The sequence below is a fragment of the Eubalaena glacialis genome, chromosome 1, assembly GCF_028564815.1.
Source record: "Eubalaena glacialis isolate mEubGla1 chromosome 1, mEubGla1.1.hap2.+ XY, whole genome shotgun sequence".
Lineage (NCBI taxonomy): Eukaryota > Metazoa > Chordata > Mammalia > Artiodactyla > Balaenidae > Eubalaena > Eubalaena glacialis.
In genome coordinates, this window is record NC_083716.1 from 210,945,023 (window position 1) to 211,089,201 (window position 144,179).

The following is a 144,179-nucleotide window of genomic DNA, read 5'->3' on the forward strand; positions in this document are numbered from 1 at the left end:
ACCATTAAGTTCATTTTCTATGTCTGTGAGTCTATTTCTGTTTTGTAAATAAGTTCATTTGTATCATTTTTTTAAGATTCCACATATAAGTGATACCATATGGTGTTTATCATTCTCTGTTTTACTTAACTTAGTATGATAATCTGTAGGTCCATCTATGTTGCTACAAATGACATTATTTCAAGAGTGACCATTTATGATAAAAGTGTCACACTAGGTAAAGGAAAAATAGATAAACTACCATGGGAGATCAGCAGAGGAAAATACTACTTCCTGCTTTGGGGTGTAGGGAGATCAACAAGATTCTCTGGATGAGGAAGCGTTTGAACTGGTATCTGAATAACTGGTGAACTATGGACATATGGAAATGGGGAGAAAAGTGTTGCAAATTGAACTAGGTAGATGTACAATTTCAGCTGAAATAACAAAGACCAAAAGGCCAGTAGCTTAAACAAGGTAGAAGTTTTTCTCTCTCACATGAGCCATTCAGAGCTAGTAGATGGCTCCACACACCCTCCATCTTCTTGCTGTGAAATCCTTAGCACACATTTTCCATCTCATGGAACAAATTCTTTGCTTCAGCTCCCATCAACCTGTCTACCTTCCAGGAAGCAAAGGAAAGGAGGAGACTTGGAAGGCCTATCAGTTCCTCTGGATACCAATCTGGCAGTTGCATATATCATTTTTACTTTTCAGTTCCCATTTCCAAGCGGCCTTTTTATTTGCTTGTTGTAAAAAATGCAGTATTTATGAGAGTCTGGTCAGAAAAAGGAATATTCGTTTTTTTCAGTCTACCATGCAAGATGAGGGAAACCAAGTAAAAGTGCTGAAAAGAACACTGGGCTTTGTGGTGACAAACTAGTCACGAATTAGCCAAGTAATTGTGACTAGCTTTCCTAACCTATTTTTAAGGTCATAAAGTCCAAATATAAACCTGTAATTACAAATCAGCCTGATAAATACCCAGGTGTCTGTGAAAACAGAAGATTGAGAGTTGAAAAGTATGCTATGAGAAATTGGAACTTAGTCACACCTAGTTGCAAAGGAGACTAGAAATTTAACAGGGGTGGAGGCATATTATTACTAAAGAAAAAGTTTAGAAATGGGCACTGAGAGACAGCTCTCAGCCTGCCACTGAGCTTGTAGAAAAGTGCCCTTGGGCGGGTGCATGATGCACTGCTCAGATCTGCTTTGAGAAATAAAGAGATTATATAAAGGGTTTATTTCTCTATCTGCTGGGAGTGCTGCTGGAAGGCAGACATCAGCTGTTGGCCCTTTTGGAGGTTTCCCCTAATGAAGAAAACTGCCCTCAAAGTAGGCTACATCCAAAGATGAATCAGTGTGGGTTCCTCAAGGCCCAGCCTCCTCACCCCAACTCAGGACCAGACAGGCTCCAAAAGCTCCTCCTGTGTTGGGCCTTCATGGAAGCTCATCTTCCTCTGCCCAGTCCTACTTCTTTCTGTCCCCTTTCACAGCTGTAGAAAAGCACTCCCTAATAAATACTCTGTCCACTAACCTCTGCCTCGGAGTCTGCTTCCCAGGGAACCCCATCTGGGACAGTCGCCAAGCGACTGGTTTGATTTGGAGCATAGAGTGTATAAAGGGGACAGCAGGAAGAGAGGAATGACCTGCAGCTCCAGGTAAAGTTGTAGAGATCTTGAGCTGTCGTGCATGGACTTTGCTGCTGCAAGCAGGTTTCTGAGGCTTGGAGGGATGGAAGCTGTCCGGCAGCAGTATATACGATGGGCTGTGGGTAAGAGAGGCAGGAGGTGGGCAAACCAGTTAGGATACCAGGGTCACACCACAGATCCAGGGTAATGAAGAACTGAAACAGGGCTGTGGAAATGCAGAAAGGAGTGGGACAGATCACACAGGTAGAATCAACAGAACTGGGCAGCTTGTTGTGGAACGTATGAAAGAGAGAAGAGTAACTGCTAAAGGCCAGGTTTGATACTTGGTGATTAGCGGACCGTTTTTCCTCAAAAAAATTTTGAGGAGGGACTTCCCTGGTGGCGCAGTGGTTAAGAATCCACCCGCCAATGCAGGGGACACGGGTACGAGCCCTGGTCCGGGAAGATCCCACATGCCGTGGAGCAACTAAGCCCGTGCGCCACAACTACTGAGCCCACGTGCCACAACTACTGAAGCCTATGAGCCTAGAGCTTGTGCTCTGCAACAAGAGAAGCCACCACAATGTGAAGCCCCTGCCTTGCAGAAACTAGAGAAAGCCTGTGCCCAGCAACGAAGATCTAACGCAGCCAAAAAAAATTTTTTTTTAAATTTTCCTCCTCAGGTTAATAAAAATACCTTTAAAATTTTTTTTGAGGAAAATTGGGATGGTTACACTTAAACTTTTGACCATATCTCTGTGTAGCAAAAAATGAATTAAACAAAAACCTCTTACTTCCATGACTATAACCATAATTATACTATTTTGGTCTGAAACTGAAATTGTAAGCATTCAGCATTTCAGAAACTAGAGATGAGAACGACACTCCCGTACTTATTAGGAGCCGAATATTGATTTGTCAGCAGAGTAGCTATTTATTAATAACATCATGGTAGCTCTCTGCAGAAAAATATTATTCCTGAGCCATTATGACCTAAGGTGGAACACAAGAAAGGTGGTAACTGTTCTTGAGGCTCAAAACTACATTTTCAACGCCACGCAGAGAGATAAGACGCTTAAGGCATTTTATCAGGCATTTGGTATTTTGAGAAATGTGAGTTGAACCTGAGAAATAAAAGGAGCCAATCCAAGTAGAAACTCATGGTTACACGTAATCAAAATGGCTCTATACTTCACTGAGTTCTTGTATAACCTCTCCTTTCCTGGTGATGTGTTGCCTGGAGCCACATTTCATTAGTTACGGTTAGAAACAAAGAAATAATTTTTTCTTTACTAAAGTTAAAGAAACTCTGAGAAAGCCTTGTACTCAAATATTTATATGGACCAAACACTCAGATGAAAGGAGGAAAATGTAGACATTCAGTCCATTTTTGCTTTGTTCTCAGGTTCTATACCGACTAGGTAGCTGCCCATATGAAATAAAAAGCCTTTGACTTTTTACAGACAAATGAACTACAGATGAATGTTTGTGGAAGAAATCCTTTGACTATCAAAGTTTGTAGGATTTCCAGTTAGTTACCCAGAAAGGCAAACAATTCATATGTCCACAAATCACATATCACTTATGTTAGCTGACTGTTACAAATATTTTGTGACATAAATCATCTCTCTGTTTGGGTGACTTTCCTGCAATAATTTGAGAGTTAGCTAAATAGCTTTGCAATTAGTTTGGTTAAAAAGCTTTATATATATTTACTTTTATTATAGTGAAAGAGAAGGATAAGTATGGAATTCCTTGCACAAAAAAGTGATTGCTATCTAAAACTGAACTTCTTGCACAAAAAGTAGTTGACAGCTAAAAATGATGTTGACATCTTGCTTTGGAAACAAGAGATTTTGTTTCTACCATGGAAAAATTAAACCCTGAAAGCATCCCTAGTGGAATAATCCCAACCCCTCATAATACTGTTCTTCCTCTTTTATAGATTCTCTGAGGGCCTGAGAACGCATTAACCTTTCTATTCAATGTGAGAAAGACTGTTCTATACAATGTGTTAAATGTGGCTAACACTTGTTCTGGGAACCATTTCAGAGAAAGGGAGAAGCGTGGTATCAGACACCTACTGACATCCTGGTTCTGGACACTGGTTGAACTACAGTGATTTAGAAATGAAGTGGGTCATATTTGTAAATACGAGTTTTCAAAAGTGGTGAGAGACAGAGTTTGGGTCTATTAGCAGATGAGCATGACTTTAACTTTATTTCGTTTGCTCGGATTCTCTCCCGTGGTCTAAGGTTTTCTGTCTGAAACATTTGTAACTGGGGAAGGTAAGGTAGGGGTTCAACAGTCTTTACAACCAGCAGGACACTAGAGCGTTTCCAGACCAGCTGGGCATTCGATAAATTGTTTAATGCAAATGCTTCTGGTGTGTGGTTTGTTGCTTGATCTTTCTGGTCTTGAACTGGATCGTTGCAATGGTTGTATAATAGATCTTTTGGACAATTCTCTCACTTATGCCTGTTACCTAGTGAGGAAGAGGTATTGAACTCAAGAAATCTGTTCCAAAATCAAATTTCTTTTTCTGCTGGTGATGACAACCTATGTTGGGTATCAAGGGCAGATGTCATGTTTGAGAGCAGAGGGGGTCAATTTTCTGATAGCAGCTCTGGATCAGGCTTACAAGTTGGAAAAAAATTACAAACTTATATATGAGAATTTGTAAACTTCTCACTAAGATTTAATCAATGACTTTGCTGATGTCGCACATTTGTTGGAGTCTAGATATTTTCTTGCATGATTATTAATTCAAAGCCATGTGTAAATGGATGCCCCAAGATGTGTGTTAGGTATGAAACTTCATCAAAATATGGGATCCCAAGATAGGATGGATATACATATACATACATACAAACATAGATCTGTGTATATATATTTGAATATGTTATATGTTCTTCTAAATCTATGCCTATAAAAATTATGCATAAATTTAAATTCCCCTAGGATTTCACCCTCAGATATGTCAGAAGCATGGGGCTTGTTAAAAGAAATTTACTCTGCTTCAGGAGCTGCTGGTCATTACAGGAGGGGTGGTCACCTCAATTTCTGAAGGTTTTTAAGGAAGGGGTGAGGGGAGGGTTAAAAAGGAGCCTGATTGCAGAGTGGCTGAATGGTGAAGCAGTGTGTGCTCTCCGCATATTTTAGTAGGTTTCAGTAGCTTCAGATATGTGTGCCTAATGACACTTGAATTTGGTCGATACAAGTCAATTTTATAAGCATAAGGGGCTGAAGTTTTTTTTTTTTTTAATTCATTATTATTATTTTTCTTTAACTTTAAATTTTATTTATTTATTTATTTATGGCTGTGTTGGGTCTTCGTTTCTGCGCGAGGGCTTTCTCCAGTTGTGGCAAGCGGGGACCACTCTTCATCGCGGTACTCGGGCCTCTCACTATCGCGGCCTCTCCCGTTGTGGAGCACAGGCTCCAGACGCGCAGGCTCAGCAATTGTGGCTCACGGGCCCAGCTGCTCTGCGGCACGTGGGATCCTCCCAGACCAGGGCTCGAACCCGTGTCCCCTGCATTGGCAGGCAGATTCCCAACCACTGCGCCACCAGGGAAGCCTTGAAGTTTTGTTCTAATGAGTACTGATGCAATTTCAAAGCTTGCATGGATTGAAGATTGTAAAAAGTTAGAAGTCATTTGTGTTTTAAAGCAATGTTTTTTCCCCTCAGTCTCTATTATAATACATGATTTTATTTCCTTCATTTCACTTTTGCTCTTTTAAATTATCTTGTTTATTGATTTGTTTACTTAAATATTGTTAGTCTTTTCCAGTAGAATATAAGTTCTAAAGAGCAAAGACTTAGCTTGTTTTGTTCATTGATGTATATCCCCCATGCCTATAACAGTAAATGTCACAGTTGTGTGTGTGTGTGTGTGTGTGTGTGTGTGTGTAATATAGAACAAATGAATTGCTTTGGTTTGGGCATCTGTGTCAGTACATTTCAACGTCTTGTTCTTTGCCTGTCTTCATCTGCTGTGTTCCTCATTATTTGGGGATTCATCGTGGTTTAAATCATATCCTGATAATCTCTCATTTCACCCAGTAGAGGACATGCTTTGAAATACCGAGTATTGGGTCATTTCAAAAACCTCCTTTCTGCTCAGGAAGATGCCGTGGATGGACCCTCACATCTCACTGTCCTGACCTCACTCCAGAGAAGGAGCATAGGGATAAGACTGGTGATAAAAGAGAAGAGTGACTGTTGTCATCCTTAGAGGGACTGGATTTCAGGGTAGGGTGTGGTATATTTGTGATTTCCTTCCTTGTTTTATTAGCACTGATTAAACGACTAGGTGGTCTAATAGAAGACATCCTAAATAACCAAAAAATTCTACTATTTTTGGTGCGTGAATTTTTGCGTCATTTGTTTTCTATAAGGAATGAAAACATGAGCTTAAGGTCTTTTCTAAAATAACTTCCATAGATGATATGGACTTATAATTTTTTTTTACTTGAAATTTAAGTAAACAGAATGGGATTAAGTGTAATCCTTTGTTCTTTATATAATCTATCAGTCCGTTGGCCTTTGGTATGCAAGTATGTATTTATTTATTCACCTACTTATTTATTTAAAATCCTATAAAAATATCTATGAATCTACTACTCAGTGTGATAATTAGAACATTGACAGTAGTTAACATTATCTGTGAAACTTTTCCATGTTATCCATTGGACTCTTCACTCTTCCCTCCTAATGTAATTACTACCTTGACTCTTATAATAATCATTTCATTGCCATTTGAAAACATACCTAGTTTTATATTTTTACGTATTTCTAATAAATGTGTTGTTTGGTTTTAGTTATTTTAACTTTATAAAAAGGGTATTGAAATTTTATATATAATCTTTGGAAACTAATTTTTTCTTCTCAATATTATATTTATAACACCATACATGGTGTTCCAACTAGCTGTACTTCATTTTAACTCCTGTGATAGCCAATTGGGTGAACATACTACAACTTGTTTATTTATTTATTCCCTACTTCTTTGGCATTTGAATAGTTTCTGGGTATTTTCTATACGAATGGTATCTCTGTAAACATTCTTATATGTATTTATTAGTGTACAAGTGAAAGAATTTCTCTGGTGTTTATACTGAGGGGTGTAATTGCTTACTCTTGGGGTATATCAATGTTTAAGTCCTTTCTACAGGGATTGTACCACTTTTAATTATTAATTTCAATAATTTTCTAAACTCCAGGATTTCAAGACATTTATTCAATTAATAGATTATTACCACAAATCATAGAAAAATAAATTGGTAAAGAAGAAAAGAATTTTGAGATTATCCATTTGGACCCATTTAATTTGCAGAGAACATTGATATGTAGGAGAGTTGAAATTATTTGCTCAAAGTTCTAGAAAGAAGGGGCTTTCAGATCTATCACCAAGTAGATTATGCAACCATCACTGTATTCTTTTTTTTTTAACATCTTTATTAGAGTATAATTGCTTTACAATGGTGTGTCCGTTTCTGCTTTATAACAAAGTGAATCAGTTATACATATACATATGTCCCCATATCTCTTCCCTCTTGCATCTCCCTCCTTCCCACTCTCCCTATCCCACCCCTCTAGGCGGTCACAAAGCACTGAGCTGATCTCCCTGTGCTATGCGGCTGCTTCCCACTAGCTATCTATTTTACGTTTGGTAGTGCATCATTGTATTCTCACCAGCATTTTCTGTTTCTCAAGTATGCAATGTTTGGTGAATAATATTAAAACTTCTATTTTTAAGGTAAAGAAGTTAAGATCTAAGAAAATAAAGATAAACAGTAGTGGAGTTATGCCAATTTAGCGTTAAAGTTGAATTTATTCAATGCACAGTTTTCCATCAAGTCACGTTGCCTTATGGGACTGACTTTGCTGATTGCTTCCCCAACAGCCATTCCCAACTCCCTGGACAAAGTACTTTACTGTCTTACACTGGAGCCCTTTCCCTCAGACTTACTTGTATCTATAAATGACCATGTAACATCTTTGTAGTCCATGAATTAAGACTTAGTCCACTGATGAAGGTCGTAGAAATGCTTTTACTTTCTTGATTAAAAAATAACAGATGTGTGGGGACTTCCCTGGTGGCGCAGTGGTTAAGAATCCGCCTGCCAATGCAGGGGACACAGGTTCGAGCCCTGGCCCAGGAAGATCCCACATGCTGTGGAATAGCTAAGCCCGTGTGTGACAACTTCTGAGCCTGTGCTCTAGAGCCTGCGAGCCACAACTACTGAGCCTGCGTGCCACAGCTACTGAAGCCTGCATGCCTAGAGCCTGTGCTCCACAACAAGAGAAGCCACCGCAATGAGAAGCCCATGCACCGCGATGAAGAGTAGCCCCCACTCGCCGCAACTAGAGAAAGCCCGCGCGCAGCAACAAAGACCCAACACAGCCTAAATAAATAAATGAATAAACTAACAAATAAATTAATTAATAGAAAAATATAACAGATGTGGCTGGGCTGAAACAACCCTTTCACCTACTTCCTGCCTTGAATGTAGATGTGATGTCTGGAGCTGCGGCAACTAACCTGTGAGTCCAAGGAAAGGTTAGGGGAATCACAGAAACATGGGCCTGATATCCTTGGGCCACTGAACTAACATCAGCAGCCACATGTTTCCAGATTTCTTATTAGGTAAGAAAAATAAACCCCTTTTCATTTAAGCTAATATATATATATATATATATATATATATATATATATATATATATCTGTATATACATATATATGTATATATATGTATATACATATATACGTAGGTTTTCTTTTACTGGTAGCTTAATGAATTCCTAGTTAATACACCATGTTACAAAAATGATCTCAAACTAGATTTCGAATGATTCCCTTTTTCCAACGACTGAACATGAAAATCCTGTCATTGGATGAGCAATGTTTTTTCCCTCAGGGGAAATGATTTTATACTTTTATGCTTAACTTCTACTTTTAGATTATAGTCTTTCAATCAAAAACCCCATTTCAGAGGATGTGTCCATAATCACATCAAAGCAATATTTCCATTCAGCAAAAGCATGATTTTTAAAAAAAAGGGGGGCACCAAATAAAGAAAAAAAAAAAAAAACTCTAAATTGGCTGACAGACATTTTGATTTCTTTTTCCAGACATGAAAAAGAAATTTCATTAGTGCAAAGTTGACTAATGACACTCACTACTCCAGCTTTGGGTTCAAAATGAGACTATTCTCATAAATAAATTCAACCAATATTAATTAAGAAGTTATATGTGTGTTGGGCTCTAAAGCTGAGAGTAGTCAGGCATGATTCCCAGTCTGAAGGAGCTTGCTCTGGTTAGGGTAGGAGGGGGATGGTAAGGAGAGACAGATAAGCATACATAACAAATAGAATACAGTAAGCATATAATGGAAGTATGCACAAAATTGTGTAGGAATCTAGAGCAGAGTAGAGCTAACTCCCCTAGACACACACAAGGCAAGGAAAAGTTTCTCATCCCAGGAGCCCTTCTTATACTGTAAGATGTTTTATGCCTTCAACATATAGGTCTATGTCCTTATTTGTCCTTTCACAGATGTTTTCTTCTTGGCAGAAGTCCTTAATTGTCAGTAGACCTCTGGCTTTCTGAGCTGTAAACCCCTCTGCTCCAGCTATTATGTTGAAGTAGAGATTATATGTTGTTTTTTGATACTCCATCATAACTGAAGCCTTAGGGAAAAAAACTTACTATTGCTAAAAGCTTAGATCTTGTCATTGTTGCCGTGGTATGTAAAACAAATAGAAAACAAATCACTTGTAGTCTCCTTTGGAAATGAGTAGCCCAAAAGACGGGACAATTCTGAAAAGCCAATACTTACAGTAGTCACTCTTAAAGTGCTGGGGTTATTGCAAAGACATACACTCATCTCTTGACAAAGCCACAGGAATCCCTATGGGCTTTGCAACCTACTGGAAAGAATGGGCGAAAGATGAATGTATCTTGAGAAGTACCCTAGAAAGAAACCACCACTAAACCTGTTATCATAACCATAGTATTTTCACTTGTATAAGTAGGAAAAATATGAATGAACCATTCTTGTATTCCCGAGTAGCTTTCCTTTTCTGAACATTTTAGAATCAATGTCCAATATCATCTGACTACTTACTTCAACTTGTCCTTATGAATGTGATGACACTTAAAGACTGACTAATCCACTTATCCCAATGGGCATTCCAGGAAATTGTCCATGTTTATTGCCATCTTCAGATGATGGAAAAGCATAAAAAAATGAGAGAAAGTAATTATTTTTACTATCTGATCCTAAATGTTAAAGAAGCACCCTATTCTTAAAGGCTGGCCCCATCATTTGCAAATTAATGCACTGCTGAAGATGCAAACTATCTATATAACTGCTCTCGAATTTCATTAAAATTAATCGGAAGTCCTTTTTAATGTCTTTGAGAATTGCTTCAAGTGGCAAAAATCAGAAAATCTACCCACGGGTCACATCAGCTAATTGCGACTTACTTCTCCACTAGTCATTCTTTCAGCCTAGGCTGCAACCACACAAAACTGAGACAACTCTCCGGATGACAAATGCCAGTCAAACCAGTTATTTAGCTTCATGTCATTTTAAATGACCCATTGGTTTCCTGAATATTTTTTAACAAGTCAGAATGATGATGTAATGGATTGATTCCAGATGTAACTTGTTAAAATTATTCTCTCTGTAAGTTGTACCTGCCATATGCTCCCTCCCAGTTGGTAATGGGGAGCCAATAGGGGAATAAGGATAGACTACTGTGAAGAGAATAGAGAGTGACAGTCAGTGTATGTGTTTGTACAAGCACACTGTTTAGGACAGATAAATGACAATGTGTAAAGCTAAGTTTTGGAAACAGAACCATGTTCTAATTCTTACCAACTAACTTACTCAAGGAAAATCCCTTAGCAGCAAACTGGGGGGAAAGAGGAGTATAAATGTGAGACCATATATATGAAAATAATGTTTGGTAAAATGTAGGTGCTAATCAAATGTTTGTCACTGTTAGAGAGAGGCTAGTCTGTGGAAATGAAACCACAGGGATAAGATATCAAACTAAGCAAACTTATATGTTTAACAGAGTATTAAATGTTTCACTAAAATGATTTGATGGTGGCTTTCTTTTCATCGAAATGCAAGAATTTGTGTGCTATTTTCCTCTTGCAATTATTAGTAAGGTTCAGATTAAAGATACATATTTCTTTCCAAGAATCTCTCCAAATTGCCCTAAGCAAGGAATTCTAAATGTATGTTACAACAGAATATATAGTTATTAAGATCTTCTAGATAAAAATATTCATAAGATGACTACTTAAATTTCAAGTGCAAGTTGGTAAATTGTATTTAAGAGAAATGTTTAATCAAAGCATTATTTTCTAGACTGGCACTATAAAAAGTTTTACTAAAGGTCAAAACTTCCAGTCCCAAGTAATTATATTGAAAAGAAAAGCAAAAAAGTATATGAGCAGACACTAGCTAGGCTTTTAAATATATATATATTTAAAGTCTTAGCTCCCATTGGCAAGAGTTGTCCTAGGATTTCTGGTTGGGACGGCAATGTCACACACCCTCAGCTGCTATAAAGCTGGGGTGACCATTTCAATTTATTATCTTATTATTACTTATTATAGTACAGCTGGAGCCCAACTACAGTGGTCTTTACCTTCACTTCGCTTCAGCCACTCACTTCAGAGGCTGTGCTCAGAATACAGAGCTGCTCCACCTCTGAAATCTGAAGCCTGAATATCCCTCTTCCCGACTAGTACCTTTCAGTGTCCCCTTTTTTACTCCTCTTACACGTGTTTTTTCCCTTCAACAGGGCTTCAGTTTTCTTCATTTCCAACCAGTCTTTCATCTCTCTACCCCTCATCTCTTCTTTTTTTCTAACCTGTGTATACCCTTGATTCCTTCACATCCCTCTCCTTCATCAGCATTTGCCCAAAAAAGTTCTAACACAGGATCAATATAATCATGACCGTTCTTTTCTCCTACATTCAGTCAGATGAGCACTGAAGGAGAAAAATAATAACTAGCATTTAACAAACACTTCGCTACATGCAGCACCATTCTAAGTGCTTTGCATGTATGAACTCATTTTATCCTCACTAGCCATAGGGAGATTTTTGCCCATTTTACAAGCAAGAAAACTGTTTCATAGGGTTAAGTAACTTGTACAAAGTATTACATCAAATAGAAGACACCGTCAATTGTAGACATCTCATTATCTGAAAAAAGCAAAAAAAATATTGCAATTCTGATTGAAAGGTGCCTTCAGTTGATAGATAAAACCTGATTTCAGTGGTGTTAAATGTGAAAATTTGCATCTAAGAATCAATCAAATATGACACATGAGGGAGATATGGTGCAAACCCAGGCAGTTTGGAGCTTCATCCATATGCTATTCTGCCTTATAAAAACCAAACAACCATGCAAAATGGTCTGTTACAAATTCATGGTCTCAAATTTTGCCTGGGCATTTAGTACTTCCTTTAGTCTCTTTCTCTCCCGTCTCTTATCTCCTCTCTTCTTTCTCTTCTTTTCAAAGATTATTCAAAGCCTTTTCACTCTCCTTAAATTCCTTACTTAATACCTCTTCTCATTCACTTTTTGTGAATGACTGCGGACCTTAGTTCATTAAGAAATTGAGACCATTGGTCACCATCTCTCTCAACTCCTGCTCTCCATCCAACATACCATACACAGATGTATCCATATCCAGAGGGAGCCTTTCTTTCTCCTTGTTCAGAGAGCAAAACTATCCCTTCTGTGTAATGCTGACTCTTCCTTATTCCCTTATCCCTATTGCTTCTGTGTCTTCTGAGATTGTTAGTTATCCTTCTATCTTGAATTTAAACTCCTCCCTGTCTGTTGGTTTCTCTCCCTCAGCTTGTAAACATGACAAAGACCTAACCCCTAACCTCCTGTTCCAATTCTTCTCCCTCTTCTTTTCTAAACTTCATAGAAAGTGCTTCTCTGGGGCTGTCTGCATTTCCTTGCTTTCCATTTCTGCCTCAGCTCACCATTTCTCCCCCAACACTCAGTCAAAATTGTTCTTAATAAGCAATTTGGTGACGTACTATTTTTTAGAGCCAATGGAAAATTCTTTGTCTTCATTTTATGGACTCCCTTTTCTGAATCTGTTGCTGTGGTTTATTTCTTCCCTCTGTGAAAATCTTTATCTCATTGGTTTCCAAGGCACCACATTCTCCTGGTTCCTCTTAACTCTACTTTTTAATCACTTAGATATTGGCATTTCCCAGATTCTATCCTTAGGTTACTATTGTACCCACTTTATATACTTTCCTATGAGGTTTTTAACTGTTGCTCACAGGTTGACAAAATCCCGAATTTAGACTTCTTTCTTGAGCGCTATGTATGTGTTTATCTTTAGTCCTCTCCTCTTCCTTGACTATTCAGCTTCTCCATTTGGATGTCAGTCATCTCAAACTTAACGTATTGAAAAGCAAATTCTTTTTTTTTTTATTAGTTTCAGGTGTACAACATGGTGATTCAAAATTTTATCTATTGTAGTCTGTTTGAAGTTATTATAAAATACTGGCTATATTCCCTATGCTGTACAATATATCCTTGTAGAAAAGCATATTCTTGAGTTCCCTTTCCCAAACCTATTCCTCAAACCATTTTTCCTCTCTCAGCTGATGGTTCCAAACCTCCATTTGCTTAGCCCCCAAAACTTGAAGTAATCTTGAATTTTTCTCTTTTTCTTGCACAATACATCCAGTCTATCAATAAATCCTGTCCTTTCTACCATCAAAATATATTCAGAATCTGGTCACTTTCACCAACTGTACTGCTACCACCCTTATCTAAGCCACTATTACATCTCATCTGGATTATTGCAGTAGCTCCTAACTGGACTCCCTGCCTCTGCCCTTGCTCCCCTCTAGTCTGGGCTCTACTGAGCAACCAGAGTGGATTTCTGACCACCTTTCTGACCTTATCTCCTACCACAATACCCAGAAAACACTCTTATCACACCACATATGTTCCAAGGCAATTATGCTTCCCCTATGCTCTACCTGGAGCATTCTCTCACATGCATATGCATGACTCACTCTTTCACATTAATAAATCTTTACTTAAATATCTCTTCCTCAGGAAGGACTTCTCAGTATTCCATATAAAATAGCTCTTCCCCCATTATCCTTTCCTAGTCCCACTTTACTTTTCTTTGGTGATCCTTTGTTTTTTTCTTACCATAACTGACACATTACACGTATACTTTTCCTCGGGCTTCAGAATTATAAACACTCATTATTGACTCATGACACTATTTGTTTATTTAATTAACTAGTTGTGTGTTTGTTTTTGATACACGGCTGTAAACTCATCATTTAACACAGAAACTAGAAACACAAATCACTATACATATATAATTTTTAAATTAAAATATAAATTTTCTTCTCCCACCCCCACTACAGTATAAGCTCCATGAGTACAGGGCTTTGTTTTATTCCTTCTGTGTGCACAGCATCTAGAATAGTGCCTGACACACAGGCACTTGAAAATAAAGTAAGCACTGCATATTTATATACCAATATTTTCAAGGGTAATGTAACTTTCAACATGTCTAAAACCAGAATTAAATCCCCACATCTTTACCTCTGTTCTCCTTTCTCTCTCTGCACTCTTTCCCTTGACTTCCCTTCTTCCTATCTCTTGACTTTTTTCCCCAGAAGCACAGGATTGCTTGGATGCTCCCTCCCTGCCTTTGATCATGCTAACTTCTCTGCCTGAAGGAGACCATTCCCTCCCCTATGGCTCCAGGAAAACTGTATAACTTTTTCTTCAAGAAGGTCACCAGTCACTTCCTCAAACACACTGTCTCTGCCCCCTTCTTCCCCTTTCTCGGGGTTCTCCCACACCAGTCTCTATCCCTTGTGCTCACACATTATGCTTCTGTAATTATCTTCTCCAAGAGGCTGAGAGCTCCTTGAAGTTCAGGAAGCAAGTTGAAGCCCTCATTTATGATCTTTTCCCACTTCCTCAGAAGATAAACAGAAGCAGACATTAGTATGTTCAGTTCACAGATTGAGAAACTGATTTCAGAGAAAGAGAAAAAGCCCAGAACCCCTAGGAATCCTCTCGAGATCTCTTTCTTCCTACTACTTGGGTAGAGGGAATGTTCCTCATGTCTTTGGTAAACCTTGCTATAAGCCTGGGTTCCTCCCTGTGCCCCTCTGGAAGGTAACCATGGATACTATTGAGCTGGCACAAAAGCCTTCAGTTAGTGGAGACTACCAGTGGTTTTCAGGATGCTTAGAGGGTTCTGAGGTGAGGGGGCAAAACCTGGAAACCGTGGCAAAGGTAAGACTTTTGCCTCAGGCTCTTGGCCTGGGTGTATTTCAGTTAGGGTGGGCCCTAATTCTCAGCAGAGCCCCCAAAAGGTGACAGGACTGACTAAGATATTAACTAGCTTTGAGTTGAGAACCAAAGAGAATCCCAGACGTCTCCTCTTCTTCGAAAGCAGGAACCCCTCTGTGAAATCTTGAGCAGTGGGCTGACGCAAGCAATACTAGCAGCAGCTCGGGCTCCTGGGGTGATCCAAGCCACAGAGCCTGGAGATAATGGGGTCTCCTGTCCCCAGTCAAGGGGAGCTTCCAGTGGTGCCTTGTCCCTACCCACATTCTTGCCTCAAGGATGTGTTTCTTTTCAGAGCCCAGGACCACAGGCAGGCAGGAGAAATTCACACCCAGGATGTCACTGGGATGCACCTTAATTTCCTTACTGACAGCTGGGAGGGCACCCACGTGCATTCTCTGACCCTAGGAGTCCTGGGTCTTCCCTGCTATCACTTTATTCTCAAACAAGGAACGTCTGGAGAGTAGAGATTTAGGGAGCCCCACTTACTCCTAGAAGGGCACGGGACTGGGTCCCAACTTTCCAGTTCCCACCAGCAGTGTCACGCCTCCCAAGGTAGGACCGGGAAGCCAACCACACAAAGGCTCAGTTCCGCTGGTGGAGGGGTTGTGTGGGTCAGTGTCAGTGAGGTGTGTACGGCTAAGCCTGCTTGTTTTCTGAAACGAAATCTTCAGGGGAGGGAGGGAAGAGGAGGGTGCAGGAGATGGACCTGGGGGCGAGAGGTGGCGGCCGTTTCCCGGCGTTTTGACGTAGACTTGAAGAGACGCCGAGCACTCCCGCTGCTTAAGAAGAGGCACCGTAACCTTCAGGACGCTGAAGGTGGGGACCGTCACTTGCTCAGGGAGCAGTCAGCATTTTCTCTCCACGCACTCCAAGGAATCCAGAGAGGGCTGCGCAGGTAAGTGCGGAGGGGCTCCCTTCTGTGACCTGGGAGTAAAGCCGCGGAGTAAGGAGGCTAATGGGGCACGAAGAACACAGGGTGTCCCAGGCAGCTCCGCCCTGAGGAGGGAGAGGCGGTGGAACCAGCTGCGGGATCGAGCCGTAGGGAGCACAGCGCGGGGCTTGTGGCAGGACGCACGCAGGATCCCAGGGTTGAGGAACTTCCAGGCTTGGGGAAGACTCTCCGAAGGGAAGGGAACCTGACGGAGCCAATGTGAGCGCTGCGGCGCGAGCAGGCAGCGAGTCCCAGACTCGCCAACTTCAGCACCCTGGACAGTATCCCGCCCCTGGTCTTCTAATAACTTAGCACTGACAGCTTCGACTTGTCCCCTAAGGAAAAACAACTTTTATGGCCCCTCGACTTTGATATTTTAGTTCAGAAGAGGACATATTAAATTTGATTTTGTTCAGGTAGGTGTCCTGTGTAAATAATATGAAATATTTTTGAATAACTTTGTATCTCAACATGCCTCTTCAGGAATGTGCCTGTTCAAAGACAGTTTCTGAAATACCGATTTAAGGGAGACTCAATAGTTTTGCTGCTGTACAGAAGAGAAAGATTCCATCTTATGGTGTTATTATGAAGTGTTTCCAATATAGACATATTCTCATGAGAATTCCCATGAGCTGTGCCTTGCTTGCCTTCATGATACTAACATCTAAAAGATTTGGAAATATAAAACTGAAAGTCAGCTGTATATGCCCTCCTGCTTTTTCTTTACACTAGAGTTGTTTAAGTGTAATATACATTTTGTATATCATATACATTTGTGAAGATTCAGGTAAACCTTTTGTTCTGGGAAAAAAATTGGTTTATTATTATTTTAAGTACATCATTTCTCATTGGACTTGTCTGAAGTGTAACATAATAATTTCAAAGTGTATATGGATGTCTTGGTTTTATTGCAACCAGCTTTGAAAGCCAGAAAAGCTGAATGAGAGGCAAATAATTTTTGTTAAAATTCTTGAGATTTATAGCAAGATGAGAAAAATGAGAAAAGATCATCTTTATGAAAATTACATCAGAATTGCAGAACATTTTAGGTGTTTGTAAAATGTTTATTAATTCTACTCTAATGGGTTGAATATATCTTGGTTCCCATACTTTTATCACACTATCTTGTGTTTATTTTTATTTATAACATTTTACAATTCTTATGCCTTTTTTTAATAATAAAAGGAACCATAATAGGAAAGCATCCAAGGGTAAAATATGTTCAAATTCTTAATTGCATGGGAGTCCTGGTTTAGGATAGCTAGGCTAAATTATGCAATTATAGAATAATAAAAGCCATGTAGCAAGACTGAAAAATTTCACTTAATACTCTTTTAAACTGTATTTCTCTGTGCTAGAGAAAAACAAGTTTACTTATTTATCTTACAAAAGAGCACATCTTAGGAATAAATCTTTCTTAATCTAAACATCTTGGTTTTATACTACCTGGCTTGACAATGCATCATTTTAGATAGAATGGGGCTTGTGAGATGGGAGGTAGGATAAGACTTTTCCCAGAGATGAGGGTATGTTTCCTTTGCTGGCACCAAGGTTCTTAAAGGCATAATTATTTTCTTTACTGAGTGGAGCACAAGCAGGAACTCATATGAAATATTTCCATCTTGCGCAGTTTCAAGGCCATGGCCGATCCTGGGAACAGAGGAGGGATCTACCGCCCCTTGAGTCTCACCTGTTCCCTGCTCATTGTGGGAATGTGCTGTGTGTCTCCTTTCTTCTGTCACAGCCAGACAGATCTGCTGGCTCGTAACCAAGCTGATCCTCAGTGCTGGGAATCTTCTTCAGTACTCCTCCTAGAAATGCGGAAGCCTCGAATTTCCAACACTGTTTCAGGTTTCTGGGATTTTATGATCTACCTGAAGTCATCTGAGAACTTGCAGCATGGGGCATTGTTTTGGGATCTGGCCCAACTCTTCTGGGACATCTATGTGGACTGTGTCCTCTCCAGAAACCATGGCTTAGGAAGGAGGCAATTGGCTGGAGAGGAAGAGGAGATCTCAGCAGTGCATCCACAGCACACAGGGAGAAGAAAAGGTGGTCAACCCCAGATCCCATGTCTTTTGAAAGGATCAATCAAGTATGAATGTGCTGAATTGTGAGGAAGAGGGAAATGGCTTTAGGGGAATCCATTGCCACACATAGCCTCCTCAGGGGTGAGCCCAAAGAGCGCGCAAGTGATAGGAAGATAGATAGCACTTCCTTTTGTAATTTGCAGTAGCTGTTTTTATCAACATATTGTCCTCATCTTCATACTTCAACAGCAGCAAAGAAGAATCAGAAAGACAAGTAGGAAAAGAGAGGATCCCTAAGATACAATATCAAGGTATAAAGGGATGCCCCCAAATTAACATTATTTTTTTCAGTTAGGCTGAACATTGGTAGTCATAACCTGTGTTCACTTGCTATGGAATTGGGAAGATTTGAATATAAGCCTGGGGAAGGCTCACAGCACACAAGCTCTTGCCCCTTTTAAATAGAAAAACAAAAACAGAAACAAAAACTAATTGCTTTCATGTAAATGGGAAGGACTCCTTGAGATGTACTTACTTAGTTGATGGATAAATGGTAGAAAAATCAGCTGGCTTGCAAATTCACTCTTCCTTGTTTTTTTGAACAAATTGCAAATAAGTAATTAACTTCCAGCAAGCTGAGTAATTATTTTTAGAAATCTGGAACTTCCTACAAATTTAGAGATTTTTCACTGAAGTAAATATGGTATTCAAATGCAGTCTTCTCCAGGGGCACTAGAAAAAATATCCTTTATAGAATTAGAAGGAGGGTGAATAAATCACTGTAAGCTGAGAATAACAGCCTTATTCATACTGTTTTTGTTCCTTTTTTGGTGGTGTTTCAACCAATGAGCTTCTAAAGCTTGCAGCAAGGGCTGTTTGGGTGGTAGTAACTATTTATGCACTAGTGGAAAACTGAAGCATAAATAATTTTTGCAGTTGTACATTTGATTGTGAGAACTGTTATATGTTCCTGTAAAAAATCTATTAAAATAGCAGTTAACAGTAGTAGTTATAGATCAATCTTTTCCCAATATATTGTAGAACTTTTAAATATCTAGTTTGTTTTACAGTAACAAAAAATATGATTAGCTGATCCATAAAGCCAGATAATCCACCGCAATTATTTATACATAAATTTATTATTTTGGCAAGTGTTATTGTCACTTAAACCAATTTCCTTTTTTAGAGGAAATATTCTTTTAGCAGCTTAGCTACTAAAGCAGAAATACAAAATGACTATCTTTAAATGTTGGTTACCAATATTTTTAAAATATTTTGAACAGAGGCTTCCCAGGCATCAGCATCAGTAAGGACTGTGTATTTTCTTCATCTGTACTGTAGGCTCTTTTTTCCATTCTTACTCTACTTAACAGTGGTACTCAAATTACTACCACTATTTCTTGTGTTTGTATTTTGCACTCACTTTGAATTACTTTAAGTATCTATAGAATAAATGAAAATAATATTTGTGTTCAACTTAACAGGAAAATAATTATCTATAATTATATATTATAATTAATTATATTATATAATTTAATTGTATATTAAAATTACATATATATATAATCTCAAAAACAGCTTTCAGTTTGCTTGCTTGCAACAGGCTACTAGAATAGTCTGAGACTACATGTAATTTTCTGAGCATACTTCAACATGGCATTTCTATCTTCTTTTTTAAAATAAAAAAGTAGATTTGTCTTCAGCTTTGGAAGTCACTTCCTTCATCTTGCTACAGAGTTGCTATTGACCCAGCTGGTCTGCAAACTTTACTAGGAGTTGCTTTGCAAATATTAGGGGCAAACATTTCACTTTATTGAAGTTATTTTAATGTTTGACATAAACAATTGTTGCAGACCAGGAAATAAGACTTTCCATTTGTATTGTATAATCAGTCAAAGAGGGTCTTGGGTCAAGAAGACACCGTGTCTGAAAGTTAGTTTCAGGAACATCGAGATTTCATCTCAAGAGGCTTGATTAAATCTCTAGTGGCTCAACTGGGCTCTGGATGTACCTGCACAGATTCTTCACTAATTTTTTCTTTTGTCTCTGGGGAATTAATATTCTACTAGGTTGGGATGGGGGTGAGGGCGAAGAGGTGTTTGTCTCCATAGTTCTCAGGGAAATCACATCATCAGAGCAGAAGGGAAAAACTAAAATAAGTGTCTACATAATACCCGGAAAGGTTCTTGCTATTTTGATGTCTTCAAGTTAAATAGTTTAAATTCACTTGAGAAATGTTGCAATGAATCATGCCTTATTAAAAACACAAAACTCCTATATAACTTTGTATGTTAATATATTTGTTAATATTGAGTCAGCAAATATGAACACAAGAGATATCAAATAGCTACGTAACCTTGGGCAAGTTAATTGACTTATTTAGCTCTCAGTTTCTTCATCTGAAAATGAGGGATATGGGAAGAATTAGAAGACCCTTAAAGTCTCTTCACATTCTGTGTTCTGAAGTTCTGTGATTCTATAAACAATAAATGTATGAAAAGTGTGGATTTAACTATAGAAAGAATCTGGAAGAGCTTTACTCCAAGGACAGCTTACCGAGCTGAGTGATGACCTAGACATTGTGGTGGTTTATAACTTTAATAAGCAGAAACAGAGGCGATCCAGAAATGAGAATTCCAAAAATTCTGAGGGCCAAAGATATCATCGTTTGAGAAGACTCAAAAGAGCATTGTTATTTTGTCTAGAAAGATACAAGCTAACAGCTGAATGCCGAAATAGTCAGAAGGCTGAAGAGGCTATACCCAGGCTTCACTACTAAATTATGATGGATTCTGTGAAGGCAGAGAGAGAGAGAGAAATTGATTTAGGAAAAGAGTAGGCTGATAATATCTCCCAAATAGAAAATAACAGAGTTGAGGTTAACACAAGGGTTAGTAAAGGCTTCAATACAAATGAAAGGATTTTGAAGTATATCCTTGTTTGTGTCAAAAATGATGATCTCTTCCCTCAACAAATCTTGCTCTGCCCCTGAGAGGAACAGAAAAACTTGCCTGCCTGAGCCTGGCAGTTTGGATGGTCTAGAAAAATTGTGAGTCTTTGCTTTCCTCCGTGACGTGAAAGTTAAAATTTAGATTTATAATTTGATGATGTTTGCAGTCAGTGTCTAACTAGCTGGCAAATGTTCATAATGCTTATTTTTTAAACATTAAGCAGAAGAGAAAACAATGCTTCAGAAATATAAGTCAGAATCACAAAATGCTTGATTTTCTGCTTTACTCACTCCGAGAAATTTTGTAAGCAACACATTAAGAAATTACCAATCTAGAAATCTATTCTAAAGAATCATTCAGAGCTGTAGCCAATTTTGCAGTATAAGGTTCTTCACTGCAATATTATTTATAGCAACAGAAAATTGGAAATAATCTAAATGTCCCATAATAGGGTAATGGTAAACTAAATTATGGTATAAAGTATGTATGTGTAAAACTATGGTTCTTTCTGCAAGATTATATTATGGGTGGTTTAAACATTTTTCTTTATATTTTTATATTAAAATTATATGATGACAATTTTTTACCTTTTTAGTCAGAAAAATATATTTTAATACATATTAATCAAATAGGAAATGTATTTATTATGATCTACTTAATTCATATTATATATTTAAACTTCATAGGACACAAAGTTTTGCATAAATAAAAATTTCAAATACACCTCTGCAATAAATTTATACAGAATATTAATAGCCGAGTGGCAGAAACAGCAAACATTCTTTTAAAAACCAAGTCATTGATACTTAATTAGCCTGAAAATAATTTGGTGACCTAATGACTAGTTGCTTTTCTCTACTTTCAGGTGTATATCCTCAGCAACCAAGAATCCCTTCCCTAAAGAAGAAAGAGTTGATTGAAGACTTGATAAGCATGCATGCACATAGGAGTGGGTCTAAGTTCATTGGAAAAGTGACCAATGTCCTGGAAATAAAGAGAAAATAAATTGAACCTCAGAGCTAACGCACATCTTGGAATTTAAATATATATATATATTTTTCTTGACTACTGATCATTTATTTACTTGAAATGGTGGGAGCATCCAGAGACAACTCTTAAGCCACATTCTCTGAGTACTTAGTTTCATTCTTTTAGGCTGCTAGCATGTTCCTTCAAATGGCGACATTACTGCCAGACCATCCCACTGTCTGAAACAGTTAAAATAGCTTCCAAAGATGAGTAGGGGATCGTGCTACTCAGACTCTTGTATTCATCTTGATCATTGTTTTGGGATGCTTGACATTGTTAATGAACTAGAGTGCTGCACATTTAACTTGAATACACTGCATGAGTTTGAAATATTAACCACTGGATTGCTTATGCACAGGCATATAAGAGACTATATTTATTAATTACCAGTTATTGGTGGTAGTTACCTGAATTTTGTTTGAAAGAATATTTTTGAATATTTTGAACTGAGTGAAGCAAAAAACAAAACACAAAACTGGTGAATAAAGCATTCTTCTAATATAAACAAAATTAATAAAAGCTCTCGACCCCAAGTAATGTTATTGGAGTCTTTTTATTTCAATATTTAATGTTACCATTAATGATAATCCAAACTCTAATAAAATAGCAGTAGGTATAAATTTTTTCTCAGCGTATTTTCTATTGGATTAAATATTAAGATTATAACTGGTTACACTTTACATTGAAAAGAAAACTAAAAATCAAATGAACAGCATTATGAGAAAAGAACCCATAAAAATATTTGCTCTCCAAATGACCAGGCTTGAATGAGGTTCATAGCAAAGAAGTCCAATTAACAAATATATTTGAGTTCCAGACACAATGTTATTTTTATCTCTAATTACGCTCATCTCTCCAATCATTCTATTATAACTGATGGTTGACAACCAGTTTGAATCTCAGATATGTTAGCATCTCACTTGTTTTTCCCAGGTCCAAAGGAAGCCTCAGTAAGTGTTTTCACTGAAGGTTTATGGCCCTCCTTAAGCGAAAAATCTTATCCAAAGGGTTATTATTAGAAGACACAGCTGCATCTGAAGATTAGCCAAATCTTAACAATAGGGGAAGCAAGTCTGGGGAAGGAACTGGGGAGGGGGTCCAGCCTCAGCTTTAACTTGGTTAGAAGAATAAGCGCATTAAAAGCTGCCACTCTTTGACGACCATTTCTACAGAGGCTTATGGTTTTGCTTCTGTGCTACTTTCTCTAATGTCTTGCATCATATTCTTAAAAACCATTATATAAACTCATTACCTCTTATAAATCGCTGAAGAGATGCCTGTCCCTTGCTCCTCCCACACCTTGGTACTACACAATAGGGGCTGCCAATTTTTTCTGATGCTTTGTGGGCCATCCAGTCTCTGGCGCAACTAATCAGTTCTGTCTTTGTAGAATTAAAGCAGCTGTAGATAATATGTAAATACATGAGCGTGGCGTCGTTCCAATTTTAAAACTTTGCTAGCGGGCATTGAAATTTGACTCCATGTCATTTTCAACTGTTACAAAATATTATTCTTCATCTGATTTTTTCAATTATTTTTTAAAAAATGTAATAATTTCACAGCCTGTACAAAACTGGCAGTGGGCAGATTTGGCCTGTGGGCTGTAGTTTGCTGACCAGTGCTCTGGGGCATACTTACCAAACTTGTAAGGAACAAGCTGGAATGAAGTAAGAAGGAGAGTGAATATGTTGAACAACAAAACCAAAATTAAAAATTCATGATAGGCTGAAAAGCAAATTCAAAAAGATTAGGATGAGATTGAACAGCGGTAACCTAGTCTTAATCCTACCCAGTTGGACATTATTTCACTCTGGAAACATTACTAGAAGTTATGGATCATATAAATAAGAGCCCAGAGCCTCTCTGAATGTAATATGGACTGCACATCAAGAAAACAGGTGAAACAATGGAACCATAACAATATTTATTTAGAGAAAGTGCAAGCAGTGGTTAGAGGACAGGCTTAGGAGCTGGGTTCGAATCTCAACGTCAAGTAGTGACCAAACGACTTTGGACAAGTTACTGACCCTCTTTGTGCCTCAGTTGTCTCATAAAAAGAGATATCTACTTACCAGGTTTGTTGTGAGGTTTAAATTAGTATTAATACATACATGGTGCTTAGAAGCTAAGTGCTCTCACAGTCAAAACATGTTAGCTACTACTTTGGACATTATTAAGTTAAGCATCTATACCCTAATCATACATACAGAGGATGGAAGCACACAAGTACTTTGGCCAAATCCATTGAATGTGGGGTTTTAGTGATAAACATTCATGTTTTTAAAATAAATTTATTTTGAGATAATTGCTGATTCATATACGTTGTAAGAGATAATACAGAGACATCCTGTATACCCTTCATCCAGTTTCCCTCCATAGTAACATCTTGCATAACTATAGTACAATAACACAACCAGAAGACTGACATTGGTACAATCCACAGAGTTTATTCAGATCTCACCAGATCTGCATGCACTCAAGTGTGTGTCTGGTATGCACATATGTGTGTGTATGTGTGTTGTGTGTGTATTTAGTTCTTTGCCAAGCCTATTCTCCAGCAGGAGCATCTAGATAGGAAATTAGGTCATCAATTTGGTAATTCAGATATTGAAGAAGATAGTTGCATGAATTCCTGTAGATCACACACTTGAATATTACTACCAATGTATTCAAAGAAAGGGCCTCTATTGGAAATGCAGCACATCTGGATTTGACTCGGCTCCTTCTTTCCATTTTCCTCTATCACTCCTCACTCCCAAGGCTTTACTCTGAAGAACTAAGACACATGAGTAGAGACATTAAAAAATAAAATTTTCTTCATGCTTCATGCCAGACTATTGAGAAAGAGGTAGAAGGTTTAGTTCTTTTAGTACAGATTTTGAAAACACGTTTCGTCATCACCACAAGGGGCCTTTGAGCCTGGACTCTTTTTCACTTCAAGTTGGGCAAAGTGATCTGATCAACAAGGGCAGAGAAGGCCCTGCATACTCGCTCAGCTCCACAATACAGGTCCATATTTACTGAAGATTGCAGGTCTGAAAACAACAAACAGGAAAGTCCTTCAGAGAAAGCACCTGTAGGTCCTCAAGCTGATCTTAATAAAGCTCTAGCACAGAGAAGAAATAAAATCCATCTCTCTGCAGTTCCTGATGGCAATGCCCTTTCTCTAAGCCAGCTTGCAGATGAGATGGGTATCATTTACCATGATCAATTACTAATTCAACCAAGTTGTGGGTTCTTAAAGAGCATTTTCCCATAACTTCAAGCACGAATCTGAGTAGCCAGAAAGCCCAGTCTAGAGCAGTGGTTTTCAGACTCTGGTGTATGTTAAAATCATCTGGACAGTGTTAAAATAGATTGCTAGGTCCCACCCTCAGAGTTCTGATTCAGTATACATGATGGTTAATTTTATGTGTCAATTTGATTAGACTATGGTGTCCAGATATTTGGTCAAACATTATTCTTGGTGTGTCTGTGAAGGTGTTTCTGGATGAGGTTAACATTTGAATTGGTAGACAGAGTAAAGCAGATTGCTCTCCCTAATGTGGATGGACCCTGTCCAATCAACTGAAGGCTTGAATAGACAAAAAGTCTAAGAGAATTCCTTCTGCCTGACTGTATTCCAGCCGAGACATCAGTTTTCTTCTGCCTTTGGACTCAGAAGGAAACATCAGCTCTTTCTAAGGCTCGAGCCTGCCTGCTTTTGCATTGGAACTACACATTGGCTCTTCTGGGTCTCCAGCTTGCTGACTACTGATCTTTAGACTTGCTAGCCTCCATAATTGTGTGGGCCAATTCCTTAAAATAAATCTCATTCTATATCTATATATACATCCTGTTTGTTCGGTTGCTCTGGAGAACTCTGACTACCATAGTATATCAGGGATGGGGCCCAAGAAATTGTGCTTCTAATAAGTTCCCAGGTGATACGGATGCTGCTGGCCTAAGGAAGATGCTTTGAGAGCTCTGCTCTATAGTTACTGATTAATGGTTTGAGTGGTCCCCTATGACCTATTGTAATAGGAATTGTGTTGTAGAAAGCTCTACAATTCGGCAGTTATTAACCAAAAGTTGGATACGCATAATTTTTAAGCTAAAAGTTCCATTTCTAAGAATTGATCCTACAAAGATATTTACATATGAGTACAAAGATATATGCTGTAAGAATACTCACCAAAACATTCTTACGATAATAAAAAATTGGGAGCAACTTAATTACACACCAATAAATAAATTATGGTATATTTATACCCTGGGATATTATGCAGCACTTAAAAAATGACATTGCCCAATGTCTAAGATATTTTGTCAAGTGAAAAAAGCAAAACAAGTACAACCTAACTTATGTTGAGAAAGTAAAGACAAATATATGCAAAGAAAAAAGCCTGAAGGAAAAACTCACTAAACTGCCAACATTTTTTACCTCTGAGAAACAGGTGGCAGGGAGTGAAGGACATGATGATGAATTCATTTTTGAAAAACGTGTGCACATAGGCATTTTAATTTTACAATGAGCATACTGTATAATATTGTTTGTATAATTAAAAAAATAAGATCACAGGAAATAAAAACATGTAAAGGCTTAGTTTGTTATACACTTTAGTTACATGATTTATTATGGCTCCATCTGTGCTGTTTTCTGTTGAACATAAGAGGAGAGGGTTCATGTCTTTTTTACTGTCTATTCTCTAACACTGCCGCAGAACTACAAGGACCTTGAATAAATAATATTTTATTGCCTGAATAAAAAACCTTGTCCAGAAGCAAACTTATTTTAGGATATTCTATCCCTCAGCCCACAGTTATAAAAACTTTAAATACAATAAAGAAATAGAGAAGCAATAATTCATTTCATACATCGGTTCTTTTTTTCTTGTTTGGTTGTTTTATTTTTAAGCTCTAGTCCCTTGAAATGTTAAAACTAGCCAGAGATATGCACCTAACACCAAGCATGTTGCTTGGCATAAACTTGGAATTCCATATATATAGGGACTGAATTAATATAGCATATAGTCAGAGGCCTAGTGAGATGCTAGATAGACAAACCTGTGAAATCAACAGTCCAGAGGAAATCACAATGGGAGAATAATTCACTTGAATGTAGTTAACAATCTATCTGGTCTCTGAATGAATTTGGGATGTGAGAGAAGGCTATCAGAATGATGGGTATAGAGGTTTAAAAGTATTAGATTATCTACTCTATGATTACTCTTCTGGCAATTGAAATACTGAGCCCATCTTCCTTACAATAATAATTAATAAAGCAAACCAATATGTATTGAATATCTACTCTGGACTAAGACCTTGAGCTCCAGATTGTACATGTTGACTGCCACTCTGAAATTTCCATCTGGATGTCTCCAAGCAATTCACACTTAATGTGTTCAAAACAGAATTCTTGATTTGCTGACCTCCATCTCAGCTTTCCCAGCTTTCCTTATAGCAATAAGTGTATGACAATCTACCAAGTCCAAGCCGCCACCACCTGCCCTTCTCCAAGCCACTTTCTACACAATGACAAAGTGTTTTAAAAACATAAATTTACCCCTTTCAAAATGAATGCCCAGCATCAAGCACAGCTCTTGGCACATAATTAAATCTTGATGACTATTTGTTGAATGAATGAATGAATGAGTGAAAGAAGGATGAACCAAATAGACATTTTTTTCTACCTTCATGGAGCTTAATGCTGGAACTCTTGTGTATCTTTTCCCATCAAGAAAAATTACTTCTACTTTTTCATATATATATGTGTGTGTATATATATGTACATATATATATCAGAGAGAGAAAGATTCACTAAGCATTCAGTATATATCCTTAGGATTCCCAGGCAGCATTTGAGAAGTCTACCTTCTAAATAAGTGAGATAAAGATCCAGTGTTGAACTTCTCTTACCTGTGGTTGCTAAAGCACTGTTCCTTATTTTTCTACAACCTGCTGAAGTCCAAACTTTATCTTCTGATTATTTAAAATAATAGTTTAGATGATGGTTGCAGGTGGGGAAGAAAGGAACAGGAATAATTCTCCCACATCCCCACCCTTAACCATGCCCTCCTAATCCCATCATCACTCCCTCGCCTTCCCTTCTCATCCTTGAAACCTACTGTGGTAAACGGATGGCAAAGAGGGATGGAAGAGAAGCTGGGGAAAGAATTTCAGAGATGTAAGTAGGAAATTTCGCTCAGAAAGGGAAAGAAAATAATTTAATGAGAAAATAAGACTAGAGCATTACGTTTTTTTTTTTTTTGTCACCACGGAAGCAAGTAGTGTTAGATGCTCTTTCAAATCTAATTCCTTTACTGCAAATTTGAACAAAATGTTTGCTACTGATTTTCAGTCCAACATTTGGAATTTAAAGAGGTTTGGGGAACCCCTTCTACACACTTTCTCTTTTCCATTAAGCCCTCAGGGTCTCCTGAAATCCTATTATCCTAGATCTTGATATTGAAAGACTCTATTCAGTTAATGTCAACAACTGCCCCCAAACTGACCATCATGCTTGCCGTTTTCGTCTTATTAAGTCTTAAGTCATATAAAGTTCATCTTAATTTCCAAAATGTGTTGACTCCTTAGCAAAGCTCCAATTCAAAAGACTAGTCAGCTACTAGGATAATCACACACTGGGTGAATATGTTGACAGTCTGAGCAAATCTTAGTATATTACAAACAATAGACCTTTCTAATTTTACCAACAGTTCTCAAATTAAAAAATAAAAAAACAGGGGCAGTAAAATGATTAGAAACTTCCTACTGTTATCTGATGCATCTGTAACAGAGATAGAAATAAAACAAAAATGACCAATACCTTAATTTAGTTTGTTTGCCTTTCCACATCTTCATATGTGTGATTATCACATTTCTGTCTCTGATTACATTTGCTGTGATTTTGATAAGCATGCATAAATTATGGGGTGTATTTTTATAATCCATATTGCCAGTGGCTAAGTAGAGTTTACAAATAGAATCATATTCAATACCTGATTGAATAAGGATACAAACTTAATAAGAAATATTTGAGTGAAGAATGGCAATGTTTAATAAATGTAGATATTAGCCATGAAGATTAACATACATCCTATGCTTAAAAGCCTCAAAGAAATAAAACTGATATAAAAGAAATGACTATAAATTTAAATCTTGTCGATTAGTACTCACTGAATTATCACAAAGTATACAATGCAGTATAATAACAAAAAGGGAAAGGTGTACTTCCCTGCTAATATCATAAGCACTTTTGTATAATAATGCATACTACCTACAGAAGCATCTCAATGGTTCTACTTAAATTGTAAATGGAAGCAGAGGTAAATTTTTTGAGAATATATTTTTTATATTATCTACAAGATTGGATAATGCTAACTGCATCTTTATACATTATTGCATTATCTGAATTTAAAAATAAACTTTGCCTTTTCATAATTTCCCTTTAAATGATATAATGATGGGTGTATATATAGATACAGATACATTTGTATGTATAGACCTTGATAAAGTTACTTAAAATATGCATGGATCTTTTAGGTATCAAACTGCATGCAGTGCTGGGATATTGTCTCCCAAATATGTGTAGTAGACCTAGTCTATTAGGAATCTGAAATGTACAATATAGCCTACTACATTTGTGAGGGCTGACCTAATACAATATTTTAAAAATCAACAGCTTTCATAAACTCAATTGGAGAAACAAAAACAAAAACTAAAAATGAGATGAATATGTGAAATCCTAAAATAGTTTTTAAAATAAAAGTCAAATTTTTATGTGAAATTTTCCTAAAAAGGTCAAGTGGATATTGACTTTGCTTTGAATACTCATCATGACCCCACTGATGTTTAGATGGAAATAAGTGGGTGGAATCTTGTGTTGACCTAAGAATCAGGCACAAGGAGTTCTCATCCAGTCTTTGTCTCAGGCAGCCTGGGCATGCTTCTGGTATCTTTGTGATCTTGTTTTCTCTAATACAGGATTATAATTCCAACTCTCTTCACAGTAGATATTTTTAGAATCACCAAGTAATTACTTCATTGACTTGGCTCTACCAAGTTCAGTATATAACTGACATTATCATGTTCCCATTTTATAGCTCACCAACTATTATGGGCTGAATTGTGTCTCCCTCCCCAAAGTCATATACTGAAGTCCCACTCCCAGTATCTCCAAATGTGACTATATTTGGAGATAGAGTCTTTAAAGAGTTAATTAAATTAAATGGAGTTTATGTGGCTGGATCCTAAACCAATATGAGTAGTGTCCTTATAAGAAGAGGAAATTTGGATAGGGACATGACAGAGGGAAAATGGTATGAAAACACAAGGAGAAGACAGCCATCTACAGCCCAAGGAGAGAGGCCTCAGAAGACACCAACACTGCTGACACCTTGATCTCAGACTTCCAGCCTCCAGGAGCATGAGAAAAAAATTTTTTTTAATTGTTTAAACCACCCGATCTGTGATACTTCATTATGGCAGTCCTAGCAAACTAATACACCAACTCAGAAATATTTTGGGAAGGCCTTCTTTGATGCAGAAATGCATGAGAATGTTATCCTTGTTTTATCACCAGTCTCTATGTGATCACTCCAACATAAAAGATCTTACACTTTCTTAAAAAGAAATGGATACAGATATAGATATATTAAGATGACAAAATACTCTATAAATAAGACAATGTCACTGTAAAACAGAAGAAATAGCTATAATAAAGAAGTATTAATAAAAAGAGCCTTTAGATTTAACAATGAGACATAGCTTATGAAGGTGATGATGATGATGGTATTACTAATAATACAGAGACCTTAATCAATTATCTAGAAAGAGAGCATCATTCTTACTCTCATTTTTAAATGGTAACATCAGGCTGCCCAGTTATATATGTTTTAGTACTATTGATAATAACAATTGCAATAACAAAATAATAGGTGTTTATTGAATTCTTGGTATGTGCCAGGTGCTATACTAAAACTTCATATGGCTTATCACTTTTAATGCTCACAATAACCCCATCAATTAGGCAACACTAGAAATCAAGTTCAGAGAGATTACTAATGTCCAAAAGACTCACAACTCCGTTACTCACTAGATGAATCGTAGCTGTAGGGCTAATACAGGGCTATAGAATCAAGTGTTTTAAAAGGCAGCCTGACTCCCTGGCCATCACTATCTCTAGGGATTGTGAAAAATCTTACCTGAAGGCATTTCTAGAGTGAAGGCATCCGTGAGTTTTGACAACAATTCTTGCAGTTCCTCTTCCTCCAGCTCATCCTCTCCCTCCTGGATGTTAACTGCCCCTTTCCTTTCCACAGGTGCCAGGGCAGGACTGTTCATTTCAGCAGGAGCAGTTTGGGAGGTGTCCTGCAGCAGTCCTTCCTGGGAAATGGGTAGGGAACTAAAGATTTCCTTTGAGGTCTTTTGTGCTTGGCTTCGTGCCCTGGTGCTTTGTGTTGACCTTGGCTGCAAAATGGCCTCTGGTGATTCTGAGTTTGGTAGAACATGTTCTGCATGTGCTGGACCTTGGTAACTTCCGTCAATCACAGTGGACTTAGGAAGTGTTTCCTCTTCTGAACCATCCTCAGTGGCACCCTTGATCTGGGAAGACTCTCTTCCCCTCTGAAAACTTTCTTCACCATTTCCATGGTCACGCTTGGCAGCCATATTTTGCGAGGAAGATGAAGGATGAAGGGGCTGCAACACTGCCTGGATAAAGAAAACTTTATTTATGAAGAAATGAACATTTATCTTACTTTTTCATTATGCATTAAATTTTAATATTCTAATAGGAAATTTTAATGCAAAATTTTCTTTTTTGTCTCTAAATACATTGCTATTAATTTTATTTTATGCTGTTGATTCAATGTCAACCTAAAGGTAGAACAGCTCAGATTCTAAAATATCACAGGGAATAATCACAAGGAACTTGGGAAAATGCTAGGTTCTGAAAGCTCAGGTTCTAAAAATATCATAAGGAATATCTGAAAATGTCAGGATATCTTGGATTGATAGATAAAAAGTATTACAATAAAACATTCATAATGATCTATTTAGGTAGGTATGTTGTGAGGGGTTTCATAATAAGCCATAGGAATAAAATCTGGGGGGTGTGCTCTCTACAAAGCACAGCCCTCAAAGTGTGGTCCACAGACTCCTGGAGGTCCCCGAGACCCTTTCAGGGGTCCATGAGGTCAAAATTATTTTCACAATAACACTTAGAGGTTATTTGCCTCTTCACTGTGTTGACATTTGCACTGATGGTGCAAAATCAATAGTAAGTAAAGCTAAAGTTGTTGGTGTTTACCGCACATCAAGGCAGCATCACCAAGCAGTGCTAGTAGTGATGGTATTCTTACCATTGTGCACTTGCAGTTAAAAAAAAGGCAGTTCCTCTTAAGAATATCCTTGATGCAGATGAATGGATAAAGAAGATGTGGTATATATACACAATGGAATATTACTCAGCCATCAAAAGAATGAAATAATGCCATTTGCAGCAACATGGATGGACCTACGGATGATTATGCTAAGTGAAGTCAGAGAAAGACAAATGTCATATGACATCATTTATATGTGGAATCTAAAAAAAAAATGATACAAATGAACTTATTTACAAAACAGAAACAGACTCACAGACGTAGAAAACAATCTTATGGTTACCAAAGGGGAAGTGGGGGAGGGATAAATTAGGAGATACACACGACGGTAAATAAAATAGAGAAACAGCAAGGGCCTACTGTATAGCACAGGGAACTATATTCAATATCTCGTAATAACCTATATGGAAAAGAATCTGAAAAAGAATATATGTATTTATGTATAACTGAATCACTTTGCTGTACACTTGAAACTAACACAACGTTGTAAATCAATTATACTTCAATAAAAAAGAAAAAAAAGACTATTCTTGAAGGTGTAGCAAAAATTCTTATTTTTCTTAGTAACACATGTCTTCTTAATATTATATGTGATGAAATGGGAAGTATGCATAAAACATTTCTTATGTTTACTGAAATATAAAAGTTTTCTCTTGTGCAAAAGAATTAGACGGGTATTTGGCAAACATTTTTTCAAAAATGAATGAAGTGAGACTGTGACAGTAAGGAAAGCAATGATATGTGTTGCCAATCTTAACAGTTGAGATTTTAAGCAAAAATTAGAATTTTGGAAAACTTGCATCCACTACCATGAGCTTGCTTGCTTTCCAATTCTTAAAGACTTTTCTGATGAGATTCATGGTAGTATTAATGAATATGATTTTTTATGATTTTTTAATGATTCTTTAAAATCTTGTATAATGAAATGGGTGAGCATTAGGAAGTTCGGCATAGCTTGGTGAACTTCCAAATGACCAATGTATGATGGTATAAAATCATGCCTGGATAGAAGATTCATTCAAAAAGCACAACAGCATATTGTATTTTAATGAAACAGCGTGTGAAAGAGATATGGTTTCAGATTCAATATTGCGACCATCCTTTGAGAAACAATCATTTATCACGTTTTGGTGTAGTATCAAAGAAGAAGATCTCCAATTATCTGAAAAGGCTATTAAAATACTCCTCTCTTTTTCAACTGCAAATCTGTGTGAGGCCATATTTTTTCATATTCTTCAGCCAGAACATCTTGCAACAGATCAAATGCTGAAGCAGTTAGGAAAAATCCAACTGTCTTTTCTGAAGCCAGCCATTAAAGAGATTTGTAAAAAACGTAAAACAATGCCAGTCTTCTAATTAAATATATACAAATATATATAATTACTGTTTTAAATTGTTCTATATAAAATGGGTTTATTACTTTCATTTTCAAATTAGTTAATAAATTTATTTTAAAACCGCTTATCGGTTTTAATTTTGATTAGGGTAAACAGCAATAGATATAACCCACAGAAGCTCCTGGGGATCCTCAAAAAATTGTAAGTCTCTAAAAGGGATGCTGAGACTAAAGGTTTAAGAATCAATGCTATAAAGAACCTCTTTGCCCCAGGTCTGTTGTTTCTAAATCGTACTGATGCTGTTCTCTCCCAATGGCACTTCCTTCGCAAAAGTGGAAGATATTGTCTGGCTGATGAAAAGGGGAGTTGGTCAGGGTATGGAGAGAAGAGGGAAAGGGAAGAGGCTGATCAGAGTGAGGTGCAAAGGCTCAGGCTGCAGCCGACCCTCAGCCAGAAGATTCTAGGTCAGACTTCCAGATGGCCTGTGTCTCCCACATTCTATACCTGTAGATTCTGTCCCATTAGCTGTAGCTTCGTCCACAGACTGTCCTGGTTGGTTGTGAGTTCGTGAATCTTTGTTTCAAATCTGCAACTTTTTTCTTCCTGGCAGGCATATATGGCTTGCAACTTGTCTTTGTATTGGTTTAACTGTTTTTTAAGGAGCCTGCAAAGAGGACAGGTCTGAGTGGGTTGGAAGGGCAAGAGGTCGGCACAGCAAGATGCAAGAGCCCTAGCGAGATGTACTCCGGGTCCTCTCTGGGAGAAGATGCCGGAGTAGCCTGCGCCTCAACTATTACCTAACATTGAACAATCCTGCTTTAAACTGTTTGTTCACCATGTACAGCTGTCCTTCGTGTCTATTATACACACAATTCCCCCAAGAATTTCATTGGTTTTAGAGGTGTTTTCAAAAACTCATCATGCATGTTATGGATTACTTTTGACAGCATACCTTCAGCAGCTCCTTAAATGCGAATATTGACTTTATTCATTATCTTTTTGTCCAGAAACACTCCATTTAGAATGATAGCATACATGTCATGGCTAAATACCTAACACCCGACCAAGACCACGGGGAGGCAACAATGATGCAATTTGTGAATTGTGGGTCTTGGCTTCTCTCCCTAAGTCTAGTTGTTCATTGGTTTCAGAATGAACCAAGTAGTCAGGTAATTCTTTTAAAACATAAGGCAGGGGACTTCCCTGGCGGTCCAGTGGTTAAGATTTCGCCTTCCAATACAGGGGATACGGGTTCGATCCCTGGTCAGGGAGCTAAGATCCCACATGCCTCACGGCCAAAAAACCAAAACATAAAACAGAAGCAATATTGTAACAAATTCAATAAAGACTTTAAAAATGGTCCACATCCAAAAAAAAAAAATCTTTAAAAATTTAAAGAAAAGAACAACAAAGAAAACCCATAAATCAGATCATGTTACTCCTCTGCTCAAAGCCCTTCAGTGTTCCCCTCCTTATTTAGAATAAACCAAAGTCCTTATAGAGGCAGCCAAAGCTGAACAAGATGACCAAGACCCTCCGCTTCCCTCCCTGACCTCACCTCTGCTTTCTCTTACTCACTGTCTGCCCTTCAGCCACGCAGAGTTTCTGGCAACTCTTCGAACACACTGGGCATGTTCTCCCCTCAGAGTTGGCTCTTTTGGCCCCCAGTGCCTGGAATCCTCCTTCCCCCAGGTTCTTGCTCAGCCCATCTCCTCATCTTTAAGTCTTTGGTCACCATCATACTCTCAATGAGGCTCTCCCTCACTGCTCTACTTGAAACTGCAAACCAGAGCCCCCAACCTCGCTTCCATCACCTCCCATCTCCTTCCCTAGTCTTTCCCATCTCCTTGTCTCCATGGATTTTTGCCATGTCTAATTGCTACAGAACATGATGCGATCTTAGATTTTGACTTAGTCTCGAGCCTTCAGACTTCTGGACAGTCACTTTATATGACATGCTACCTGTTTTACTTGTTATTTTACTTATATCTTACTTACTCTATTACTAATTGTTTATTGTCTCTTTATTCTGGCAACTTTTTTTTTCTGTTTTGCTTCTTGCCATATCCCCAGGCCCAGGCCTAAAATAGTTCCTGTTACAGTGTATGTATACAGTGAAAATTGGCTTTCTAAAGTACAGTCTTATTCTTTGACCAGTGCGATTGTCATATTTGTGGAAGTTGTAGAAATTGGCTCCCTGGTAGGAAATGAACAACATTTCTCAATGTTAGAGCCTTTGAAATTCTTAATTGCCACAGATCTTGGAGAGGTCTTAGAATTTAGCTGGGGCTCCTATCCAAAGCAGGCATCTCTAAAAGATGGCCCTCAAACTTCCAGGCAGTCACACAGGTGAAAGAGGAGTCTGATTCTAAAATCCTTGATTGTAATCGGAGTTTCAAGTTCTTCATTATGATGGACTTTTCAGAAAGGAGTCAGCCCAGGGATTTTATATAGCAGACAACAAAAAAACATTCTCAGAAGGCCTCTCTAGACAGTATTTTCTATACTTAGAGTGTTGTGCTTGTTATGACCAGTAGTGACATCAGTTTATCTTTCTCCCATGCTGTCTATCACCCACATCCCCTTCCTCCTTTCTGGCCCATCCACCATGCTGAACATCTAGAAGACATGCATTCCCATCCTTCCACAATCCAGGTGAAAGTAGGGAAAGCCCTATCAGAAGTGCAGCTCTTTTCTACTCTGTTTTTGTTTGTTTGTTTGTTTGTTTTAATGGAGAAATTCTCGGGGAGTCTCCAGTGAACAAGATTTACCCAATGCCAATATTTCCAGCAACTGGGAGCCCCATACTTTCAAGGTAAATATCCACTGTTAACAAAACAGATCGGATTATTTGAGAAATAATTCCTTTCAAATGATCTGAAATCTGTCTTTCTAAACTTTTACATCTTTATATGTAGTTTTGCTTCCTGGAGCTAAGGAGCTTGAATCTCCCAAGTACCAGGTCTTCAAATACAACACAAAGGCAAGTTAATTCACTAGGCGAGTTAATCACGCACAGAGCAGTGGAACATTACTTTTCTTGATCAGCACCTAGCATTGAGTAATAAATAGATAACTAATAATTGAATGATACTCTTTCTTGTAATGTAGTCTGAGACTGCATTGCTTTTTAAATCATCAGTGACAAATTGTGGGCTGTTACTGAACTTACAGTTGACTCTGTATCTCAGGTCTTTCCACGCTCTTTGTTGTGAACCTGGGCCTATAATTGTAGGATTTGCATTTAATCTTTTAAAATTTGGTCTCTATTGCCTCACTATTCCAGACTATGATATCTTAGTGATTCAAGACTGTCATTTAGCTTATTATCTATGCCTTTTGGTATCATGTCACACACATTTGAGAAGCATGCTCTCTACTATTTTATCCAAATCATTGATAAAAATAATGGGGCAGACAAGAACAAGGATAAAGCCTTCACATAGATTTTACTCACTAATCAGGCTCACACTGGTATTCTTTGTGTTGATAAATACCTTACTAGGAGACCAATGGTGTATGTAGTGGGTATGAATTATATAAAAGGGAATCATCTAGTTTAAAATAATTGTTTGAGTTAATTATTTTAAGAATTAAGTTTTAAAGAATTAAATTTCAAAATTTCCTTTTTATTTCTACAATTTAAGTCTCAAAATTGCCTTTTTATTCCTATACTATTTTCCTTAATTTTATTTCTAATTTATTTTTCTTATACCATGAAAAAGATCAAAATTGTTTTTGACATTTAAATTATTATTAAATTACTTTAAAAGTGTTATTAAGCTTCTTTTCATGAGTTATCACAGAATTTTTAAATGTTCGTTATCTTTCATACCTTTGTATTATGAAGCACATCTCATATATTGTATTATGAAGCACATACACATATATATTAGATGCTCAATAAATTTATTGATGACCTATTTTTATTTTAATACATATTTATTAATATATATTTACTCATTAATTTATTGAGCATCTACTAGATACCAAGCATTGTGCCTGCAAAAAAAGGTCTTCCCTCAGGGGGACCTTCTTATTGAGGAGCCAGGAATTTTGTCTTCTAAGGGAATGACAACATGATACAGGAACTCAAGGGATGATTAGTCCTGGGACTTCCCTGGTGGTCCAGTGGTTAAGACTCCACGCTCCCAATGCAGGGGGCCTGGGTTCCATCCCTGGTCAGGGAACTAGATCCTGCATGTCGCAACTAAAAGATCCCGCATACCACAACTAAAGATCCTGCTTGCTGCAACTAAGACCCGGCACAGCCAAATAAATAATTTTTTTTTAAAGGAATAATTAGTCCTTTGAGACACAATAAGATGTTAGACAGTTTCCAGCCAGCCTAGTAAATCTTCGAGAAAGTTAGATACTGTTGGAGAAATGTACTGATTTATTTTAGAAGCCGTAAGACACACACAAGACACACACAATACTTCACTGAAAATGCTTAACCAAATTTCAAGGAATAAAATCACTCAATCAAAACCCCAAACTTAATGTAATTATCTGGGTGGTTTTAGTTATACTTAACTACTCAAATAGAGTCAAAGCCCCCTTTTACCTTCATACTGGAATCATAGCATTTCTCTGTTTAAGGAATGTCTTCCAAATTAAAGAGAAAAAAAGAGCACTGTAAAAACTTTGTAGAATTTCTTCCTCTAAAAGCGAAGCAAAATGCTATTGATGTGTCTCTGCTGTTGGTATTTGTTCACACGTGGTTCCTACCTTCTGTCCCTATGGAGAGCATTAATGGATTCATGAGTCCTCCACAGTTCATTCCTAATGCTGACTATGGTCTAGAGAAGCGAGAAATAGAGAAAATAAGTTTTTGGGTTGAATTGAACCCATATTCCTAAAAATTCATAATAACATGATAATGATATTTCAAAAAAATTTCTTTTTCAAAAAGTGACTGGTGTTCATATGCTCAAAGTGCAGTCACACCATCTTATTTTTACGAGACACTTTTCTTAAAGATATGTAAACATGAACAAGATTTTTAGGTTTTAAAAATAAGTCACAGTAGTCTTTTGCCCGAGTTAGGCTGCTGCTCAGAACTTCTTCTCTAAAGGCATCTGCAAAAAGCAGTTGGGTTATTTTATTTCTCTTGGCTCAAGAAATCTTTCACTTCTACCTTCCACCTTCTACTGAGAGTTCCTTATCTTTCCATTGCTTGTGTACTGGGACTCATCACTACTCTTTGCATTCACCAAGTCTCTTTGAGTTAATAATGATCAGCTCAGTTCTCATCTAGGATTTTCTCACCAAACCTTATCTCTCAAATCACAGTCTGGTTCCTAAATTGCACCCCAAGAGCAAGTCCTGACCTGACCCAGCCTGGCCCAGGCTCCTGGGGCACCATGTACCAGCCCATGGCACCCACTCATATGAATGGGAGGTTGGATTGCATTACTCTGCATTTATAAGCAGCTGTGGCTATACTTTGTGGCCTTTTCTCCTCCCTACAAATGATCTGAAGAGGGACTGGCCACCTTGAGAACATTCTTCCCTCGGAACAGCCTACAAGAGGAAGAGAGTACGGAAGGGAGAAAAAAGTGAGCTACAGACTTGAAGTCATGTTCTCTGGTTGTTACATGCTCTTTGTGGCCCTTCTGAGTGACCGGTGCCTGTCTGCCTCTTCATTCAAATATTCAAACAGTTTCTACATGCCTAGCATAGATCACTTTGAATCAGTGAGCTTTACATCATTAATATCAATGTTGTCATATGGTACATATTGTTATGCAACTGAGAAGCATTTCAGGTTAGCACATATGGACCTACCATGGTATATCCAGAGAATAGATACCATGGTTTATTTAGTCATTTGCAATGGAAGGACATTAGGCTGTTTTCAACTTTTCAGAATTATAAGCAATGTTGCAATGAACCAAGTGGTACATGCCTCCTTGTGCATGCATGTGCAAGGTTCCCAGGTTGTAAGTTTAATAGATACTAACAATTTGCCCTCTTTGGGCACACACACGTAGGGATATTTGAATATTTGGATACATAGTATAAGGTCTGCAAAGATATACCCCAAAGAGATTACCTCTGGAAAACTCGGGACCAGATGTGGGCTGGGAATTATGGCTGAAAAGGACTTTACCCTTATCTGTAATATTTTAACTTTCTATAAGGCAAACAGATTCAGGTCTTATTTGTATAATTAAAAATGTTTTTCTTTTTAATCAAAGAAAGAAACGTATTACATACAAAAGATAAGCTGTAGCAACTTTAAAAATGAGAAAGAGGTGACAGGGAGTAAAAAGAAAGTGAAATAAAGGAAGGAAAGCAAAACCTCTTTTAAATTTCTTGCCTCAGAACGAAGCAATGTTAAAGTGAAACAAACTATCGCAGTGTGAAAATGGCTTTTTTCTTCTTTTATTCGAAGCAGGAAATGGAGCAGCTCGTTATTTGTCCCCGCACACGTAACTCCTGCTCTCTGCCCGGCACTCCAGCCAGAGGCATTCTTGGATGTGCAGTGAGGGGTGTCTGAGTGGTGCAGCTGCTTGAGCTGCTGATGAAAACGCACACAGACCTGAAAAACCTCACCCAGAGGCAGCGCACAGGCTGCTCCTTCCTGGGTGGTCACAAGACTTACTCTCCTCTTCACAATTCTACCAGGAACAACTGCAATATGAGAACTCTAATTTCTCTTTGATGATTGAAAAACATCACAGATGATCACATTTTGAAGACCTCCCTTAGGATCTGACTGTACTGATTACAATGATGAAGGGACACCTACAAGTGGAGTTGCACACGGGAGGGCAAGTCAACAACTGATTGAAAACATGATAAAGGAGTTGCAGACTGTACGCTTAAAAAAAAAAAAAAAAGAAGCATTTCTAATTCCTTTGATGAAAAAAATTTCACTGGGTTTTTTAAAAAAAGTTTCTTCCCTCTTATGTTTCTTTCACTTTCCTCTCTCACCTCTTCCCTTCGAAAATTCCTGAACATTTTCTTTATGTACGGATGAACTAATTTTCCCTTTTTCCCTACTTTTTAATTACATCGTATCTTAGGATACTGAATAGTCAAGTTAAGGTATTGTGGGCAGAAGAAAGCCTTGTCTGTAAGTAAGCTATATTTAGAAGTTTCGGGCAGAGACTTAATATCTATGGACACTGGAGTAATTTAAAAATATCAAAGTTGAATACAGCTTCCCTTTAGGATGTAGACTTGGGAAGAGTCCTCTCAAAGCTAAACTTTATCCATTAATTGTGCCTTAATTGTTCTTTTCCCCTTTGGACTCACCTGACGATGTGCGCTACTGCCGTTGGTTTGTTGAGCCAGAGATACTCTTTGAGGTATTTGTTTGAAGGCCTCTGTGGCTGTTGTTTCTACTGGTCTAGTTGGACTTACATACCTTGGTGCTTCAGATCTATTGTACTGAATGGAGAGCCTGTTATAAAAGTAGAATTTTATGAGAGGTTGTAATAATTTTTAATAATCAGGTATGACATTGAGGAGAGTCTTTTTAGAAAATGTCAAATCAGCTATTCAATTTAATATCCAAAAATAGCAATAAAGTAGTTCAACTTTTTCCTCTGTGCTCTTTTCCAACTACTTAGTTGATATAGAGTGAATTAGCCAATAATAGGAACAAAAATTCCATTTCCCTCCTTCTTGATAATCTAGAAATGAGAATGCAGAGAAGTTCAGGGATGACTACAGAAAATCCCCCAGGTCATCTTGTCCAGGTCAGATACTAGGTGTTCTAAGTGCAGATGTGTGTTTATTATGTCATATCTAAAAGAGCGTAGAATAGAGTAGACTAATTTAAGGTCAGGCATATTCCATTTTATACAATTCCATTTAATTTCATTCCCTTATTCAAAAACTATTTGAAGCATCTTACCATCTTGAGTTATTGCAGATAAAAAGACTTTTTTTTAAAAAAGCAGAGAACTCCCTGCTCACAGAGACTTTACATGTAATGAACAGACAAATACACAATCATTTCTGACATAGTGCGATTATTTCTACAGAATGCAATGAGAGTATAGGGAAAGAAGCGATTACTCTGGTACACTTTAATTATGTGTTTAAGGAGTGGGCACTTTGGGGTAGAAAAAAGTGTAACCCATGACTTCTTTGTCACACAGCTTCTGAGTAACACACTCTATTCCTACCCCGTTTCAAATCATTTTAACACCTTGGGGTTGTTCAACACCATTTTCTGCATTCATACAGATGCTTACAAACAGCAAAATACATATTGAATTTGTTTTTGAAACAAAAATGGCATCATTCCATACACATGATTCTGCCACTTGCCTTTTTCTCTTAATGTATGATGATGAATGCCCTCTAGTATAGTAGATAGGTGCTAAAATTTGTCCTTAAGTAGATTCACTATGTTCTCTTGTATGTTGTATCATATATAATCGACCATTTTTCTACCAGTGGATCTTCAGTTTGTTTGTTTTGTGCCCCACCCTCCAATGTTACAATGTTTATCTTATTTTCTATGTAGTAGTGCTCTTATTCCTAAAGACAGAGTTCCAAAAATGGATCAAGGGCCAAATCTTGTGTACATTTTTATGTTTAGTAGGTACCATTCTTCTAAAGCCAATCTCTCCACATGTGCATAGATTCCATCCCCCCTTGGCTGCTGAATGACATTGCTCCAACAATTCCCCTCTCTTGCACCAGATCATCAAGTTTTCCCGCTACAAACTCATCCCCTTCAGTATACTAACATGCCGTTATTTTCCCCATCATAACCAAACATTCTCTTAACTTCAGATACTCTACTACTTACACTATCTCTTTGTTCCCTCTATAGTAAAAAAAAATCCTGGAAAGAATTCTCTTGTTTGGTATCTTGAATTCCTCAACTCCCATTCTCTCTTAAACTGCCTCCGGTCTGATTTTTTTCTACAACCACTGTCTTACAATACTCTTTTTGAGGTCATCAATGGGTTCCTCAGTGCTAAATCCAAAGGTCAATTCTTACTTGACCAAGCAGCAGCATTTGACACTGTAGACCATGCCCTCCTCCCTGAAACACTCTCTTTACCTGTCTTCCAGGATTCCTCATTCTTGGTTTTCCTCTTACCTCATCCATCACTCTTTCTCAGCCTCCCTTGCTGGTTTTTCACCTTCTCCCCAACTGTGTCATGTGGAGTGTCCCATGGTTCAGTCCTCGGTTTTCCTCGCTTCTCCATCTACACTGTCTATTTGGTGATCTCATACAATCCCATGGCTTTAAAAACCATGTATGTCAAAAATTCACAAATTTGATCTCCAATAGCCTTTCTCCCACATTCCAGACACGAATAGAAAACTGCCTACTCAACATCTCCATATGGATGTCTAAGAGACATCTCAATCTTAACATGTTCCAAACTGAACTCCTGATCTTCCCCTATGATCCTGCTCCACCGATAGCCTCCCCCATTTCAGATGATAGCAACTTTATCCTTCTACTTAATATAGCACCACCATGACCATACATCTAGTATATGCACAAGAATTGACCTCTAGATCTGAGGAAGAGAATATAAATTTTATTAATTGATTCAAGTATATAAGGAAACCTAATATGTGACAAAGTTGGTATCTCTTTTAAGTGGAAAAAGATAGATTGGCTATCCATCTGAAAGAAAGCAAGCTAGACCTTTGCTAAAATAAATTTCAAATGGGTTGAACATTTAAATTAAAATTCAACATAGAAACATTAGGAAAAAATTTAGGAAAATATTTATATAGCCTTGCTTCTACACTGCCCCCTTTAGGCTATTGTCAATATTTCCTCCTTCGTTCCATTCAGCCACACTAGCCTCCTTGCTGTTCTTTGGAGCTGCCAGGCACACTGCCGCTTTGAGCTGGCTGTCTCAGTTAGCAGTATGCTTTCGCAGGTACCTGTAGGATTCACTCCCTCACCTCCTTCAAGGCTTTGTTCAAATGTCACTTCTCACTGAGGACCACTAAGACCACTCAATTTAAATTTGCTACCAACACTCCCTCTAAGTCTGGCTCTCTCTTACCTGGCTCTTCTTTTTTTTCTTTTACTTTAGTACTTTTAACTTCTAATATATTATTATAATTCATGTATATGCCTATTGTTAATTGTCTAGTTTCCCCAGTAGAATGAAAGCTCCATGAGATCTTCATCTCTCTTGTTCCCTGATATATCCTAAGTGCCTAGAAGAGTGTTCACTAAAGATTTATTGAATGAATTATTATTCAGATTATTTTCTGAAAAGTCTATAGCCATTTGTACTTCAACCAAATGTCAAGAGCACCTAATTTCTTCCATGTTCACCAGCACTGGACGTTATTCATTTACTCTTTGCCATTCTGATAAAGAAAGTGATAATATCTCATTGTTCCTTTAATTGGCATTTTTCTAACCGCTAGTTAAGATGAGCATATTTTTGTGTGTTTAATGGCCATTGGGAATTCCTCTTCTGTGATTGCCTATTTATATATTTGGAGTATTTTCCTCCTCGCCCTCGCTCTCCTCTTCCTCATTTTCTTCTTCCTTATTTCTGTTTCCCTCTCCTCTTCCCTCTTCCCCCTCCTCTTCCTTCTTTTCCTCTTCCTCTTCTTCTTCTTCTCCTTCTCCTTCTTCTTCTTTTTCAGTTTTTCCTATCAATTGGTAGGGACCTTTCCATAGCATAGTTTATCCTCTTAGTGAAAATATTTTTCCAAGCCTGAGACTTATTTTTGATTTTGTTTATAATATAATTTACCATGAGAAAATGTCTACATTTGCATGTCACCGTATATATGTGTGTATCTATTACTTCATGATTCCTTGTTTTGTTGTCTTGCTTAGAAAGGTCTCCTCCAACCCCAGCTTTCCTAAATTTTTCTAATATTTTTATTTTAAACTATTTTTACACTTAAACTTCAATCAATTTGGAACTTATTTTCGTTTATGGGGCAAAACAATGGATACCTGATGGATAGCTAGCTATGCATCTTTTTCCACTGAACTGAAATACCACCTTCCTCATATGTTAGGCTCTCATTTATGCTTGGATCATTAATCAAATTTTGTATTCTTGTCCTCAGATCAATATACCCATTTCTGATTTATACTATATTATTTGGTCATGGTGGCTCTAGAGTAAGTTTTAACGTCTGTTGAAGAACAACCCTTCTCACTATTTTTTTTTTAAACATCTTTATTGGAGTATAATTGCTTTACAATGTTGTGTTAGTTTCTGCTGTATAACAAAGTGAATCAGCTATATGTATACATATATCCCCATATCCCCTCCCTCTTGCATCTCCCTCCCACTCTCCCTATCCCGCCCCTCTAGGTGGTCACAAAGCACCAAGCTGATCTCTCTGTGCTATGTGGCTGCTTCCCACTAGCTATCTATTTTACATTTGGTAGTGTATATATGTCCATGCCACTCTCACTTCGTCCCAGCTTACCCTTCCCCCTCCCCGTGTTCTCAAGTCCATTCTCTATGTCTGCATCTTTACTCCTGTCCTGCCCCCTCACTATTTTTTATTTCCACAATTTTAAACATTCTTGTACCTTTATTCTTTCAACATGTCTTCAAAATTATTTTATCTTATTTAAAAAACATCATGATTCTATTTGGAAATGCATTTAATTTAAATGCAGTTCATTCTTATTATCCATGGTAGTTATGCTCTTTGAAGTCGCGTGAACAATGAATTAGTGGAATCTGAACGATGGCTCCTGGGGGAAACACAGGGTTAGGATCTTGGAAGTCTCTGGTCAGAACATTTTCATCAACCTATCAATATATAACCTTATTTATCATGTGTTTCTTTTCCTTTTTTTTAATTAGTTATCTATTTTATACATATTAGTGTATATATGTCAATCCCAATCTCCCAATTCATCCCCCCACCCACCCCCCGTGTGTTTCTATTTAAAGATATATGTATACTGTCTAATGTTTACTGTTGATTCATTAACATTGAACCCATGTAACTCGTGTCTGAACGAAGCTTATTTCATACACGTATTTTTTGTTAAGACATATCATAGCCTTCTTGCGCCTAGGAACGCTAGCCAGCACTTCAGCACCATGTTTGGAGGTTATTTGCAACAGTGAAATCACGAACAAAAAGCACAAAAATGGGAAAAACATGGCACAAGATAGACTGTGTAAAGGACATGTGTTTATATTATAAGGGCAGAAACCAGAAGGCAGGGTGTCACTCAGTTCTACCTCAGCTGTGCATCAGGCAACTCACATTTTTTTGCCACTCTGTGCATGTCTGCAAATGACAAAAGAAGCATCACGAGTACTGATTTTAAGGTTAATTTTTGAATCGCGTACACTGTTATGTTAGTGTCTTCTCTTTTAGGAATTTGGTATGTTTCTCCCTTTTGCTCAGGTCTTGTTTTCTGTATATTCAATCAAATATTACAGCTTTCCTTATATGGGTTTTGTATCTTTTTTGTTAATTTTTTTCTAGTTTCTTTTAAAAATAATTTTACAGGTATTGTAAATGGGATTTTTGTACCATTTCTATCTAGCTATTGCTGATATAGTGAAGAGCTATTTGTGCATACATATTTTATTTTTCACCATTCAAAACCAATTACTTCTACTAGTTTTTGCTAGAGTTACTTGTGGTTTCTTGGGGATTCACAATCATATTAGCTGCAAATGGAAGTAATTTTCTGTGATCTTTTTCACAGTTTTTATATTCTTTTTTAGTATATTTGTAAGAATGTCCCAAAATATATCATAATAGTGGTGATATTTGGTACCTGGATTTCAGTTATGTTTTTGTAAGTGAAAATATTATCAGTGTAAACTATTGCATGGAATCCACATTAAAAGGAAGGAGGCTTATTAGGATGAAGAATGTTTGCTGAATCAATGAATGAATTCAATATTACCATTTGGCAATAACCATGAATCACTTAGAAGATGGTCAGTACCAATGTGCCAACTTAATAGATAGCAAGGATATGATTTTGCCTATTATCACAATGTAAAATAGTAATATTCCACATTAATTTCTCCTTGACCAGTCACTAATCAGAATTTTTGAATTCATCAGTATCTAGTCTAAAGTGGAAATTATTACATTAGAATTTTACTTTGGTGAACAACTCAATTGTACTCTGGTGAACAGAATATAACACACTAACATTTAAAGAACGTTTAGCTTTGCATAGGACTTGCAATTCCCTTTCCTCGTCTTGTCTCCATAAATATTACTCTGGGAATAGGAAGGAGAGGTTATCCCTATTATCAGGTGAAGAAACCAAGTCTTAGAAACAGTCCCCGAGGCCACACACAGAGTTGGCTGAGAACAAGACTTCTGTGTCTCTCTGTCCCAGGTTCAAACTTCACTAATGTCTTCCAACACTGGGTAATTACTCCTTGAGACACTTTCATACCCCATTCTAAAAGACCCACTTTATCGATCAATCCATTAATCCCTTCATCATGCATCCATCCATGTTATTACTTGGTCCATCAGTCATTCAACAAACACTTATTGAGCATTTATCATATTCAGACATTTTTACAGATTCTGGAAATACAACTGGAAACAATAAAAGTTTCCTCCCCCGATGGAGCTTACATTATCGAAAAAAAATTTTAAAATAAAAGTGAACTTTGTATAACGTCAGATGCTGATGAAGTGCTTTGAAGAAAAATAAAGCAAGGGAGGAGGATTGGGAGTGCCAGAGTGGAGACAGGGGCTAAAATGATAAATGGGTGGTCAGGAGAGGCCTTAAGGATGAGATGACATTTGAGCAGAACTTTTGCAAGTATTTAGGAGGTAGGCGTCAAGTCATACAGAGAAGTGGTCTAGGAATATGAATTCTTTAAAGTAAAGGTTTACGTGTTAAGAGTGGGGGGATCTGGCTTAGTCTTATGGGGAGGAGGGAGGAATCAGGGCTGGAGCACAGAGGTTGGTGGGGAGATGACGCTGGAGAGGTTCCCAGGGTAGCTCAAACATGCAGGAGTTTTCTAAGTCATCTTGCAACTTTTAGTTTTTAGCTTAAAAACAATGGGGAGCTAATGGAGGGGTTTAAGGCACAGAATTTTGGGAAAAATGAGTGCGTGAGGAATGCCATCATATTTTGAATTTGTAAAAGATCGGTCAGGCTTCTGTGGCCAAAAGAAATGCACATAAGAGCATGGATCTTTGTGTTCTAACTATGAGAATGGAGGAATTTAGACAAGATCTCAAGTATTCAATAAATCCAGCTGATTAATTGTCCTAGTTTACTGTCACTCTGTCAGGGAAAGGTGAAATAAATGGCTTGAAGAAGACAGATGAATTGGCATCTGATAACTTTGTTTCTATTTTTAAATTTAAATTATTTGTACTCTATTAAAGCTATACATCAAGATGATATCCTAATTCTCTAACTTTAAGAATACATTGGGGCTTCCCTGGTGGCGCAGTGGTTAGGAATCCGCCTTTCAATGCAGGGGACAAGGGTTTGACCCCTGGTCCGGGAAGATCCCACATGCCGCGGAGCAACTAAGCCCGTGTGCCACAACTACTGAGCCTGTGCTCTAGAGCCCGCGAGCCACAGCTACTGAGCCCACGTGCTACAACTACTGAAGCCGGCGCGCCTAGAGCCCGTGCTCTGCAGCAAGAGAAGCCACCACGATGAGAAGCCCGCGCACCGAAGAGTAGACCCCGCTCGCCGCAACTAGAGAAAAGCCCACGCGCAGCAACGAAGACCCAATGCAGCCAAAAATTAAACAAAACAAAACAAAACAAAACATTGATAACCACCTGCTAGGAAAATGTGGTACAGGCATGGAATCTAATGCAAAGTCAACATGTATTTTTTCCCTTTAAAGAGCTGTAAAAATATGTTAAATTATACCAAACTGTAAAAAGTGACAAAATGACCACAGAAATAGGGTCTGGGATCGAGATGGAAATATGCTGGTAGATGTCTGAGAAAAGTTTAGAGAATTACAAAAGAAATTAATAAATGAATACCAATTTGATTAAAGTGATCTATTCTTATACTTCTGGTAGATAAAATAAGAGTGAATGAATTATTCTGGGTATTTTTCTCCCAAAAGTCTGATGATCATAAGCCCATGGAAACAGTACCTCTTTCTTTTACCTTCTGAAATTTTAAATTATAAAGAAGTAGTTACTTCAGTAGTTAAGGTCATGAAGACTTTCAAAAAGTCATCTTTAGGCTGGTGCTCAGGTATGTGATGGGTGATCTCAGATACCAGTGGTGCTGGGTTATCCTTTGAGATAACCCTCTGGAGCATAGTTTGGCATTCTGAATTTTGAGGATTAACAAAATTCACAACTTTTGATGCAATGGTTTTACTTGAGAGAATTCATCTTAATAAAATATAAGAAAATGCGTGTGTAGGGATGTTGACTACAGAATTTTGGTGGGGGGCAAAATTTGAAAATAACCAAAATGTTAAGGGATTGCTTGTGAATTATGGCACTTCCTTATAAGGATAAGAGTGAGGTCATTGAAATGATATTTTGGAAGCCAATGACAGGGAAAATGCTCTCCATTTAATGTAAATGGAGAAAAGGATGAAAAGTTGTATCTATAGCATAATTGCTGATCTGGTAATACTGAAACGTGAATAGCACTCACCTGTGAGTGATGGAATGTGTCTTTCTTTTCCTTTTTTAAAAAATAAGTATTAATTCTGAATTAGGCTTTCAAAAGTAACACAACAAAAAAGAAAGATGTTGGAGAAAGTTATTCAAATACTCTAATATTAAAAATCTTCGGTGTCTGTCTGAGGTCTTTAGTTGGGATAACTCTGATCGCATGGGCCACTTAAAGGTATTTTTGTCTCGCGTTCTACTTTAAAATTAAAGGTCGTTTCTAGAGGGGAACAGCATCTTTACCCCTCCCCTGCTTGCTGGCTGCATAACCCAGTACCCAGGCTCTGGGCTGCCAACCTGCACGACTGTCACTCGGAGACACTCACCTGGCCTGTGCATGGTTAGCCACACCTCTTGGATTCACCTGGTCCAGCAGCCACTGCCTTCTCGCAGCTTCTTTCCTCCTACAGCGCCCTTGGAGCAGGTTGTTTCTGAGGGTCCTGAGAAAGAGTTTTGTATTTTCTTTTGCTGACATCTGCTGGAATGGCCAACAGAACAAAGGGCATCAGATCAGTCTTAAAGTGGTCTTCCTTCCTTACTTGGGTGGATTGGCCGCCATGGAAGTTTCTGAAATTATTTCACTTACCGTTATGTCCACAGAAAAATCATCTTACTTCCTTACTACCTGAATTTCTTCACATCCTCGCTCTATACACATACATATAGTATATGTTTCCAAATTAAATACCCAACTTCTGCAAACATTCCTCTTCCTTAGAGCAACCCAGGAATGGGGAATTTTAAAGCTAGAAGAAGGTACGAAAGAGGACTAAGCCTGTGGTTACTAATTTGGAGGATTCCTCTGAGAATTTATTTCCAGAAAAATCCTCATACATTTAGTCTTGTATAAAATATCAGTGGATTCTCAGACCACCTGAAGTTCACCCCACATGTAAGGCAAAAGGAAACAAAACAACGAGACCTTTAATTGAAAGTATTCAACCCTTGAAATCTAAAGTGTAATAACAAAATGACCACATGGTGTCAGTCTAATATCGATAAGCCCTATTTCTCCCCAGACTTTTAGAAACAAGAGGATCATAGGCCAATAATCTGAGGATCTGGGTTAATAAAATTTAGTAAAGCAACATCCACTGAAAATTATTTGGCAAGACTGAGGCACTTGACTTTTGTGGACCATTCATGGTAAAGAGAGAATCAGGGGAAAACTGTCCTCAGTAAAGGTAATTAATTAATCAATATTTTTCACTATTGTGAAATTTGGGGATGAGGCCATCTGCATGGAGAAACTGATTCATACTCAGTGATGAAAAGAGAGTGTTCTTTCCGGAAAAAAATGAAATGCTCTCTGCTTTAAAATTATCCTATTTCTCTTTCTTCTAAGCAAGAGCTGAATTCTCTTGCTGAGTATTATAATTTTCTTTAAAAATTTTTGAAAGTCAGCTATGAAGTCTTAGTTTTACACTTTTCCAGTCAAAACTGAGATAGAAATCTTTCTCTTTTCTTTTTCCTAAGGAAAAACTTACTTGAATTTTAGTGCTCAGGAAAAGACATGTTAAAAAAGAAAATTCCCAAAATGTACTAGCAACTAGAGGCCTTGATGCAGCATTTTACCAAACCAGGGCTTTTTGTTTTTAATCTGTATCCATTTCCAATGCCTCTCCCCTCTTACTGCTCAGATATTTTCCAGTACACAGTAGGAGTCAATGGCTTTACATTAGACTCTGGCCTTTTCTTATCCCCAAAAGGTTTACTAAAATCTACAGTGTAAAGTAAGTGTATGTATATTGAGAGATACTTAAGGTTGAGTTTGCCACTTCCTTAGTCTTGAATATTATATGTATGAAAGGAGCAGAACCTGTGGTTTTCCAGGAGGAAAAGTTTTTTAATTGCTGTAGCTTTCACTGACAAGATTCATGAATAGTTTGGTACATGGCATTAGATGTTACCTGGATGCAGTTCTCAATCACAGGATGAGACTTCTGGTGGGACTTGCTCTGAAGACCAGATAAGAAACACACCTGACAGATGTCAAAGTTGAGACACTTCAGACAGCGGTATCTGCCAATTAAAATGGAAGTGTGACTTACATCACTACTAGTAGGTGAGCAAAGAAAGTATTATTCAGGTGGAGAATGAGCATCCTGAAATAAACAGGAGGTGTCTGAGCTATCGAGTGAGTATAAAGTTGTCTTCTTTTGTTGGCATTTTTATAACATGGCATTAAATTAATATAGTTTTGTCAACAAACTATCATATAGAGGCCTGATTCATCCTCTTCACCCCGCCCCCCCAAATACCAAGTGTCTTTTATACGCAGGGTATTATGTGCTACAACCTTTAGGATAGACCCTTAAGTCTGCAGCCACATTTGTGTAGCTGCATAATTCATTCAGGTAATTTGAATTTAATTGCCAACTTAAAGAAAACTGGGAGATTTCCAAGAAGTTTGAATTCTAGCTTCTCTGGAAAATGTGTGAGATATGATGATATTGGACCTGCATTCTTGTGTGGTGTTGGGGAAAATAAAACCATAGATGAAGAATCTAAAATAAATGTGTCATTTATCAGAAATCTGTATGTAGGAAAGAATAATGTGGAAGAGAGGGAGTTCCTCACCAGCCAAGACTGAGTGACCACCACACCCAAGTTTCTTAACACATCAGTGTTGCAGACTTTCTGTTATGGACAGTTACAATCTTAAATCTCCTGTGATCAGAAGGGCAGGCGGAAATCTTGAGACACTCTGGTAGGGAAGGGTGTCTCTGGACACTCAGGGAACATGTTGTGATATTGGGGAGGACTGGTGAGACCTCAGTCATGAATTAGTAACTTTTAAGGATGAGTGGGATCATATTGTTTGTCTGCAAAATATCAGGAATCTATACTTTTTTTCCTGCTATTTTAACTCCCTTCTTCAACTACAGAGGATGCAGCATAAAGTAAGGTCTTCCCCATCAATGGCAGCAATGGGCGAGGGCAAGGGGACAGCTACACCTTTAAGACAGTCCCTCCCCGGACTACCGCCCTCATTTATACTACTTGCCTTGCCCCCAGTAGCATTTGAGTTTTCAACCCTGGTCTTCAAAGTTATAAAAATTAAACTATGACAAGATTCCTATGCTCTTCAAATTTCATATCTGGCTGCAAAGACATGATATGGAAGCTTGAGGTACTAACTAGCAAAATTAGGTACTGTGTGATGAAGTGCCGAGTAAGAGGCATGGAAAATACATGCTGTAGGAGAGATGGGGGAGATCCCTGGGAGCTGGTATGGTCTGATAAATGTTTCCAGAAGAGCTAAGACTCATGCTAGGCATAGAATGCTGGGTGGGAGATTAAAGTAGAGGAAATCCCAGGTAGAAAGAAGAGGAGGAGTAAGGTAATGCAGACTGGGGTGAAGAAGAAGGGTTTAGAGCTTTTCAGACCTATCAGACCTACAGGTAACTGTGGAGAATGGAGGAATAAAAACTTGCAACGTTCCTGAGGCCAGATGGCAGAAGGGCTTCTGACCAAAGTCATTGGAAGGCAGAGCAGGAGGACGCAAATGCCATGAGACCAGCTCTCACGGTCCTTGTTCACTGCCGTCCCCGACACCTAGTCCCAGGATATTAATACAGAGTGTTGAAGGGCTATCACAGTAGCAAACAGTTTTGAGCCCTTACTATGTAGCAGGCAGTGGACATGCATTGACATAGTTAATCCCCATGAAAGTTCTTTAAGGCAAGGCATTCTTATTATTATCCTCATTTGAAGAAACTGACTCAAAGAGAGTTTAAGCAATTGCACAAAGTTACACAACTACGTAGTAAGTGGTAGCATTAGGCTTTGAGCCCAGGGATACCATCTAAATGGAGAGCCAGCTATTTTTTTTAAATTAATTAATTAATTAATATATTTATTTTTATTTATGGCTGTGTTGGGTCTTCGTTTCTGTGAGAGGGCTTTCTCTAGTTGTGGCAAGCGGGGGCCACTCTTCATCGCGGTGCGCGGGCCTCTCACTATCGCGGCCTCTCTTGTTGCGGAGCACACGCTCCAGACGCGCAGGCTCAGTAATTGTGACAGCCAGCTATTTTAACCCCTGTTAATAGACCACCAAGGCAGGAGACTTGCGTTTGAGTCACATGCCACTGTTACCAGGTGACCTTGAAATGGAAACTTAAGCTCATTGTTTTGAAGATACCTGGAACAACGCAGGTTTTCAAAGAACATTAGTTGAATGAAATTAAATGAATGACAGTTTCTTCAATGAAGAAAATGGGGCTAGTAAACCCTGCCCTCTCGGCCTTGCAAAGTTTTTACAAAGCTTTGAAAATTATTCAGCATGCGTAACTGGGGAGACATGAAGTCTATAACATAAAGTATTTTTTATAAAGATGATTTGATGAGCCACCTGTACCGGCTGCTTTATTTAGCATTACTGTATGATTACAGTTGACTCGTTAGGACAATACACTGACCCTAATCTTGGCTTAGTTCCTCCATGCTCTGAAAGTACCGATAGGTGTGTGAGAAAGGGTGCAGTGTGGATAATGAGATTGGTCTGTTGTTGATGCCTTTACTCATAGAGAACCAACTTTTTCCCCCTAATTTCATTTCAAACTTACATGGCTATTACAGAGCATAAATGTGACACATTCTGCTAAAATTGAACACTTGGCTTAGGAACAAGCTCTGGTCTTTGTAGCTTCTCTTACTTTAGGAGGTCAAGTCTTTGCCCTCTTCCTGCTATACCTCCAGATCTGCAAACACTTCTGCTCTAAAATGTCTTTATGAATCTCACTGAAACTAAAAGCCTTGGGGCTATTGCTGGAGTTTTCTGAGCGCCAAAAACACAGGTTTAAGGTTAGAACTGTAATACATTCAAGCAATTTCTAATAGACTCAGAAGGTTACAGCTAAAAGAAGCCTAAGTCATCATTTGACCCACCTCTCCTTCTCTTGCTTACAAAGAAACCGAGGTCTAGAAAGGTTAAAGGCCATGCCCAGATCACACAGCTGTCTGCATATATGAGAACGGTACATTGCCTTAGATTTCTAGGAGGAAGGATGGGTCACACAGCGGCATTTCTAAGAGGAAGCTTAATCTCACTCTCAATAGATAGGGACGTAATCTAAAACTTAAAGTATGGCACTTCTAGCCCTCTGCCTTTGTTTTTGTTTTTTTGTTTTTTTTTTTTTGAGTGACCTGAGCAAGTCATTCAAATTCTGTGAGACTCCTTTATAAAATAAAAATAATACATGATTTATGTTATACATAATGCTTTTGAAAAAATATTTCAACGTAAAAGTTGTATTTTATATAACTGCAAAGTGAATTCTGTACCTAACCCAGTGCAGGACGCAAAGTAACTGCTTAAATAATACTTGTTTATTGAGTAAGTCAGTATGATATACATATAACATGGAAAATCATATTCATGTTTGCCCACTCTCCAATAAAAACAGGTTTATTTTTCATTGTAGTATGCAGATTTCTTTGGTTTGGCTTACTTGGCTTCCAACAGTTGGGGCCATTTGTATGTTTTATTGTTTCAACTTGAGTTATTTGTGAAGAGTTTGCCATGAGTGAAGTTTCACTGTGTCCTCAGAATTCTCGGCAAATCCAATTCATTTTCTCAGTAAAATTAAAACCTGATTTCCAGTTTCTTAGTGGACCCAACAGACCTATTTTATATCAGACCTATTTTATATCACTCCTCCTGCCCCTTCTGGGCACCCCCTTTTTTTTACCTGTTTTGAGCTCCCAAGTTGCCCCAGCTCTTCAATCCTACCACATCTCCAGCCCCTGTTACACACATGTTCGTCCACCACGGTAGTCCCCCTGCCTGGCCCACACCTGCACGCTTCCTTCTCTTCTCCTCATCTTTAATAATAACTCGGATTTCACTTCTTTATTGTTTTATTGACAAGAGAACTACAACACCCTTTCCCTAATATGGGATTTTGACTGTCATCCTCAAAGCTGTGGAAAGGTCTGAATCTCCAATGTCCAAACCTAGCTTTCAAATCTGCCTTTTCCTCGAGGCCAGAGAAGCTCTGGCGTGAGCTGCTCCCACAAAGCCTCATCATTCCTTTGGGTTCAAGGAATGTTCTCAGTTGTCTGCACAAGGCGGCAGCAGAGCATCACGGTTGCAATGCAGGCACTCTGGATTCGGTCGGTAGCCTCTGCCACTTGCTAACCATGTGAGCTTAAGGTTAAGTTATTTAGTGTCTCTGCAAATTAGGCATAATAATACCACATTTATACAGAGTTGTGACAGGCTTTACATGAAATGATCCATGTGAACTACACAACCTTTGTTCAACATTTAACAAATGTAACAAGGTCCTACTATATAGCACAAAGAACTATAGTCAATATCCTGTGATAAACCGTAATGGAAAAGAACCTGAAAAGGAATATATATATGTTTAACTGAACCACTTTGCTGCACAGCAGAAATTAACACAACATTGTAAATCAACTATACTTCAATAAAATTTTTTAAAAAGCAAAGAATGTAAACTATTGTTATTGTTATTATTATGGATGGTTCCAAAGTATTTAACAGCATTTTTTGGTAACAAAAGACAAAAAAATTTCCCCTTAAGGAACAAAAATATCTAGCGGTCAGAGTATGTGTCAATAGAACTTAATATTCCATTAATTATAGAAGGTAACATAAAATTTATTATAAGCAGGATCACTCATACAGGAAATTATTGACCCCCCAAAATCAACTGAGTTCTAGATGTGTGAGAAGGACCACAAAAAGAATCTGGAGAAATGCAGCTCCAACTCTAGACCCATTTGGAGAGTGACGGTCCGTGTAATAGTGATGAATGACTCTACCTCAGTCCTGTGATGGGGAAGTTCCTGCAGATTCTACATCGAACAGGGTGAGTGACCATTTCAGTGGCTGACAGTCGGTAGCAGGTGGGGAGCCACAGGAGGATGGGAGGCTCAGATTGTAACCAAGATAGGAATTTCTCTTCTTTAATTGCTGAGCTCAACACCTGAAAAACAATGGCACACTCAGATGTGTTTCTAGGCAGAACTTTGGTCTCTTGTAGAGATGAAAATGTATTTCCATCTTCTCTTCTGGCTCTGTTTCTGTTGGCTCTGCTTAAGAAGTTTATCGCATGCAAGGTCGGGGCAAGTCTACCTCTAAATTAGGTTGTCTAGGATGCGGTGTAGAGTAGTAAGTCTGTGATTTAAATGGGTCAGCAGTGGTGTCTGCCCCCCAGGTCTGAGGGACATGTGAATGGCACTCACCCCTTGGAAACAGCTGCGTGTAGCACTCTCCACAGAGCACAGAGCTCGACTTTCCCCCATGACAGTCGGGATCTACAAGAGGCAAGAAACCCCACATCAGCGATCAAGAAATGGAGAAATAGGTGGCCACCAGTCACGCCTGAGCGGTGGCGCTTACGGCCATAGCATCACAAGTATCTGGTGTCTGAGACTGGATGGGCTGTCTCAGTCTAGGCAAACAGGACATGTGTGGGTTTTGTGCAGTGTATGAATAGAGATAATGAATGAACAAGTGGGAAGAAGTGGAGCTGGGAGGAGGAGTGAGAAGAAAGTCTGGCAGTGGGGGAAATACAGGAAGGGCTTGCGTTGTTTCTCTTCTTTTGACCCCAGTCAAATATTTAATCTTTCTTTGCCCTTGTGCACCTATGAATTACAAGTAACAACGATACTGTGTTAAAGTTCAGGGCAGTTTTAAGGAAACCTTTTCAAACACTTTCACATCGTCTCATTTTAACAAATCCCAATTTCTGAGGTAGGGCAGTCATTATCCTTGTTTAAAGCAAGGAGTAATTGAGATCTGATATTTTGTCCAAGGTAAAACAAGCAAGCAAACAAACAAACAAACAAATGCAAGTTAGCTGCAGAATTGAGATCTCACTCTAAGATTCCTTACTCTGTTGAGGGGTTCTCCCAAAGCTTTGTCACACCCAGACCTGATGTGTATTCCAATGGCTTGATTTACACCACCTCACTCAATGGTTTCCATCTTTCAATCAGTCACATTAAGGAGTTTAACTAAGGGACTAAGAACCCCTTGTGACTGCCGAGATGGCCAGGGACTTGGCCCTGACATTATCTATATGCACAGATACATGTACCTGTCACCTCTATTTATGCCCATTTGGTTGGGGGTCCCAGTTTCCCATCTGATGTCTTCTACAGCACAGTCTGTCAGCAGGCTTTGCTCCCAAGCTCAGAAGTAATTTCAGAGACCCCCCTGCTGAGTCCATCAACTCGAATAAACATTCTTCTAATCAGGAAAGCGGCACTTAGAGCCACTTTGCTGACAATTAGCCAGACAGAAGTCAACAAACATTTGCGTAATCGTGACAAGATGGCTTGTACTTTAAATTGATAATAACCCCATCACCAGCTGAACTAAGTACTATGCGTTATTTGGCTTTTGTCTGAAAAAATAACTCACTAAACATACTTTGGCCTGAGAGTGCTGATGAGCTAACTGGAGCATTTATTTGGATGGCGTCCTTGAGCCCTGAGAAAGGGGTTTAGCCTCATTTGTAAAATAAGGAATGTGAATCAGATGGGACCCACTTGTCAGCTCTGTGATTCTGACACAAGTCAAAAGAAAATTCACTTGTGTAGTGGGTTCTAACCTACATTTTTGGCTTTTAAGTGTGTGCACAAAGATTTTGTGGATTAATTGCCCATTTGACTAATTTCTTGCAGGTGTTCTAAGGAAGGATGCAGTGTGGCTGGATAGCATGCCAGCACAGGCAGAACACCACTTGAAATGATAATTATGATTCTTGGGGGAGGGGTTGGGATCACACGGTGGGGCCTGGCATTTTCTATGGGAACCCATCTCAGTGTTCTTAATGGAAGTCAATAGGATGATAATTTGCTATGCAAATCTCCACCTTCCTAACAGCTTTCTCAGGAGCCTACTAATGCATTGCGGGGGAGACAGCGCTGCAGGAGCTGCCATTTCAGCAGCTCATTGACCTCAGTTGAGCCTGAAACAAGGGCATATTTTTAGGGCCTCTTGGATGGGGAGCCAGCCTGGGGCCAGCTGTAGTAGTGAGGAAGCAGCACAGGATTTCAGCAGGAGGAAAATGCCCCTCCGTCCATCTTCTTTCATTGCATCCACCTCAACACCTTAATATAATAAGCCTGATTGCACAAATGGATGGACAGATTTTCCCAGTCTCCCTGGCTCCCTGCAGCTTAAGTCCTAAGATGTTGGGATTGTTGGGGAAGTAGCTCCTTAAGATATGCCTGGAGTCAGCAGAAAACAGGGCCCATGTGCTGCTGCAACCACCAGAACAGCTCTTAAATAACTACATATGATGTTTGAACCTTAGGAATTAAAAAAAAAATCATTGCTCCACTTAAAAAATATGAACGTCTTACATATTATTTGGAATTTACAGAATACATTAAATACTAATTATTACAATCAATATGAGCATAAACTATTACTATTAAGGCCAAATCAAAGCAAAAGTAATTTTGGACAGGTTTTTCTAAATCATATTCCCTGTCTGATAATCTCTTTCCTTACCCACTCCACCTGTATCATAATTATCCCCAGTTCAGAATCCTCGGTTCTGAAGGGTACCAGAATATGTCACCCCCAAATATGAGCCCTTGGCATATGTATTATTTTGAACTAAAGGCCATTGAGAACCAGTAGATGCAGAAAAAGCTCTAAAAACAGGGCACAGCTTTTCCTTTTGTAAAGGAAATTTACATTTATAAAGGAAATTTCTTTTTACCAATAGTGTCTCCCTCTCCCTATCAGGAAGAGGAGGACTCTTAACAACACTTATAAATGGAGAAATCACAGACTTAAATCTGCATAACAAACCTTACTAAACAACCCTTGTTCACCATCTATTTCCCGTCACCTTCTCATAACTTGCCTCCCCCCACCCAGAAGCCCAGAGCCCCCTTTCCTTTGTTTAGTGTAAAGTAATTTACAAGCCTGAGTTCCATCCACCTCTTTGAGTTACTCATCACTGGGTGTTCCCATGTGTATGCACCATACACATTAATAAACTTTGGGTTTTTTTTCTCTTGTTAATTCTGTCTTTTGCCAGTCCAATTTATAGGGCCCCAGTCACAGAACTTAAGATGGGTCAAGGAAAAAGAAATTTTTTTCTCCCTTACGGTCCAGACCCAGGGGAAAAATGACAGAAAATTACTATGGCTTCACTGTGAGGAAAACCTAGTTTGGGGATTTTACAGGGGCTTGAAGAAGAATAGACACATCCTTGAAATCGGGGTAAAAGCCACAGAGGGACAGTAATCGCTGTACACAAGATAATCCAGAGCCTGCTTAACCCATTTGCAGAAGATCTTGCTTGGTTACATGATTTTACATCATTTTAATATTTAAGAAACATATTTACTTTAAGGAGGTTAAATTCCCTTGCCTAGTATGGATAAAAACAACACTACATTTGCACATTCTTAAAGAATAGGAAATGATAGAAAGCAACTATTTGAGTATTCGGGGTTGCATTTCATCTATGTTTCCATTAAGCACCATTGAAGGCTTTAGTATCAAGAACTTTTCAAGCCATAAAGATAAAGAGATAAAATTCTTGCCCTTGAGAAGCAGCCTAGTGGGAAAAGCATATATCTAGGACATAATTGCAACAAAATTTGACAAGTGCTATAACAAAGTTATGTACAAGAGTTAAAGAAGCTTTCAGTGAGGAGGTGACTAATATTTGAGTGATCTTGAAAGACAAACAGTATTTGTCAAGTGAAAGGAGAGGCAGTGGTGTTGCAGACAGATTGCACCTGCACAAGTCAGGCATGGAAAACTTGGTGCATGTCAGGTACAGTAACAATTTTGATATGCAAGAGTGACAATGATGGAAGGAAAAATTAAACACTGTGGAATATGCAAAAGAAACCACTGGATATCATTTCAATGGGGATTATCTGAACCTATAAAGATATGCATCACTGTCTTTGACTAAGCTATTTTATAATTTTGTAGACATTAACGTTAACTTGTAGACAACTGATCACAATGCAAATAATTCTTATCTATAGACATGCAAATAAATTCTTTCCTGGTTGAGGGACAACCCTCCCCTTCAGCCCAAAGTCAGTCTTGGGTCCACCTGCAAATTCATTGTAACATTCTTAATCTATCAGCTTGTCTGTTCTTTGGTTATTTCTTTCAACTAGTTGTAACTTACTGGAGCCCTCTTTTAATTAACAACTTAAATAAAATTTTGAATACATGTTCATTTTATATTTGTATAAGTATCATGATTTACCTCTTTCTGAAAAGAGAAGGATTGAGTCAAATCATGAAAGCTTTCCTTGTGATGCTAAGGAGCTCAGGTTTTATTCTATGACAGAATATGGCCAACGAAGAATTTTAGGCATTTACATTTACATTTTGGAAGGGTCACTGGCTGCTGTGTGGAGGAAGAGTTGCAGAGAGGAGAGGCTTGAGTTGGGCAAACCAGTTAGGAAGCAATTGCAATAGATCAGCCTATATTCAGATAATACCAGTGGCTAAAGAGGAGAGAGGTTGCATGGAGAACTATATTAAGGTAGAATTGACACTGTAAAAATCAGATCCTTTAATGATAAATGTGACTAATATAACTGGAACAAATTTAGAATTCTTAAGTATTAGAGATTTACCTGTTGTAGATCTGTTAGTAGGTTTCTCAAAATCCTTCGAGTCATGCGTGTCCCAGAATCATAACCTCCCCTGTTATTTTCTGCATAGAGCTGAAAAAGAGCTAGACACATAAGGGGGGAAAGAAATCTTTAAACTGAATACTTGCTATATATCTTCGAAGAATACGTGCTTTGAATTCCAAACAGTTTATTTGTGGGTATAAAGGCGAAAGTTATAATTCTTGGTTATTTGCTTGCTATTTTGAAGGCTTCCCAAACTAAGTAATTTGATAACTATTGACGATCCATTCACATTTCAACTTTTTGATAATTTAGCACGTCAATGACAAAGACCACAAGGTTGGTAAATGGCGATCTGAGCAGAGTCTGTCTTTAAAGGAATAATAACTACTGGTGTCTGAATAATCCCTATAAAAATAAATATCAAGGATAACCAAATTATGAATAGTTAGAAAGCATAGATCAACATCTTGAAAAATTCTAAGTCTTGCTGAGTACTTGCCAAACCAGAGCAGTGTGGTGGGGATACAGGAGTGAGTGAAGAAGATAACGTGTTGGAGAGATTTGGTGGTCACTGCACTTCAGACATTCAAAACTCCTACATAGGTTACCTCTGTATTTTGTAAGAGGACTATCCCCTGAGAGGGCAATCAGGGCAGCGGCTACAGGTCCAAGCTTGAGAAAACCCGTTCCCGTGCTGCATGGCAACAAAACAGAAATAAGAATGGGAAAGGCAGGGTTATTCTTGGTGAAGTGGTTTATAAAAACCATGACTATGAATGGACATTTCTTTCTTTTTTTTTTTTTTTGGCTGCACTGTGCAGCATGTGGGATCTTAGTTCCCCAACCAGGGATGGAACCTGCGTCCCCTGCAGCGGTAACTCAGAGTCTTAACCACTGGACCGCCAGGGAAGTCCCTGAATGGACATTTCTGACACCATGTTACAAGTTCACGCTTTTCATGGTCAGTTTTCCTATATCTAGAATTTGACAGAACTAAGAACTGAATGAAAATATTTCATCCTTCATTTATTCATTCATTCATGTGTTCAACAAATGTTTACTGGGTGCTTCCTCTGTACTAAGCAGTGTCCTAGGCACTGGAGACCCAGGCGTCTTCCTGGGTCTTCCTGGGTCTTCCTGGACCAGGCAGTCTCACTTCCTTTAGGGCTCACATGCTGGGAAACCAAACAACAGAGACAAGGGCCAAAAGGCAGGCAGAAGGAGCAAACCTTTATATTAAAAAAAATCCACCCGTTCTCAGGCTCTCACTTAGAGCCTCATTACCCTGTGCCCACTGGCTGTGCAGTTTCCAAACCTACAAAATACAATGTATCAAATGCAGGAGGATTGTTAGAGGCAGGCATTGATACAAGAAAGGACAGCCAAAATCATAATGCTTAAGGAGACTGAAATCATGGAAAAATAACTTGAGAACATGCTTATATATTATTTGTACAACAAAAAAAATAAATAATAAACTAGTAAGGAATTTGCCAAGTGGTTAAACTGTGCTTGCCTTTGGGAGGCAGGCTTTGGGGTGATATTTCTTCTTCTTCACTCTTTTCTGCACTTTCCAAATGTTTTATATTTACTGTGAACTTTTAAAAGTCCATTCTACAGGATGAAGGTTACTGGGTCAAGACCACGTAAGATAAACACAACTGAAGTGGGGCAAAAAAGTGGTAAACACACACACAAACACACACACCCAACACCACTGACTTAGAGCATGCATAATCAAGCCTTTGACAGGGTGTAAACTGTTTTATGTGTGCCTCTCCAAGTCATATGTTGAAATCCTAACCCCCAAGGTGATGGTATTTAGTGATGGTATTTAGCGATGTGGGCTTGGGAAGATGATTAGGTCACAAAGGTGGAACTCTTATGAATTGGATTGCTATTACTACAAAAGAGACCCCAAAGAGCTCCCTCGCCCCTTTCACCATGTGAGGACACAGCCAAAAGATGGCCCTCTATGTACCAGGAAGTGGGTTCTCACCAGACCCATCTGTCTGCTGGTGCCTTGACCTTAGACTTCCCAGCCTCCAGAACTGTGAGAAATAAATGTTTGTTAAGTCACCCAGTCTACGGTAGTTTGGTATAGCAGCCCAGACTAAGACAATAGGTTAGCCATTTATGCACAGGTTATTCAACTTTAGCCCACAAACAGAAACTGACAACTGGTTATAAAGGAATAAGCAAAGACATATACTACCGGGGACTCAAGAGAAAAGTGTAATTTATATATATACATAGATGCATAATTGCCCTAGCAAAAGGTGTGCGTGCTTCTCTAGAGTGGAAATGAGTCTGTATGAAAATGTGGATTTTCCCCCTTTTTGCTGTCCATGAGTCATTCATATTAGTGAGGTTGATAAGCATGTACTTCCTTGTTCCCCTCCTGAATAATACATTTGAGGAAGACAAACGAACAAAGAAGCCTTCTTAGATATCAAACCTTGAACAAATATTAGACAACCTCAACTGGTCAATGACCAGAGGCAACTAAACACCCCCTGTGAGGTCACAGCATGGTCCCCTCAGCCTCACCTGTCATACATTGTTGTGAGAAGGGTCAGAGTGAGTTCCGAAGCTCTGGGGTGCACCTGTCCTGGTTTCTCCACCCTGACTCTCTGAAACAGCTCCTGCAGAGCCTGAAAAAGCTGCTGCACAGAGACAGCACTTTCTCTTGCCTCCCAGAGACTCTGACGTAGTAGGACATGCTGAATCAGAGAACTGCCAATCAAGTCCACTGCAGGAAGCAAAGGAAACACTGCATCACCTCTGATCTGAGCAAAAGGCTTCAAAAAAGTAAACATCATCTAGTCTTTAATGAAGACTGTTTTTTACAGCAGCTGTTTTTTTAAGGGAATTACATATGGCCACTATTTGGATACGTCTCTCTCGTGTATAATTCAGGCGTTCCTATTTGTTTGTAAAGCATAGTTAGAACATTATTCCCAGTATAACCTCTAGGATGTGGCTTTATAAAAGGAAATTAAAAGGGAAAGATGTGAGAAACTTGAAAATAGCTTTCCGAGGAAGTTAGGACACTGGTGAAAAGTTGGGAAAAACATTTTTATACTGTTTATTAAGTGGATTGAGAAAATTCATCTTTCATGTTCAAGTATCATTTTTTCTTGTCTGCAGCCTAGCTCGAGAAGGAATATTGTGTATAAAAATGCAAATGCATTACTTAAAAAACTCAGTGATCTTTATAAAAGAGCAGTTGCTGAATTAGACTCCTTAGGTCTCACCCTTGCTTTAGTAATGCTTATTTTTTTGATCTTGGTCTCATCAGTATTATTATCCAGAAAGGCACTTAATAAAACCAAAGTTGCTTACAAAAAATAATGGTTTATTTCTTACATATTTTTTTATCACCTTCTCCTAAAAATGTTACAAGGCAATAAATATAAGGAAGAATGAAATAGAACTGACCCTATGGTTTCTTGCAGATGGAGGATGACAGACAAAATGAATAAACACCCACTTGTGCCATCTGAGAGATGGGGACGTCAGTGGCACCAAGAGCTGCTGGCATTTAAAATGCTTCAGCCTGTGAAGTGATAAAACCCTGCACTTCTGTCTACTTCGTAAATCAACCTCACATGCAACAAATCTAGCACGTATAATAAACATTTTTATTTGTTCTCTGATACTGCTTTTTAAAGGGAGAGTCTAAGAAAGTGAGGGGGTATGTTTTGGGATGTGACTGTGATAAAAGCGTGGCTGCATGTGGTAGAGACTGCAAACTCTTTCATCGTTATTCAATCACAAAACCTATCACCTCAGCCTGGCCTGCTGTACACAGGATGCTGTGGCTTCTGCTGAGAGCTCTGTATTACAGCAAAACAGATAATAGTGGTGGCCATTAATCTCACCACCAGATTTGTGCAGGAACGCTCTCCGGCTCTCCAGATCCTGCTGCCTGGAGCTCACGATATGTTTATCTCGGTGTTAGGGACTTTTGTTTTCCAATTTTTGTTTGGTTATCTGTTATAGGTAGAACTTTTCAACTTCTGATTTAGTGTACTATTACTATTTCCCATGCATATTATTTATATTCACTGTTTCTGATGCCAGGCGTAATAAAAACTTCAGAAAGGTACACCCTCAAATTACACTGTTTGTACACACCCAGGCTCATATGAACAATGATGGAGGCTCATGTGAGCATTGGCTGCTACCTTTCTTTAATAGGAGACATTCTCCAGGAAAATAGCATGATTGAGGGTAAATTTTTAGTGAGCATCTTCTGTCTTTTGTTGATTTCTGGAATAATATAAGTAATTTGCCTATATCAGTGATTTAAAAAAAAATTTTTTTTTAAGCCAAGAAGCCCTTCTTCAAAGGACACTTTCACAGAAATGCAATATGGAAGATAGAGCAAAACAGAGTTGTTCTGGTAGAGGAGATAGCCTTTTGGGTTTTCTCTACTTGCCTATACTTCCTTTTCCCACCTCGCTGGCCCTTTCTTACCCTACTTCACACCCATGTCCACTTTGTGAAACACAGTTTGAAAACCACTGGTGTACCTAACTTATTAGGCAGAGGCAAAATATTAAAAAAATTTCAACCTTTAGGAAAAATGACATATATATGTGTGTGTGTGTGTGTGTGTGTATATATATATATATATAAAATACAATTTATATATATATATATAAAACACAATTTTTTTAGGTCTGCTGTAATAAATGTCATAAATTACACAAAGTGATTTTTTAAAAATGCAGTACAGAACTTATTAGAAATCAATAACTTCAGATATGCTGAATGCCTGTCGTTTTTCACAGCCAGGACCCAAGTCATATCATTTTGGAGAATTTTTACAGGATAAAAATTTTTACTGTATTTTACCTAGATAATAGTATAGGAAAAGAAACCATGGCATTCAATCAGGTAAAATTTAATGCAAAAGAGTAGTTCTCATGAAATTCTCAAGCGATTTTTAAACTTTATGGCCTGAGGATTATTCATCTGAACTTACTTTTGCAGGTTCAGAAAGAGACGGGGGTACAACTTAAAAATGCAAGTCTTAAGTAGTAGAAGGAATTTAGAAATGTTTATATTTGAATCTACAAGTTATATTAAACTAACTTATTTTGTGATTTTATTTTGCGTCAATATTGGTATCCTGAAAAGGAAATAAACAAACAAAAAATTTGCAGAAACCAAGTAGGAACATTTTTTTAAAGAATTAAAATCCTCATCCATGAATAATTGTCTATTGTCAGTCAGCGAAGCTACATGTGGGTGGAACACACAGGTGTATCTTCCACACTCCATCTTCTCTGTTACAAGTAGGGTAGATGCACAGGTCCAACCTTCCAGATCCAGCAGTCACTCACATGGGGGGTGTTTTTGGTTTTCTATGAATTTTACATTACACATCAGGGTCAGATTATTTCAAGTGTTTCAAGAGAACCTGTACTTACATTGGCACAAGGTTTGCACTGATCGTAATTTGAAGGCTGTTCTATAAATGGAATTCTCAATACTATTAAGAGCATCTGTAAAGAAAACATGAAATATCATAGATAAAGGACTGTCTCATTAGATAAATCCCATATCCTAGAAGGAAATCCTAGAGAGCATGTAGCCCTACTTTATTTTGCAGGTGAGGAAATCACGGTCTAGAGCTCTCTTTCCTACCTGGGAACAAATAATAATGGACTACGCTATCCTAGGCTGCAGGTGACCATAGAGAGCCTCCTCTGAGCCCACCAAACTAAGGAATCCCCCAGTGAGGAGGACTCCTCCATGAAGCCATCCACTTTTTATATAAAAATGAAATAGCCTATGAAACAATAAGACAAAAAACTATCTGTAGAATATAAATTCAGTTTGTTAATATATTCTAGTCATATGTACACACATATTTATGCATCTATGAAAATGACTATCCATCCACTCATTTAGCAGATTTTTATTGAGCTCTTACTATATGGCCCTGGCATGATTCCAGGCTCCTGAAATATAGCAACTAACAAAACAGATAAAAATTCTTGCCCCGTGGAGCTTAATTTCTAATATCATTCATCAGACTGTTAACAGTGGATATCTTTGAGTGCTCGAATTCTTAGTTATTTTCTTCCTACTTGTCAATATTACCTAAATTTTCTATAAAGAGCACATGTTATTTTTATAATCAGAAAAGAATTATTAATATACCTTCTTTTACCCACCACCAACATCACTACATCAGTGGCTAGCATTTCTGAGCACTTACCAGGCACTGAGTATGTATTCACCCTTTTCACAGTGGAGGAGAAGAGAAAGCTCTGGAGCCATATCTAGGTAATAGAAAATGTATATGTAATATACAAATGCCCTGTACATTTGTATATGTAATAGAAAATAGAAATGATCAAAACATATGAAAAAAAGTTGAAAGACTAATTACTATAGAAGACTTTTTGACGAGGAAAAACAGTCATCAAAGATAAACAATCATAAGCAGAGATAGTTTTGCAGGCAAATTCCTTTAAACTTTCAAGGGATAGGGGAATCCCTGTTACTCAACTCTTCTAAAAATGGACTTGAGGATATGGGGAGGGGGAAGGGTAAGCTATGAAAAAGTGAGAGAGTGGCATGGACATATATACACTACCAAACGTAAAATAGATAGCTAGTGGGAAGCAACCGCATAGCACAGGGAGATCAGCTCGGTGCTTTGTGACCACCTAGAGGGGTGGGATAGGGAGGGTGGGAGGGAGGGAGACGCAAGAGGGAAGAGATATGGGAACATATGTATATGTATAACTGATTCACTTTGTTATAAAGCAGAAACTAACACACCATTGTAAAGCAATTATACTCCAATAAAGACGTTAAAAAAAAAAATTAAAAAAAAAAAAAAACTGGAAAAACTCAGAAAACTTCCCAATTTATTTTAGGAGGCTAACATAACTATAATACCAACATTTGATAAAGTTTTATTGAAAATATTGTTATTACTGAGAGAAAATAGTTAAATTCTGATTTGAGACTTTGAAGGAAATTGGTATAATTGGCCAAGGAAAATTGTCCAATATGGGACGGTTTCAGCATCAACTCAAAAGTCTAAAGTTTGAAGTCTCATCTAAATACCATCTAAATCAGATATATAAAAAATAAACATATCTTATTTAAGATGAAAGCAAAGATAAAACATAATATATTAGCAAACATTTTCAAGAACATATTAAAGAATTATGTTCCATGATATGGAAAGATTTATTTCAGGAATTTAAAATTTGTTCAACAGTTAATTAATATATTAAGAGAAGGAAAAAAGTTACTGAACCAGTGGATTCTCAAAATACATTGGTAAAATTCATCAGCCATTCTGATTTTTTAAAAACTGGTACATGATCTAGGAAGAGAGGAAACATCCTTAAAATGTCAGAAATAAAAGGCAAATTTCGTATAAAAGTGAGATAGACAAAAGACATCCCTGTTAGAGTCAGGAAAAAATCACCCCCATCCTCCTTTTCACCACTGTGATCCAACTCTAGTCTGAAGCAGAGAAATAAAATACAGGGCATCAGGACCACCCCTGTCCCCTCCACACTGTGCCAGATAGGGCGGAATCTCCTTGATAGACCTTGAAGGATAGCCCTCCAGGATGTCAGTATGAGTCCATTGGAGCTGGCATATAATAATAGAATTGGAACTTATTTGCTGTCCCTGTTTTGGAATTCTAATCTACAAAAACAAATAAAAATAAGAGTTATAAATTTTAGGAAGGAAGAGATGTACAGATGTTCTGATTGCCTCTCTATCCAGATAATTCATGAGGATCATCTGCAAGTTGGCTGGATTTAGGACAATTGTATGAGAATCAATAACTTCCCTTTATATCAGTGGTTTTTAAACTTTACTTGCATCAGATTGCAGAGCTTACCCCCAGAGTCTGGGTCGGGGGGCCTGGGTATTGCATTTCTAATCCCAGGCGATGCTCATGCTTTCGGTCCAGGAACTATACTTTGAGTACCACCACTTTATACCAAGAATAATCAGTTAGAACAGGAAATTTTTAACATCTAAAAAAATGCCTAAAGTAAACAAAACAATGTGTAAGACCTTATAAAGCTTTATTGAAAGACATTAAAGATAATATGAATAAATGGAGATGTCTATTTCCTCCATTCCTGGATATTCCTGGATTAGGAATGTTCAATAGCATAAGGATATGAATTCTCCCCTATAAATTTAAAGCAATTCCAACCCAAATTCCAACTACCATTTTGAACTTGACAAAATAATATAAAATTAATCTGTAAGAATAAATGCAATGTATGCTTATTTCAGGAACAGATAGAGTAATGGAACAGAACAAAATCAGAAACTGACCTATGTATACATAGGGTTTTTGTTTTTTTATTAACATCTTTATTGGAGTATAATTGCTTTACAATGGTGTGTTAGTTTCTGCTTTATAACAAAGTGAATCAGTTATACATATACATATGTTCCCATACCTCTTCCCTCTTGCATCTCCCTCCCTCCCACCCTCCCTATCCCACCCCTCTAGGTGGTCACAAACCACTGAGCTGATCTCCCTGTGCTATGCGGTTGCTTCCCACTAGCTATCTATTTTACGTTTGGTAGTGTATATATGTCTTACATAGGGTTTTAGCATATGATAAAGATGATGTTTTAACTCAGTGAGAATCAATAACTTCCTTTTATATCGGTGGTTTATATCAATGAGGAAATTATAGATTATTTAATAAATAGTGTTGGGGCCATTGGATGGGTAACTATTTAGAAAAATATAATATAGGTACTTTAGTTCAGATCATAAACAAAAATAACACCAGGATGTATTACAGAGTTAAACATGAATTCTTAAAACTCTAAGACAATTAAAAGAAGAAATTTTTGGCAATCTTGAGGTTGAAAGACGTTTTAAAGCATGATTATAAGCCCAAATCCTCGGCAATGTGTCTGTAACTTAGTATGGTCTTATTTTTGTAAATGATAAAAACTAATAGCAAAAAAGAACACAATAAACACAGTAGGAAAGGTTATATATCAAACTTCTAACTGTTTATCTGGGGACAGGAGTACATTATGGGAGGGGTTTAATTTTTTTTTTTTTTTAAACATCTTTATTGAAGTATAATTGCTTTACAATGGTGTGTTAGCTTCTGCTTTATAACAAAGTGAATCAGTTATACATATACATATGTTCCCATATCTCTTCCCTCTTGCATCTCCCTCCCTCCCACCCTCCCTATCCCACCCCTCTAGGTGGTCACAAAGCACCGAGCTGATCTCCCTGTGCTATGCGGCTGCTTCCCACTAGCTATCTATTTCACATTTGGTAGTGTATATATGTCCATGACACTCTCTCACCCTGTCACATCTCACCCCTCCCCCTCCCCATATCCTCAAGTCCATTCTCTAGTAGGTCTGTGTCTTTATTCCCATCTTGCCACTAGGTTCTTCATGACCTTTTTTTTTTTTTTTTTCCCCTTAGATTCCATATATATGTGTTAGCATACTGTATTTCTTTTTCTCTTTCTGACTTACTTCACTCTGTATGACAGACTCTAACTCCATCCACCTCATTACAAATACCTCCATTTCATTTCTTTTTATGGCTGAGTAATATTCCATTGTATATATGTGCCACATCTTCTTTATCCATTCATCCGATGATGGACACCTAGGTTGCTTCCATAATTTTTTACTTTCTATAACATGATAGCGATCTGAACAGTACTGGGGAGAGAAAATTGGGGGGAGATATGAGGCACAATTTTCTAGTGAAATTGACGGGGATTGGTGGCTGATTGGATGTGGGAGGGAGACCAAGTGTAGGAAATAATGGGGGAGGATTAAGTTTGCGCATAGAGGTGGAATGGGAATTCATTTTCAACATCTGAGTTTGAGGTTTCTGTAAGACATCTGAATGGAGATGTCCAATAGGCAGTTGAAACTACCTCCCAGACACTTGGGAGTCCAGGATTCTGGAACTGGGACTTGTCCCCAGAGACTTGGGCTTGGAGTACAAGGAGTTGGAGGGCATGGTCCTTGGACTGCAAATCATGGAGCTAAGGTGACCTGAGAGAATAGACAGATGTATTGATCAAGGTATCTTTCTGAGAAGGCTTGTGGATCAAGCAGAGTCCAGGTGAAAGGCAACAGGTCAGAAACTGGGAATGCTGGACTAGAGCCAGAGGGTTCCACATGGTGATGAAAAGGAGAAGCTTAAAGAGATTTCCCAGCATGGAGGGAGTAGCCATGAGAAATTTTTAGAGTATTGCTGTCCAATGGGAGAAATACAGTATGATTCAAATATGTCACCTTAAATTTCTAGCAGCTACATTTTAAAAAGTAAGAAGAAACAGGTGAAATTAATTTTAATGATGTATTTCATTTAATCTATCAGAATATTATTTAACATGTAACCAACATAAAAATTATTAATAAAACATTTTCTGTTCTTATTGTCTTCAAAATTCAATATCTTTTCTACACTTGCAGCACATCTCAATTTGGACTAGCCATATTTCAAGTGCTCCATAGCCACATGTGGCTAGTGGCTACCAGACTGAGAGCTCAGTTTTAAAGAATACTGGCTGGGAGGGGGAGCTGTTCAGGGTGTTGAACAGGACTCAATTTTTGATTCTGTGTCTGGGGGTCAGAGTTGCTATTTAGGATGGGATAGAGATTTAGGAGTCATTAGTGTTGACTGTGGGCAAAACCATGTCCATCTACTAGGTTGCCTAAGAAGAGTGCTTTAAGTGAAGAGAAAATTAGGCTAAGTAACAGTATGCCTGAGAAACATAATCATTTAAGTACCAGAGGAGAGAGAGAAACCTAAGAAGAAGAAGAAGAAGAAGGGAAAGCCAAAGAAACCAGGAGACAACAATGGTACAAAGGCCAAGGAAGGTGAGTTTCAGAAAGTAGAGACAAGCCAATACTTCAGTATCTGGAAGCCACGAGGAGATCAACTATGGGCTAAAAATTAGTCTCTGTTTTGATGAACTTGACTATTAAAGGCTTCATAAGAGCACTTTTATGGGGATATGGGGGCCGAAATCAAATTACACAGGATTGATCAATGAATGTAAGGTAAAGAAAAAATATAAAAGCAGACAACTCTTTCAAGATCCTTAATCTGAAGGGAAGACAAGAGGGCCATCGCTAGAAAAGCACACAAAATCAAAACTGATTTTCAAAGGCAGGAGAGATTCCAAAATGTATGTATGGGTCATGGAGGAGGGGTCAGGAGAGAGGATGAGGTTGAGGGTCCAGGAAGTAGGGTTCCAGGAGATACTTGATATAGCAAAGTCTGTCTCAGAGGACAACATGTTCCCGTAGCCACCCAACATCCATTCACCTTTCTTCTGGTGAACCACCTTCCCCTGATCTTGGTCCATGAAATTCTAGCTGGGTTCATTCCAATGCTCCTATTTCCATGGAGGACACGTGGCCCAGGCCTACCTGATCAATGAGAGCATCATTGCCCTCCCCAGATGTGGACTCATAACCAAAGTCAGGCAAAGAATATACCAATGAAATTTGGATCAAGGACTCTTTGTTCAAGTTATCAAAGAAGAAGACTTATTTTTTCCTGTTGGACCTGAAATTGGAATCATAGATGGGAGCAGCAGTTACTCTCCTGTCGGGATATGTAGCTTGAGCATGAAACCAACACACGAAGGAGAGTAGAGACGAACTTGGAGATGGAGAGAAACCACATCCTACTGACATTGTCTGGGCTCAGAGCAAGCTAGTCCTCCCTAGGGTAATTAATTATATAAGGTAATAAAGCCTCTTTGAGCTGAGTTCTCTCTTACAAGTAACTGAAATGTAGCTAACTGATACAATCTCTGAGGTAGAGGCAATGGATGGGGGAAGATGTACAGGTGAAGGAATTAGCTTTGGCAAGAAGCCCCTGAGAGGCTTAGACCTTGGAACACACACAGAAATGGACATGGAAACATTCCATGAATCCTCATTCCCTGAGAGGAAGAATAAAAGGATATGATGGTGGGTGTGGGAAAGAAGGCATGTCTGAGGGTTTCTGTTTTCTTTATGAAGCTGGGGACAAGTTCACTCAGAATTAGTAAGAGATGGTAGAGCAGAAAGCTTGAGGAACGGTAAAGATATGGTATTGTTACAGCAGGCAGTGAGAGAGGAAACCAGTCACACACTTTGGAAAGAAATGCCAAGCAACGTTGCATCTCTAATATTTCTTGTGATAACAAATTTCAATTAAATAGACTTTATACCCATAATGCTCACTTGGAAGCAAGGTTTCACATGCAAACAAGCTTTGAGCCCAGGACTTACTTGTATCTATTATGCTGAAGGGAAGATGCCTTGAGGAAAATAAAGCTATTTTCAAATTTATTGTCAGCTGATTACCATAAAACTTAGGCAATTGGGAGTAAATGTTTTGTGTGCTGGAGAAGTGTTTGTGACTAGAAACACAGCAGGCTCTTTAGCCTTTGCTAAGCAGGCCCTAAACAAAACAAAACAAGGGATTGATGGGGGGATTTCATTGATTCAAACATATGTGGCAGGATAATTTATGGTGATATTAATTTCTGACTTGTTCTTGCAGCAGTGGGAGAATTTAAAGAATGAAAAGGCAATGTTTCCATGTCCATTTCTGTGTGTGTTCCAAGGTCTAAGCTCTCTTTACTCCTTTGGGAGACTTACCACCTTTTAAGGGGTCAGTGTTTCAGGGGCCACCCTGAAGTCAACCCACTCAGGCTTTAGTATGAAAGGCCCATCAAAGAATCAATGCCATCCATGGAAATGGGAGAGTTGGAATCAACACTACTAGAATTTCATGGACTAAAATCAGGGGGAAGTTGTTCTTCCAAAGCAGGTGCACTGGTTCAGCAGAAGAAACGTGACCAGATGCTGGATGGCCAGGAGAGCAGGTTCCCTCTGAGAGGGGCTTTGCTCTGGCAAATATCACCTGGATCCCTCACTGCCTGCACCTCAACTTCATCCTCTGTCCCGGCCGCTCCTCCCTGACCCATATACCTACAGACATTCTGGAATCTCAGTTGCCTTTGAAAACCAATCTTGATTTTAGTGTTGTTCTAGATGTGACTCTCTTTTCCCTAGAGCAGGAGAGATGCTGATACCTGGACAGGAAAGTGGGAGATGCCTAACTGGGGTTCAAGTTTGCAGGCTGAGTCCGGGGCTTCCCTTACTAGCAGTTCCCCGGGTGGAGGGAATGGCTGCGTTGTGTAACTAGGGAGACCGGACACTAGGCTTGGCAAGGTTTTCTGTGTCCAGTCTTGACAAGGAGTCCCCTATCTTCAAGTGGACCCCAAAGCCAAAGGCAAAGAGCAGAGTGAATGGCGGCCAGGATGCTACTTCAGACCAGATACTCTGAGCACTTCAGACCAGATGTTCAGGAAAAACCTGAAATCGTTTCTGTCTGTCTCAGGACAGCTGCTTCCCAAACTTCACTTAGTCTAAATTTCATACCAAGTGACAGTGACTAGCTTTTGGTTTGGAAAAGGCTGTTTCTTGCCCTTGAGTGTCGTGGCGTGAAGTCCTGGCTATTCCACATATGGGTATTGAGTGCCAGGCACTAAGCTAAGCCACTCAGGGTGTTACGGCGCTGAACCAGGTCAGACCCACCCTTGAGACCTTAGAGCATACCCCTGGCCTCTCTCTAAATATACCTTGATTCAATGATCAATATATGATCATGAGTCAAAGACACCTACCTTAGGGGAATGTGGGCTGTGTCATTAAACAAGACAGCTTATTTAAAAACACTCTATATTTTGTTATTCTTTTTTGAACAGGTATAACCATATCAGAGACCAACAGTTCACTCTCTTTTGTTGTTTACTATTTCCTTATGTTTTAAAAATGCTTAGTTTTCAGATAAGAGTCCAGTGTTAGAGTAGGGGAAAAGTCATACCTCTGCCCTAAGTCTGGAGAAGGAGAGCACATAGAGAGTAGCCACAATAGTGTGGAAATGATTTACAAAAATGTAATGCCCAACATTGTTTTTCCTTCTGGAAACTGGCCAATTTTTGTGCCCTGGTTCCTCTCAGATGCACCAAATGAACACAGAATCAGCAAGCTAGGGAGTCTGCAGGTTCCCAGATGCTGCTGTTGGTGGAAGAGTGATTCTATGGCTGCTCTACCATCTGGCCCATCACACTCCTGTCAAGTTATGTTTTGCAGTGTCATCTGATGAAGTTATGCAGCATAACATGGCAAGCTGTGATATAGTACATGGGGAAAATGAATGAGTATCCCAGGTGATTCACCAGCAGCCCTGCTTCCTCAAGGCTTCTTTTTTTTTTTCTCCTGCTGGTAAGAGAAGACTCAAGAAAGGAAGAAATTGCTGGCTGTATCAGACCCAAAGCTATAAACAAAGTAATTTGAGATGTTCAAAAAAATAATAATATAAGCTACAAAGCTACATATGGTCTTGTTCATGGAAGCAATTTAACTGGGAACCATGTTTTGCTTTAAACGATTCATATTTTTACTTAGCCAAATCAATATGTGTCATTTTCTACAGATACTAAGAATGTAATAAAATTTCTTTCAACAACCCATCATCTAGTTCGATGATCCAGAAAGAGATATTCTAGGCCAGTGGTCCTAAGTGGGCAGCATCAGCATGGCCTGGGAACTTGTTAGAAATTCATGTTCTTGGTCCCCACCCTGGACCTACTGAGTCACAAACCCTGGAGGTGGAGCCCAGCATTTTAACAAACCCTCTAAATGATTCTGATGCACACACACTACATTTAAGAAACACTCCTTAGGGAGAGAAAAGTGAGCTTTGAATGGATTATCTACTGCTTTGTGTTAAGCTTACTAATATGAAGGCCCAATACTGGGAAACCCAAAGATAATTTGAATCATTCAGAATGTTGTTTTAGATAAATAACTTGAGATAGTACAGAATTTTATATAAAACAAGCCAAGTTAACAATCTAGATCTTAGCTAGGGGAATAAGGCTGCCACTAGGTCCAACAATAAAAATATCACAAGCCAGCCCTGGGCCTACCCTGGCATTCAGAGATGCTGGAAGAAAAGGGAATTAGTTTCCCTCTATCCATTTATCAAATAGTCATATAGTAACAGCTGTGAGACTTTTCTCGCAACTTTGGTCTCAAATAGTACAGTGAACTTACCCCTGACATTAAAATATCTACAGTGATGTCATTTTAATGGTAAACTATGAAGATATATGTAAATAAGATAAGCCACTTTTTGTGTATTTGAGTAGCAATTTAAAGTGCAATTATATTGAGATCAAGTCTTTTGTTAAATTATTTTTTGGTGCTTTGGGGACAACAGACCAAATACTCGTCAATATGTTATGAATTTCTGTTTAGAAAACGGAGAAAGTCTTTTCAATCAACCAATAGTTTCTTTTTCAGCCAGGCATTTGCCAAATGTCACTCCTCTGCAACTCGGAAGTCTGAAAATACAACATCTGTGCCTGATTTTTTTTGTTTGCAAACTGTGCTCAAAAACTTAACAATAATACTTACCTTGTTTATCTGGGTCCATTTTAGGAATTTCTTGGAATAACAGATGGCAAGAAGGTCCTTGTAACTGGAAATGAACCAATATTTTAATCAGGAGGTTTTGCAGTGGAATTGCTGGATGTATCAGAGATATTTTAGGCCAGTGGTCCTAATTGCTGAGTGGGGGGCAAAAAGGCAACTAAGCAAAGTCATTTCACCTGTGGAACGAAGACTGCAAGGTGTTCAGGGAGACTAAAAACTCCTGGGAGGGTAAAAAATAAGGAAAGCAGGGAGAAGCTTCTTATACTGGTCACTTCTCTAGGGAAGCTGGAAACAAACTCCTGAAACTAATATGGTGAATACTTAGAACTTTTGAGGCATTATAATTTTAAGAGTGGACTGAATTCTCACTTCAACAAAACGGAAATTTACTTGAATTTTGAAGGACAAAATTTGAAGCTCTCAATGCTTGAATTTCTAATAGCACTATAGTGAATCATTCTACATACTAAGTATCTGAAAAATACTATCCATTTGAACACCTTATCACATATATGTGTGTATTTATGTGTGTCTGTGTGTGTATACAATTCAGTTTGCTTTCAACAAAAAGAATGGGTTATGCTATAATCAAACCTTACACATTTCTAAGAATGACATTTCTTAATATGAGTAGTTGAAAACTGTTTTAAAAAATTACATGGTAATTAAGTTTAGGTAGGACTTTTCATCATCTTCTAATGAGTATATTAATTAAGGCACAAATTGTTGGGCAGATAAGCAACATTTTACAAAGGGAGAAACTAAAACAAAATTGATTACATTAGTTCTTTAAAAATATGATAGCAATAGTGAAAATACCAGACTTGCCCCAAACCAGGAAGGTTCCAAATATATTCAGGTAAGATTTGTTTTGAAAAGTTGTAGCAAGGGCAATCAGGTTAGAATTCTTCTTGGTGTAGAAACACTTCCCCGAGCCCTTCCTGAAGTCCCCAGGTAGGTGCAGAAGGGTCCAGTCTCCCATCCTGTCAACAGTGCACCTGGAGATACAATCTATCTGCCTCCACTCCAGGTCCTTACCTTTCTTAGTTTCCTTGGGGAAGCAGTTTAGTCAAACATTCTGTAGAGGTTATTCAGCAGTTTTGGAAGAAGGAAAAGTTAAGTACTAACAGCTTTCCAGATGTGGCATTCCTATGGAGAGTGGATGTCTTGTTCTGACTGTCCAGCAACTACACACAAAACTGATATCGAGGCTGCACTGTTTTTAAGGGCTCACAGAAGTGCATTCATTAGTAATAGAGATGCTGCATAATTTAAGACTACTCCTACATCTCTGTTTCAAAGGGCTATTTCAGTATTGATTTCGTGTGTGGGAGAGACAAGTAAAACTTCTGGGTGCTGTTGAGAACAAGGGTTACCAAAGAGATTAAGAAACAGTATGAAGAACTCCACATCCCAGGGAACAACCACCTTATTAACCATCCCAGATAAGCGTGACCTAAGGATGGAATCTAATTCATTTGATTATTAATTCTTTTAGAAATACAGAGGTATGGTTACAGATTTTTTAAAGGCACCAAATATAATACAAGTCTTCAAAAGGATAATAATTTGTTATGAATGCACATTTCCTCTTAAGTACTAAGTATAATCTGAAAATGTATTTTTTAAAGTTCAAATTAAAAATAAACCTGTTGTAATCCTAACAGACTTTTATTTTTTTTTCTAGTTACCATCTTTTTTTTTTTTTAATTTATTTATTTTTGGCTGTGTTGGGTCTTCGTTGCTGCGTGCGGGCTTTCTCTAGTTGCGGCGAGCAGGGGCTACTCTTCATTGCGTTGTGCAGGCTTTTCATTGCAGTGGCTTCTCTTGTTGCAGAGCATGGGCTCTAGGCACGCGGGCTTCAGTAGTTGTGGCTCAACGGCTCTACAGCGCAGGCTCAGTAGTTGTGGCGCACGGGCTTAGTTGCTCCGCGGCATGTGGGATCTTCCTGGACCAGGGCTCGAACCAGTGTCCTCTGCATTGGCAGACAGATTCTTAACCACTGCGTCACCAGGGAAGTCCCAGGCTTTTATTTTTAAAAAGTGAAGTCATATCAGCCAAATGTATTAGAACTTTACCATCAACGTCTTCAGGTGGCTGGGGAGATGTCTTTTAAAAGGGCTGGAACCCAAAGCACAGGTGTATTACTCCATGAGCAGTACCTGGAGAGCCAGAATATCTGGGTCCATGCTCCCAATTGATGCTCCTAAAACAACTATGATAAGTGGTCACTAATCCACTCCAGAATGTGCCATGAGAAAAATCAGTATGATCTTCAACGACAACCAATTTATCCCTTTCTTTTTGAAAAGTATTAGTATCACACTACTGGTTTCTTAAAAACAGAAACTTGGGACATTTTTAAAAATGAAAGTTGATTAGTAATGGGGCAAGAATGGGATCAAGTGGAGGGAGGAAAATGTATCATTTGTTTTTCTCTATATGAATTTTGTTGATATTCTGGGAGCAGATAAGACAACGTAGGAAGAGAGAAAGTCTATCTCCCAGGAAATCTGTATCTGTTTGAGTTCTACAGACTCAAAGTTGAGAACATATTTAGAAGTTTTGTATTTCATTATATCTGCATCAAGACATAACATATTATCTGACGTATTGGCAATAGAGGGAGGTTGGAATGTTTTCCTGAATGCTGCCATGTTGAGATTTGAGCATATCTCTGGCATTGATTAATTACATGGATCAAAAACTTTGCATCAAAAAAAAAAAAGTTGTCTGAAGTTCCAGGCAAAATGATATAATTAAGTAGACAAATGTTTAAGTACATGAGAATGAACTAGGGGATGTTGGAAAGTAATTTAAGCAAATGGGCAATTGATAGTCCTGAGCTCTCAGCCTGGCTGATTTTGGACAACTGAGATGAAAGATCGAGGACAGTTTTGGTTTCACTTACTTCTGTTAACTGGAAATTTTTAATTACTGTTGCACCTCCTGGTTCAAGCTCAGATAGACTTAATCACATTAAGACTTTCTTTTCTTTTTCGTAGTATGTTTTGGGTTATAAATAAAAGCAAGTTATTACAATTATACAATATTATAGGTAACTGACAAAGGGACAGTTTTTACTAGTATGGCAGTAGTTTCTGTAAATCAAAATTTTGTAATTGACACTGTCTTTACCTTCTGAAACAGAGTAGCTCCACCCTGAGGAAGCAGGTGAGAAGAGGGTTCAATCTTCCTGTACAATCACAACTTGCTCTGGTTTAGACAGACTCCACACCAACCAGAAAGTGGGTGACTGTTCCTTATCGTGCATCAGTACTGTTTTCTGAGGCAGCCGTTTTCTGTTCAGTATCTGATAGCTCTTTACACATGCATCTGAAGACTCTAACTTCCAAGAGAGAAAGAAGAGCCTTGACACATCATACCCTAAAATGTCTAGGTAGTCCCTTACATAAATTACAGGATAATTTTATATACATATTTACATACATGATGAACAATTTTAACAAATCAAGTTACTAAAATTGACTCAAGAAAAAATCGAGAAAAGAAAACCTTTGTGAACTGTTGGTGGGAATGTAAATTTGTACTGCCATTACGGAAAACAATATGGAGATTGATCAAAAATTTAAAAATAGAACTATCATGTCATCCAGCTATCCTACTGCTGGCTATATAGCCAAAGGAAATAAAATCAGTATCTCGAAGATATATCTGCACTCCTGTGTTCATTCCAACATTATTCACAGTAGTCAAGATATGGAAGCAACCTAAATGTCTGACAGTGGATGAATGGATAAAGAAAATGTAATGTATATATATAATGGAATATTACTCAGCCTTACAAAAGAAGGAAATCCTGCCATTTGTGACAATATGGATGAGTCTGGAGGATATTATGCTAATTTGAAATAAACCAGACACAGAAAGACAAATAACACATGATCTCACTTACACATGGAATTCAAAAAGAAAAGAAAGAAAAAGTCTACCTCAAAGCAACAGAGAGTAGAATGGTCGTTCCCCGTTACCAGAGGCAGAGGAGGGTGAAGGGCATGCAGGGAAGGGGGTAGACATTGATCTAAGGGTACAAACTCATTCTTCAGGTTTCCCTGAGGTCTTCCAGGACCACCCTATCTGAAGTAGCTTCAACACATAACTCCATTTTACTCATAACTATTAGCACAACCTGTGGTCATCTTGGTTCTGTATTTGTTTACTGATTTATCATTGTTTTCTCTACTAGAAAGCAAGCTCCTCAGGGGCAGGAATAAGAGTGCTTTTATCTTGTTTGTTCATGTGTGATACTGTGATTCGTAATAAGAAATATATATTTGGATTTTGTCCCTTTGTCCCCTTTCTGGCACTGAGCTCCTAAAACCCTTGGGATTTCCTAAGGGATGAAAGTGATAAATTTTCTTTTGTTATGTTAATGAGGTGACTTTTGGAGGCACTTAAGGATGGGGGCTGGTTACCAGAGGAACCAACCACCTGTTTAGCGGTTAGAACTTTAAGTCTCACCCCTTTGACCTCTGGGGAGGGGAGAGGGGCTGGAGGTTGAAGCAATTGCCAATGACCAATGATTTAATCGATCATTCCTACAGTGAAGTTTCCATAAAACCCCAAAAGGATGGGGTTCAGAAAGCTTCCAGGTTGGTGAACACATGGAGATTTGGGAAGAGTGGCATGCTGGGGAGGGCATGGAAGCTTTGCAACATTTCCCCATATATTGCCCTGTGCTTCTCTTCCATCTGGCCCTTGAGTTATATCCTTTTTAAAACAAACTGTTAATTTGTTAAGTAAAATGCTTCCCTGAGTTCTGTGAGTTGCCCTAGGAAATTAATCTAACCCAAGGAGGGGATCTGATCTATAGCCATTGGTCAGAAGCACAGGTGACAACCTGGCCTTTTGATTGGTATCTGAAGTAGTGTGTGTGTGTGTGTGTGTGTGTGTGTGTGTGTGTGTGTGTACTGGGGGGCAGTCTTATAGGACTGAGCTCTTAGCCTGTGGGATCTGACCCTATCTCCAGGTAGATTGTATTAGAATTGAGTTGGATTGCAGGACATGCAGCTGATGTCAGAAAATTGTTTAGTGGTGGGAAAGACCCCTACACTTTAGAATTAGGAGCAGAATTATACTCTGTATCCTCAGTGTTTGCTTCCCATACTGTATGAGTCATTGTAAGCATCCAAGAAATGTGTTGAATAAAATCAATCAGGAGAGACTCGTTAGCATCGTGCATGGAGAGAGTGCCCTGCCTATGATCTATGTTGCATATTGCTTTCCTGTGGAGATGAAAGTTAATTACAGTCTGAGGCTCTCAGATTTCCAAATTATTTAAATACTTCTCCTTGTTCTGACTCCAAACCTTCTGATTATAATCTGTGCCTCCACGTAGCTTGCACAGGAAGTGAAGTCACTCTCAGGGCTGTGGACATCTGCTCTCCTTGGTAGGTTCTATTTTAAATCTAAGACATAAATTGGCATTCTTGTTCTATCATTAGTCTTGGTTGGTTTTGTGAGGATCATTAATAGTGCCCACACACTATACTTCTGATTGTGCAAGGATGAAGAATAGGCTTTGGTGGTGGATTCTACCAGGTAATATCACCCTAGGAGATAACCTACTCACTTCCTTGGAGACTTACTGGTTTTCCTTTTTTATAGATACTTCAAAAAATAATAATGAGTACTGTCAGAATTTAGAAGAGAGGGACAAAAACATACATTGATCGATCGCAATTATGTGTCAGGCATTATTCCAGGTGCTTAGAAAACATTAGAGAATAGACGACGATCCTGCCATTTTAGTATGGGAGATGGACAATATGATAATAACGTATGAACAAACAATAATATTGATTATTGTAAGTGCTATGGAATAAAATGAAAAGTAGAGCAGGATAAGGGGGTTTAGATATTGCTGAATATTACAGTCTTACATAGTGTGGCATGTGTAGACTCCATTAGGAAAGTGAAATTTGAGCAAAGATGTGAAGGAAGTGAAGGTGTTCGCTAAGTACCATTTAGAGAAAGAGTGTTCCAGGTAGAGGCTCTGAGGTGGGAGTCTGCCTGGCAGATGTAAGTTGTAGCTAAGAGGCCAGTGTGGCCAGAGCACAGTGGGATGAGCAGGGAGGAGAGGAGTAGGAAAGATCAGAGGAATGCAAATGTGGGGTGGGAACAGGCTAATGTAAGGACTTGACCTTTACCCCGTAGTAAACTGAGAGCCTCTACAGGCTTTTAAACATAGATGAGAGACAATCTGATTTACAGGAGAATATTTTGAAGTTAGCGCCAACAGGACTTCCTAAGAGATTGGGTGTAGAATGTGAGGGAAAGAAAAGTAAAGGGCGACTCCAAGGGTTTTGAGCAGTTGGGAGGATGAAGTTCCCCTTCACTGAGATTTTGTGGGAGGAACAAGTTTGAGGTGTGAGATGTTGGAATAAAAGGGAAATTTGGGGCTTGTTAACTTATTTGCCTATTTGCAATTTAACTAGGACTCTCAAGTAGAATAGAGGAGTATCAAGTTTGGAAGAGATGACAGCCTGTAGATATAAATTTGGGAGTTAGCTGCACACAGACGGTATGTAAAGCCATGCAACTAGATGGAATTATTAACAGATGAGTGTAGATAGAGAAGATAACCAAGGATAGACCCTTGGGGCACTCCAACCTTACGAGAGGACAAGAGGAGGAACCAGCAAAGGAAACAGAGAAAAAGTGGGACACCTCATGGGGATGAATTAGGAAGAAAACCATGAGAGTGCTGTGCACTGGAAGGTAAGTGTAACCGAGAGAAGGAAATGATCCACCATGTCAAACACTGCTGATAGGTCAAGTCTGTATGAGAACTACGGACACATTCTGGGATTTTTCAGTCATCGCAGTAACTTCTGGGGGCTGTGGGTGTAAACTTGACTTGATGGCATTACTCGAGTGTGACTACTGCGTGCTGTTCTTGGGCAAGAGACACTCGGGCCTGGGGCCACTTTCCCTGAGATTAAGATAGGTAGGGTACCTACACGGAAGGAGGAAACCGTGGCTCTGCAAAACCCTTGCTTACGGCCCCTTTGTATAGCAACCATGCTTCCTTGAACCAATCAAATGAGAAACTTGTGATTAGAGATCCCTGAGGGCTTATCATTTCTGCCCAGAAGAAATTAATCTAAGGTGCAGAGCAGCTGCTCTGGCTTGGGCGGGTTACGGGTTTTGCTTCCAGCAGCTCAGCTGTAAGCTTGGGTAACCTTTCTGTGTCCTCTGCGGAATGAGTAAGCATGCAGCTCTGGGCCAGGACCATTTTAGACGTAAGGATGCTCATGTTAAGGCCAACAAAGGAGCAAATGAAGGTTATATACGACATTATTTCCCACCTGGTAGGAGTAGAGGGAGGAAAAGGCTCTTTCACCTATTTCTGTCTGTTGGAATCCCATAATTTTCATCTCTCTGATATAAAAAGAAATGATTTGGCCTACAGAGGGAAGGTCACCCCACTGTGTCAGACCTAAAGTAGCTTCAGTGAGATAAGATTCTAGGCGGGGCAAATGGTCTGTGCAAACGTGGTAGGGCAGCAAACCTAAGGCTCACAAGATTGTGGTGAACCAGTTTGGATGACATTAAGAAGTCCTAAAACAACGTGCTGGTAAGTGTGGAGAGGAATCCTGCAGTCAGAAAGTGAAATTCAGACTAAAGTACCAAGACTGTAGATGTGGATAAAGAGAATTGGGGAGGTAGCTGACTTAGGAGGTGACTGCCCATTGGCTGGAGCAGTGGTTGTGAAAGTGTGGTCCTCAGATCAGCAGCATCAGTGTCCCCTGGGAACTTGTGAAGAATGCAAGTTCTCAGGCCCCACATAAGACCTGCTGAATCAGAAACTCTGGAGATGGGGCACAGCACTCTGTTTTTAACAGGTGATTCCGATTCATGCTAATGCTGAAAACCACTTGTCCATTGAGCTAGGCTGATGACATTTACTCACTGGAATTGAGAATATTAAAAACATGATAGCATATACACACCATAATACATAAAATAGATAACCAACAAGGACTTACTATATAGCACAGGGAACTAAACTCAATATTTTGTAATAACCTCTAAGGGAAAAGAATCTGAAAAAGAATATATATATATGCATATATGTATAACTGAATCACTTTGCTGTACACCTGAAACTAACACAACATTGTAAATCAACTCTACTTCAATTAAAAAAAAATAAAAAAGAAATTAAAATATAAAAAAATATGAAAGTCAATACAGGTTTTGAACCTGAGTGGGAGAATTGTCTAAATTATCTAAATATATTTCTTATTCATTCCCCTAGAACAAATGACAATAACAATGTGAAAGATATTTCTCTATCAAGTTATGTAGCTTTTGGTTGTAAGTATATATAGCCATATATATAAGTATGTATTTGTTGGATGTAAGTAATGGAAACCACAACTCACAGGGGCTTAAACCATAAAGTTATTTGTTGTTTATTCGACAGGAATTCTGAAGTTGGTCCAGGGTTGGCTCAGAGGCTCTTTGAAGTCATTGAGGTCTTGGGCTCAGGCACCAGGCTTTTTCTATCCTTCTACACTGCCACTCTCCTGGTGGCACCCTGCTGGTGATGTCTCGCCTCATGGCCACAAAATGGCTGCCCAAGCTGCAAGCATTAGGTCCTGGTAAAGTAGCATTTTAAGCAGGAAGGAAGTAGGTGGAAGTCAAAGTGCTTTCTCCTTGCATACCATTCATTCTTTCATTCATTCATTCCCTCTTTCTCTCTGCCTTCCACACCCTCTCTCTCTCACACATACACACAACCCCGCTGGAAGACAATTTCTCCTTACGTATCACTGTACAAAACTGGGTCACATGCCTGCCCCTAGACCAATCACTGGCAAATGGGACTAGCTAAGATCTATCAAGATTCATGGCCTAGAGTTGGGCCCATTGCCCATCCCAACAAAATCAGAGTTCTGTTAGTCAAGAGAATGGGAGCAGGGCTGTAGGGAAGGCAACTAAGAGTGCCTGCTACAGTTACAGGATATGTACACTTAACCTATATTTCAGTGACCAATAAAGTAATTACTTTATTCATATAATGCCTTTCTCTGAGTCATATTCTAAAAGTTCTACTGAATATTCTTCCCTCATGCCTTTATCATGACAGTTTTAATAACATGGAGAAATTATTTTTTAATAATCTCACATTAAAGTTACTCCTAATGGGAAGACCAGACTTGAGATTTCCCAACGTGGGTCATTACAAATAATAAGCTACTGTGAGAGCTAGTGCATCAGCTGAAAAATGAACAAACAAACAAAAACAAAATAGTAATTCTCTGAAAGATATTATCTTTGAAATGGCACCCTCATTATTTTTAAACAAATAGCAAGCACGTATAATTCCATATCTTGTATTAATTTTGGACAAATGCATGGTAGTAGGTATAGTGGTTAAAATCACTTTGTTCTCTTCTCCTATGGGAGTCTATCCTGGACCATCCTGGTCATCCCACAGTGGTTCAAACAAGCGATTGTTCAGATTCATACTGGGAAGTAAAGCCTGCTGGGGCTGGGGCTGAATATTTCCTACAGTGTCCCTAGAGAGGAGAAACTCTGCCCATGTCTCTCTCTAAGCCCTTCCTAGATGTCCAGCTATTGGAGAAGCAGCGATTATCTGATTGGTCAGGGCTTGACACCTACTGGGAAGAGTCTCACTAAAGGGCAGGGCTACTGGATTGAAAGGTGATTGTGTTCATGGTTGTATTCTCTGTTCTGACTTTTCCTCTTGGTTCTGGCTGATAACTGATGGGCATAGCTGACTCCAGGAGAATGGAATAGGAAGCTTTGCTCGAGTTTCTTAGTCTGAGTCACACGTTCCAATCGAGTTCAGTTTTACTGTGAAGAAGCCCTGTGTGCTGAGGGGCAACTGCCACATGCCCCACTCTGTGTTGTAGAGCACCAGGGAATTTCCCCTCCAGTTACTGTTCTTTGTGGTCTCACCCCTTTGGTTGAGAACCCCACAAGAAGGGGCAGAGGAAGTGGTAGGATTAGGGCACAAAACCTCACCTGAAGTCCTTAAGTCCTTAAGTTTTCTTCATAATAAATGAGGTGCTGACTTCGGAAATAAGCCAAAGTTAGTCATGGTTTTAAAATCATCCATTTTATTATGATGGTATAGAAGCAGTGCAGAAGCATCTGAAAGCTCCCTGAATTTTCAGAAAGTAACTTGTACCTGAAGCACCATTTCAAACTACAGAGAGGGGCTCCCCTGGTGGCGCAGTGGTTGAGAATCCGCCTACCAATGCAGGGGACAAGGGTTCGAGCCATGGTCCGGGAAGATCCCACATGCCGCGGAGCAACTAGGCCCGTGAGCCACAACTACTGAGCCTGCGCGTCTGGAGCCTGTGCTCCGCAACAAGAGAGGCCACGACAGTGAGAGGCCCGCGCACTGCGATGAAGAGTGGCCCCTGCTTGCCGCAACTAGAGAAAGCCCTCGCACAGAAACGAAGACCCAACACAGCCAAAAATAAATAAATAAAATAATTATTTAAAAAAAAGCTACAGAGAAAGCACAGGTATCAGCAATTTTTAACATCACTCCTGGTCTTTCAAAAGTTCCTAACTGGCCTTTGTAAACGGTCTTATTAGCTCGAAATATATGAGCAAATGGGTATGACTACTACTACTTTAATAAAATACTGTAATTTTCTTCTTAAACTACGCAATTATAAGGTAAAATATTACGCTTTTCTTTTAAAATTCCATTTACTCAGGCTACATATGGTGTCAAGAAACAGAAATCTAATCAATATAGACTAAAATAAAAGCAAATGCAAGGAAAAACAATACACAGCCGGTTCTTATGAAGGCGGTAAACCTGACGGGCTCTGAAGACCTCACAGACAGAACTTGGTGGCCTTCTCTTGTTCGCTACCATTACCATGACTCAGACACCAACTTACTCATTTTTTCTCAGTTCAAATTTTTTGAGAGAGCAAGAGAAAACTCTGATTGGTTCTCCTTGAGTCAGGTGTATCCATTCTGGCCCTATCAGCTGAGGCCAAGGTGGTAAGGACATCTGAGCAAACATGGCCACCTAGGCCCATGTCTTAGGTATGGCCTGCGGGAGAAACAGGTTCTCTCAGAAGGATGTGTGGGCAAGGATGCAATGACTGACAATTCTATTTTAGTGTAGTTTAAAAAACAGCAGTTGACACCAAACTATTTAGAGAAAGTGCAATAATAAGCAAACATATAAATGGATACAAGTAACATAAAATGATTGACTTTTTGTGTGTGTGCTGTCACTGTTATTTAATTGTCTCACATAATATTATCCAAGACTGAAGTAAATCTTTCGAATTATTCTTCTCTAAATACAGACATTCATGGGTCTTTCCATATTTATTATACTACCAAATAATTTTATAGTTGATCTAATTTGATCTGCTACTGTTCCATAGTTTTGCCTTCAGAATCTGTAAAAGGAAGGAAATGAAACGATGTAACTATTTTAAAAGGAATCAGATCTAAAAAATCTACTGCAGTATATAGAGAATTAAAAGAACGGAGTTTTTTAGTATTTAAAGGACATTGAGTTATGCAGTTATTCTCATTTTCTCCTTTTTCCTTCTACTCCAAGTTTCTCTGAATGCCTTGCCCTCTTTGAAAGTTGCAAGATGCCAGATCACTTCTATATGGCATCATGGATAAGCCACTGTCAGGGGCAAACGGGTGTCTAGCCAAACAGCTCAGTGTAGCATCTTTCTACCAACTTCCCTGTGAAACCTTGGTCCCCACAAAATAAATCACTGGCAATGTTTCAGTGTTTGCCAGCTCCCTCCTGTACACAGAGTTTTAAGTAAAGAAGTAGTAAAGATGGAAACAGACTAGATTATTATTATCTTCTGGATATACAACGTATATAGGCAGATTTAGAAAATATATAAGCCTCTATACAAATATATACAAGATACATATATGTATGCATGTATAAAAATTCCCAGGTTATCCCTGTTAAAGAGAATTCTAACTTGGACTTGTCAGGGTCTTCCTTTCACCCACATTCTGAGGAGGATCCTGACTTGCCATGTCAGCTATTTTGAGCTTTGTAATGAAGGATTGAGAAGAAAAGGTGAGAAGGATGAGACATAGAGGCTGGAGCTGAAGTTAGAGTATTTGGGGAGAGTTTGAGGTGCGTATGACATGGGAGCAATTTCAGCATTAAAAGAAAATTTGCTTCCATCTTTTATCCCTCCTTCAAAGTGTTTATGAATAAAAGAAACAGAGTTATTTCAAAATTACTTCGGTTGCTGGACTGTGTTCTCTGACCACAGGATCATTCTCTAAGGCTGGACAATGTGTGTCATGACCATTAGCACCATGCAGATTGCTTATCACTTGACAGACTTACCATCTGACAAAATCAGATCTTTTTCATCATCTGGCATTAGATCAGAAAACAAATCTTTATATTCTGAAACCAATATTAGATAAAACATGGTGGTTTAGAATATAACTAACAGCCCGTGAGATGTTCTTTGTGAGTGCTTTTCAAACTTTGTTGACCAAAACCCAGTGTAAAAAAAAAATACACTTTACATTGCAGTCCAGTACCTTCACTTGTGTGCATACAAAGAAATAAAAAGTTACATGAAAAAAATACTCACCCTTTTCTACTCTATTCTTATCCTTCTCTTATCTTTTCTAATACTTATCTTTTTCTTTCTATCCTATTCTAATTCATTGGAAAAAAATTCTGCTCTCCTTACTTACCCTTTTAGCATCAATTTTATTCTAGTTCAAGGAAAAACGCCTCCATTTCATGACCCACTCAATTTTTTTCACAACTCACCTAACCCACAATATGGAAAGCACTGTATCTCGTTATATTTGATTCCAATGCTCATTGAATAAACAGCCTTCACAACAACCTGAAATCAATCCCATTTTCTTCACTTAATTACCACTAAAGTTCTTTAAGATTATGAATTAGTTAAGCCTAAGAGCCTTAAAATTTGAATGACCAACTTAAATCGTTCTGATGCAAAGACTTGGGAATACATACTTGACAATTTGGCTTTTCTTCCTCCATCCTGAGAAGCTGCCGGTCATCCCCTTCATGACAGACCGTATAGCTTTTTCTCAGTTCTCTCAAGGGGGCCATAGTGCCCTCCCTCCTTTCCATGAGTGTTGCTTATCACCAGCTGGGCCGACTAAAATAATAGTGCTGCCACCCAGGTACCCAGATACACTGTCTGACTGGGCCTCTTAAAGATATGTATTCTGGCAGGAACTGAATTCACCACGCTCCTCTGGATAGTGATTTGGGCTGCTTGAGCATCTTCCAGAGGGTCAGTGATGAAGCTAGATTAGTTCTCTAAGCATGCCCCCATCGATTTCATGTTTTGTCCAGCCACCAGCTATGTTGCTGAGCCCTCCACCAACTATTCAGCCAAACAACAGATGGCTTCTACCTACCTTTTCCAGCTTTCTTCATCCTTTTTGGATCCCCTACTCTAGCCCAGCTGCCCTACTTATCATCTTCTGAATATAATTTGATGCTGCCTCTGGTTCACACTTCTGGCCATGCCTTGATCCCCTGAAATGCCTGCTTTGCCCCCGTTTTTCCTTCTGGTGGGACACCTTTCACAACCTCTTCCCTACCTGCCCCTCTACTTGCACACCTCCTCTTCACCAAATTACATGAGTAATTCCTACTCCTCCTAGGCTCAGCTTCCATTTCATCTCTTCCCGAAAGCCTTTCCTAACACTCTCTATGTCAGGAGACCCCCTATGTGGTCCCACGATACCCTCTATCATAACACTTACCTCTCCATAAGGTAGTTTTCGCTTTGCTTTGCAGTCACCCACGCTAGATGGTGAGCACTTTGAGGGCAAGGACAACGTTCAATGTATGTTTATGTCCCTAGCACCTCTCACAGTTTCTTCTTTCAATGGTGGTAAAAACATATAACATGAAATCTACCTTCTTCACAAAATTTTACATCTACGGTACAGAACTGTTAACCATATGCACATCATTGTACAGCAGATCTCTAGAATTTTTTCATCTTGTGTGACTGAACCAGCACAGCTTCTGAATAAATAAATACATGCTATTGGATTATTTTTAGCCATCTTAAGTCTCAACTAGATTTCAAGATATTATTAAATTTTTCCCTTCATACATTACAAGGATCCTTTCTTTCCTTGTGAGTTTCTAGATTACTTATATACTTCCTTTCCGTGTGTACTACCTTGCCTTGTTTCATCAAGCTTTTTCATTCATTGTGTGTCTTTGCATTTACTTTCTCATATTCTCATGGCTCCTTTCCCCCAGATGTGATTGTGTGGCCACAACTCCCTTACTGGGGGCCCCGGTGTCTCTCACAGTGACCAGCATCTAGAAGGTGCTCAGTGAATGTCTGGTACCTTCCTTCAAAGATTTCAATAGATTTTTAACAATGATTTTTCTTTTTTGAGTATAGGATGAAGGTGATGAAAGACTTAACTCTCATTTTTTATGGCTAATAAATGATCAAACTCCTTTCGTTGAAATTTAGCTTTAAGCCTTGGATAAAAAGGGTACTTTTTTTTTTCAAGTGATATACCTACCATCTGAGACTTTCCAATGTTCCCGGTTGTCATTTGTGGTGGGTAAGGTGGTCTTTTCATCTTCTTTGGCTAAGTCGGTTTCTAAGAGTCAGGAAATTAAGTATTAAATTAATTGAAAAGATTAAACAAACCTCATACATGAATCATCTCATTGATATGGTAATAAGCAGAGATCTCCAAACTCTACAAAGTTCTGATTATTTTCAATGCCCTGAGCGTGGAATCTCTGGAACAGTGTTTTGGGTGAGGTCCAATGGTCCAAAGGTGACAGAGTTAAGATCAACTGAATGAACATATATATATATATATATGCCTTGATTTTGTTAATAAAAACACAGCATAAAATCAGGTCATTTTCTTTCACAAAACCATCTACAGTGCAAGTGTTATGGGAAATTTAGGACTACCTACCAGTCAATGGAGTCAAATTTAGAATGACTGCCTTATAGCTCATTATTGTAAGAGGAATTTGCAACTCTAGTCTGCCAGGCAGGAGGAGAGGGCCTTAAATTCTGAGAATAAAAGAGTCTGAGGTAAAACCAACTGGTCATTGGACTTCTGTGCCCACTCCCTCTACCTCCATGCTGCCTTGGGGCTTTGTTTTGTTTGGCCCACTCCTGGTGACTTGACCACCAGCCATAACCGGCTCTCAATTCCCAAACCCCACGCTCTGCCCATAACCTCTTTTCCTCGTGGTCTCTCTGCCTTTCCTCCCACTGCTGGTACTGTGACCTCACTAAAGCCTCTTGGGTCTGACCAAGGGCAGTCCTCTGTCCCCTGCCAGCTTCTTTTTAGTTAATCCATTCTGAGAGGCAGCAACTGCTTTAATTGGTTGTAATCTGCGCCATACTGATTGTTAAATATTTTCAATATCACCCCTGCCTGGAGCTTTTAAATTTTATTGCTATTTATTACGTCCTTCTTTGTCCAACGGACACCCCTGTAGACCATCACTTCATCGGCTTTCTTGCAATTATCCTCATCTTCATTGCCTCACCTGCTTCCTTCCCAAATGCTAAGTAACAAAACTGTACTCATTTTCCATTCCCATATTCAAAGCCAATGAGCAAATCACCTGAGCACTCATTTAGGGCACCAGTAAAACAAGGACACAAAAAAAATGAGAAAAATAAAAACTTTGGGAAAATAATTTGATATTCCAAATGAAGTCGTCATGGAAATACTCAGAATTTTGTTGGAATACTGTACAGTGTTAGTTTTATTCTAATTGCATTTATTCTAATTGCAGGGGTGGCGGTACTCTCTAATATTTCAGGGCTTACTACAAATCATACATCTAGGTTTCCTCTCCTGCATCCAGGCAGCCAAGCACCTTTGCAGGGAATCACACAACTGTACACTGGAGTTACTACAAATTTCACAGTCTCTAAATTCCACTGAGCCCTCAGCTCTGAAAAAAAAAATCTGACTTTTTCCATTGTTCTTCTTTCCTTTCCTCTTAACAAATTATTTCAAATCTTCACCTCTTTCCTTATAACCCTAGCCCTTCCCCTAGTTTTTAATCTTTGGGACCTGGCCTTGCTGCCCATTTTGTTCTGAATCCCCCCATCCTACATAATTCCCTGCATCCCATCCATCGCCTCTTCCCTTCTCTTAGGTCTCAGCAGCAGAGATGCTTCCTGTGGGAAGCTGACTCTGTGCTCTGAAGCTTGTTTTCTATTGCTGTCTTGATGATCTTTCTCCTCCCGTCCCTCCATCTTCACCCTCTCACCTTCCAATGGTAGTTAAACGTTAACACCCATCCATCCAGATATCTATCTCTCCACTTATTTATATTTTTGAATGTGTCAAACATGCACCTGGAATGAAATTCAAAAGCCACGAGAGACCATGCAGTGAAGAGGTCTTCCTTCCCCAGCCACTCAGGCCCTTCCCCACAGGATCACCATGACCATCAGCTTCTTCTAAAAAACTACCACCTAGTTGCTGATGACTCCGTAGCCTCATCTCCAGCCCAGATTTCTCTGCTGGCTTCCAGAGATATGTGTCCCTCACCCACTGGACATAGACGCCTCTTGAAAATCTGCTCCTTCTATATTCCTTACCTTGCCCACAGCTTCCCAATCATTTTCATGACTTAGCACACACAGCAAATGTCAAGGACAATAGAGGGAACCAGCCTGGGGACTCCAGCTGCCCCATACTCAGTCTGTGGAGCTAAGGGGACCATTAGCTCCACACCCCCAACCCATTTGTGGCTGATGGTTTGGGAACTGCTGTCTTAGGGAATGACACCACCACATGTCGAGATGCCAAAAACATTGGGACATTCTTGACCCTCCGGAGCTCTCTCTTAGCCTCTATCTCAGATTGGTCAAGTTCTGTCAACTTTATATCCTCAAATCTAGCCCCTTCTCTACATCTTCATGGCCACTTCTTGGTTAGGGCCCTCATCATTTCTCTACCTGCAAAAAGACTGGTCTTACTACTTTTGGTCTCTCCCATCCAATTCATTCTTCTCATTAAGAACAGAATGATCATTTCAAAATTTGAACTTGCTCCTGTCCCTCCCCTGCCTAAAATCCTTCATTGGTTTTAACAAGATAAGTAACCTCTCCACCTCCTGACATTTCTCACTTCAAATTTTATTTTCCAGATAAAATGAATTGGCGGTTCACAGAAAGTTCTGCCTTATGTCTTTACCTGTGTACACCTTGTTGCTCCCTCTGAATGAACAAACCCTCCCATTTATCCTCACCTTAGCTAATGCCTTCTTTCCTCTCATGACTTGGTTTAGATGTCACCTCCTTCAGGAAGCCCTTCTATTGTGTGAAAATCCTGATGGGGGCCCTTCCCACTGTTCTCAGCACACAGCATGTTCCTCAGGTCCACAGCACTAAGCACCCCAGCTCCACAGGGAGCTGGGGTCCTCCCCTCCCACTCTGGTCTCACTTCTGCCTCTCTCATTCCACAAAATTGCTCTAATCAAAGTCACAAATGACCTCTGTGTCCTACATCCATTGGGTACTTTTCAGGCCTCATTTTATTTGACCCCCTGGCAGCATCTGACAGTGTAGACCAGCCCTCATTCCTGAAACACTCCGCCTTTAGGTCTTCCATGGTGTCAGATGTCAGGGGCTGTCCTGACTGATCACCCCTTTTTCACAGTCCTCTGTCAGCTGTCTACTTAATCATTAAAGGCTAAGTTCCTCCAGGCACCCCCGCTCTCTCCAATCTCCATCATGCTCATGGCCTCATTCCTATTTATAGGCAACAACTCCCAATTTGATAACTGCAGTCCAGATCTTGCTGAGCTCCAGAAAGTGTGCAGTTCTCTATGTAATGTATCCATTTGAGATATCCCGTAGGTATTTCAGAATCAAAATGTAAGAAACTAAACTCATCCTTCCTCTACTCTGGCACTGCACCCGTCCTCTGCCACCCAACAGACACACGCATAGGCAAACACACGCACTCTCTCTCTCTCTCTGTCTTTCTCAGATAATTTCCTCTGAGATGGTAAAAAATGGTAAAAAAAATTTACCATTTTTTCCCATATTGGTAAACCCACCCCATTGCTCAAGCAAACGAAGTCTGAGTCCTCTGACTTTCCCCAGAGCCAGTCCGTCATCAAGTCTTTGATAATTCCACCTCTTAAATATCTCTCAAAATTCTACAGCCTCCAGCCTCAGCTGTAATCACCGGCTTCCTTGTGTCACTCTGCTACCCTCCTGATACTGGTCTCCTTGCAAACAGTCTAGCCTTGTTCCAATTTGTTTTCTAAACTAATCACAACCCGATTGGGTCATTCTCCGTCCAGAAGCCTCTGCAACTCTCATCTACCCTTCGTGGCTCTCTCAGCTTCATCTCGTTAGGCTTTGGCCACATAAGCTATTTTTGGTGGTTTTTCAAACAAGGTGACATGATTTCCTGCCTCAAGTTCTTTGCTCACATCCCCAGGTATAAGCTCTCATAGCACAGCACCCTGTACTTCTCATGCCTAAGACTCACCACAGCTGCAGACATTTGTGTAAATTACGATCCCCTGATGGACTGTAGGTTTCAAAAGGCAAGAACAGGTCTATCTTCTCCACCCCCATATTTCTAGCTCTTAGCACTGGCTTACAGTTGACACTCCATAAACACTGGTACATGGAAGGGATGTTGGGCTCTCAAGAGGCACTTGAGTGCCTTTCTGTAAGTGAATTAATTCATTTATGTTTGTATTTTCATATTTCAGATGAGATTTTCTTTAAGGTGAAAGAAAGAAAGATGAGACCACTTCCTTGTAAGTTTACAATTAGAGAAAATACCAATAGGAAAAATAAGCTTATTGAAATTTATTTTTTTAAAGTTACCTAAAAGTAACTGTAGTGTTGTGGGTTGTATTGTGTCCCCAAAAAGATATGTTGAAGCCCTGCTCCCTGGTACCAGTAAATGTGACCTTACTTGAAATTAGTTTTAGCAGATATAATCAAGTTAGGATGGGGTCAGACTGGATTAAGGTGGGCCCCCAATGCAATTACTGGTGTTCTTATAAAGAGAGAGAGATTTGGCAACATAGATACACACAGAGGGAAGACAGACTTGTGAAGACCGTGGCTGAGATTGGAATGAAGCAGCTACAAGCCAAGAATGCCAATCACTGCCACCAGAAGCTAGAAGAGGCACGGAAGGATTCTTCCCTAGAGCCTTCAGAGGGAGCATGGCCTTGCTGACACCTTGATTTAGGTCTTCTGGTCTCCAGGACTATGAGACAATAAATTTCTGTTGTTTTAAGCCACCCAATTTGTGGTAATTTCTTATGGCAGCCCTAGGAAACTAATACATATGGTATACATAAATTTATAAAGCAATAGTGTCTTTAAGATGTGATTTCTTTAGCATTCTTTTAAGAAACTATTTCAAAGGACACACTAAACCTGGTAGTTTATTTTGTCAATAATTTACCTTAAAAGTGATGAAATATGAATTATACTTATTTATATTAAATAGTGATTCCGTTTTAACACATATTTTAATACTCTTTTAATAGCAGCCCAGTAAAACATCGTATCTAAAAGATTACCTGATTGATATGGCTGAAAATGTATCAACTCTCCAAGGGCAACAAGTTTCTCCTATGGAAAAATTTTGTAATCAGAGAATTAAATGACCACAATTACTAACAATCATTCTTTAATAGAAAAACACTTTGATTCTTGATGTTTAAGTAACCAACAACTGTTTTTAACATACTAGAAATTACATAACCAAATGAGTAGTGTTCTTCTGTGATTTCTTCAAACCTTTATTGCCTCCTTATTGTTCTTAGGAATAAGATGCAAATCGAACCCACAGAAAACCAGTGTATGCCTTGATCTAGGGGAATCGGTTTCAGGCTATTATTGAAGTCAGTTCCCTTAGGGCTATTCTGACATTACCTGAATTAGATCACTTGTCATTCTGGTCATTATTTGTTCACTTATTTCAATATCTTCGAGATCTGTAAGAACCACCCAAGTTCCATTCTCAAATTTCACAGGCATAGAAAAGACAATCCCTTCAGGAATACCAAACTGGCCTGCAGGGAGCAAACACAAAGCAAAGCAAAACAAAAGCACTCAGATAAATAAACCTTCCTGGTAACACTGTAGAAAAGGACAGACATAGTACATGCTTTTTAATGATAATGGTGGATCTAATGGTGGATTTAATGATAATGGAGGAATTTCTGCGAATTCCTCCCCAGGGAAGATCAAAACACTTACTCGAGAAGTACTTATTGAACACCTCTCCAAGTTCTGACAACTTGCCCTTCTGTGTTTCTCTCAGAAGGAAGAACCATTGTTCCCTCTTTATTCCTTTTGTCCCTGCTGGGTTCAGATGCCCTGCCTCTGCCTTGGGAACTAATGCAGTCCTTCTCTTCCACATTTTCTGGATTCCTTTTGTCTGCTTCCGTGGCTTTTCCTTGCCCCCCTAGGTAGCCCCTGAGCCCGAGCACTCGTCCAATCTTGCCTTTGCTCTTCCAGCCTACTACTGTAGTCACAGAGCCAAGGGGCAAGCACTGGGAAGGGAAAGTCGGTGATCTCCTCACAGTTCCTAGTTCCCAGTTTAAATGTGCTCCAAATAAAAAAAATTGATAATGCTTATTACTAACTGAGCAACCTTCAGATAAAATGCCTCCCGTTTTTTGTGTCTCAATCAAATAAGAAAATTATTCTTGCCATTCTAGTCATCAAAAATGTTGTCAGTATGGAGGTTCCTTAAAAAACAAAAAATAGTTACCATATGACCCTGCAATCCCACTCCTGGGCATATATCTGAAGAAAATTCTAATTTGAAAAGATATATGCACCCCAATATTCACTGTAGCACTATTTACAATAGCCAAGACGTGGAAGCAACCTAAATGTCCATTGACAGAAGAACGGATAAAGAACATGTGTTACTTTTATACAATGGAATATTACTCAGCCATAAAAAAGACTGAAATAATGCCATTTGCAGCAACATGGATGGACCTAGAGATTATCATACTAAGTGAAATAAGACAAAGACAAATACCATATGATATCACTTATATGTGGAATCTGAAAAAAAAAGATACAGATGAACTTATTTATGAAACAGAAATAGATGCACAGACATAGAAAACAAACTCACGGTTACCAAAGGGAAAGGGGGGTGGGTAAATTAGGAGGACAGGATTAACATATATACTCTAAAATATGTAAAATAGATAACCAACAAGAACCTACTGTATAACACAGGGAACTATACTTAATATTTTGTAATAACCTATAAGGGAAAAGAATCTGAAAAAGAATGTATATATATAACTGAATCACTGAACTGTACACCTGAAACTAACATGACATTGTAAATCAACTATACTTCAATTAAAAAAAAATGTTGTCACTAGGGCAAAATATTGAGGAGAGTCAAGAAACCAGGATCTAAAAGACTCTTCCGTAGAGGATGTCCCAGGCCCTCTGTTCACTCTCTATTTGAGAGCCAGCCTTATGAGTGAACAACAGATGAGGGTGTACACATGTGGTACCATTTCAGGGACACAATGATCACTTGCTCTTCACCTCACTTGCCCCCAACACTGAACTGCTTATTGATGAATTCCTAGAGATTAATTCAACTTTTTTTTTGGCTGTGCCGCGTGGCTTGCAGGATCTTAGTTCCCTGACCAGGGATCGAACAGTAGAAGCGGGGAATACTAACCACTGGACTGCCAGGGAATTCCCTCATTAAACTTCTACAGATAAAGATGAGGTTTTAAATGTCTGTTTCACTAAAAAGGTAACACAGTGATTTGAATTCACACGATGCGGATGTTCCTGCACGTTAACCTTAATTGAACAAGACGCATTGAGAGTCTACCCATGAAGGAACAACAAGAAGACCCAGCCAAAGCCCTGCCCTCAGGGTGGGTGAACTCTAATGCAGAGGGCATATGCAACTAACCACCCCATCCATAAAGGCAGGCTGTGATATGCTCTCTGATAGAGGAACAAATGCTATGTGAGTACAGAGGAGAGACAGAGATTAATTCTGACTTGGGGGATTTGGGGAGATTTCCGTGAGCTGCACCATAGTCACTGAAACAATGGGAAGGATCGTGGTTCCATTAATAGCATAAAGGATACAAGAAGTGGATCAGACTGGGGAGGACGACAACAGGTTCAGTTTGGTGTGTGTAGGTTTGAAGTGACAGCATGACATCCAGGTGGCAATGTTTGACAAGGTAAGGCTCAGCAGCGAGGCCCAGGCCTGGAGCTTTGGGAATGGATGGGCTTGTTCAGGGAGAATGTAAAGCACAAAGGGAAGACATGCTCTAGGTAGAACCTACAGTGCACAGAGCATCAGCTATTCTCTCTTTCCTATTTTTCAAAAAACAGTAGAAGTGCTCTGAATAGTTTTTAGCAGATTAAAATAGTAAGGATATAAAAATATATCCACAGTATTTGTGGACGGAGAGCAAGCTTTCCACATTCCGGCTGCTGCCTGGTACTCTGAGATCTGGGTCTTGCTGTGCCCTTTGTATCGTGTGTCTGTGTCTTTGCTCCTGCAGCTCCTGTGCCCAGATGTTCTTCCCATACTTGTCTGTCAGGTAAACAACTACTCAAACTTGCAGGTGACACTTCCTGAAGTGTCACCTCCTTTATGGTGCCGGTTCTGATTCTTCCTGCTGCCTGCTGAAAATCGACCTTGCTTTCCCTTCCTCAGTAGGGATACAGTGAGAAAAACTTAACAGAATTATTTCATTTATGTATGTGGCTCTCCTTAACTCTGCTGTGAGCTTCCTGAAAGGCAAAAGCCAGGCCTACTCCCTATGTGTGTTCCCAGTGCATGCACACAAAATACTGTTGCACTGCTGAATGGATAACTGAAGGAATGCATGCATGAAGGAATGATTATGGAATTGTGAAAATCCAGAGAGCTTACAGAGCCTTTAAAGAGGTAGGAGCCTGTCTAGGCAAGGACACAAAAGTAGGAGCACAAGGCATACATGGAGGTTTTAAAATATCATAAGATATGAAAAACCCAGATTTACCTTCACTCAGTACCCCTAAAGACACAATCTCCCCAGGGGGTGAGCCATGGTACCAGTATTTCAACGTAGTGGCTATACTGTGTGCAGCTAAGATGCCTCCAAATTGTCTTCCTGTGGCGGTGAACTTTTTAAGACTTACCACAAATTCTCTGTTTACCCACTCACTGTAAGGAGAGAAAGAAACAATTTTACAATGGAGGAAGGAATACGAATGACTAAGAATGTTCCCTGGGTCAATGGATCTAAGTACAAGAAATCACCTCCACAAAATAGAAATATGACTTCCTGCGCCCCTTCTTCAAGCTTCTTTAAGCCCACAAAGAGTCAACTGAAAAGTAATGAAACAGAGCAGAAAGGGGTCCTAAAGTTTCAAACTAAAAACTTGATACCATAAATATGGAACATAGAAAAGTGGCCAAAGGCTGCAAGAACAATTAATTTCATCACAAAGAATTTATTCTATATAGAGGCTATCTTGAAACCAGTGGTATCCTTCATTTTAAATAAAATAGTATCATGAAATGTTGAATTATTCACATTGAGAACTAAGGAAATAATTAAGTTTTCTAATCTGAAGTTTAAACTCGGGGAACAGTCCAGCCGGACTAGAACAGGCATGAAACGGCTGCCCTTGCTAAGCCGGCACGATACAGCCCGAGGAGATGCTGCCCGCGCCCACGCAGCAATGCAGGGGAACCGCGCTCCAAGACAACGAGTCCAGGGACACAATTTCTAGGCGTGGGTAAAGGAAGGAAAGGGAAGGGAATGGAAAGGACATGGTACCACTGGGAAAGTGCTGCAAAGTTTAGAAACTTGTTCCAAAGGCCTTCCTCCCCCTTCCTCCTTCCACGCCCTTTTCGTCATGGTGGTGTTGACTGTGACAGGCACAGTTTCTAAGTGCTTTGCCTGTCTTAACCCATTTCATCTTCCCAATGACCCTATAAGACCCGTACTCTGTTACCATTTCCACTTGGCAGATGGGAAAACCGAGGCACAGAGACGTTAAGTAACTTCTCTAAAGTCACGCAGCTAATGAGTGGCTGAATGAGAATTCCAACCCAGGTGGCTTGGCTCCAGAGATGGTGCTCCTTACCACGTCTCAATTCTGCCTTTCCTGGGACCCAACACCCAGCATGGCCTGGGCCTGCTCACCATCGTAATTCCTTATTCTCGAAGCTTTTTCAACTAATTTCAACTTGGACAGAGGTCTTTACATTAAATAAGATTCACTTTACATATGTTTGCTTTAGTGATAACATTAATGGACTCTGTGAGCCACTTTAAGGATAATCTGAAATATAAAAATTCAAAATTCCAAAATCAAATAAATTGGGGGTGGGGACTGACTAGTTGAAATTCTGTGGCATTCTCTACATTTCTTCAATAGAAAGCATAAATGAGGATGAGTGTGAACAAAGTTACTTCTGCACGCAGATTTCTAAGATGATGTTTAAATGATTATAATAACATTACACGTTTATTCAATATTGTTAGACTACTTCACTTAAAAAGATACTGTACCTATCAAAAATCAGGCTTAAAACAGGGCGTGAATAGTGAGGAGGTCCCCAAACAGCACTCTCATATCTGTAAACCTTGGCTTTTCTCAGATCGACGTAGTTGTTTCCACTAATATTACCCCAAATTATCACATCTTTGATGCCTGTGAAGAAAAGAAATTTTAAAAAATATCGTAATATAAAAAATTGCCTGTAGTCTACTTTCTATTTGTGTGTTTGTTTTACGATTGGTCCTTTTGCTATAAAACAGACTTAAGTTTATGCTCCCTAAAAATGTGCAAACAATGTGGATCATCTCCTTAATCATCAGAGTCTGGCCATTCCTAATAATGCACATGGATGGTGTGAGCATAGGACTGAATTCAGGGAACACTGAAATGCTCCCTGAAAGAAATTGCTACTGAAAATTATACCCCTGCTCTGGTCCTAACTTCACCACTCTGCTTGCCATGAAGAGGATTTTTTATCTGCTTTGATTCTGACAGAGAGTCCCTGATTTTAGACTGGAATAGAAATTTGGGCAAGTCACTTGACTCCCTGGGTGGCTTTCATTTCCTTCAGAATGGAGGTGCTGGAGTAAGAGGACCCCGAGGAACATCTTAATCAACAAAGAGATATTGAATTAGCTTGTATGTGTGAGGCACTTTTAGGTGGGACGCTCAGAAGAAAACAAATCAGCCCAAATCCTTGGCAATATTCTGGGGGTAGAGGGGAGTGGGTGAGAAAACAACTACTATACAACGTGATACATACTACCAAGAAAAAGAAGAGGATGGGGGTAGAGAGAAATAGGAATTGGTATTTCATATGATTCTAGTATATGAAATTCTCTCTAATAATTCTCTCTAATAATTGTGGATTTTCTGGGAATGTATCTGAAGTGAAAATAGGGGACTTTATCGATTTATTTATAAACCTATTTATTTGTTTAAAAACTTAATTCTCTTAAAAGGTCACACCACTTTCTATTATGGAGATTAAATTCTTTCCTGTTCTGTATGAGATAAGATTGCTGTTGGCTTCAAGTAACAGAATATCCTTCTGACTTTGCTGAACTAGAAGGAGTTTACTTTTCTCAGATAACAAGTTGAGGTAGGCAGTGACACTGGTGCTTGTTAAGCAGCTCAAAGATGTTACTCTCTTGGCCTTCCCCTCATGGTCCTAAAATGACTGCAGCAGCTCCAAGTATCACACTCTTACAGAGTTGTGTTCAAAGGCAGGCAGGAGGGAAAAGAATTTTTCTTAAAGCTTTAAGGCCCTTTATAGCTCTAAATGCCTTAAATCAAGCTAGAGAAAATTATAGCGGACATCTGCTTTTTTTTTTTTTTTTTGTCCTAACATCTCTTCCTACTTTTTTTCTTTAACAGCATACTGGTTTTTCTTTAAATCGGTACCCTTCCCCAATTTCAGTCCATTTGGTTTGGGTGAAGCTGTCCTCAACCCCTCAGGTCTATCAATAGGCATCAGACCTAGATTCCAGATTTCTGGCCACAATGATTGATTTGGAGAAGGGCATGTGGTCCAAGCCCAGTCAATGAGATACTATTCTGCTACTTTTATACAAAGAATCGAGAGAGAACGCTCTTTTTCTACTGGGGTAGTTAAGCTATGATGCCGGTAGCCATTTTGCCACTTTTTAGGGAAAGCCTATCCGAGAATCAGATCAAAGCTGAGGAAAGCAGAGCTGAGTGACGAGCCACGTGAGAGCACGAACCAGGCTTGACATCATCATTTGAACCCCAGCATCCGGCTATGCCCCAAATAAGAACTACTCCTGCACTCTTCAGTTACGTGGAAAAAAAGCTCTGACTTTGGTCGCTTTGAGTGGACTTTTCTGTCACTTGTACAGAAAGAGTTCCAACTAAGCCAATGTACATAGTCTGAGAAACAGGTTTATGTGTGAACTGAACTCAAGGGATATCCTGAAAAGGTTTGCTCCCCTCTTGGCATCTGGAATTCTCCTGGAATAAGTCTCCCTGATGGTTTTTCTAGTTCCTGTTACTTTGTTTAACTCTGTCTTTGTCGTTGCCAACTTCCTCCTTACTACTCCACTGACAATTCCACTTTAACAGCCGTCCATCTAACATTTCCCTTTTTTGTCCCAACTTGTCTCCACTTTTCTTTTTTCTGCTGCTCCTGTGCTTATTGGCTTTGAATACAGCAGGTTTTAGAATTTATGGTACCACCAGACCCAGAAGAGAGCAGCTTTCTGGTTGAAAGTGCCTGCCCTGTTTTAAATTTTGTAACACTGCCTCTTATTGACACTTTCATCAGTGTATCATAGATCTTTTGTGAGAAATCAGTATCTACACATATACATATAAGGTTGATAACAGAGATAAAATGATTAGGAAATGTTTTCCTACTGAATAATTTTAGTATCCATTTGACTGAGGTATGCACTGACCCTGGGGGTAAGACACTAATGATTTGTATGCAAGAATACCAGAAGTTATGGTCCTAGGGCTTTGTTGTTAAGAAAAGGACAAACAATAAATGCTGGAGAGGGTATGGAGAAAAGGGAACCCTCTTGCACTGTTGGTGGGAATGTAAATTGATACAGCCACTATGGAGAACAGGATGGAAGTTCCTTAAAAAACTAAAAACAGAACTACCATACGACCCAGCAATCCCACTACTGGGCATATACCCTGAGAAAACCATAATTCAGAAAGAGTCATGTACCAAAATGTTCATTGCAGCTCTATTTACAATAGCCAGGACATGGAAGCAACCTAAGTGTCCATCAACAGATGAATGGATAAAGAAGATGTGGCACATATATACAATGGAATATTACTCAGCCATAAAAAGAAACGAAATTGAGTTATTTGTAGTGAGGTGGATGGACCTAGAGTGTCATACAGGGTGAAGTAAGCCAGAAAGAGAAAAACAAATACCATATGCTAACACATATATATGGAATCTAAGAAAAAAAAAAAGGTCATGAAGAACCTAGGGGCAAGACGGGAGTAAAGACACAGACCTACTAGAGAATGGACTTGAGGATATGGGGAGGGGGAAGGGTAAGCTGTGACAACTGAGAGAGTGGCATGGACATATATATACTACCAAACGTAAAATAGATAGCTAGTGGGAAGCAGACGCATAGCACAGGGAGATCAGCTGGGTGCTTTGTGATCACCTAGAGGGGTGGGATAGGGAGGGTGGGAGGGAGGGAGACGCAAGAGGGAAGAGATATGGGAACATATGTATATGTATAACTGATTCACTTTGTTATAAAGCAGAAGCTAACACACCATTGTAAAGCAATTATACTCCAATAAAGATGTTAAAAAAAAAAAAAAAGGACAATACGGCTCTTGCCCTAATGTGTGAGGGGCTCACCAAAGTCCTTTATAACTCTGACTGAGAGCATTCTAGGCTCACATTTCACTGTCTTCCCAATTTTGCTTGATGTCATGCCTTGCACTTCCTGGCATTCTCAATGGACTTCGTTGCACCTGCTCCATCTAAGGGCACAAATAGCTAAAGTCTGTCAAATATGACAAATATTTTTAGATACAGCACTCCCCCTTTAGATACAAAAATCCATTTTCTGATTCTGTCTCATCCTCCTATGATTTTGACGTCTATAAGTACAAAGGTTACTAGGAGCAGAAACTGATCAGATAGCATAATCACCTTAACAAGTTTACTATCCTTGCAAATGCTTACCACGTGTCAGGCACTCCTCCAAGCACTTTAGAAATATTATCTCTTTAAATCCTTGCATCAATTCTAGGATGTAGGTGCTATTTACATCCTCATTTTACAGGTGAGGAAGCGAGGCACAGCAAGGTTAAGTGATTTGCCCCAAGTCACACAGGTGGGAAGTGCGGTGGGGTCACTTTAACGGAGCCCTGAGTATTTTTTTAAAAAACACCGATTACATTGGTTGACTACTATCACGGAAAAAAAAAAAAATGGAATATTAAGTTTCAAATTACTACTTGAAAAATAGAAATCTTATTATTTAAATATTTGTTTCTTAATTTTTATAATGATGGGAAAAGATCAGCTAGTCATAAAAGCTAGTAGAAAGAAAATGCACAGTAGTGAAATCACACAATCAGAAGTTCTCGGCCTCTGCTTCATACTTTGTAGTCCAGATATCCCGACTGATTTTAGAGGGGACAGTGTTCTTCCTAGCTGCTGTGAAATCACGCTGTTTAAAACCAGACACGGAAACGGGAGCTCACTCACATGAGGGAGTCGTTTTCAGTTTTCTGGCCAGCTCCGCCTTCGCTTTGCCTTCTACGCCCAAGGCCACAGCGACAATATTGTGAGCGAAGTTTGGGGCGTATCTCATAAGCAAAGACGTTTTGAGATTCACAAAGGTTTTTCCTCCCACAATAATTCTGACGGAATCATGAGCATTTTTCTCAATCAGGGATCCGTAGAGGTGGCACAGAGTAGCCCTGCTTCGGATGCAGTCTTCCAAACTGTACACCTCCTTGTCCACGTGGTCGTCGAGGAAGATGATCACGTGGGCCTGGCGGAAGGCTTCCTCCGCTCGGGTGCAGACGGACACACTCTGCAGGAAGGGCGACGCCAGGTCCTGAGCCTCTTTCACAAGGCTTGTGAGTTTTTCTTCTGCCTGCTTGTTGTCAAATAGGTTTATGCTAATTTCCATATGCGGTCCAAACACTTCACCACTTGTCAAGATGGGAATTAGGTTGTAGCAGGCAGGCGCCGATGCACTAATAAAAATGCAAAGCCGATTACGAATGGTTAAATCTTTTGCTCCTTTTCAGGCTTTATTCTTTTTTTTTTTTTTTAAAGTACCAGCCATGTATAGAAGTCTTTTTTTTTTTTTTTTATAAATTTATTTATTTATTTATTTTCGGCTGTGTTGGGTCTTCATTGCTGTGCGCGGGCTTTCTCTAGTTGCGGCGAGCGGGGGCTACTCTTTGTTGTGGTGCGCGGGCTTCTTATTGCAGTGGCTTCTTTTGTTGCGGAGTACAGGCTCTAGGCGAACGGGCTTCAGTAGTTGTGGCACGCGGGCTCAGTAGTTGTGGCTCACGGGCTCTAGAGCGCAGGCTCAGTAGTTACGGCTCATGGGCTTAGTTGCCCCAAAGCATGTGGGATCTTCCCGGACCAGAGCTCGAACCCGTGTCCCCTGCACTGGCAGGCGGATTCTTAACCACTGTGCCACCAGGGAAGTCCCCAGGCTTTATTCTTAATAGATATAATTCTGCATGTGCATTAATAGGGTGATTTAATATCTGAAATTGGCATACACAGCTGCACAGACATTTTTAAGGCTAGAAATCAAAAGTAGAACAAAATAATTCTCACTGCTAACTTCTTGCTTTGGCCATCTGAAAACAATACCAAAGTAAGAAATGTACCTGTTTATAAGGCTTTTCAAATTAAATAGAATAGGCAGAAAGCAAAATTTAAAAGAACTGTGTCATATTACTGTAATTACGTGTTTACATTCTTTTTAAAAAAAGAGAAGGAAATCAGTTTCATTTAACCATAACTCTTTTCTATTTTGTACCCTTATCTGCAAAGTAATGACACCTTTTAGAAAGGCCTATTTTTCCAAATCCTTATAAAGAAGCCTAGGATCAACACAGGCGAGGTATCATGTATCTGCACCCACAATTCAGCCAGTATTTGAGTACTCTATAGCTTGGCTGATAACTGAGAGCCCTAATGACCCCTGAGGGGGAGTTGAGAAATGCATCCGGGCATTTTTTCACAGTGGGTTTGGAGAGAGGCGCAGTGGTGTTTTCAAGAGCATCTGTACCATTTTAATCCTTCAAAAATATCTAGGGGCTTCCCTGGTGGTCCAGTGGTTAGGACTCTGTGCTCCGCATGCAGGGGGCCCGGGTTCGATCCCTGGTAGGGGAGCTGGGTCCCACAGGCCACAAGGAGGAGCCCGCATGCCGCAGATAAGAGCCCGGATGCCGCAAATAAAGATCCCGCGTGCTGCAGCTAAGACCCAGCGCAGCCAAATAAATAAATAAATATTAAAAAAATCCTAAAGCCGATGTAATATTATTAAATCTGGGTGTAAAGTTCATGGACGGTTATTACATCATTCTCAGTTCTTTTCTGCATTTGAAATCTTTCATAATAACAAAGAATTTTTCAGATGAGCCTGTATATTAGGATACACACATAGGTAGTAAGAAGGGCAGTGTGAGAGACAGATTGGGAGGTGGGGAAAGGAAAGGGGGAGGGAGAGATAGAGCAAGATGGACAGCAGAAGGACAAAGAGGGAGACAGGGCACAGAGATGACAGAGAGAAAAAGCAATGACAAACATCGAACGTGTCCACCCACCACTGAGACTGAGAGTGATGAGGAGCAAAAGTGAGAAGGAGAAAAAGTGAGAAGGGGTAAGAGCGAGGCGGGTGAGGTTACAGAGAATGAGTGCATATGGAAGAACTAGGATGAGGGCATCTCTAGCAAGTGGGAGAGAGGAAGAGGGCAACAGTCAGGAAGATGGGGGAGGGAAGGCAGGAAACATGGGAGAGGGAAGGAAGGACAGGGAGGTGAAGAGCAAGATGGTATGAGCAGTAGACAGCGTGAGATGCACAGAATGAGGGCAGGAGAGCTGGAGACAGTTATGCAAAGTAAATATCTTTGCTATAAAGTTGCTCTTAGATTTAGTATGTATGTGTATTATATGCATATTACATACACATTAAATCTATATATAGTCTAACACTCATACATGGGGCTACACTAGGGGATATATATGCATATACATATATTACATATCTATAATATTCGTATACATACATACAACTCTCAAACTTGACACTCAGATATTCTTCCATCATGTAATGAATCCTACATCATTGTCCTTCTAAACATAAAAAGCCAACCTCACGAATCCTGGGATTTGACGGTCTCACCTGGTGATCCAGACCTGCAAGGGGTTGATGAGACCTTTCAGGGCTTCTTTCTCCAGCTCTTTTTCTATGTGTGTCCCCAGGTTCTCTTGAGCAACTGTCTTCATCAGCTCAGTCGTCATGCTAGAGGTGACACCATAGTAAAGCTAAATATTGGGAAAGAAAAAATCAACACCAGAATAGCTGACAATGGCTATAATGGAGAGTTCTTGTTTAAAGCCCAAATAGAGTAAAAAGAGAGCTGAGAGAATACCTTAGAAAGCAAGACATTTGAAAAATATAATAATAGGAGAGAACAATAATGTTTTAGACAGATAAGTCAACTTAATTTGTATACCTGGGCATGTTCTAGGAACTCATTATATCCTCCCAAAAGCAAACCCTTTCCTCCACGATCCAACAGCTCTCTCCAGATGATGGGGGAAGTTTTGTGACTCCACTTATTCTTTTTACACAACTCTTTCCGCCACTCCTATTGAAAGATATAGTCCACGAGAAGTCACACATTGAATCTGCCTTGGAATTCAATTCAATGCTTTAGAGTTCAAACATTAAAATACTAGTTGTTTTTTTTTTTACTACCTCTGTGTATACATAATAAAATTTAGATATCTTTAAACTGTAAAATATAAATATAGAAATAGTGATGAGCTGAGTAACAAATTAATCAAGTAAGAAAGAATACTCTTCGAATTCATCGACCAAATAAAGGTACTGAATGTTGCTCTCTTTCCTGAGTAGACCTGAAGTGCCAGCGTTTGGCTTAAAAAAGAAGCCAAGTTTTCCAACTCAAATGGTTTTCTGTATGAGATGTCTCTGGTTTTAGGGCCATATAAATTTGATATTGCTTTCCAAATATGTGAGTATAGTTTATATTTTTTAGATTGAATTAATGAGCTAAAAATTGTCTGGGGATTTCTGATAATACTTACTAGAAAAATTTAAATCATCATTATCTGGTTTGTGTACACCAGGCCTTCCAATGACAATATCTGCATAGAGACGGAATGCAACATTTCTATGGGTAAAGTACATGGCAACATTCTTGTCTTTGGAGGAATGTATAATGAAGCTACCTTACAAATAAAATCTTACAAATGAATTTCCCTTGTTGATGTTTCCACCATGATGATTCCCCCATGGCCCCTCTAGTCACAACGTAGCCTGACCAGTGAAATACTGGGAGTCTTGAAGAAAGAGACTCTACCTCAAAGGACCTTCAGCAGCAAGCAGGGCATGGTGATGTCCTGACAGGAGCTGGAAGAATATGTACAGGACTGGACCCTGAGGGTGCTGAATCAAGAGTGGAACATAAAGCTGAACAAGAGAGAATTTATCAAAATGAATCACTCTTCTGCTATTCAAGAGTGTACACCCTGACAAAGACCTCAGAAGAAAGTGCTAACATGTTGCTAGGATGGCTCTTCAAAGCTTGGAGGAAAGGATGAAATAAAATGGAAATGCCAGAACTGTCATGGAAGACCACGGAAGAAGGGATGAAAAAGCTTAGAAAAAATGGGCTCGCTAGAGTGGATATGCTATGATGGAAGGCTGGAAAACTATTGGTCACCTATGTTCTCTGGAAGGGCCTGGAGGACACTACATTCACCAAAGTGACAAGGAATGCACTGATGAGAGGGGTCTCAGCATCACTGAGAAGCCTAGTGTGGCTGTCAATTCTGGGCCATGGCTGTTAAATGACATGCTGTTATAGAGCTGGGCCCCATGGCAATTGGGATGATAGAATTCTGAAATAAAAGAGGACAGGGGGCAGTGCCCACCAGAGAACATCTATTATGACAGAAGCACTAAGCAACCCAGCAGTAAGATAACTTAGACAGCTGAAGGCACAATGGGGACATGAAAAAGTTAGAGCTTATGCAATGGTCTGAGAAAACAAGCTATCACTCATCAAAGCTGATCTAGCCATTGCTGCTGCCATTAACAGAGATCAACGCTGACCTCCTGTTAATGGCACTATCCCTCAAAGACAACAACCAGCCTCTTGGTGGCAATCTGATTACATTGGACCCCTTCTACCCTGGAAAGAGCAGTGATTCACCTTGATTTTAATCAACATATATTCTGGATAAAGAGTTGCCTTTATTGCTTGTAGGACTTTGGCCAGCACCCTGTTCAAGACTTTTCAAAATATTTAACCTACCAACATGGGATCCTGCATAACATCACTTTGAACCAAGAAACCCATTTTAAAGTAAAGGATGTATGACATTGGGCATGAAACCAGGGACCCACTGGCCCTATCATATATGGCAACATCTAGCAGCATGGTAGAGGGATGGAACAACACACTGAAGATGCAGGCACCAGCTTAGAGACTGATACCTTGCAAGGATGGGGGTACCATCTTTCAGGATGCAATATATACCACAAATCAATACAGTTTTGCCCCAATAGGTCAAATACATGAATCCAGGAACCAAGAATGGAATTAAGAGTGACCCTGCTTACCATCACTCCCAGTGACCCACCCAGGGTGAGGGGTGCTTCTATCAGGAAGAGTCCCATTAAACTTTAATCTATGGCTGCCACATGGTCACTTAGAGCTCCTGTGCCAAGAGATCAGCCAGTAAGGAAAGGAGTTACCATCATGGAAGGGGTAATTGCCCCTGTTGATCAGGAACATGTAGGGCAGCTATTACCCAATGTGGGCAGGAAAGAATGGTTGGCATCTATGTAATCCATTGGGGTATCCTTGGTAGTGCCTTGCTCAATTTTGACAGCAAATGGACAGGTGCAACAGTCATATCCTGAAAAGGGAATAGAGACGAGGGCTCAGACCCCTAAGGATACAGGTGTAAGTCACCACCACACCTAATAAGTCACCTGAATCAGCAGAGGGTGAGGGGAATCTACACTGGATAGAAGAGAAGAAAGGTGATGAGTCATTTATGGTGCTGAATGATGTGTAGCGCTGAAATGATGTGCCGCGGAGACTATTGTTCATTTAACTAAACTTCCTCTTATAAAGTTTCCCCGGGGAGAGATGCCAACCAGAATTCTGGAAGAGCTGTTCCCAGATGGTGTGAACGTGTTATATGCAGCATGTGGATCCAAAAGGCACAACTGGTGAACTAGCAGATCCTGTCACGCGTAGTCCCTATTCCTCCTTCGTGACCAAGGCACTCATTCCCCCTGCCATGAGGTGTATTGGCTGTTGATGGCTCAGTGCTGAGCCTCTCTCTCGAAATTGACCTCAACCAAAGGATGTTCCCTTGCCGAAGGTTAAGTCTCTTCCCCAGGGCAGCCCACATCCTATGACTGCTAGCTGTAGGAGAACAAAAGCCTGGCCTCCTTGCCTGTTTCGGGGGGTATCTCTGAAGGGCCATCCCAGCTTCAGAGTTCCCTGTAGGGCTGGCTGAGCCCTTTGTTAGAGCTGGATGGCAGTTCAACTTCTCCCATTGCCCAGTCCTGCTGCCCTCATTCTTTCTAAGGATGTTGTTCCCAAGAGCACTCCCCAGTAAAGGAAACTCCTTCACCCAAATTTCCATCTCAGTCCCAAAGAAGGGTGTGTCAAATAAACAAGTCCCTCATGTCATTAGAAATCAATATGAAGGAGAATTGAAAGTTAAAAAGTGCAATATAAGCTATGTGGATTCTTGGGGGGAAAATACCAGCCAAATTTATTCTAGTTACAGGTTAGGGCCTCATTTGTTCTATTAGGTACTAGGAAAAAAATATAAGTAATGTTTTGAGGCTGATAAGTCAGGACTTACTTTACTAATATTAAAATATCAATAGTACATGAACATTCATTACTGGAAAGCTATCTGATACACTAGCTAATATTTAATTAAATCAGAGCACATTTTTCTGTGTGTGTGAGTTTAACAAACTGTAAAGGCCTCTTACCTCCCAAACATCAGGATGATGTGTAATTTTATGTATCCGAAAATCAGGAAGATTCTTTTGTAAATAATCTGCCAGAAGTTCTGCTTTAGCATAATATGGGCAATCTGCTCTACCTAAAAAATTCAAATTAGCAATATTTTCTTTCATCACATGGAAATTATCATGTAGTTACAAGTATTTGTCATATAATTACAGAATTAATCACACAGTTACAATATAATTTATATAGAGTTATAGCATAAACTGCCATAACATAAACTTTTGATTTTTATTATATTGGCAAAATAAAATGGATTTCATACGAGATCAGAATCATTAGTAATAAAATGTGGAAAGGAAAAAAGACTATTGAATATTTATTCTCCTCCAGTGCTATATTAGACCTCACTTCCTGTAAGAGGCTGCCAGGCTACTAATTAAGCATGAACTACTCATAATGAACTACTCATTAGTAGCTACTAAAAGGCAAAGTGTGAAGTGAGGAGTGGTGGTAAAATCACATGTGGACTTGATATGTGTGCAGAGAGTATTGGGGGAAGGGGAAGGAGAATTGGCGGGAGAGAGAAGAGTCTGGCTTAACTTCTTTTTTCTGGCGTGGGTAGGTGATCCTGACCTTACTAGAGAGAAATCATGGGTGAGAAGTTTAAATTATAAAGTGCAGCTGGAAGTATCTGTAGTATATCTAAGTGGATATGACCAGCAGGCAGCTGCACCTGCAAATCTGAAGAGCAGGCCTTATGTAATAGCTTAGGATACAGATATTGCAGGCATAAACACAGAGAAAGTGACAGCCACTAAAATTGGTGGGACTGGATGTCTGGTAGAGTAGGAGGGGCAGGGGCCAAGGGCAGAACCCTCTCTATAGCATTCTTCCCCGATTACTCCCAATCACCAGTTCTTCAACCTCCTCGTGACTTCTAAGTCATCAACCCCTCTCAAACTCCCCCTGGCTATTAGCCTCCCTGTTTAGTTCAAATCCATGGCTCATGAATTCAGACCACTCTTCTGGTTCATGTCTTCAATTCTCTTGCCCCACTGTGCTTCTGGCAAGTAAGCCTGGTAAAAGACCCTCACCCTGAATGAACCCAGTAACTTGGCTTTTCTGTGCCTGGGTTTCATGTACTTGGCAACCCTGGATAAACATGGTAGGACCAAGCAGAGTGGCACCATTATAAATTCATGGTCACCAGTCTCAGCTGGCCCTCAACTCTTCCTGGAGATCCCTCTGTTTCCCTTGGCAGCACTCTCTTCTGGTCTCTACAACTACCATTCCAAACTGTCTACTTCCTTCAAGCCTCTTCCTTCTCTCCAATATTTTTCTGTACTATCAGAAGACAACAGAAAACTCTGCTTTCTACTTTACGCAAACTAAACCAAATCACACAAAAAGGCATCAGTTGGGAAATCCCCCAACCTCCTGCCATCAAACCTACTAGCTTATCTGCATTTGGACTCATCCTTTCCTTCTTTCTTCTATTCAGTGGAAGAGGGATCCTACCTCTCATCCAGATCCAATCTCACCGCTTATGCTCTGAACCCCACCCTCTTCCACCTCCATTGGTTATCCCCTTTTTCTAGCATCTCAGCTCTGTTTCTAATGGCCTGTTTCTACCATAATTAAAATATACTCATTATATTTAAGTTTCTCCTGTCCTGAGAAACAAAAAGCCCATGACCCCCTTCAGTCGTTGCCTTCTACCTGACCTTTTCTATTAAAACTTGAAATAGTTCTTGAAATAGTTCTCTACACTTGCCATCCCCAGTTCCTCACTTCCATTGATTTCTCATGCCACTGCAATCTGGCTTTTCCCATAATTCTCTAGAAGGTCACCATGGACCTCCATGTCACTAAATCCAATGTATACTTTTTGATCCTTTTCTTGTTGACCCTTGGTAGCATTTGTCTCCCTTCAACTCTTGAAATACTCACTATGGTGGGGGCATTCTTCAGGTTTTCTTCCTACTTCTCTGGCCACTCCTCATTACACTTTTAGGTTCCTATTCCTTTATTAATGCATTAAAAGGTTAGCATTCTACAAGGCAACTTATCTTCATACTCTATGATCCTTCCTGGATAATCTCCTCCACTCCTTTGGTTTTAAGTAGAAATCTGTATTTCCAGTTCAGAACTATCTCCTTATCTAGATGTCTACACCGTCCTGTATTTTTTCAACTCCTTCTAAATGTCTCATAGGCACTCAGCATGTCTATGACAGATTTTGCCACCACTCCCCTACTAAATTTGCTCCTTCTCTTATGTTCTTTATGTTCATCAACCCAGTTATTTAAGAGAATTAACAGTACCCAGAGTATAAAGCCTACTCTTCTGCTTTTTTTTCAATGACTTCCCATCTACCCAGTTATGCAAACTACTGCTTGGGAATAATTTTAACTCTTTCTTCTCCCTTCCTTTCTTCCTCCACCTAGTTAAATGTCTCGTTCTATAGATTCTGCTCCCTAACATCTCTCCAATCCATTCACTTCTTTCTATTTCCATTGCCCACCTTCCTAGACCAGGCCACCAGTATTTCCTTCCTGGACTACAGTACCTAACTGGGCTTTGGGCATCCAGTCTTTTTCTTCTCACATTGTAGCAATAACACTCAGATAAAATGCAAATGTGATTATGTATCTCCTTCCAAAAACCTTCCATGTACTTTAGATAAAGTCTAAAATATTGAGGGCTTCCCTGGTGGCGCAGTGGTTAAGAATCCGCCTGCCAGTGCAGGGGACACGGGTTCGAGCCCCAGTCCGGGAAGATCCCACATGCCGTGGAGCAACTAAGTCCGTGCACCACAACTACTGAGCCTGCGTGCTGCAACTACTGAAGCCCGCGTGCCTAGAGCCCGTGCTCTGCAACAAGAGAAGACACCACAATGAGAGGCCCGTGCACTGCAATGAAGAGTAGCCCCCACTCGCTGCAACTAGAGAAAGCCCGCGCACAGCAACGAAGACCCAATGCAGCCAAAAATAAATATAAATCAAAATAAATACATCTAAAAAAAATATTGAACATGGCTCACAAGAATATACGTTATCTAACTCTGGCCTTAACATATGATAGTCTCTTCCTTGTACTCTATGCTCCAACCCTACTAAATCTTTTTCAATTTTCTGCTTATTGTATACTCTCAAAAATCACCAAACTAGCTTTCCTCATTGCAGCCCCACTCCCTCCTACCCGTGCCTAATTTACTTTCCTCCTCTCTACTTATTTCCTCTCCGATAGGTAACACTCATCTTTCAGGACGCTGATTAAAAAATCACTTCTTCTGGGAAGTCTTTGCCTAAGAAAGGTCCCCTGCCACTGCCACTGCTCCTATAGAACCCAGCCCTGCCACTGCCACAAATGCAACATTCTCAAAAATACTCTTCTGAATGAATAAAGGAGCAAAGGAAATAGGTTTTCAGGCAGATGGGAGATGACAATTGTGTTAAGGCATCAAAGAGGTCAAATAAGACAAGGACCGGACAGCTTCTGTAAAGTCATTGGTGACTTTGGTGAGGGCCATTTCTGAAAGGAGGCAGAAGTAGAAACCAGATTGAGTGCAAGGAGGACCTGGAAATAGAAGAGCAGTCCACCCTTTTCAGAAACTTGCTGAGAGGAAAGGAGGCAGGTACAATAGCCTGCTGCAGTAAAAGCCTCTTTGGTGGTTTTCTGGATGCCAGTCGACATTTCCAGTCCGTCCCCTCCATTGCTGACAAGGTGGGTTTCCTAAAATGCAAGCTCATTAAGATACCCTCCTGCTTAAACATTTTAAATGACTCCTCATTGCTTTCAGCATACAGTTCAAACACCTTTGCTTGGTGTTCTTGAAGTGCAAGGATCTGGCTTCTGCTCCCATTCTTGCCCCAGGTCCATTCACTTCCTCCATATCCAGAGGCCATGACACTGCTAGCCTCTGTGCCTTTTTCTGGAATGTCCTCCCTATTCCAAACCTTCACAAATCAGCTCTTGTAACACCCCCCAGAGCCCTGTGCACATACCCCTCATTGCATTAATCACACTGTACCAAAAGTACTTGTTTACATGCTTCTGTATCCCAGGAGACTGAAAGCTCCTCGAAGGCAGGGATGTGTCTTTCCCCTCACTGTATCCCCTGTGTCCAGCAGTGCTTTGTACACACCGTCACTTGCCAACATACGTTTTTGAATGAAAGCATAATAAAGCCTGGGTGGTCCATATAGAGGCTGGAGTTGCTAGAACATAAGCCAGTTAAGAAGATCACTGGCAAGCGGTCATAAGAGGAGAGTAGCTGTCGGTGTTTTGAGCGATCTGCGGGCGGACGCGGGGATCACTCACCAGCGAGTACGAATTTGGCCATAGTGAAGCCAGGACCCGGGGTCTTGAACCGCTGCTCCACCGTTTCCAGGCAACCACGCCGCTCAGGACTTGGCGCAGGCGCACTCTGAAGCTGAGCGCGGACTCTGGCGCCCAGCTGGGGAGGTTGCGTGCTGGGGTACACAGTTATACACTGTCATTAAAAGCTCTGTGGTCTCCCCCGTTCCTATTCCCTGCAGCTAAGAAAAACTAGTCAGTTTTTCGGTAGGCTTTCTTCACTCCAAGTAAACTATTTCCAACCTCCCGCGAACATAACACTTTTTGACCTATGAAGGATCCGTAAAATCTCGCGATACGCTCAGCTCGCAGGGAAGCTGTTATGGCCGCGTCTCTGTGTAACCATGGGTCTCTGAACTAAGGTAAGTGGAGGACGAGCATAGGTGGTCGTACTACGCCTTAGACTTCTTGCCTTTCAGAGAAGGGTCTCAGGAGTTGCTCGGGAAGTAAGTTTAGGGAGGTGGGTTAATACTAAGAGGTCCAGCTCCGGAAGGACGGACCCCTGACACCGGTTCTGAGACCTGGTGAGACTGTCTGGTTGTGTCTCCGGACAAGCGCAGGCCACGTGCAAGCATCACTTTAGTTTGCTGCTGCTTCTTCTGAGCCGTTCTACTTGTCCAAGTCCTTATTCCTAACAGTTCGTGTTTAGCTGTAGTTAAATCCTTGTGTTAAAAAGTATCCATCAAGTTTAAACCCTTATTTTTCATTGACATCTTCAAGGCAGTGGTAACATAAAATGCCTTACTGCAAAGAAAGCTTTGTAGGAAAACTTTTCCGTCAGAAATCCACTTCCTTTTTTATTTTTTTAAAACCTTATTTGTACAACGACTACTTCCAAAGTAACCTTGCACCTTTAAGACTGTGTATATACACATTGTGGTAGAAATGGAGAAAGCCCATATTGCTAACATGGTTTTACCTTTTTAACGGAAATCTTAATGTCTCCCTAGGGTCTCACTTTAGTCTCTGTTAAATGCATTTGATTTTTTTTTTTTTTTTTGCATTTGATATTTTTAAGTAGAAGTTTTACTCTAATTTTTATCTCTCTTATAACCCCTTCCCCTACAGGAAAGCTACGGCATGTGTTTTCTTTCATATTTAGAAGCGACGTGTGTGTGTGATCTTGACAACTTTAAAGCCATTTGAAAGTGTTTCAGTGGCTAGGAAAATGAAAAACAGAGCAGGTTCCTTTTTATGGAACCTCAGACAATTCAGTACTTTAGTTCCAACAGGCAGAACTGTGAGGCTGTATCCTTCGGGATTTTGCAGACCAAAAATTGTTTATTCAAACTGGAACCTTTTCCAAAGTTACTTAAGTAACTTTGATAATAGAATGCAGTCATCTATGAGATATCTCTTTCAGGATGCCTTAATTTTTAAATCAGGAGGTGATGGCTTTCAAACAAAGGGCATAAGCACTGCAACAGTCCTTACAGTTGACAGACTACTTTGTCCTAGAAGACTGTCCTTTAACTCAGAACACTTTGTCTCTGATAATGGATTGAAGAAAAACTTTCATCATGAGCCTTCCAATGAAGATGTTCTCACCAAGAGAACAAAACCAACCCCGATCAACTGTAGAAAACTGTCTCAGGAGTGTAATTCCCTGAGTGATGTGTTAGATATATTTTCAAAAGCACCTACATTTCCTAGTAGTAACTATTTCTCAGCCATGTGGACAATTGCCAAACGGATGTCTGATGACCAGAAGCGCTTTGAAAAACAATTGATGTTTAACCACCCTGCGTTTAGCCAGCTGTGTGAACAAATTATGAGAGAAGCCAAGATCATGCACTACGACAACCTGCTGTTTAGTCTTCATGCTATGGTGAAGCTCGGGATTCCTCAGAATACGCTACTCGTACAGACTTTGCTGAGGGTGGTCCAGGTAAAATCAAAAGGAGCCTTAAATATACTTTTACTTGGTTTAGCATATCTTGAAAGAATGATGGGATGTAAACATGTAGCCTCCTTGAAAGAAACTTATCTGTGGAATGGTAGTTTATATTTGTTTCTGCATAGATATTATATGATTTAGAGACCTTAAGTTAGCCAGATCTTTTTGCTGTAGAAATTTATGAAAGCTTGCCCCATTTTTCTTCTCTGGAGTTGAGTAATAGTGAAAAAGCTAAAATGGGGAGAGGTACAAAATATACAAGGAAAGGTTGGGTAGTTGAAAGAAGGAGAGAAGGGAAGGGAACTAGTATTTATTGACTACCTGTACCTTTTTCTTGTGCTGTCTTATTGAATCTTCACAATAGCCCTGTAAGGTTGATATTACCTCAGTTTAGCAGATGAGGAAAGAGATTTAATGATGTTAAGCAACTTGGCTAAAGTCACACAGCTACTGGATTGATTTATTCATACAGTAAACATTTATTGGGTGTCAACTATGTATCAGTTACTAGACTTGTCACTGGGGATGTAAAGATGTAGAAGACATGATCCCTGCCCTTATAACCTAGAGGGGACAACAGATATTTTGTAGGTAATTACAAAAATAACCAGTGTTCATCTGATGAGTCATACATTTACTATGTTGTAGGCACGGTGCTGAGCATAGGGAATACAGTTACAAAATAACGGCCACATAGAGCTTTCAGTGCAATGAAAGAAAAATATAGAGAGTGTATTACAAGGGCTTCAAACCTAGTCAGGAGTATGCCTTCATGATGGGAAGAGGTGATGGGGGAGGAGGATACAGGATTACCGTTTGAAGCAGTGATAGGTACAAAGTTTGAAAAGAGGATTGTCTCATGTAATTCTCAGTGTAGTTTTTAAAAGTAGGTATTGTTACTTTCATCTTACCGATTAGGAAATTTAGGCTTAGAGAGGTTAAATAACTTGCCCAAGGTCACATACCTGTTAGTGTCACTATCTGTAGGTACTTGATAAATATTTGCTGCGTGAATGAACAAACACCTCGACATAGTAGAGCTAAAATTCAAGCCCAGTAGGAGATGATGTCTAAGCTGAGTCCAAGAAATGGCCAGCACTTAGAAGATGGATAGCGAAGGGGATGGTGTTTCAAGCAGAGAAGACTATATGTTCAAATCCTGGAGAATAGTTTGCGGAGCTGAAAGTAGTTCATTGTGGCTGGAGGTACAGAATACTGGGGTTGTGAGTTTGAGGGAATGGGGAGGAAATTGTGTCTGTGGTTGTCAAGGAGGAGGGGTTGGGTGTCGTGGCAAGGCATGAGGTTGGGGAAAAAGGGGATCAATCGTGAAGAGCCTTTTCTGCCTGGCTAAGGAGTTCGGATTTATCCTGTAGGCAATGGGGATCCAGTGAAATATTTTAAGCAAAGGTCATCAACATACTCCAATTTGTATTTAGATTACTGTGGGAGTGGGAAATGGAATGGAGGAAGGAGCCACTTTTAGTTTCAAACAAAGGAGTCAGTGTCCTGTTTGACGTCACTGAAATGACGCCAGATTGGCTGAGGAAAAGATGAGTTCATTAAGGTAATCATTTAGCTTTTAAGAGTGGACTCTTCAGACTTCTGAACTCAATGATCATAATTAAATAATTTTTTTTGAAGACAGGAGTTTCCTGAGGATGATCTGATATATATCCTATCCTACTATAGAGTTCAAGAATTGGGTTCATAGGTATATGAGAGTTTTTAACTTTAACTTTTTACGTTACTGTGATTTCCATGTTCTCGCCCAGGAACTAATTTGTGTGTTGTGTGTGTGTGTTTAAACCGCAGAATATCCGTGTTTTTTGGTAGACTGTGTTCCCTATATAGTTATTTAAAAGTGATTACAGTAAGTCACTCTACCTGGTCAGTGATGCTCTAAATGAATTTTGGACAGGTATTCACATCAGCATAGTATCTGCATTGGTGAGGAATGAACAGTGGATATTTGGGGTCAGGTTATCTGTACGTATAATTGTATCTCACTAACATGTTGGAATGTTGCAAAGACATTTTAGCTAGGGATGAAATATGTCATCAGTGAAGTTTGCCCTTCAAACACATAGCCAAGTGGTCTTTTCTTTCACAGTAGGTATTGATGGAATGCTATAAATTGTTAATGGAAACCCTCTCATGGGAATGAGACCTTTTTTCCTTCCAACAGTATCCATTTCTTATCATTATCTGGTTCTGACTTGAGACTTTGTGACTAGTTAGTCATGTATTGTAATTTTAGCAAAAGAGCATACATCTTTCAGATGTGATCACAAGTACTCTTGTGAGGTGTATAAGCTAGTTGTGATTAAATTGTAGAGCACTAGGTAAGCTGTGTTGTTACTATTTGCTTTCTAAATTAGGCCATTTCTAGAACCTAAATTAGTACCCTAATTCAGAGGATTTGAAAGAAGGATCCGTGGAGCCTGGGCTCCTCTTGAGATCCAGGTAGTGCTGGTAAAATGTGACAGCAGATGTGAATTAGAAGGTTCACAACTGAGGTTGCAGTTCGATACCCAGGAAAGGATATAGGGAAATTGTAAGCGCAGCTGTGTAAGATTCTTTAGGGGTAGGAAAATTGTCCTGTAGCTCTAGTATTACTGCACTTGTCATCATGATGGCTTTGGGTCTCAAGAAGAGGTAAAAATAATGTTTGATAAAAGTTATTTCAGAAGGGGAGGAAGGTAATCAATATCAAATCATTTTCAGTGATAACGGAGAATGTATAAAAAGGGTTGATACATAAAAGAATGTGTATCAATTATTTGGAAAATTCACTTACATATGACATCTTGTTTTCCAAAGATGCTGTTTATTGTGGACTGACTCTGTGAGTTATTGGTTTGATACTTAATCCTTTAGTTGAAAGCATCAGTTCAGTGGTTTTGCTTGGGTGAGATAGTCTACTATGAGCTCATCACCTGTGGTATTTTTGTAATTATATTTCGATAGGAACGTATCAATGAGTGTGATGAGACATGTCTTTCAGTTTTGTCAACTATCTTAGAGGCAATGGAGCCATGCAAGAATGTGGATGTTCTTCGAGCAGGATTGCGGTGAGAACTCTCTTACGCTTTCTTCAAGTACCTTTCTGTGTTTCTCTTAAATCAAAAACGAAGATGAAAGTTGAGCTCCCTTTTTTGGAATGGGGGCATGGAAGACTTTGTTAGTAGTTATGGTCTTTAATACCTTATTAAACTTAAAATAGTGACTCTGGATCAGGTAAAGCTGGAAATAATGCTTCTTTCAGGGTCCACCATAAAATAAAAGGTGTTGGTAACATTAAAATCTAAAATTATCTTAAAACATAGTACTGATGTGGGCTGGGGGATAACTGATATGTACTCAGTTCATAATGGTTAATTGGGTACTATGTGGAGGTCACATGACACTGGCCCAGCTTGAAAAGGAGGTTAAGTTTTACAACTTATAAAATTGATGCACCTAATCTAATGTCATAGGTTGATGAGAATAATTTTTAATTCCCTTTTTCATTGACTATGCATTGAGATGTCTTAATGTAGTCTCCTGATATTTGTTCATGCATAAAGACAGCAAAATAATGTGAGAGAAAACAATACTAGGCTGGTCTTGGAGCTTTCACTATTTGCACTCTCTTGGACAGGTAGATCATTTCTTTGGGCTTCATATTCCTTGCCTAGAAGTAGAAGCTGGACCAAATGACTTTTAAGATTTCTCTCCTGGTTTTAAGATCCTAGGACTGTGGTATTTATTGTGTTTGATGACAGGATGCTAGTTGATCAGCAAGTTTGGAAAATAGAACGTGTCTTCACATTACAAACTGTAATGAAGTGTATTGGAAAAGATGCACCGATTGGTCTTAAAAGGAAATTGGAGGTAAATACCTTCTGAATTTTCTCTGTTGTGTAAAATTTGAAAAAAATATTTCTTGTGATTTGCTATCACCTCCTAAAGTCAGTTTATTAGGAGGACATTGTGCTTTTGGATGTAACTTTGCTAAAGTGAAATAATAGAAATAGATTTATTTTTATCTGTATGTATATTTACATATATTTATCTATATATCTGTTTGTCCGAGTCATTTTGCTCAAACTTTATCCTTTTTTATTTAAATATAGGAGTTTAATTTATTTTGCCACAAATGAAAAATTAAATTTAAGTTTACTTTTCTTTAGATGAAAGCCTTGAAAGAATTAGACCAATTTTCTGTTTTGAATAGCCAGCATATGTTTGCAGTACTGGCCGCCATGAATCACCGCTCCATTATCCTTTTGAATGAGTGCAGTAAGATAGTCACAAGTAAGGGGGATTTTTCTTTTATGATTTGTAGCATCCGATCTGTTCTGGACTATATTTGTTTTGTTTGTTTTAACAACTTTGCTGTTATATGAAAAATATCTGATGATATGGTTAGATCTAAATTTTATTTTTGCCTATAGTGGTTTTTTTTTTTTTTTTTAACAAAATATAGTGCTATTTTTTCTCAAGAAACAAAAGTACTGTGTATATAGTATCTTGGATCTTACAGTCAAAACCATCTGGTAATTCTTGTTTCTCTAACTCATTCTTAAAGGTAATATCCATGGGTGTCCTTTTAAAATATTGATCAGCATATTGCAGTCTTGCAGAGACCTCCAATACGTTAATATAGATCTTTTTAAGGGAATAGCAGATTATGTGGCTACAACTTTTGACATCTGGAAGTTGAAAAAAGTAAGTATGTTAACAGTTTAGAAGAAGCCTCAGAAACTTTCAAGAAACGTATTAATTTATTTAGCATTCGAAATAATTTTTCTATCATTTTAAAGTGGTTTAGATTCCAAAATATTCCAATGCTAAATCGGCTTGAAAAATTAGCTCCTTTTAATTTTTGTCTGGGGGTTACCTATTAATATATTATTCAATGTCTGGACCATCTTTCTATCCAAAACAAAACTTATATTGTCCAAAGTTTGTTTTTCTATTTGTTTTTCAAAAGGTTGTATGGTACTTTGGTTGGATACTAAGGATTATTTCTGTCTTTCTACTTTTCCTTTATTAGATTTAGAATAATGGAGATAGTTGATGTGAGAGGCTTACGCTTTTTGAAGAATAAACTGTCATTACTTAATGATCATGTCTGTTTTCTGTTTATGGAAAGTTTGCTTGTTTCTTCCAGAGTAAGAGCCTTTAAATTCAGGGCATGTGTTAATAATTAAACATCTAAATGAAGCAGCTGGTAAAAACTTCTTTTTGTAGTAAAGTAGTGGTAACCATGTTAGGTCACTGGTTTAGTTCACTTTGGAGGGTGAGGTTGAGTTTAGTATGGAAATTGATTTTGGAAAGAGAAGTACTTATTGCGAGAAAGACTTAAGAGGGAAATGAGAGGTGAACTGGAACATTTAATCATCATATTTCAGCTCTATTCTCAGTTATAGAAATTAGTATTGAACATAGAAATTTTTGAGTTATCTCTTATCTGTTAGAATCTAGGAAGTGTCTAGGTTTGGGAGGGAGAGCAGTTCAAAATTGGCTTGGTCATTTTGAAAAATTTCATAAGAGGTGTATTTAAAGGTAAGTTTCAGAGCTGTTGTATGAAAAGCATAGAGGAAAAGATTTATTTTAAATGAGATGGAAATATGGAAACCGTTGTGTGCTCTGGTTCTCAGCTTATAAAAAGAGGTTGCTTGTTAACTCGATACTCTGATTCAAGAATAACTGGAACAGATTTTGTAAGGAAAAGATAATTGTTCCTTTTAAGGGAATATTTGGTCAGTCAGGACAATTCTATTGTGGTTTAAATTTTTTGAGATCTAAAAGATTGCTAATAACATACTGTAATTCTTAAGAAGTTTTCCCTCAATTCTTTCTTTTTTTAGGTTCTTTTTCTCCTCATCTTATTTGAAAACTTTGACTTTCGACCTGTTAGTTTGATGGACTTGTTTATGAAGAAAGCAGCAGATGAACCTGGCTTCCTAAACGTGAAAAGCCTTGTCTCTATTCTTCATGTGTATTCTTCTCTCAATCACTTCCACAAATGCTGGACTCACGAGTATGTACTTGTTCTTTTTTTACTTTTTTATTGCCACATATTGTATTTATAGAAAAGATTACGAAGCTCAATGAATTCTTACATGCGAACCCATCCATGGCCTTCATCCATGTCCAGAAATTAAACATAATATTCCTTATTTATGAAGTTAAACAGAATTTTATTTTATCTTTGCTAAAGATATGTGCTTTGCTTTTGCCAGTTTCTTTGTTCTTTGCAATATATTTGGTAATTCAGCATAGGAGTTTTCATTTCAAACTCTCCCCCAGCTTATTGCCTCAGCTCCTGAGTTTATAGTTTAGTTTTGACCCTAACTCTTCATTTGGTCCCAAACTACTGCTTTCTTTTCTTTTCATTTTAACCACAACCGTGCATTTCTACTATTAAACACAGCAATTCCTCAAACATGCTGTGCTCTTTTATCTTCTTTCCACCCAGAACATCTTTCCTTCCTCTCTAGGTCAGTTCTAAGTTTCATTAAAAACCAGAAACGCATATAACATGTCATTTGTCATTTGTTAGAAGAGTGACTAAAAGCGCAGACCCTGGAGACACCTTGCTTAGGTTTGAATGCTAGCTCTGTGATTCATTAGCTACTTAACTTTGGCAAGTTACTTATCTGTGCCTCAGTTTCTTCATCTGTTAAAATGAGGATGAGAAATAAAGAGTTATTTCTAATCGTATTGGGTTGTTATGAGGATTAAATGAGTTAACCTGTGTCAGGTTCTTAAGGCAATGCCAGACACACAGTAATTGTTAGATTTAAAAAAAAAACTAGAGTGTCTGTCACAGAGGCCTTGGAGGAATAAACTAGGGCAGTTCTGAGGGTCTCAGTGGCAAGGTTCACTGGCCATCTCTTTGCCATCGAGTAGCTTGACTCCAACAGCTTTTTGTCCCTGTGGTTTTCCCTCAAGATTCAGATTTCCAAAAGAGAAAATCTGATTGAACGAGTTTGGGTCACACGCCCATTTCTTTGGGGCAGGTAATCAAAGAAGTGCTGGGCCAAGAAAAGCAGGTGCCCACTGTGCTCTCCATTGTTGTGAAAGACTCAGTTCACACTGCATGTCATGTGCCTTCCCTTAATTGTCTCCATCAGAGCCCCTGTGCTTGTCATGTCTTATATAACTCTTTGGTGGAGCCTTGACACATAGCTGCAATTATTTGTCAATAAGCCTGTCTCTGCTCCATAATTGAAAAGCGCTCTAGAGCTTTTTAAACCACTTTATCGAGGTATGAATAACAACATGTAAAATGCTGTGCATATTCAATGTATACACCTTGGTGAGTTTTTAGCTCATTATTCTTGATTCTTCCTTTTCCACTAACATTCTTCTCCTCCTCATCTAAGTTTATTTGTTCATTTAGTCGGAAAACTTGTACCAAGCACTCAGGTACTTAAGACAAAAATGAATAAGACATAATCCTTTTTGCAGTTAAATATAGCATGAACATTGAAGTGATAGAGTTTTATACAGTGTATATAGGAATAGAGGAGGGATGTACCAGGATGCTAGCCTGGCGAAGTGGAGGGTCAGAGTGGGTGCCAAGCATCCTGCCTGGAGGAGTTGGTACCTGAGCAGATCTTGAAAGATGGATAAATAGGAGTTAACAATGGAAAGACCATTCTGAGTAGAAGGGACTCCATATTCAAGTCAGGAAGGAAAGAAACAGCAGAGTACATGCAGGGAACGACACAGATTTTGGTGTCGCTGAAGCATGAGGTAACAGCATAAGAAGTGGGATGCGAGGAGACTGGAGAGGTGATTACCGCTGTGCTCCAGATCAGTCCTCTGCAGCCCCGCTGTTTCTTGCTGCATACTCCAAACTCCATCAGTTCTCCCTTTAATAAGTGTTGCCTCACTGTTGTCTCTAGGACCTGTTAGCAGTCCTGCTCAGCCTGTCACAGCCTTCCTCACTCGCCCATCTGCTCCTCACGGGACCTCCCAGTTGATCCCAGACATTTCCCTTTGCGGCTCATTGGTACTAAGGGCTTACTTCAGGGCATACTCGCCCTGCTGTGAGCATCCCTGCCTGTGCCCCAGCCTCGCTAGTTATTACAGCGTGAATAGCATGTACTTTCAGGGGTTAGTTTCAAGTGGTCTTCCCTTTTGCCATCTTTTCCACTTAACTGAAATTCTCCTTATCCCCAAAGCTGCCCTATCTACTTTCTTTCCTGTACACTATCACAGTACTTTGCAAGTATCAATACTTGCTTTTTTCTTATATAATGATATATAGCTTATGCCCTAAGAGTCAAATTGACCTGGGTTCAAAGCGTATCTGTGCTGTTTATTAGCAGTGCCACCCTGCACACGTGACCTTACCTAATTTTTATCTTTCCTCTCTTCCTCTGTGCTTAGCTGCTTTGTTATACTGCGTAACGTTAGCTTGGGTGGTAGGATTAGGCTATCAGTTCTTTTAACTCAGAGTATTAATAGCTAGAGAATTTTAATTGATTATAAAACTGCAGTGGAGTTCCAGGTCTTAAAGACTTACTCATGATAAAAAATCTAGCACAATGGTTAAAAGCTTCTGGACCCTGACAACTTGGATTCCAGTACTGTCTCTGCTACTTCCTGGCTGTGTGTTCTTGGACAAGTTAGTTGACCCTGCTTAGCCTGTTTACTCATCTTCATTATGAAGAAAATAATGATACCTATCCCATAGAGTTTGAATAGGAATTAAATGAGGTAAAGCTTATAAACGTTTGCCCTGTGTAAGACATGTAGTAGTAGCTAACATTTATTGAGTGTATGTGTTTATTATGAGATAGTCACCGACCTGAAAGATGTGTGAAGACTTATTGCAAGCCTGATTGTTTTATCCCCTTAAGGCTGTCAGTTCTCTGACACCTCACTAGCTCTACCATGACCTTGTCTACTCTTCATATTTGAAAGCTGACTTTCCTTTCTGCCCCTGTAGGTTCCTAGAAGTTATGGCTAGTGCTCTCACTGGTAGTCTTCACCACATCTCTTCTGAAAACCTGTTGAATGCTGTGTGTTCGTTTTGCTTGATGAACCATTTTCCCCTGGCCCCTATTAATCAGCTTCTTCAAAAGGACATCATCCATGATCTGCTGACGTCAGGTAGGATGTCAGTGCACAGTGGTGACTAAAATAAAGCAGTACTGCCAGGCTACCAGGTGATTCTGATTGGGGCCTCAGTTGCAGCAGTGTTAGTTAAAACGTGTGGAGCGGGTGCTCCTGATGAAAGGACCAATGATGGTGAAGTCAAAGGGCCGTGCTTCAAACCAGCAAACCGGTGGAGGCTCCTTTAATGACAGATCCTGCCCATAGACAGCATGAATAAGAAACACAGCGTCATTGTTCTTTTTATTTATACTTCATGCACCTGTGCAAAGGCTAAATGTTCAGGTTGTTCTTTATGCCTTGATCAGAGGTGTTTGTACTTCTAATCCTTATGTGTCACGTTTGAAGCCAAGTTAAGTCAACTCTTGCAGCTATAAACACTTTGTCACTCATGGCCTGTAATGAGGGCACAGCCGTTAGATCAAGAAACCAAATAGTTACCAAAGTAGTTAATTTATTTACTCTTGGAACCAAATTAATTGTTGTCTTTCAGTCTTTACTGTTAAATAAGGAAAAGCAATATCAGGCTAGATGTGTAAAATTTGATGATGTATCTGGGAATAGAGTATTTTAAATCCTTTTAAAAACAACAGTGTGAAATTCCAAAGTTGAAGTGGGGAGAAGGAACACCATGTGCTGATTTTTCAAGCAGTCTAACGTGGAGGAAACAGCCGTGAACCCAGGAGACCTGGAATCTAGTCCCAACTTTGCCTTTAGTTAATCAGGAGGCATTTTAACATTCCTGAGCATTTTCCCATCTGTTCAGTGAAGAGTTGAGGCTAAAGCACCTTGAAAGATATTTTAAAGTTTAAAGCATTATCAGGGCACTGACCTACACACTGTGGGGCCTCGGGAGACACAGAGAGATTCCTCCTGATACGAAGCAAGTGATCAGAATTATAGGTGCATTAATACAATTTCCTAAATGTAGCATTCGTATTTTTCTTAACTATATATTTTCGTTCTCTTTTTTTATTAGGTGACGTGGAGAGGAATGTTCACAAGCTTCATGTTTTGGCTGCCTGTCTAAAACTTGATGCTCCTTGTCACAAGGACACACACTTAGTGCTGCCACAGCTGCCCCCCACGCCATTACATCCACATGCAAAGGTTGCCGAGGTGCTGAGTAGCCTTCTGGGAGAAGGATGCTTCTCAAAAAGTGTATGGTTGCCACATAATTATTATATTGGTATGGGACTTTATATAATTTTCCTCTATTTTACTTTTTTTCTGACAAAAGATAAGGAGTTTACTGTAGCAGTCTAGTGTGGTGCAGCGTTGGCTCTGGAGCTGGACTGCTGCATGTGGATTTTCACTCTGCTACTTACTAGTGCTATGCGTTAGGCACTCAGCAGCCTCTTTCCTTATCTGTAAAATGGCAATAATAATAGTACCCATCTCACGGGGTTCCTGTGACCAACAAATGAGATTATACATATACAATCCAGACTAGTATTTGGCACATGGTAAATAAGCTCAGTATAGCTTACCTGCTGCCATTATAATTATTGGTAGTAATAGTATACCGTTTCAAACAAAAAATCGCTTTGAGCAATGTTTGAAAAATTAGTATCAATTTTTTTCTTTCAGATTTTGAAATCAGAATGGATGCTAACAGGAGCCAAGTGCTTCCATTTTCTGACGTGGATGTGGTAACTTCTGCTACAAATATTCAAAGGTTGTTTACACATACGCATTTGCTGAACTTTCTAAATTTAAATCTTAATTCTCAAAGACTTCATATAAATAGCAGTAACAATACAAAGACCTTATATTTGTATAGAGCTTGTAATGCACCGAGGGACTTCTCATCCATTAATCTACCCCTTAGGTGTAAATGTGGGACACTGTGGTTGAAGACAGTGGATTGGAGTTGTCCATTTAATGAAACAGGCAATTTTTTAAAATCAGGTTTTAAAGCTAAACAGTTCAATAAAACAATGCTAATATAATTGAAACCATCAGTGCAGTGTAAATTTTTGACAAGATAATGCAGTAGTGATCATAAAGAATGACGGCTTCTACTAAAATCAAATACCCAAAAAATATTTTTCTCTACCACCAAACCTTTCTAAAGGTAGAGAAACTTTAGCTTTTTAATTAAGCTGTATTGTATATGGATCAAACCATATTGAAGTTAATTAGAAGTAGTTTCCTTGACTCACACAGTACAGAGGGTGTTTCTGGGAGAAATTGATGCTACTCCCTGAGAGAATATTCTACCTTGTAAGCATCTGGATCAGGTCATATTGCGCACACCCTGTGTTCAGTCATTCTTTGTGGAAAGGCTCTGCTAGGGCCTGTGGGGCATGCAAAGATGAGTCAGACGTGGATCCTGACCCCAAGCGACCTACATCCCCTACTGCTTTGTAGCACATGCACATAAGTATGGTAGAGAGAGGTACAGAAAAAGTCTGTAGGGATTCAAACTCTTATCTACTCATCCCTCTCCACTCATACATAGCTCTGTAACTTTTGCGCCTTTCTAAATCCATCTAGCTTGTTCCTTGGCCATCTTTTTCAGCCACTATCTTCCTTCTACATATTACCCATCTTCCCTCAAAAAGAGGCTTTCTCTCTGACCAAGTTGAAAGATCATTTTTCTTTTTCAGGTATTCATCTGTTCTGGCATAATAATATAATGTAGTAGTTCTCAGCCTAAAGTACCGAGAAAAAATGAGGAATCAGTGTTCCTTTAAAGATACGAAATTTCTCTTACTTTATCTCAGATAACAGCCAGAGTATAACAGAAGACAGTAAGGATACAAATGTCTTTTTCTCCCCCAATGAACTTAATCTTTCCAAAAGGCCATGAACAATGAAAAACAAATTACACCTTCCACATTTTTGTTACACGTATACATTTTATCTTTTCAACAGTCTTGCCTATCTCTTAGTGTTTTCTTCTTTGTATTTGGTCTCCCCATTCTGGTTTTTAAATGTGTCTGTCTCTGGGAGACAAAATGTACAAGCAGAGCATTTTCCATTTGATATTATATACATCAGTGCTTCTAGTAGCATAAATAATTTTGTTTAGATCAGAGATTAGCTCTGCACAGGAAAGCCCTAAAATGGGTGCTTTCATATCTGAAAATTTTCCTCATCGAGAATGTAGCCATTCTTAAAGATGGTTAAGGGATACTGTTTGTATAAAGCATTTTTATAAGCTTGTGGTTCCTAAGATAGTCTTCATATACTGGAATATCTGCATAGTCTAGGTAATGAGGAAGTGAAGGACTAACACCGGAGGGAGTGGTGAGGAATGTGGTAAGTGGAGAGCTCAGCTTTGAAATCTCCAAAGAACGAGGATGCAGCAAGATTGTACATGGTCATCTCGTTAGTAACTAGTCTCATGTTTTGAATTTTTGTTTTCAGAGTAGCTGTACTCTGTGTTCCTAGATCTACGTACTGTTTGGATTCAACCCACCCCAGAGGATTCCTTGCTATGAAAATGCGGCATTTGAAAGTAATGGGTTTTCATGTGATCTTGGTAAGAAAAAAATGCAAATGAAATAGTACTTCAATTAATGATGTTCATTCTGCTGGGAATGTTGTGGTTGAAGTTGGTTACTAGGACTAGATGAATTGTCAGCAGTATTGGAATAAGTGTTTTAGTTATTGTTTTCTTTGAAAAAGCACATTTCTGGTACATGATTTGGCTCCTACTCAGCTGATTACTATTATTTACTTGGGGTTTTATAAGTGCTACATTTAGTCAACTTTAATCATTTTTGTTAAGTGAAAAATGTAAATAATATGTGTACTTCTTTAATTTAAGACACATGAAACCATATTCAGTTTCTAGGTTATCTTGAACAGGAGAAGAAAAGATGGTAATTAAAGCTTTGTTTTCATGGGCCATTGTGAGGCTGTTAAGGATGTTTGTCACCAGAAAATGCTGGGTGATTGTAAGAGGATGCTTCTTCCTCTTCCCTCCTTATGCTTTGTTTGATTCTGAGCACAACTTTTCTTGAACAGCCTCTCTAGATGTCTCTGTATGGAGCAAGAACCATACGAATAAATGTATATTTATGTTAATGTTGGGATCTATCTAAATGCCACTCATTTGGTCCTGCATATAATATGAAATGTAAATATTTGAATCTTCGTTATGGTACTTTAGTATCCAAAACTGGATCATGCCCGGATTACCAAGGTTAAGATGGCCCATTTCTCTTAATGGGCTAATCTGTAACACTTTTTTTTTTCATATTGGCTGTTATTTATATTCTAAGGAAGATTATCCCAAGAAAGGAATTTTTGCACCCTTTAGAGGACCTTTAAAGTTTTTTTATAATTTTCACTGTGAGAGCTTTCTTCAACCCTAGCACATAGTCTTACTAAACTTCTAAAATGTGCGTAACTATAAGTGGTTGGCTGATGTTATTTTAATATCCTTGGATCTCGAAACTAGCTTTTATTTTATACGTTGTCATCTTCTTGCAAACTGATTATTTTCCTCTTTCTTTGGTAAGGTCAATAATTGGGAGATGGAAAAACTAGAGATGAAGGATGCAGTCACATTTTTGAAGACTAAAATCTATTCACCGGAAGCACTTTCTACTGCTGATATAGATTTACAAAGCACATGTTAAAGTAAGAAGCAACCTTTTAATGTTATTAGACATAAATTTATAAAAATAACTTTAATAAAGACTACAATTCAGTTGTCGATGGAACTTACCTGACTGCTCACCATAATAAAAAGTGTTATTTCAGTTCACTGCTAAAATTAAAGTTGAGAATGAAAGAAATATTGTTACTGGCACTTTAGAATATGCTGAGAAAATTCCAGAAGGGTCATTTTCGCAGTTATACCTGTTCCTTCCAGTGCCCAGATACTTCATAAATTCATGAGCTGTAGGTTTTACTGTTTCTCATTAGCTCTGATGCATTCAAAACTGGTTTCTTAGTTGTGATGGGTTGCAGGTAAGTTGATGTGGGCAGTCCTCAGGTTTGGAATCTAAGCTGTTTTAGGACTCAGGTATGGATCACATTCAAGCACCGGCCACAAAGCAATTGGGCTAGGGTCTCAAATTGTAGAATGTATAAGAATTAATGAGGTAGCGTGTTAAAAATGGGTGAGGATCAGGCATCTGCAGTTGTAACAAGCATTCTAGGTGGAAGTGGTTTGTGGCCCTTACTAAGAGAAACACAGATGAGATAGTACAGAGAGGGCAAGGAGTCCTAATTTCTTAAGATTGATAGGTTGTGGGTTGCTAACACCACAGTTCTTGCCATTGGTGAGGTCATTCCTTTCTCCCTCTTCCCCTTTCCCCTCCCACCATTTCACAAAGTCTTTTAAAGTAAATATATAGCCGAACTGTTTTGTGAGCCAGACCTGAGGGCTATTTTTCAGTTACGTTTGTTCATCCTTTTGTGGAAGTACTTGTTCAAGTTTGTCATACGCCTGTCTACCTAGTATTTGACTCGTTGGGGATACAGCAGGTTTCACTTGTGAAACCTGAGTGCCACGTAAGTTGGTATTATTTTAGCCCCGTGTAAAAGACCGAGTGTTTGTGCCGCCACCTCCACCCCATCCCCACAAGTCCTGTGTTGAAACCTAACCCCTAGTGTGATGGTATTTGGAGGCAGAGCTTTGGGAGATGATTAGGTCATGATTAGGGTGGAGGCCTCATGCATTGGATTAGTGCTCTTATAAAAGAGGCCTCAGAGAGCTCCCTTGTCACTTCTCCACGTGAGGACAGTGAGAAGATGACCATCTCCAAACCAGGAAGGGGGCCCTCACCAGACACAGAATCTGCCAGGGACTTGATCTTGGACTTCCGAGCCTCTCCCACAGTTATTTGTGAGAAGTAAATTTCTGTTGTTTATAAGCTACCCAATCTATGGTATTCTGTTAATATCAGCCTAGATGGACTAAGGTACCCCAAATATGCAGATGTGCAATTACTGGACATCTTACTCTATGCCAGGCACTGCTAAGTATTGGGATGTATTCTCTCTTCATTATCTTAACTCTTTGAGGTGTAGCTGCTATTAATCTCTTGGGACCCTTATTTCCTTTTATCTAATAAGAGGATAAACTATCAAAGCTACATAAATAGGATAGGGCTAGAGGTTGAACCTGAGCTGACATGGACTTACAAAAAAAGTAGTCGAGGGCTTCCCTGGTGGCGCAGTGGTTAAGAATCTGCCTGCCAATGCAGGGGACGCGGGTTCGAGCCCTGGTCTGGGAAGATCCCACATGCCGCGGAGCAACTAGGCCCGTGAGCCACAACTACTGAGCCTGTGCATCTGGAGCCTGTGCTCCGCAACAAGAGAGGCCACGAGAGTGAGAGGCCCGCGCACCGCGATGAAGAGTGGCCCCCGCTTGCCGCAACTGGAGAAAGCCCTCGCACAGAAACGAAGACCCAACACAGCCATAAATAATAAATAAATTAAAAAAAAAAAAAAAAAAAGTAGTCGAGAAACCCCAGGTTGGCAATAAAAGGTCTCTAGCAATATGACTGCATGTGTCACAGGTTTTATCAACTTAATCTCGCCAACATTTAGAGAAGGTTAGAGCTGAAAGGAAATGTGTCGGTCATTTAATCCACCTCCCTCATTTTATGGATAAGGAAGTAAAAGTTCAAAGAACTGGAGTTTTCTGGAGCCTCAGCCACATCATTGATTTCCACGTTATTTCCACGTTTCATCTCCTACTGCTCTTCAGCTTGTACCTCAGGAAATCTGGACTTTTGTTCCAGATTGGACATCATCTAGTTTTGCGTACTTGACCAAATGATTTAACCTTATAAGGCTTCAGAACAAGAGTTGAAAATATTCTATTAAGGCAACTAAAATTTTCATTCTTTAAATGGTAAGTGCGTATCTGTTTCTTCTCGTGGCTAATTATGACTCATTTTCAAAGGATTGGGCAAATTTATGAATACTTGTAACTACCTTTTGGAAGAACTAGTTTTCTTGAATTTGTACCAGTTGGCATGGCAGATAAGGAAGCATTCCTCTTTTACCAGTATTACTAGTATTAGCATTCTTCATTGCTGTGTTGTCTAAAAAAATCTTGTGAGACTCAGGTATAGAGTGAAGGAAAACAGTTTAAAAATATGTCTTCTCAGGATTGTTAATATAAAGATTTACTCCCTCTCCAGGAGAATATGTAAATATTCTCCTTTTCTGGTATTTATTCAGTTGATTCAAAACAAAAACTACTTAACCCCAGGTTGATTTCATGGACCCATTTCTAACACAATTAGGATCAATAAATAACAAGTTTATAAATCTAAATTCTGACTATTCCTGATTAAATCACAAAATATGTTATACTTCAGTACCAAACTCTTCATTTTAAAGAGGATAAAACTAACCTACTTTACTGTATTAACCAGCTAAAAGAGTGAATATGACAGGTATAAAGTTGATATGTTTATGTATATGGCTTGCTTCTGATGTAGCTTTATGCTAATAAGTCAGCCACCTTGTGGAAGGAATAGATGTTGTAAAAGATTTTTGATTTTTTTTATGTTTAATTCTATGTCCTGACTTTGAGCTTTTTTTGTTTGTGTTTTGAGCAGTGTTAAGATTGGCTTTTGTTTTTGTTTTTATTTTTTTGATTCTTGAACTTATTTAAAATGTCTATTTATGTTATAATTACATCACATACACAAATGTAAACATCTAGCCAAGAGAAAAAAAAATAGGTGATGTATTTATGACATATCTAAATAAAGAGCTCCTATAAGTTAATAAACACACATTACAAAAGAAAAACGAGTGAAGAGCTGATCAACATGAAAAAATTTCAGTCTACTAGTAATCAAAGACACACATTAAAACAAGTGAGAGATTTTGCCTTTCTAAATTAGCATCATGGGTTTTTTTTTCTTTAAGAATTATAGTGCTGACAAAGGAATTGAGGCAGGCCCTTGCATATGCTGCTTGGGATGTAAATTAATACAACCTTTCTGGAACACATTTTGTGGCTTTTTTCACCGTGTGTGAGCCAAACACTGGAAACTATTTAAGCATTCATCATTAATGGAATATGTTATCTTCTAAGCACTTGCTACTCAGAATGTGGTCCACAGACTAGCAGTATCAGCATCATCTGGGAGGTTGTTAGGAATGCAGACTCTTGGAACCCATCTCAGACCCACTGAACCAGAATCTGTATTTTAACAATATCCCAGGTGATTTGTACGCTCATGAAAATTTGAGAAGTGCTGTTCTAAGACATCATTTTAATATTTGTAAAATATTATCTGGACGTGCCATAAGTTACTTAATGATGTGGGGAAAACTTTACGATTCTATTAAATGGAGAAACAAACACTGACTCTATATACGAGGATTCAAATTTTGTTTTAAATAATGGCAAGAGGTGCATAAAAGGAAGAAAAGGGATAAAAATGTAGAAAGTGGTATTTCTGAACAGTATTGATAGAATTGCAATTTTCATTTTCTTTATACTTTATTTTTCATACTTCAAGAATGAATATGTATTATACTTAAAATCAGAAAGCAAATCATTAGCTGATCTCAATCCATTTCTATTGTTTGATTTCCCAAACAGCATTTTAGAAATTAATGATAACCACTAAGAGTTTAATATATGCCCAGAACTATGGGGGAGATAAAGAAATTGACACAGAGATCCTCTGAAGTTGTTTATAAGACACCATTATTGTATGTTGAAAGATAATCTGATGTATGACAAAGCAGAAGATAAGAGGAAGTCAAAGGGGAAAGGGGTCACTGGGTTGGGTTTTCAGAGCTGTACAGAGCTGAACAGAGGAGGGTGAACAAGATTTGGCAACATACAAAGGGAGACCATATATGATCTGAAAATTGTTTCTCCCAGGTTTTTTGAGATGGAATGAATGATATTGATGGAGGTACATGTGATAAATTTTGATATCTGAATTTTAAAAGGGAAAACAGCCAGGAGAATTATCCTTTGCTGAGAATGTTAATGTTGCAAGTAAATAACTTTCTTACATTTACTGTGAAATCTTGTGTATGTGACACTGCGGCATATATTGCAAATTGGCTCATTCTACTCCATTCCAAGCCTTATCTTTTTTATGTCATGGTGCACAAAGAAAATCACAGCTTTCATAGCACTAAGTGGGAGTGTATTTTGGTGTTTATTTGGAGCTTAGTAGAAAAAAATATATTTTCTTTATATGATGTAATAAGAACTAAAATCAGTAAAATTCTAAGTATTAAGGAAGATTTTAAGTATTGACTTTGTGTTAAATTCCCAAACACATTAATTTTTCCAAATTCCTTAATGAGAAGCTTGCTTGCTTTCTAGACATAACCATTAAATATCAAGTTGTATGCTTGAAACGGCTATATGCAATTCTTGATCAAAATATTTTTTCAAATTCTTTGTTGTCATTGGCAGGAAGCTTTACATAAGTAACTGATGGAACAATTTTAAACTATTTTTAAAACCGTTCAAAAATTAAAAATTATGTTTAGAGCCCAACAGCTTTCTTGTTCTGTCATTGACAAATGTGATGTTGGTATTTTTTGTGATAATACAAGTGGATCTCAAATGCAATTGAATTTTTTCATGTCAAGTATTTACAAATAACAGTGAAGTCCTAATTTATAGAGTGTGTGTGTGTGTGTGTGTGTGTGTGTGTGTTGATAGAGCAGTCACCCTGCAACTAGCAAATAGACATAAGTAAGCAAATAGACATAAGTAAACATAAGACAGAGATTTGGGGCATCTACCTGGAGCTGTACTTATGAGGAGCTGGCCTTTCCCAAGCCCTGACTGCACCTTACCATGAAATGACCCAGCAGCTAGCATGTTTCTTGTCCAAGACGGTCAGTGGCTCACTCAGCAGCAGGCTTCTTAGAAGCTGTCTGGGTGACTGGATGCATTCTCGGCTTCACACAGCATCACAGCAGAGCAGCGAGGGCCTGATACCTCCCATATTATTTATCCGTAGGAGCTGGGGAGTGAACCATCAGACCCCACGCTGTTCAGGCTACCTTCTAGGGAGCATTAGGTGAGGAGGTTACTGGCCAAGAGGCCTTTGGCTGTCCAGCCCTTTGTGGCTACCCAGAAGGCTGAGGAAATAGATACCTCTTGTTACAAGACACACTTGTAACCCATTTGTGGCACATGTGTGTGCTAGGCTCACTGGTGGGCCCAGAAAACTAAAATCTATACATTTCCCAAATCCCCTTACAGCTTGAATTCCAGATGTGACCTAACTTCCCCCAAACAGATGTGCCTGCTTGAGATTAAGAAAGCCAGATGAGATGGAGGTCGTATTTCTGCTATTTCTGCCAACAGTCAAGGACGTTGGATTTTTCTGGAATAGCAAGAGCAGAGGTCCCAGGGTTTGGTGCAGCAGGATATGGGGCTTCTATTTTGCCGGGGGCAGTGTCACTAAGGTAATATGGATCTAGAGCTAGCAACGAGGCATCATGGTCCTGATTGCCTAGCTTCTGGGCTGTGAGCAGAGATAGCAGCTCTTCTGGACAGCCAGTTCGGTGGTGGTGTTCTCAGAGGGGATTCCTGGAAGTCACGTTAAAGGCTGCTGCTTCAGCCCTTCCAGTCGTCTTGTATGCAGAAGGGGGCTTCTGTGAATGCCCAGAAGTTGTCAACTAAGCACACTGTGTTTGAACTAGAGAGGTTTCTGTTATCAGCAACTAAACACTGATAAAGATACCATAATATATTACAGTATATACATATATATACATTCTATACGTACCCATATATACTACAGTATACTACAGTATATATGTGTGTGTGTATAGAATGTGTATATATGTATTATAGTATATGTACACACACATAATAGGATACCTTTCTTTAAAACTTCCTGAATTCTCTAAAGAATTTCACTCAAGGTAAGACACATATATCACGTGACTAAGACCCACTAGGAATATCCACATATACTGTCAGTTGGTTTTACATGTACCTCACCCTCAGGAGGTTTCTCTAGGCAGCAATAAAATTTCACTGGCAGGTGAATGGCAAAATCAGCCCACCTGCCTTTATTTTCTACTTTTCCTCCTTGTACCCAATTTTCCCCATACTTCCCGATTTTGCAACTCTGCAAATCTGCTAGTTTCATCTTGGGCAATTTCTTTACATTAGGACCCACAATCCTGAAAAAGGGAAAGGAGAATAGCAACAAACTTGTGCCCAATTGTCTCAGGAAATTCCTTCCTATTTTACTAAAAAAAAATACAGTAGAGGGAGAAAGACATGGAATTTACTAAATATATAAAGACTTTTGTCATAACTTTTAAATTAGACAAAAAGCCAATGCTATCATATTTTAGGACCTTTGAAGTGCTTCAGTGTCACACTCATCAAAACATATTCCATCTACGTTATTAAATGCTAGTCTGGAAAAAAATCAATTAAAGATAATTGAAATGGAAGGGCAATGCCCTCTTCGCCAGCTTGAGGTTCACATAAAGTTGCATCCACTGCTGTCGCTCCCGCTGCTGCTGCAGGCGGTAGTTAAAACGGGGTCCTGCCCGGTCCAGTCCACAGGCTGTGCCCCTGCTGTACCTGCTCTGTACTCTGCTGCCCCCGTGCAGAACTCCTCACAGGCCACCACCGTGTTTTAAGAGCGCACGATCCTGCTTCCTCCAAGTTTTCCTTAGGGTGCGCTATGATCCACAGCCATTTTTCTCAAAGCACTCTCCCAGGCTGGGGTAGTAAAATCAGAACAAGTTTTCCAGTCTTAGCCTCCTATTTTGCCCAATAATATATCTTGGGTGATCTTGGGTAAACATGTAGCTTTAAGGAAAAACAGAGGCAACCAAAGAAGTGCTGGTCACACTTCTGAGAATTTACTTGCCCATTTAAAAAAAGATTGTACTATATGCTTTTCTAAGCCACAGTATCTCACATGGTAGTCTTTGTCTTAGAAATACAAAGCAAGCAAGACATTTCTCAAACTCATGTTAACTGTGATTTTAATATCAATCTGGGTATTTTAATTTTTTAAAAAATCGTGGTAAAATACACATAAAATTTACCATCTGTCAACCATTTTTAAGTGTACAGCTCAATGGCATTGTCTATTCATATTATTCTGCAGTCATCACCACCATCCATCTCTAGAACTCCATTCACCTTGTAAAACTGAAACTGTACCCATTAAACAGTAACTCACATTGCCCCTTGCTCTAGCCGCTGGCAATCACCATTTACTTTGTCTCTATGAATTTGATTACTCTAGGTACCTCCTATAAGTGGAATCATACAATATTTGTCCTTTTGTGTGATGGCTTATTTCATTTAGCATAATGTCCACCGTGTTCATTCATGTTGTAGCATGTATCAGAATCTCCTTCCTTTTTAAGGCTAAATAATATCTTATTGTATGTATATACCACATTTTGTTTATTCATCCATCCATGAACACTTGGGTTGCTTCTACTTTTTGTATCAATGTGTTGTGTTTTTTTCCCCCCAAGAAACTTGTTATTCTCTTGAGTGTTAAACTGTTTTAAATGTTGGTTTCTTATTTCTAGAGCATTTTCTTATCCTAAAGATTACACATCTCTGTATCTATCTATCTATTATCTACCATCTCTCCTAAGAATCTTTTGTTGTTTATTTTTAAATTAAGTACATGTTACTGTATTATATTTTGTGCATCTTCATATTCTTTTACCGGGGACTTAATTTTTGGAAATAGTAAAAAGCCACAGAGGACAAATTTGATGAATTGAGGGTGGGTGATTAGGTAACAATAGTAATGACTACTATACGCCAGGCACTGTACTAGCATTTCACACCCATAGTCTCATTCAGTCCTTATCACCACCCTGTTTGATGGCTATTAATAAATATTAATATTCATTTTATAGATGAGGAAACTGATGCTCAGGGGCTTTAAGCTTTAAATAAATGCCTTTCCCAGGAGTGCACAATGAGAAAAAAGACAGAGCTGGATCTGCAACCCAAGTCCTTCTAAACCCAAAGCTCATACGTGTATCATTACACTATTATTTTCTAAAACTTTCCCGATGATTACAATCACTTGCATACTTGATGAAAATACAAATTCCTGGACCCTAGCCCAGATATACCTAATCAAAATCTGCAGAGGAGGGGCCTGAAAAAAATCACACCGCTTGACCATGGTATCTCCACCGTATTTTTGTTAAACATGTGATAAACATTTAAGGCAAAGAGATTGTGTCATGCAGCTCACAGCTCTGAGGCACTTCCCACAACAGGTACTCGAAATGTTATGACCGTTAGTTATTGGAATGATAATACAGGCTTCAAAGTGACTTCTTTGGAAAGCATATTTGAATGTTCTGCTTTATTGTCACTAAAATGAACAGCGTCACTGCTGTGTAGGCACAACTCATGGTATTTTATAGTGGAAAGAGTAAGACAGCCCTGATCTGGGATTCAGGGTAAGTCTTTTACTTCTCAGAGCCTTGGTTTCTTCATCTGTAAAATGGGGATGCTAATACCCAGTTTGAAGGACTATTGTATATATTAGAAATAAATATATATATACCCTGTCATGTAGCAGATGCTTAATTGGTGGTTCTTATAATAATAAATAATATTTATTTAATTATATTATAATATAAAATATTAACTATATTTAATAGTATGAATCGATAATATTTATATATAAAATATGTAACAGTTATATATTTTATATATAATAAATATATTACATAATATAAAATATATTCTGTTATATATAATAATATAACATAATATATTATAATATATTAATATAATATAGCATTATATTAATAACAGTATTTTAATATAGCAGATTTTCTATAGTGATTGTAAATGTGAACTGCAATCCTTGGCAGTGATCCTTATGTAATGAGCTAGTCAACCAGGGTTTCCAGCTGAATTAAGTCTGGAGCTGAAATCTTGAAAAATATGAGCAGAGAAGCTTCTATACCTATCTCATGTATATATGGAGGGGGGCAGGGTGCTGCTATATTCTAGAAGAAATGTTATAGTGGAAATAGTAAGAAATGAATAAAAATGTCCCCTAGGTGGTGCTGAATCATCGTGAAAATGCAAGTGGGAAACGATATTTTTAGAGGTGACTTTCTTCTGGTCTGAATTTCAAATAAGAGCAGGACAGCTCCCTGAGATGTCTGGGAAAAAATGACCAGGAAGAAAGAGTCTTTTTTAGTAGGATTGAGTATACAATACTCTTGCTGGTGAGGCCCCATCAGGTGTTGGGTTTGCTGTAGTTGGAAACAGGAAGCGGGGTCAGGCCAACTTTTATTCATTCGGTGTTGGAGCCGTGGCTGATTTTGACAGATCGAGAACCATTTATAACTCTGCTTTGGGGGATAGTTTAGCCTGGGATGTAGTGCTTGCCCCTCCAGGGACTAAGTTTGGGATTTGAGGGATGTGAGGACCCCTGGAATATTCAGATAGAATATGCTAATGAATGTTAACAAGAATAGCCCTTTACTGTTTTGTATCACTGTGCATTTCTCAGCTACACTCGTCCTTTCCAACCTCAATTTCTGGGCAACCTATTTTTCTTTCGGCATCAGAAGCGATAGCATCTGGGAAGTGAATCTGATGAATTCTGTCTGGCAACCAACATCTTTCAGACTGCCAGATCCTGGGGGAGGAAACTGAGGTGCTCAGGAGTTGGTTCAGGGCCAGATATACCTGTCCTTGAGGTCCCAGTGATGGGGGAAGGAGACTGGCCAAATGTGATGCAGAACTTCTGAAACTCCACTTCCTGAGATCATTTCCATTTTGGCAAAATGTGACTTTGGTTTCCAAGGGAAAGAGTTCACATGTATTAAAATGTCTCAATTGCTGAAGTTGCTTTGTGTCCCCCACTAAAGCCTTCTGCCATCAATCCCCATCTCCCAACACATTTTCAAATGTGGTGTCTTTGGAAGGTAACCATAGCAACTAAGCTTATTCAGAAATGACTGAACCTAGGCAATAAAGGGAGAGGTAACCCCATGGTATATTTTACTGGAAACTCACAGGACACTGTTGATTCTAATAATTGTACAGGCTGAGTACTCTTATCTATGAACATGGCGCTGTATGACTGTAAGACACTTGATTCTTGCAACCACCCTATGTAGTAGTCATCACTATCCTTTTAAACAGTTGAGAGGACTGGATCACAGAGATTTTTGATGACTGTCCATGGTTGTACAGCTAGTTAGATCTGCTGGACCCTGAAATCAAAGGACCTCCTATATGATGTAAATGCACTGCCTTCTAAGGAAAGATAGAGAGGTCTTTTATTGTCCATTTTGCAGATGGTAAGAATGAGTCACAGAAGCATGGAAATTGTTCAAGGCAGCAACAGAGCTGCAGGACCTCAGTCCCCATCCCACCAACACCTTTCTGTTGTATACAGCTTTAGAGCTCCCAGGATTATCTCATCTGATGCCCCCAGTTGGTCTTTGTGATTGTTTTATCTACTTACAGATGAGGGAATTGAGACATTAAGAGGTTAAATGACATTTCCCAAGGTCACAATTATTATATTGAAGAAAAGAAACCAAATCCATCTCTCATTTCATGCTACCTTCCTAGATTTGGTGCTTTAAAAATATTTCATCCATTCACCTATTCATCCATTTCATAAGAATTTATGAATGTATCAGGCACCATATATTATGTGTGGTTGACAAGGTTTTTAGGATTAAGTTTAATTCATCAGTGATGAATCTTACTATACTATATATAATGGGACCATCTTTGACTTGCGTGTTGTGGAAATACTATTTATGAGTATAAACTTTTATATGCAGGAATTATATATTCTAATTAATCTAAAAAATGCATGCTATATATGCTATAGATATGATATCATAAGTTTAGCTCTATAAATTGCTTAAAATGACCACAGGGAAGGATGTTATGCTTAAAATTTTTAGTTAAGTCAAAGGCTGATATAGTCTCAAAAGCAACATGATCTGTAATCCTAGGTAGAGCTACCTGCCATGCGGGGAGCCCAGAGTGTGGAGAGGAAGCGGGGTCGGGGCTGGTGGGGGGGGATGGTCCCTGTCATGGAGGGCATGTCTGCTGGCTTGGACCCATTGTTTACTCAGTGAGGTAGAGCCATGACTCAGAGAGTGACACTCAGAAACCTTGACTCAGAATTCTTTTGAGAGCTTGATGTGAGTTCTTTGGACATTGTGGGGCTTGGAGATAGGATCCTGACTCTTGCTTGGAACAGCCCGAAGGCAGGAGGTTGCCTGGAGTTGCTTGATGGCAGAGCAAAAGCAGAGGGCAGCAGGAGAGGGCTTTAGGCTTCCAGGTTGCAGTGGGGAGGGGGAAGGCATGGATGCATAACCTTTTCCATGGATTAAACAGATGCCAAGGAAGATGGCAGGACTGAGTCACCCTGAAAAGCATCGCCCTAGAGGACTTCCTGCCAAGGCACAGCAAACCCAGCAAAAACAGGCCATGTGAGGTCTTCACAGTCAGCTTGAGAGCGCATTGTGAGGGTCAGGGCAGGGACACTGTGGTGTCAGAGGGCTGCAGACAATGGAAAGGGGGGTGTTGGTGGTCGGGTGTCTCTTAAGAACCCCCCAAAGTGGAGGAACCAGCGATTGCACACCTAACACACAAAAAAGGCATCTTCACAGAACACAAGGTCACGGGTTAATATTAAGACTTGCCCCTGTACCTCTTGTCTCTCCTCTCCATCCTGACCCTGCAGGAGCCAGAGGCAGTACAGTGAGGGGGGCAGGAGTGAAGGAAAGAACAAATGGACAAACAGCAAAGGAGATGCTGCTCCTCACTGAGCAGGGGGGAGGGAACCTTAAATTGGGTGAGAGATTAGTATTTTGAGAATCAATCAGTAGATGGACTTTTTAATACCTGAAAATGAGACTATTCTAATATTCAAGTGTGGCCCCAAATGCCCCAGTATATGCTTGAGATCTCCTTACTGGGGGAGGAAAGAAACCTGATAGAGCCGGCATGATGGGCAGGGGATGGGAGAAAATTGAGCTGTATCCAGTCCAAGTACTGATCCAACCCATAGGCTGGTTCACTTCATAAAAGCCTTCCAAGTGCATGAGATATTTTCAAAGGCACCACCGGCTTTCCTTCCCTTGCTCCTTCACCCCCAGCAGCTAGGATCTTTCTAGAATTCATATCCTATGTGTTTTTT

General features: G+C 39.1%; 4 protein-coding genes across 4 annotated transcripts; 2 read left to right on the forward strand and 2 right to left on the reverse strand.

The window, feature by feature from the left end:
• Nucleotides 1–17,574: 17,574 nt before the first annotated feature.
• Nucleotides 17,575–21,920, forward strand: FAM237A (family with sequence similarity 237 member A). Its single transcript, XM_061204212.1, has 2 exons — nucleotides 17,575–17,986; nucleotides 21,781–21,920. The coding sequence occupies exons 1-2, from the start codon at nucleotides 17,575–17,577 to the stop codon at nucleotides 21,918–21,920; spliced, it is 552 nt and encodes a 183-aa protein (XP_061060195.1).
• Nucleotides 21,921–24,875: 2,955 nt separating this feature from the next.
• DYTN (dystrotelin) lies at nucleotides 24,876–76,366 on the reverse strand. The gene is made up of 12 exons (XM_061204222.1): nucleotides 76,348–76,366; nucleotides 66,291–66,365; nucleotides 63,400–63,601; nucleotides 61,458–61,543; nucleotides 60,847–60,947; nucleotides 56,455–56,526; nucleotides 56,032–56,195; nucleotides 51,147–51,258; nucleotides 49,563–49,711; nucleotides 34,150–34,309; nucleotides 31,130–31,637; nucleotides 24,876–24,979 (listed from the first exon to the last, which is right to left on the reverse strand). The coding sequence occupies exons 1-12, from the start codon at nucleotides 76,364–76,366 to the stop codon at nucleotides 24,876–24,878; spliced, it is 1,752 nt and encodes a 583-aa protein (XP_061060205.1).
• Nucleotides 76,367–87,768: 11,402 nt separating this feature from the next.
• Nucleotides 87,769–116,034, reverse strand: MDH1B (malate dehydrogenase 1B). The gene is made up of 11 exons (XM_061191083.1): nucleotides 116,013–116,034; nucleotides 111,710–111,822; nucleotides 108,174–108,308; nucleotides 107,840–107,982; nucleotides 105,172–105,668; nucleotides 100,967–101,108; nucleotides 99,446–99,609; nucleotides 96,321–96,460; nucleotides 95,966–96,017; nucleotides 90,937–91,017; nucleotides 87,769–87,797 (listed from the first exon to the last, which is right to left on the reverse strand). Exons 1-11 carry the CDS (start codon nucleotides 116,032–116,034, stop codon nucleotides 87,769–87,771), a joined length of 1,518 nt encoding a protein of 505 aa, XP_061047066.1.
• Nucleotides 116,035–117,166: 1,132 nt separating this feature from the next.
• FASTKD2 (FAST kinase domains 2) lies at nucleotides 117,167–133,437 on the forward strand. The gene is made up of 12 exons (XM_061204237.1): nucleotides 117,167–117,936; nucleotides 120,913–121,016; nucleotides 121,710–121,818; nucleotides 122,118–122,241; nucleotides 122,516–122,655; nucleotides 123,801–123,973; nucleotides 126,896–127,059; nucleotides 128,042–128,251; nucleotides 128,653–128,740; nucleotides 130,438–130,552; nucleotides 131,538–131,658; nucleotides 133,233–133,437. The coding sequence occupies exons 1-11, from the start codon at nucleotides 117,217–117,219 to the stop codon at nucleotides 131,655–131,657; spliced, it is 2,067 nt and encodes a 688-aa protein (XP_061060220.1). The 5' UTR covers nucleotides 117,167–117,216; the 3' UTR covers nucleotide 131,658; nucleotides 133,233–133,437.
• Nucleotides 133,438–144,179: the final 10,742 nt, after the last annotated feature.

Bases quoted from the DNA above. Each gene is read 5' to 3' on its own strand.
- FAM237A (XM_061204212.1), top strand. From the start codon at position 17,575: ATGGCCGATCCTGGGAACAGAGGAGGGATCTACCGCCCCTTGAGTCTC. The intron at 17,987-21,780 runs GTGGTCAACCCC...CTCTACTTTCAG, and splicing joins GCACACAGGGAGAAGAAAAG to GTGTATATCCTCAGCAACCA.
- FASTKD2 (XM_061204237.1), top strand. From the start codon at position 117,217: ATGAAAAACAGAGCAGGTTCCTTTTTATGGAACCTCAGACAATTCAGT. The intron at 121,819-122,117 runs GTAAATACCTTC...ACTTTTCTTTAG, and splicing joins GTCTTAAAAGGAAATTGGAG to ATGAAAGCCTTGAAAGAATT. The intron at 130,553-131,537 runs GTAAGAAAAAAA...TTCTTTGGTAAG, and splicing joins TGGGTTTTCATGTGATCTTG to GTCAATAATTGGGAGATGGA.
- MDH1B (XM_061191083.1), bottom strand. From the start codon at position 116,034: ATGGCCAAATTCGTACTCGCTG. The intron at 107,983-108,173 runs GTATACAAATTA...CCCAATATTTAG, and splicing joins AGTTCCTAGAACATGCCCAG to CTTTACTATGGTGTCACCTC. The intron at 96,461-99,445 runs GTAAATCTGGGT...TGCTCCCTGCAG, and splicing joins TTTAGGGGTACTGAGTGAAG to GCCAGTTTGGTATTCCTGAA.
- DYTN (XM_061204222.1), bottom strand. The intron at 56,527-60,846 runs GTAAATCTCTAA...TGCCTCTTGTAG, and splicing joins TACTAACAGATCTACAACAG to ATCCCGACTGTCATGGGGGA. The intron at 51,259-56,031 runs GTAGAGTCATTC...TTTAATTGGCAG, and splicing joins TTCCCCATCACAGGACTGAG to ATACCGCTGTCTGAAGTGTC.